This window comes from Panthera onca, chromosome A1 (assembly GCF_046562875.1).
Source record: "Panthera onca isolate mPanOnc1 chromosome A1, mPanOnc1 haplotype 2, whole genome shotgun sequence".
Classification (NCBI taxonomy): Eukaryota; Metazoa; Chordata; class Mammalia; order Carnivora; family Felidae; genus Panthera; species Panthera onca.
The window spans coordinates 206,812,595-206,956,773 of NC_138339.1; the positions used below are offsets into that span (position 1 = coordinate 206,812,595).

At 35.2% G+C, this 144,179-nt stretch overlaps 1 protein-coding gene and 1 long non-coding RNA gene across 6 annotated transcripts; one reads left to right on the forward strand and one right to left on the reverse strand.

The window, feature by feature from the left end:
- Window positions 1-13,241: 13,241 nt before the first annotated feature.
- On the reverse strand, window positions 13,242-113,169 carry PCDH17 (protocadherin 17). 5 transcript variants are annotated; one of them, XR_009611396.3, is made up of 6 exons: window positions 108,017-113,169; window positions 76,221-76,279; window positions 75,915-76,087; window positions 33,686-33,769; window positions 16,945-17,952; window positions 13,242-13,441 (listed from the first exon to the last, which is right to left on the reverse strand). XR_009611396.3 is itself a non-coding variant. In XM_060637039.3 (6 exons), exons 2-6 carry the CDS (start codon window positions 110,615-110,617, stop codon window positions 17,270-17,272), a joined length of 3,600 nt encoding a protein of 1,199 aa, XP_060493022.3. In that variant the 5' UTR covers window positions 110,618-112,475; window positions 112,594-113,169; the 3' UTR covers window positions 13,242-17,269. The 5 variants fall into 5 exon arrangements, 4 of the variants coding, with proteins under 4 accessions (XP_060493022.3, XP_060493023.3, XP_060493021.3 ...); XM_060637039.3 differs by having other exon boundaries at window positions 13,242-17,952; window positions 108,017-112,475; window positions 112,594-113,169; XM_060637040.3 differs by having other exon boundaries at window positions 13,242-17,952; window positions 75,915-76,084.
- Window positions 77,205-85,082, forward strand: LOC132682009 (uncharacterized). The gene is made up of 3 exons (XR_009611397.2): window positions 77,205-77,278; window positions 82,328-82,377; window positions 84,203-85,082. It is a non-coding gene; the product is annotated as an uncharacterized LOC132682009 (long non-coding RNA).
- Window positions 113,170-144,179: the final 31,010 nt, after the last annotated feature.

The window sequence follows — 144,179 nt, forward strand, 5'->3', positions numbered from 1 at the left end:
TAAAATAATGCTGACTTTGCCAGTGGAAATTTAACTTGATCCTATGCCTTTGCTTTATTAGGCATTTATTTTTTTTTTAAATTAACGTTTATTTATTTTTGAGAGAGAGAGACAGAGTGCAAGCTGGGGAGAGGCAGAGAGAGAGGGAGACACAGAATCCGAAGCAGGCTCCCGGCTCTGATCTGTCAGCACAGAGCTCAACGCAGAGCTTGAACCCAGGGACTGCCAGATCACGACACAAGCCCAAGTGGGAGGCTCCACTGGCTGAGCCACCCAGGCGCCCCTTATTAGGCATTTAAAACTCTTTTAATGAGCTTTGAGAGAAGAGGAAGCTAAACACTTGCAATTTGTTTCTTTGAGTTTTCTCTCCCTTAGCATTATTTGTACCTATTTAAAAATTATCGTATTGACCTCTGAGAAAAGTTACGAAGCTCTTTCTTTAGAGTTATTAAAAAAAAACTAAAGAATGATTCCTTTTTCTTCTATTAAATCGCCTCTTCCTTAAGTGTTTTTACCCTCCCCCTTTTCAATTCAAAGCAAGCCTTTTCAAGTTCCTCTCACATTTGCCACCTCATTCAGTTGTGATCCCCTTGGAATTCTCAGGTGCTAGGTTTCATGGGTCGCAGTATGCTAAGCAAAGCTGAAATCCCGTAGAATCAAATGCTTCACATCGTACTTTCACTGGAACACACCCATAAAATGATTTGGGGCATAATCTGAGAAAAGGTCAATTCATTATTTTGAATCAGAAATAGCTGCAGTGGTGATACATATTTTTTTCTGAAATTTCAATCAAATCTTTTCTGCCTGTCGATTTAACAACGACGACGACAACAACCACCACTGCAGAGTTTTTAACAACCATCTGAGTTACATAACAAGCCTCAATCACACCAGGTGGTACTGACTGATGTATTTAATAATGTAATAAAGATGCCAACCATGACAGGATTGGTTAGTTTGATATTAGGGCAAAATGCCATTTCTTCCACAAAGTTGTCTAATAAAAAATATTGCTTACAATGTGATGAGACCTGTCAAGGAAATTTATGGTATGCAAAATTCATAAGCTCTCAAGTATTTCTTTGGAGTTTGGCAGTGCAGGCAGTCTATAGTGTGCTCTCTGTTTGTGTAAGAAACAAACAAATTGAACGCAGGGTGAGCTGGCTAGTAAGCTGTCCACATTACAGTTGATTAATTGGAAATATTTCATGTTCTGTATCCATCTTTTATCTAGAATGTTCTTCGTTGGAGAGTTCTATATTTCACATTCAATTTTTGTGTTCACTTGCAAGTTTCTCCCATCCCACAATTCAAAGAGAGTCTGTTGAAGGGGAAATTAGAGGCTGTGATTCAGAATTCAGTGAGTCTAGTCTCTGCAGAAACTTGGCAGAGGATAGAATCAGTTCTTGGGATGCCAAATTTAGTGGCCCTGGGCCAGGTGCTAATTTTGAATGCATGGCACACATCACTTTGTGTCTCGATTAAGCCATGTCTGTGAATCCCATGCAAGCCCAGCAACAGATTTTACGCAACGCATGTATTAACGTTCAGCACATCTTAGATTTAATTCTGGCTTTAAACATGTGGCAGAAATGACTTCTTTTACATTATAAATTCCACCTCTTTGAAAACAATTAATAAAGAATGTTAATTGACTTTTTTGTCCACGATTATTTTAAATTTAATAATATCAGTTTTGGTCATTTCTTATAAGGGCGTGTTCAGGAAGAAAAAGCGAATCACACATAAATACAAAAATATGGTAGCAATAGCATAGGATTATCTTCTCTCTCCACTTACTTGCTTCTTCAGTATATATTAGATCACGAATTTGGATTTGTTCGTTAAGCTAATTCAGAAGTCTTAGAGAAGACTAATAAAAATTATGGCGCAAAGAAAACTAAATGTCAATGTATAAAACTAGATTCAAAGCTTTTATTTTATTATCAATATTTTACTTTATTTGAATCACACTGCTATTTTATCACCTGGCTACCTGACCAGAATGTTTCCCTTTGTTTTCTATACAGGAAAGCTAAAACTTTCAGGGTAGGTGAACCTGCAGAAACACCATCCTTTGCCTAAAAGTTCGTCTGGTATTGTTCTCCTCTGAAATCATTGTAAGTGTATGTAAATATATATGAATGCTGTCTATATAACATATATACATATGTACATATGAACATATATGTTATATGTACAACATTCATATATGTTTTTAAAATCAAACATTTTCTTTTTTTTAAATTTTTTAATCTTTATTTATTTTAATTTTTTTTTTAACGTTAATTTATTTTTGAGACAGAGAGAGACAGAACATGAACAGGGGAGGGGCAGAGAGAGACAGGGAGACACAGAATCTGAAACAGGCTCCAGGCTCTGAGCAGTCAGCACAGAGCCCGACGCGGGGCTTGAACTCACGGACCGTGAAATCATGACCTGGGCTGAAGTCGGACGCACAACCGACCAAGCCACCCAGGAGCCCCTAATCTTTATTTATTTTAAAGAGACAGGTGGGAAGGGGCTGAGAGAGAGAAGGATAGAGACACTGAAGTGGTCTCCCGTCCACATCCATGCTGTTAGCACAGAGCCTGGTGAGGCTCTGGAACTCACAAACCCGGAGATCATGACCTGAGCCAAGTCAGATGCTTAACCGATTGAGCCACCCAGGCATCCCAAACATTTTTTTTTTTTTACAGTTACTAACGTAGGTGTTTTTTTTCATGGGTGTCGGAGCCACTGAATGATAGAGGATAGATGTGCTGTCTTAATGTGCTGACCTTGAACTGTGCCAACTTGCTCTGTTTTCAGCCCAGATTAAAAAGATCGGGATGAATCAGATACAGCTGGCTCTGTGACGTAGAATAAAACGTAAAGTTCTTGTAAATCTATTGTGTGAGAGATGTACACAAGATGTACACAAGATGTACACATCTATACTAACATATATATATATTTTATGTCACTCAATATATGAAATCCCTACCTTCTGTTCTGGAGTTGGGCGGGGGGGAGGAATCCATTAGTTAAATGACGGATTGTGTTCTTTTTTTTTCTCTACTGCATTTGATTTTGTTTCTGTGCTTCTTTTTAGTGTGTTTTATGCAACTCTGCGTCTTTAGTCACCATTGGATACTTAGAAGAGAAAGGAGAGGAAAAGGCAAGGACTAAATTAGAAACTCCTTTTGAATAGTTGGCTTTTATTCTAGCCATCTTCTTCTGAGTCAGAAAGAATGTTACTTTTTTTTTGGAATTAAGAGGAAAAAAAAAAGATCTCAATGTAAATTATATCGTTATTTTACAACACGTTTGCATTAGCCTAAGGGAAACACAAATTGAAACAGAAGAAACTTTTGAAGCACAGTATGAAAAAAACAAATCTTATTTTCATCCCACACTGGTTTGACTGGGAGTGGATCTGGTCTAAATTGTGGGTACCATGGTCATATATAATGGAGATGCGATTGGGGCGTCCTGACATCTCTTAATTTATTTATTCTACCAGTGTAATGCTAGCCACCTCCTGTTTTTATTATACCAATTTAATGCCAGCCATTTCCTGTTTTCATTAGACCATTGTAATGCTAGCCTCCCACTGTTCTCATTAGTGCAGGACTGTGTAATGGCAGCCACCTCATGTTTTCATTATAAGAGAGCTGTATGGTGCCAGCTGCCACTTGTTTAACTTTACTGAGAAGCATTTGACCATGGACTACATACTTCTGAAAGCTCATAGCAAACAAGGTAAAGGAGTCCAGGGTTCTGGTGGAGTAGTGGTGAGTGGTTAAGTGGCTTGTTTGCTATTCATGTGCGAGAAATATGGTCGCCTGTAATGGCGGGGAAACTACAATAAACAGGAAACCCTCGAACTGCTTTGTTATTGTTGTTGTCGTGTTTTGTTTTAGAATAATTCGTCTGACAAAGACCTTCAGGAAGATTTTCAGACTCTATTGTGGTTATGCGTGGGTGGATTTATAGTACCAGGAAGAGTCCATTGCAACAATGGGCGGCATTCGTTGAGAGTTTACTATGTGTCCAAAGTGCTTCTAAACTTTCTATGTAACATCTCATTTATTTCTTTACAATTGTCTCATTGATTCCCATTTTACCGATGGAGAAACTGAAATATATAGTGGTTACATAATTCAGGCACAAGCAAATACCCTCTGTAAAGGGCCAGAGAGTAAAGATTTTCTGTTTCGTGGGACATACAGTGTATTCCTAACCACACAACTCTGCTGTTGTACTGCAAAACAGCCATAGACGATACGGAAATGAGTTAGTGTGCCTGGCTTCCAATAAATCTTTATTTACAAAACTAAGCTGGAGGGATGGATTTGGCTCAAAGGCTATTGTTTGCCCACTCCTGATATAAGGTCACATAGCTAGAGTGATGGAAGAGAGTTATGGCTCTAATTGAGGCAGTTCACCTGCTCAGCCTTTGCCTTTAACTACCATCCTCTATTCCTTTCTGTACATTTGTAACTGGAAATAGTTCCATTTTCATTCATCTGGGAACCTTTATTATGCAATGATTAAAGTTTTCAAAGAGAAAAACGACTTTGCTTAATTACGTGCTTTAAAATCTTTTTTTTTCTGTTTTATTCTTCATATGTTCATTGTTTTCTCCCTAACGCTTTTATTTATGAAGCACTTAAGGATTCTTCTGAATAATAACATCAATATGAAATTTATTATGGAAAACAAAAGGAGTCTTTTCCTACAGATTAAAAAAATAAGCTATTGAATATATTTTGGCCTACATTTTTCTCTTTATGTAAAAATGTTATGGAATAATTTCTTTTTTAAACCCAGCACTTTGTCACCCTCAGATTGCTGTATTATTAACGTTACCAAATAGGGTAATTGACAGATGTGTATAGTTTGCTGAAATGATTAAAAGCTGTTGAGAATTGTAACCTGTCAGTGTTCCCTGGGAAACAAAGTCCTATCCATCTGTTAGGGGACTCTCTAAATGACTGTAATGAGTCACCTTTAAAATGGCAGCTGTCACCCTAGGATATGAACCTTGAAGCATGAAAAAAAGAATATGTTTATATACATAAAGATGCGTGTGCTTCAATGAGGAAAGGAAAATATATTCCCAAATTTCACGCTCTGGATCACAGAAGGGGGTCAGAAGGCAGTGCTTTGTTATATTAGGCTGTGGTGTAAGTTTGCATCCCCTGTGTGTCTGAGGCCAATATAAGTCAAACAACCAGGAGCATTGTCGAAGTTTGGAAAGACATTCCATGTCTGCATGTAACTCCTCACTTGTCTTTAACATTTCTCAAAATGAATATAGCCTCACAATGAACTCTGTATGGTTCAGTGTCACCTGTGGAAATTACCTTTATTGAACTGCAGCGGCAAAGACACAGAGAGAGAAGATTGAAACAGAAAGCCAGTACACTAGCTGTGAGGTTAGAAAATATCAGGATTTCTCATGTCCTCTTCTGGCTGCTGGGTTCAGTGTTGCCAAGTAAGGATGGATGAGTGAGACGGCTCTTATATTCATTCTCTCCTTTAACTGTTTCTATTTTATCTCTTGGTTTTGGTGTTTTATCTAAAATAGGGCAGGTGGAGTTATAACATTTGCTGTGAAATAAAATGCAAATTCCACTATGCAAATAGACCATTAGGAAGTAAATTAGCTTGAACAGTAGTGGTATTTCAGCAATTATATTGCTTTTTAATATGGAGAGATTCCAGCATAAATAAAACACAGCAAGTTTGTATATGAGCTGAGTCGGTGACTGAGTCTCCACTGGAAGGAAGTCTCCTGGGTGGTGAGGGGCGGGGGTGTGGTTGTGGTTTTCTGTTCTGTCTATCGAGTGGTTTCCAGCACGTTCCTGGTCCGTTGGTAGCGCCAGCATTCACTACAGTGTATAATAACTGTATTTTTTTTATTTTTAATGTTTATTTATTTATATTGAGGGAGAGAGAGAGGGAGAGGCAGAGAGAGAGAGAGAGAGAGAGAGAGAGAATCCTAAGTAGGCTTTGGGCTGTTAGAGCAGACCTGGATGCAGGGCTCGATCTCACAAACCTTGAGATCATGACCTGAGCTGAAATCAAGAGTTGGACGCTTAACCGACTGAGACACCCAGACGCCCCAATAACCTTATTTTTCAACACACGTAAGGCACATCTAGGCAAGTTATACCAAATAATATCTCAAATGTGGATTGGCTATGGTAATTACTATTTACATTAATTGGCCTGTCAATGTGCAGACTTTCAACTTTGCCACTGGAGTTCCTGTCACCCTTTCAACACATTATCATTATTATTTTTAAACCAGAGTCATTTCAAGTTCAAATTCATAAAATGTGCATTGGAACCGCCCACCTTGCATTACAGATGGGTAAAACAGAATGTGTCAAGAGAAATAAAACTTTTAAGGAACCATTTGCTCTAACCTTCCCCTCACCTCATTTAGAAAGTCAGTCTGACATTTTTTGGCATTCCGCATATTACTTTGAAAGAATTAAAATCAGTATTTATGGTAGGAAGATGCCTAAGAGATCAATAGAGACATTCATTCTACAGCATCCAAGCATATTTATGGTCACCCAGCTTCTAGAGCCCTGCCATCCCTTGATCTGTCACCCCCTACCATCATCACCTTTTCTAGTACCAGGCTCCCCCAAACTCCCAGTGCCGTGATAGAAGATTCTACATACACATTAAGGACAGGTGACTTGAGGCTAGAGGATAAGTTGATCATGCCAATGGACCTGTAAGGCAACAGTAGACTAGACCCTCAAGATGGTCCTAGAGGCAGACTCTTTCTCTCCCTTCCCAGCTAGGGGATTTTGTTTTGCCTGTCCTTCTTAGGAAATCAGCTTCAGGCTGCTTCAGGAGGAGTAAAGTAAACAGCTATCCCAAGAAACACCTTGCCTTTCATTCCATGGAAATTCTCCCAATATATGTGTTATTGGTATTGATTAGAATCTGAGATAATTCTTTCATCTACAAAAAGACACCACCACTGCCACCCTCCAGAGGAGACTAGACCCACAAAAAGTTGAACGTAAGTCCTTATGCTAAGTAATTCAGAAGACTTTCCAGGATTTTCCTTAAAACTATGGGAGAAGACTTGTCAATCCATTTAGTTTTCAGCACCCATTATCCAAAGCCTAATGTTGTTCACTCCTCTTTTCTTAACTGCATCCTTTCTCTCTAAGGCAGGAGTTCTCAACCTGGGCATTACTGTCATTTTTTATGGGGTAAATCTTTGTTGTGGAAGTCTGTAATGTGCAAAACAGGATATTGGTGGCTGGTAAGCAACCATAGCAACCCTACTCCCTTACCTCCTGACAACCCAAACCGTATCTAGATATTGCCAAATGTCCATGGGAGACAAAACTGCCCCCAGTTGGGAAGTACTAATCTAAGTCATGATTTCCTATTTCAGTGTCTAAATAATCAATAATTATAAACTCCTCTACTGATATGCATAGAACATTATGGAAGCAATAAGATAGGATACTTAGATCAGCCCTGGGGGTTCCTGGGACAACAGACATAGACAAAAATTCTTAGGAATAGAATTATTCTGCCTCACAGCATTCATACTGCAGGTAACCAGGAGATGCCTGGAGAATTTAGACATGTGAAAAAACCACTTTTCCGGGGGATGATATCACCCATGTTCTTAATCTTCGTCTTTCTCTTCTGACTCTTTTTGCCTCCCAAACCTTCAAACATGATTACAGATTTCAAAGGAAGAATTATTTCTGGGAAGTTGGAAATATACACATAAATACTCTGCTGAGGGCTTGAAGCTGAGAATTGCAAGATTCAGCAAAGTTGGCATTGCCGCTAAATAGTTGGATGTGCCCCAAGAACAAGGTGCTATTAGGCAGCATCTTATAAAGAATGGATCACCAGGCAGCAGCAAGCTGTCCCAGTGTTATTTTCCTAAATTCGCTTTCTACTTGGCAGGCCTTTCACAGAACTCTCCCAGCTGGTGAACCTAATTCAGGTGGCTTCGAGCCTCTTCTTCCTTGGACTAGGCATTCACATGGCATCTCCTAAACTCAGCATTCACTACAATTCTCAGTGCGACCTAACCCACCTTCCCAACACTTCTAACTTTCTAATCAGAAAATCCAGACTTTATTTATGTGTGTTTTTGCACACACTGCAACGAATTGATTTTCCTGTACACCTCCGCTGCCAAAAGCCGTTCCCACCTTAAATGCTCAATTCAGAGTTTGCATTTAAAAAAAATTTTTTTTAATGTTTATTTATTTTTGAGAGAGAGAGAGAGAGACAGAGTGGAACAGCAGAGAGAGACAGAGTTACAGAATCTGAAGCAAGCCCCAGGCTTTGAGCTGTCAGCAGAGAGCCCCTCACGGGGCTTGAATTCACGAGATCATGACCTGAGCTGAAGTCAGATGTGCAACCAACTGAGCCACCCAGGTGCCCCTTAAATGCTCAATTCAAATGCTGTTCTCTCCAAGAAGCTTCTCTGATTCCTTCCCCTGACCTCACTCGTTGACCAACTAAAATCTGTATTTGTGTAAATATCTTCATTTCCTAGTATATCTTAAATTCCATAGAGGCAGAGACTATCCTTTGTTAGTATCTGTATGCTCGATTGTATTCGAAAACACAATACATGCTCCGCAAATCAGTGTTGAATTGAATTGGGATGTCACATTCTAAGGCGGAAAATCACCAGAGAAGCCACATTTGACCAATTCATTTATTTCCTTTCCTCCTCTTGGACATTGAACAGAAAGTAAATTCTAGTACTTATCCAAAATGAAAGAAATGATGAAATATGTATAATAGTTAAATATCAGAGGTAAGTGGGGAATAAATGCAGATTGAGAAATCATAGGCATATAATCTCAGAGGTAACGGTCTTTTCTTATCTTCAGTCAAAGCCAAACATTTCACATGAGATGTTAAAATGAGGATTTCATAACGTATAGGAATTAATAATAATAGCATAAGATTATTCACTTTCTATCTCTTTGTCAACCTTTCAATGAAATAGCTTGGCAGTCTTGCATAAAGATTTTTAAGTAAGATTCTGCATCCTGTTCATACTTCTGTTATATTGTAGTATGCATTTTGCATTTTGTCAATTTTAACACTCCATGTAGGTTGCATCTAAAAAATATTATCAGTTTTCTTATAGGTTAATAAAAGCAGCTTGGACACATTCTACTTGAAGTAGTTATTGGGGGAGACATCACTACCTCCATAATTGGTCCATAGCCATGGAGATGTATATACATACATTTAATGGAAAATAGATGAAAAAGACTAAATAATAGATTGAGAGAAAATTACGAAGTTAGGATGAAAATAAGCGAACGATCACATGTAAGACAGCAGATTAATATTGAATGTTTGATACTACAAATATAGACAAAAATCTAAGTTTAAAAAGGAGAGGATGAAAGCTTAACAATCTTATCTCAAAGCAAATTATTACCTTAAAGATGTAGTCTCTCAACTGCAATGCAAGAAAGAATAGTATGAAAATGTGTTTTAATAACGCTAAAGAGGCAATACCGAGATATTCAGCAGATCAATAAAACCAATGAATATTACATCCCATGTATTTGAATTTAGATTTTCAAAACGTAAAATAGCTGATTAGTGGTAAAGAGATGTTAAAATTTATTTCTCTAGGCATGTGGGTGGCTCAGTCGGTTGAGCATCTGACTTCAGCTCAGGTCATGATCTCATGGCTCCTGAGTTTGAGCCCCACATCGGGCTCTCTGCTCTCAACAGTCTGTTTTGGATCTTCTGTCCCTCTCTTTCTCTGCCCTTCCCCTGCTTTCTCTCTCTCAAATAATAAACATTAAAAAATAAAATAAATAAAATAAAAATTTATTTCTGGGCCTCTTGAGAATAAAGCTGGTTTTCTGTAAATTGTAAAGAGAGATATGAAACATTTTGATAAGATAATCCAGGCAGAATCAGAACAACTTCACTCGATTAACCAGCCTGAAAATGACTCCTTTAGCAATTGCAATCTCACTTTTTCATCTGGTCATCGAAGAAACCAATGATACAATATTCTATTGAATGCGGATGTGGCAAGTCATAAATAAAAAAAAAATATGTGTTCATCGCTTTGCCATACTGTTACCGCTTAAATTCCTTCTCACCTTTGTTTTGTGATACTGGCTTTTTCCATATTCGTGGGTGTTGTATTAAAAATGTCACGTCAAGATTACTAGTTTATGGAATTATTTATAAGAAACCAATAAGTAATCTTATTGGCTTAGCATATACAAAACTTCATGATACAAAGGAATGCAGTAAAGCCTCTATGATTGTTTCTAGGTGAGACTACCAAGTTCGAGAAAAATTAATATTGCATATTTCTCCAGAATATTTTGGAGAACATACCACCAATGTTATGAAACCTTTTTTCAGACAGTAACAAAAACTTGAGAGCAATATTAAGAGAGGCATGATTTTTATGATATCTTTTTGTTTTCTTGGAGACTATAATCCCTACTCCCTACTTTTCAAATTATTTAATACTATTATGAACTATTAACATAGACCCTATCAAAATTATATGACTGCCAATTTAAAGGAGAAGGCATATTGCCGGCATAATTTAATTTTTTCAGACAATAACCTGAAGATACTAAAGAGGAAAGATGTTAGATAGGGCAGGATTGCAGCATGCACAAAATCTGGAACAGCAGAACTGTACTTTTGGTTTCAGTGTGGGTTTAAGCCTCTGAGCGAATTGCCATTGGATAAGTCCTTTTACCATTCTGAGTTACAGAATCCTTAATTCCTTAATGTCCTATAGATTTGTGAAAGTGCTCTGTGAATTGGAAACAGAATTTATCAGTATTAATTCAGGCTTGTGTAATTATTCTTTTATTTGCCTTGCCCGATCCTGTAAACCCTTAGGAAAGCAAGCGTGATTTTCACATAAGTAGTGCTGAATACCAATATTTTAAACAAAACATAATGATAATCTGTATAAGGTAAACAATGAGAGTTCCAAACTTGGTTTTGTTTGTTTTTAGCAATCTTTGAAAATATTATGAAATAATTTGACTGAGTAACATAACTTCAGGAAGTGGATTTTAAAATATAAGTCATAATCACAATGTAGTTGATAAAAATGCTATAGGTAATGTAATATATATAAGAAAAAAAAGGGAGCGAATGTTTGAGGAAGGAAAGTTTGAGGGAAACATTCCTCTCAAAGTGAAATCTTTTACTTGTTAGACAAAAAGGGGAATACATATCTTGACCGAATGAGTGAGAAGTCAACTTCTATGATACAAAATTTGTAAAACATCACTGAAATCTTCCCTTTCTTAATTAGTCCTTGTAAGATACTCATTACCACTTAAAGTAGTTTTAATAAATGATGTTTTTTTTTTCAAATTTTATTTATTTATTTTGAGAGAGAGAGAGAGAGAGCAGAAGGGGCAGAGAGAGAGTGAGAGAGAATCCCAAGCAGCCTCTGCACTCAGCACAGAGCCCAATGTGGGGCTTGAACCCACAAACTGCGAGATCATGACGAGAGCCAAAACCAAGAGTAGGATGCTTAACTGTCTGAGCCACACAGGTGCCCCTAAAGTTACTTTTTGATAACTCTCTGAAGTATTTGATTATTCTCTCTGAAACAGTAGAAGAAGCTGCACCCTCTTTTGAGAATACTGAGAATATAATCCCTAATGTCCAATGGGATATTCAGTACTATTCGTGTCTAAAATTAACAGAAAAGGATTGGTGAACCATGTGCAAGCATCTCCCAAAGCATGTAATAGAGAGTTTGAGGATGGTCCATTAACTCGCTGATCAATTTCTGTGTGCTATATTGATGCTATAGTGACCTTTAAGAATTCATTCTCTTTATATCCTACAAAGCATTGTTCTCAACAATTGTCAAATAATTGTATTTTGTGGGCACATTTATTTTAAAAAGCATAACAGTTTGAGGACTTGATACTTTAGCGGGATGGAAGAAGCCTATAATATGTGCCCCATTCCTGACTCTCTTCTGATTGCAGCATATAGCCAGACAGGATTCTTCATCTGAATGACTCTGGTCCCTCAACCCTGGTTAGATTGGTGAGTCAACTGACAGGTTGCTCTCCGCTCACACTTGAAAGCAATGAACGGCATGGTAGGCGTAGGGATTCTGTTATTTGTTAAAAGAGAAATGATTGTCATTATGAAAAGGTAATGTCAAGGCAACATAAGGTCAATTCCTATGGTAGTCTATGCCACCTAGGCACAAAGTACAAGTACCCTGAAGGCAACATATTGTAATTGGCTTCGTTCTTTGTAACTTAGGGTCCTTGTAGAACACTTCAGTGGTGCTCAATGAAAGAAACAGAGAATTCAACAAATAAATGAGCAAAAGAAAGAATAGGTAAGCCATTCAGTCTATCCCAATAAGCCTAAAACCATAAAGATCTTCTGAGATGTGGACAAGCTGTGCACCCTTCTTGATATGTATTACACTGTCAGAAGAAAATTAAAAGAAAAATCCAATTGGGCAGATTATTGTGTTTTTCTTTTTAATTTAGGAGATGTCATTCACAGAGAATGAGATGGTAGAAATAAGGGATATGTGGAGAAACTAGGGAAAAATGCAAACTACTACATCCAAGTTATAAAGAGCAAGGTGCATTAGAACTTACCCATTTGTTTTAACTCACAAGACTGTGACCCAGGGGCCACTCCTTCGTTTACTGTCTGCTTCTGGGGCATAGTAGCCCAGGGCAGACACACTGTAGGAACTCAGTCGATGTTTGTTGAATGAGTAGAAAGAGAGGCTTCTTATTTTACAATGCCATGGTAAGAATATATTGACTTTAAAATGCTATTTATAAATATGTGTTTTCACCCATCATGTGAGATTATGAGATGGTTTTTAAAAGGGACTTTTTCTGAAATCCTTTCGGTTCTTGCCCCAAATTAATTTCAAACCAACTGTAAAAATTAGAAGCCACAAGCATCTAGGCTATGACTCTGTGGTAACCATCTGACTAGCCAAAGTATCAAAGTTATCTGAAAGACGGTTAACCCATTCCTGTCGAGAACCCAGTGAGATTACTGTCAAAGACATTTTTCAAAAATCTTATTTTACCGGCAAACAAATACCTGGCAAAAACAGTTGTGATACCACAGTTGCTTTCCAAAATAATCACGATCAGTGTCCCTGTGGTACACAGGGTATAACACATCACCTCTGTGTTAATGAATTCAAGGGAAGGCAACACCGCTATTAGTAATAGCTTTTTATTCGGAGTCCTCATTTTCCAGATAGGTCACATTAAACACAGCCATTAAACAATAGCGTTGAGATAAATCCATACAATGTATGCTGCTTTTGTTGTTGTCCTTGTTCACCAATCGCTTGGTGCAGCTAAGAACCTTATGGTGTGATGGGGCTGATGAATGGGAATAGCCAACCTGCAAAACACTGGGGCCAGGAAAGTCAGACTTTAATCAGGTCTCATTCAATTATGTTTCAAATCAACACATCTTGATAGCCAAAACTCTCATTTGAATTAATGCTGTGATAAATGCTGTCTGTTGTCAAAAGAATATAATTAGACAATAATGAGTGGGCATATATTATGCCAGACCTCAGTCTACTTGTTGACCTCAGCAACTTCTACTCCATTAGGCAACAAACAGCTTTTAACCTGGTTCTAATAAAGCATACTGCCCTATTACTACATGACTTTTTTTCTGGTGTCATTTTTTAAATTGAGCACTGCCTAAATCCTTTAAAGGGAAGTCATGTTTTACAAAATCTCAGGAAAATGAAACAGAGTCAATTTCCCAACTAGGAATTCAATTAATTCATGGAGTAGTGAGCCAATCTTTGTATATTGACTGCAATAAGGATAAGTATGTAAGGTTAAGAAGTAATATGAAAGCATTCTTTAAAATTGCATGATATGTCTCTTTAATGTTTACTTTGGTATAGGTATAACTAACACTGATTCTCACTACTTTGAACTTTGATGAAAAGATCTTTTATCATTAACATTTAATGAAAAGGTTGTTTCGTTACTGATTTTTTTTAGTTCATCGGTAAACAATTTTTAGAACTTTTTGACTTTCTTACAAAAACTTCTATAAATTCTTAGTCTGTGCTTCACTTCAGTTATTTAAGGACCTAAAAGACAAAGTATTATCAAATTATTCTTTTTGAATGTGTGGGATTTTTTTGAGGGGTTGGTATTTGGAGGATGTGAATTAAGACAAATTTTCCACATTCTGAATTATGCTGAAACCCCTTGAAACATCACTGTTGGATCATGCATCACCCCTTAAAGCAAGTTGCTCTGTAGCAGGGTGATTTTGGCATCTCATTGACTTCCTCGGAAGCGGAGCACCAGAGGTCTGTGATAAAGGCAGCCGCCGGCCGAATGAATAAAGGTGAGATTCCCTCAACTCAACTATAAGAGCTTAGAGTCCTGACTGCTGAAATTACCACCAACTTGTAAATAAATAATCACTACTAAATACAGATAATGTGTTAAACAGCTAACACTAGTAAATCACTGGTGACAGAGGAGCCTAAAGGTAAACCCCTCACACATTGGCACAACCAGTTCTGAAAATCGTATAGTGTTTTAATGTCTTCAGACATATAGTAAATTGAACAACTGGTTACTCAGCATTAAGAATGCCTTAAAAATAAACCCTACCCTCTTTGTTGATCTCATTTACATACTGCCTCAGATTGAACTACGCGGCTACCTGTCTAGTAAGAGAGAAGCGACACTTGGTAAGACTAAATGGAAATTAGTTTTCCATCAAATTTCAGCTATCAAGCTAAATCAACCTGTAGTCTCCTGGCAAAAAATAACATCATATAACAGAGACAACACATTTCAGATACATAAATTGTCCAAAATATAGAGAGTCGATTAGGTTTCACATGTACAAGATCCCTTCTTTGCTAATTTAAACCTTTATGAATAATAAAAACCAAGAGTAGAGCTTTGGAAAGGCTGTTACTAGGAACCAAATCCAGTTCTCGAGAGAATAAGGCTGATGGGAGTTGTCCGCTCTTCCCTTTCACAGCGGCTTTGCAAACGAGGTACAGTCTAAAATCTTGACGGCATTTGACGGAAATATTTTCAGTTGAATTTTTCGAGGTTTAAAATTACAAAACTTAATTCAGTTCATTGTTTGTTTTTGCTTTTGTTTTTGTTTTTAATATAACGGTTTTATGACATTTATGCTGTTTCTACCCTGGCTTGGTGGCCAGAAAAGAAGGCACAGAATTCTCCACCAGTTTGCAAATAATGCATTTTTCTGCTCCAGTGCACAAACAGCCTTTATTTAACTCAGCACCACATTTTGTAAGGTATGGGCTGGAAACTGTTTGTCATGAAGCTGTAAAATGCCAAAAATTTTCGACGCTGAAGGAAAATGTCAATCAAGGCATTTTCCCATCTGCTGCTACTTCTGCAAGTGCTAATTTCGTGTTTCCCAATTCCTGAAATTTGAGGTTTCCTAGCCTCATATGGAAGTAAGTTTGAAACTTGCTAAATGTCACAAGAAAAGGTGTAACCAAAGGAAGGAATAGAAGGTGTATTGTTCTCGAAGGACGCCAATAAAAGGAGGCAGAAAAGTACGGAGAAAAAGGAAAAAAACAGTTTGCTAAGACCCAGACCTCTTGAAAAACACTACACAATGCAAGTAACCTTTGCTGGTACCACACATGCATTAAAGCATTTTTCATGGTTTTGAAATATAATGGGAACACACATCTTGAACCACGTAAGATACTTTTGAGAACCAATCAACGTTATGATATCTACATAGGCAGAAGCTGTATGTTATTGGAAAAACGTGAACAAGTTTCAGGTATTGGTACACATGTAATTCTTGTGACTTAGCGGGACTTTAATAAAAGCTTCTACAAGGACTTGCACGTAACCATGACTGACGGATGTATTTTTTGACCTTTCAGTTAGCTCCATCAGCTCACTCAAACACATTTTGAACAGATTATGTACTGTAGTACTTGGTAGACTATACATTAAACAAGAGACTTTGCTCTGAGGCACTGCTTCCCACATTCCATGGGGAAAAGGAAGCAGGAAAAAACAAAACTCATAGAGTTCGACAGCTACCGAGGCAACACTTGCCATTTACAATATAAGCCCAAATATTTTTGCAACACAACTATATATTAATTTAATAAAATACACAATATAGCTCTTATACACTCAACAATTTGGCTCATATGCACTGAATCTGCAATAAATCAATAAAAATATGTCATTTGATGTAAACACATTGAATCTTCTTACATTTGCACATTTAAATGGTCATGTGATTTGTGATGTCTAAGACATTTTCACTTTCCTGAGCTATTTTAGTGTCCAGAAACGAATGAAATATATTGATCGTGTTCATTCCCTCCGAATATTATCTTTCAATGGTAACTATTCTTCGGGTCAAATTTAAAACATATCCATCATTATTTATATGTTTGTTGGACACTAAAATGCTGAAGAGGCATTTTAAGCTTTCAAAAAAATTTCTTCTCCTTTAATGACGTGAATTAGTCTATGTGTGTGCAGGACAAAATGGACTATATCTTTTTACATTTAACTTTTATACGACATGAAGTGTCTTACAAATGACCAAGTTTTTTTTTTTTTAATTTTTTTTGACTGATGATATGGAATGTCCTTTGTGTTTATATGTGTGGCAGGTAACTTTGTACAGAAATGTTTACCACAAATATGTGTTAATGTTTGGGGTAGCTTGGACTACTGCAAGGTCTTTTCGGGACTTTAAGTAGAAGCCTGTGATGACGGCTAGAAATCCACCACAGATCACAAATTATGACCCTGCTTTGTATGGGGTTTATAGGTAAACAGTTAAGTCAGCATAAATCACGGAGGACAGTCTCAGAGTGATCAGAAATACTTCAACTCTCACGCTGCATACCTTCCTAACAGATTGTCAAAAGGTAACTCGCCTCCTCATCCTCCTTTGTCTTCTTTCCTTTTTCTTCTCTCATTTTCTTTTCTCTTTCGGCATCATTAATTCTGTCCTAATATAAGTTTGGTCAAAACAAAACCATTGTTATCTCTGAAAAAGAAACAGCAGTGAAAAGAACATACTTGTGGGCACTTCAGATGTTCACTAAAAGCCTTAAAGCAGCATTGGTCTTTCTTCGTCCCTGTGAAATGGGTTGTCACCAGGAGGGATCATTTTTAAATTAACAGAAGACACAAGAAAATGCCAATGCTTTTTTTTTTTTTTTTTTCCCTCACTTTCTCACAGCCACAGGGTCATTTCCCCGGCAGTCCTGCAAAAGCTTATCAATCTCTCTCACGACTTCCTCTGCATCCACCGATTCTCTGCCCAGATCCCTGTTGGGGTGGTCAAGCTGTTCAAGAACAGCACCCATCTCGCTGGAATCCCGGCTGGCTCTAGAATGCACATCTGCAAAGACCCTTGCCATCTGATCGGGAGCCATGAATGGAGGGTCTCTCGGTTGCTTACTGGGTGACAGATACTGACTGTCAGTGGGCAAGTACTGGCTGCTTGCTTCGGCCAGGCCTCCTGGTTTCGCTTCGCAACCATCCAGAGAGCCTTTTGTTGAGGTGCAAGGCTCGATGCATGCCTTCGTTGGGCTGCTTGATGCTGAGGGGACCTCTTGGAGGAGAGGGCTCAGGGCACGTTTGGCTTTTAAATAAGGTTTAACATTGGCAATGAGAATAGTGTGCTCTCGCTTGTCTTTTCCAAATGTACAAAAAGTCTTTTTCCCGGTGGGATTCACAGTTTCGTAAGTCTCAGTCTCAACATTAGCTTCAACTGTGGGTACAAAGAGATTTGTGCGGTAATCTGCATTTTCAGCCTGATTGGCTGCAGGGAACTGTGGCATCCAACACCTGTCAGAATGACCAAGCACTCGGCATTCATCTGTGCAATTAACGCACTCTTCTGGTTCTGCAAAACAAAAGAGAAAACAGCAAATCCAATCATTAGGGTTGCTTTTAAATTTCTACTGAGGCTGCCATCAGCTCTCAGTGGGCTTGTTTGACCTCTGGTCTCTTAATTAAAAAGGAAAAGAAAACAATAATTAAAACATTTCAGGATGGTTGCATAAACCTGCTGGTTGAGACAATGGTTTTATTTAAGTCTATTCTCTAGATATTAATGAATTCCCATAGCCTGGGAAGAAGTAAAAAGTGGCCATTGGAGAATCATTCTCAGTGGAATAGAACATCACTGTAAACTAACCTCCTGGAGATATCAGTTAGTCTTTGTTCTGTATAACCCATCCTGGAAACAGTGAACTTCAAAAAGGATTACCAGGATTAATTTTTCAAATCAAATAATGGGGCAAAAACTAGATCACATACTTCCATAACAAGCCCTAAGCTGCTTTTTTTTTTTCATGTTTTATCCCTATTTTGCTTGTAATTGTTATTTTGGTGATAGTCATGAAATAAAAGGTCTCCTTTAAAAGCCTACCTTTCCTACTGAGAGGAGCAAATGGAATTTTCTATCAGAATATGTTATGAATAAACTTGTCAAAAAGTGCACATTCCTATTTTATTAGATATGGGTATGGATCATGCAATCAGTTTTCTTCACTTCAGCTTTTTTTTTTTTTTTTTTTTTTTTTTTTTTTTTTTGGTGTAAGTAGGTGAAAATGGGTTTAGTCAACAGAGTTCAGATGAATGACAACTCATGATTTCCTGTTTTCCACGATAATGTCTTCCGTGAAAATGTTTGCTTCTCTCTTTTGCCAATAGGCATACAGAGAATCTAAATAAAGCAGTCTTTAATGACCTCTCTTTCAAAGATGCTGAACAGAAAATATGAAAGAAAATTCCTTCATTATGACGATAGCTGCATAATTCCACTGCCCCAATATTTTCAACTATAACTGAACTACCTCTTCCCAGTTGTCACTTTCATCTACAAATGATTGTTTCCCCTTATATTTAATGGTTCTTTTTAAATCAAGGACCTTTTTTTTTTTTTCCAGGAGAGGATATTTACACTTCACCTCTGTGGGATGGGACTAGAATTCCCCACACATTTAGCAACCCTTGGGGCAGCCATTTAATTGATGTGAGAGGATCTCTACAAATTCATAGTGTCCTGTGCAAGGGAAAAAAGGCCACATGGAAGATACTTAAAATAGAAAGCACCATATTTAATAGCCCTGATACATTTATACAGTTACTGTTCAAAGTCATATGTAAAATCTGAGTTCATATTTAAAACATATAAATAATTCCTTATCCAAAAAAGAAAACATAAACTACAACTTGATTTATCTCAAAAGGTTTTAGGATAAGAGAATTTCTTATGAGATTAATTTTTTTCTCGAAAGAAGTTAGAATAGTGTCTTGACAGAATAAAAATATTGTGGTTTTTCATAACACGTGTCATTCATATTGGTAAAATGTTAAAAATGTATTCAGGTAGCTTGCCTGTATTTTAATTTTGTCGTGTTTTCAAAAATATATTTCCATATGAATGAATGAAATATATTAATTGTATTATGTAATGCAGGCAAGAATAGTGAACTCAAGTACTCACACCTATAGACTCAAATACTATCTGTTTCTTGGAAGATTGTTAGACGGACACAAACAGCAGCAGAAAAATCTAGCACTATAAATTTTTTAGGAAGCCTTCCTGTATGGATTTAAAGTCAAACAGAAATTTGAAAACAAATAGATATTAGAAAATTTTCATATCAGGTATCTGTTTTCTCTACCTATTCTGCATGGGAATCATAAAAATCACCTTTACATCTGTGTCTGTTTGTGTTAGAAAGAAAATACGTATGATTTCATTCAACCAATTTTGTCCTCCACAAATATAGTAGAATACTGTCTACTTCATTAGATAATATTTTTGTAGCTTTTAGAGCCATGACTTCTAAAAAATTCATTTACAACCAATGCACTCTCTTCGAAATATGCTAACATAGTTTTATATTCCAATATTGACTGGCCTTCAATTTAAGCAATTTGGATGGCCTAGCACTGAATAAATTCAATATGAATTTAAAAAGGGAGTAAAAGAGATAGAATAATGCAGATGTATGAAAGTATAAATCGACCTTGAATTTGAAACCATCAACATGAAATGATTGTTTGCACTTCACAGCTGAAAAATCTGCAGCTTTTTACTTCACTCCTTCATGTCCCAACCTAAGGAGCAAATTCTAAGTATTGATCATGATACATTATAAGCTGTTCACCTTCTGATTAGACTGTAATTTTGATCACAGCGGTTCCCAGACAGTGAAGAAAATCTAATGGACACTTTTATACAAGCAGCAGAAACCATGAGCAAAAAGTGAACTGTAATTGCCAAGGGTCAAATAAGAAAGAATTTATGAGAAAGCGAAATTATTTCTGAAGGAACATAAATAAAGAGATGAATAGGTAGGTACAAACAAAGAGACATAGGTAGTATATAACGGATGACCACATAGACATAGAAAGTGGACAAAATGAAAAACAAAGAAGAAAAAAGGAGAGAAGAAGGAAAGAAAGCTAAGTGGAGGGAAAGAGATGGGAGGGAAGAGGAGCTGTACGGGAGGATTCCTGTCATGTATACCTTCTCCTATGTATTTTTAAGATCCCCTCGGTACACTAAGTATTTTTATTATAAAATAATAGTGTGGGGCATTTTCTCAAGACGTAGAGCTACAAAGGTAAATAATGAAACTTCTGCCTGTACCGTAGGGAAAATGGAACCCAGAATAGATATGTCAAATTATATACAACAGAACTGAAAAAGAAGCAAATTATATAGACAGCCACTATTTGCATAGATTAGATATTTGTATCAGAAACCAAACTCAGAGACCCTGGGTAGAAGTAAAAGTAATTGATCCTAGTCCAAGATTCACTTTTTTTCTTTTGGACTAATGTGAGATTACAAAGAAATTATTTACCCTCATTTAATGATTTCCTCAATATAACATGATTACCCTTTCACAAATGCACCCTTGGCCAAGAAAGATATCATAATCCAAATGGTGTGCAGATGAGAAACTGACAGATAAGCATGCTTATATTACAAAGAGAAAACTATTCTGAAGTCCAACAGCTGGAACTCTGGGCAATTCTGCCTGCAGGGAAGGTTTACAGTGTCACATTTTTAAAATGTATGATTCCTTGAAGGATCATGTGACAACCTGATAAATTTAAGTACTTGTTTAGTATTAAGAATTATTTTCTATGCTCTTATAGACACATCTGAGTATTACACAAGCTCTCAAAAAGAGGAATCTAAATATAGTCATCTTAATTATTTTAATTTTCCATCTTAATTTATATATTTTTGCAAAAGATATAAAGTCACACAAATGATTATAGTACTTGCAATGCAGCTGCACAACAAACCATACACACACACACACACACACACACACGTAGAGATCTTTATCTGTGTGTGTGTGTGTTAAATTTGACCTTTCTCCAGGATATAGTCCAAACAAAATTTTAAAACTGAAATGTATAGCCAATGTATTCCTGAAAATTTACTAGCAGTTATTGCCAGAAGAGAAATACAGATGAAAAAATGAAATGCACAGAAATGTTCTATATTCATAATTTAGGAGATAACATACATACATATAAAACACACATATATATGTACACATTTTTATATAAAGCATTACATGTATAATGTACATAGGTAGGTATAAATCAATCTCCAATAACATTTTAATCTTTCCCTTTGCCCTACAACTATTGGTGCAAAATCCGTGATTGGATCAACAACTTGACTACCTCTGATTTTAGAACTTTATATAATTCAAATTGATTTAGACATAAAGATGTCTGAAATCTGCATATTCATATTGGCTGACATGTCTGAAAGCTTTCTTTTTAACCTAGACTAAGCAGTTTAATAACTTAATCTTAGCGATAGTAGGCAAGCAACCGTTTGGTGCGAAAATACACCTTCAAAGGAGCTGTCATTGTGGAAGTTACATCCTGCAAGGAAAAAAAAATTATTTAGGTAAAACATCAAACTACCTGCCCTTAAATTATTGGGTTTTAGCCATCTTCCATAAAGCTTTCCATAACTTCATGTTTACAATGTGATTTAAACATTGTGATGTCACTTTATCAATAGGAGTGCAGAGACATCTCAAGGATAGGTAAAAGGTACCAAATATTACTATGTATAAGATTATAATTTGAAGCCAAAGCACTCTTTAAACCAGTAGGAACTAATAAAGATTAAGGGCGCATTCGCTAAACATGATTATTTTGGGAAGAGTCAGGGGAAACAATCCTTGCGTATCATGACTCGGTGGTGTTCATTACTAAGGGAACGTGTCAAGAAGCCGGCCCCCATAAAATTTCCTACTCCGGAGTACATCTACCCCTTTATTCTAGTCTCTTTCACTCTCAGGCCGGAATTTATCACAAACCAGAATCAAGCTTACCTTCCCTGTCTTCAAAGCACTATAGCACACTACCCAAAGAGAGATGCTTGGCAACTGATTTGTAACTACTTAAGGAAATATTAGAAAACATAAAAGGATTTCCTCCCCTCAGTTTCCATGTGACTGCTGCCTCCAGAGCCCAGATACTTGTATGAAAACATGCATATAGTTTCTAGCATAAGAATTTCAGATATGCTTCAGATTTAATTTTTTTTTTAGATTTATTTTTTTATAATGAGGAAATAAAGGTGTCACAGAAATCCAAAAACCAAACTCCACATATCAGGGAGTCAATGAGGAAGTTCTAAAATGCTGTGGCCATGGGGGAAGGGCATGTGAGAGAGAGTTTTCTCTGCTTTTTGACTGTCAATAAAATGGCTTTATTTCTGCTTTGTAAACAGCTTTAAATAGGAATAGCTTTCTTCCCTTAGAGTGGTGGTTTCTAGCAGCATCTTAAAATTAGAGTTGTTTCCAAGTAGACAACTCTATAAATGGAAGTCCATTTTTTATTTGTTCTCGTTTTTCTTTTTTATTTCTAATTTACCTTCTTTCACCAATGTAAGCTTTCATAACACCTAATTAGCTGTCTGGAAAAGCAGAGAGCAGGGACCCATCTCTATTTATGGCTGGCACTGGTGTTTGGGAGATTAACTCTACGGAATCTAAACTAGGAAGCCATCACAGATTATCTACCAGGAAACAATGACAAACCAAGACCTTTGACTGGCAGTTTCTGTGTATCAGTTTCCTACTGAAAGGTTTTGCTGGTATGAGAACAGCTTGTTTTCGCTGTCTTTTTCTGTTCTTCAGCACACACACTCAATTTCGCACATGCACACACACTTCCTTATGAGTGCAACAAATTCCGATTTAATCCAAATATATTCTAACGTATCAGATAAAAAGTATCAATGCTAAAATAGAAACCTCATCAGAATACAGTCCAACAAATCTGTGATTAAATTTTCCTTTCAGTGAGTTGACATAATTCACAAGATCCTGTGAACTGACACTTTGCTAACATAAACAATTCTTTCTTTTTTTGGCGGTTGATGATTATTCACTGACTTTCCTTTACCATCCTATAAACCCCTTACACTTGTTATCATGATGGGGTGAATCATTCTGTATAAATGGCACCTTATCTATATTCATTCAAATTATTTCCATTTATGATTTCTATGTCTCATTTACTAGCCGATTAATTAAAAATAAACCTTCTGATTTCAGTCTATCTGACTACAAGAGGGGTAAAATTTCACTCTCGATATTATTTCTAGAGACAGTGTTGGAAACTTGTCTCAAAACTTTTTTTTCTGTGTCAGATAAGAAAGAAAAAGAATATATTACAATTTTATCACACGCTTTTTTTTTCTGCCAGTGTTCACATGACTGCGAGGCTTAATTTTAGCACAATTTTTTAATAAGGTTGGTACATCCCTTGTGCAGGGAAGACAAGGAAGGAGTTAGGGAAAATGTGGCATCAGAGAACCAACCACTAAGATCACTGAGTGATCTTTCATCTACCACATTGTATGATCCCCGCATTGTGCACGGGGATCTAATGTTTTACTGATCAAGGAACTAACACACAAATACACCTGTGGGATGTGCTGTTGCTTCTTTTGTTTTTTTTTTTGTTTGTTTGTTTTTATTTTTTTAACATCTATGTATTATTTTGAGACAGAGAGAGGCAGCTTCTTTTGTTTTGTTAATGTCAACGGGACCATGAATCGCGTTATGTACGCTGATATGCTCATTTCGTGAGGATGTCTGTTCACACGTTGGCAGTGACACCATGAATAAACTGCAGGTTACAAGTCCAGAGACTTGCATTGTGTCCTAACAACTGGCCATCAGGAAGCAGAATTTGGGCACACAGTTCACGTAATAAAAACACTGAGAGAAAAACGCATATATTTTTAGGTTGATCCACTGCCAATCAGGCTTCCAGGTTTTACTTCAGTTGTGAAATGCCATTCTAGCTGCTTTTGATAGGTGGAAAGCACATTTTGAAGTGGAAGTTATTATAATACTATCAAATAGTCAAACCATGGCAGCTTTGAAGCAGCAGTCCCCCAGCGTGCACCTGCATTGCACAATGCTTCCGAATGTATTGCCACGGTTGCATTCAGACACCAGAAACCACTGGCCTATATCATAGTCAACCGAATCCAATTGCAGCTGGGTATGTGGAGCACTGGGAGCATTTGCACATACTATTCAGTGCACCTGCATGCCTTCAGGGATGGTTTTAAGTGTTTGTGACCCTTTGGACAAAACAACATGTCTACCAGAGTGAATTTTCTGGCATATATATTGACCACATATAGTAATGCTCTAAGATGAAGAAAACTTAAATTAAACGGAAACTTAAAGAATGAGAGCCAAAGGATATAAGGAAATCTGATATAGAAGTAGCAAGAATATCTTATAAGTGAGAATCTAAACCATGCATTGGGAACCTATAGCACAAATATAATTGTGTCCCATAGTGCACTGCCCTGAAATTAACGTTCGTATTTTAGCTGTCCCCCCTTCCCCAATCTGTAGGTGCAGCCATCATCACCTGGGGCAGCAGCAGATGCTTAAAGTGAAGGCACAGATAAATGGGGCCATCTCTTTCTTTCTTTGCTCCTTTTCTTAATGTTTATTTATTTTTGAGAGAGAGAGAGAGAGAGAGAGAGAGCGAGAGCGAGCACAAGTGGGGGAGGGACAGAGAGAGAGGGAGACAGGGGATCCCAAGCAGCCTCTGCACTGACAGCAAAGAGCCCAACGTGGGGCATGAACTCACGAACTGTGAGGTCATGACCTGAGCTGAAGTCCCAAAAGTTTTCCCGCTTAACCCACTGAGCCACTCAGACGCCCCAGGCCATCTCTTTCTTAACTGGTAGGTTGATAAGAACTGGCTCTGAAACTTGATACTATACTAATGAAACAAAGTTTGCATTTTTTTTTTTTTTTTTTTTTTTTTTTTGTGAGTGAGGGACTCTGACAGAGTCAAGAAAAACAATAGAAAAACTCAAAGAAAAACAATACAACTCAAATGCACCACGAGAGTAATAACAGCTCAAATTCAGTGACAGCATTAGATATGTACAGTTCGGTGGTTAGTTTGAAGAAGCTATACTCAAGAATTCACAAGGTAAGAACGAATCAAACACAAACTTTGTGCTTAGGCATTGGAGGTTTTCAAGCAGTCATCTTGAATAGAATGTTGTAGAACAGTAATGTATCAAGTAAAAGTTTGTCATAGACAAACCTATGTGTATCCACTTCTAAAATTCTCCAGTCTGTAAGAATTTATCTCTTCACTAAGGCATTTCTACTCTGACTGGAAACTAGAAACTAGGTTTAAAATCAGCTAGGGCAAATAACTCCTGATCAATTACATTTTGAACTATGTTACATGAGGGTCAAGGAACAGAAATACAGAGAAAAGTGTTGACTACAATATTGTGAAAGGCTTTGTACTAGTCATAGTGCTTGATCTAAAATTCAAAGGACGATGAGTTTCAACAAAAAGAGAGCAGGAAGAGGATGATCCAGGTGAAAGGGTTAGAAAGTGAAACAGTAACCACACAGGACTGTGCATTTCACAAGATAGTAAAAGACCACTTTAGAAGTCAAAGGACATATGTGGCAATACCAAAAAATAAATTATTAATGTACAGAACATTGACTAGGATTTAAAAGAGAATAGAAAGGCTCTGAATAATAATAATAAAAAATAATGAAGCAGACAATGAACCCTCAAATTATAGGTATTTGAATGTCCTATGTCTCAGAAGATTTTTAAAATATGTGCTTGATCAAAAAGGTATTAGACAGCACTTATTAACATACAAAACTGAGATGAGCCACAGGGCAAGCAGCATTCAAATCAGCATTATTTCTGGAAACAGATATATAGAGTTTTGGTCCCCACCAGGATATCTCCAGCAGAGCACAATAGGACATGACATGATTCACTGGCGTAGTCATTCAGACCCCATTGTGACCCCATTCTGCTAACATCTCATCCTACTCCTTATAAACTAGAGAAAAGTCTTAATGCATGTTGACTCAACTGGTATTTTATATTAATAGGATAAATCCTGTATTTTATAATTCTGCATTAGAAAAATATTTCCTCTTCTTACATCTACTTTATATGTCTTCACTCTTTCTCTAATTTGCTATTATTATTACCCAACCATAAGATTGCATATGAGCACATCTGAAAGATTAAAGGATTCTTTGAGAACGCCAGAAGAGGAAAGGTTTGGAAGAAAGAAGATATGTTTGGGGTCTAGGAGAGAGGTAATAAATAATTTTACAAGGTAAGGAGAATGGCCACAAATAAGGTAGATGAGGAATCTCAGAAACTTTTCAAAGTTGGTTCCGGATATGAAGAATAAATTTCTACAGGAAATTCCTGAAAATGTCCAAAATAAGCATTCCTGTTTAGGATGAAGATAATGCCACATTTTTCCACTGAATTATATATACCAGCATTGCTTCGTAACTCATTATTTTTTAATCCATTTGCCTCAGTGAGATCCTTACACACCTTGAGGATCAAGGTACCGATACTGTGTTCCATTCTTTCATTCTTTCATGCTCTATTCCTTGAGTACACAGAACACGTTCAATATCTACACCTGAAAGCTACCATTGATGTAAAAGAAGAGTAAATTAAAAAGGCATCTAATACTATTGGTAATCTACAATAGAAGAGACTATTCCTTATAATTTACTTATTTCAAAATCATTCAAACTAGAATTTAAATAAAAAATTGAAACAAACAAACAAACAAAAAACCTCATTCATTTATGAGGTTGTGAGCTTAGCTTTTAGAATGATCCCAGGACCTAAACAATGTTATGCAAAATGGCTCTCTTTCACTGTGAATTATACAGGATTTAAAGTTCCATGAGATCTGGGGCACCTGGCTGGCTCAGTCAGTGGAGAATGTGACTCTTGATCTCAGGGTCATGACTTCAAGCCTCACTTTGGCCCTAGAGCTTACTTTAAAAAAAAAAAATGAAGTAACATCATATCTGTCTGTTAGATACCATGCTTATATAAAAATCTAAAGTTCTCTATTTATTATTGATAACCTATAGAGTTCCATATTATTTGTTTATTATAATTTAAAATAAGATAAATAAATCTGCCTGGGATATATATGTAAACACAGAGGTCAGAATATTTCCCCTTAGGGTTTTTTTTTAAATCAGTGACACCTTTATTGAAATTAAAGTCTGGATTTAAATAATCACCTCTTTATACTTTTAAATTAAAGAAAACAGCAAGTATCCTGAAAACCCACACCTTAGCATCTATAGGTTTTTTTCCTTCACTCCTGGGTTTCTCCTTTTGTCCTTTTTTGATTCTACTTCATTGTTGTGTCAAACGTGCCAGTTTCTCTGTTTTAGTTTAAGTTAGCTGCGTCTATATCTTGTACTTTATCTGATAGCTATCATCACATGTGAATTCATTAATAAGTCCCTGTAATTTTAGAGTCTTGAAAGGGTTAATGCAACTTCCAAAAAGAACCTGATTTATATACGGCGATAAACCTAGCTCTGGCATGAAATAGTGAAAGACATTTGGTTTACAAGGACAAATTTAAAATTATAACAACTTAAACACTACTCCGAATTTCAGGCCCAAGACTATTTAAATATGCTACTATTCTTCATCTTTAAAGAGGATGTTTTCTTATGCTTTTATTGCCTCTGTTAGCTAACCCCATCTCAGATAATGACACCATTTTTGATGACATGGATGAATACATCCAAAATTCAAGGCATCCTCCCAGCAAAGTGCTAATCCTGTAAGGAAGGTCAATGAAAACATGCCTGTTAAGCTGAGCTCCTTGCAAGAAGCAAGGAAGATAGTCTCATGAGCGTTTTTCTCTCAGGCTTGCCATCTGATTTCTATTGGGATATATATCTGTGTACCAGTTCAAATCCCATTGTTCATCTCATTTCTAGCACTTGTTTTCAATTGCTAGAGACAAGTACACAGAGCTGGGTGTCATTTTTAACATTCTCAGAAAACAGAGTTAATTCAGATGCAACTAATCCTCTCTAGCTTATTATTTAGTGATCAACACCTGCCAACAGGATTTGGGAGTCCCAAAAGATAATTTTTTTAAGAAAGATTTTTGTGTTCTCATATTTTCAATAACATTCTAGTCTCTGAAAGCTTTTCATAAAATTCATAGGGCTCTACTCTAGAGATAGATCCAAAGTTTCGATTCACTTACCTTAAATTAGTTGGACACGGTTCCAAAAGAGCAGATCAGTTCAGGACTTTTTAAAAACATAATGTTTTTAAAGAAAGATGCAATACAAAATGTATTTATGGACATATATGAATGGGAAATATATATGAAACTATACTTCTCTATAAATGATTCCTCCAAATATTGCTTATATTACAACTTAAAAGTGAACCAAAGGTAAGTGTTCTTGATGTGCATGCATACACACACACAAATGATAATAAATATGTATTTTTCACCAAAAATGCCTTCTGTGAAATGAAGTTTGTCTGAAAGTACTATTCAGATTGATAGTAGCCCAAAGGTAACTTTAGATTAATACACCAAGGGGCGCCTGGGTGGCTCAGTTGGATTAGCATCCGACTCTTGGTTTCAGCTCAGGTCATGATCTTGCGGTTAGTGAGCTCAAGTCCCTCGTGCTCCATGCTGACAGTGCAGAGCCTGCTTGGGATTCTCTCTCTCTCTCTCTCTCTCTCTCTCTCTCTCTCACTCTCTCTCTCTGTCTGCCCCACCCCTGCTCATGCTCTTTCTCAAAAATAAATAAAATTAAAAAATTAAAAAAAAAAGAGTAATATACCAATAGTTTGAACCGAAACAATTTGGCCTTGATTTTATTAAAACAACTCCTACTACCAAGCTGCTCATGTTACCACAATTATTGCTACTATATTATAGATAGTTTTAAAATACATAAAGAGTAGGAAAGGAAAGAGAACTAACAATTTAAATAAAGCCTGTTCTTGGAATTACTTCTCTGAAACCATTCTGTTCTTATTACCTTTAGTGTGCTGTTAGTTTATTGGAAGCTGATGTTTTTTATCCTGTATGATTGGGTCATCCCAAGAATGAAAATTTAAGCAAAATCAATACACTCAATACTATGTTCTAGAGTAAATATACAAAAGTGTTTCTTGTAATGGACTTTACTGGCAATGACAAGCCATTTTTCTGTAACAGCTTTAATATTTTGTAATCATTAAAGCACACTGAAGCAATGGAGAAATTGGGAAAAGAGGTCTGGAAATTCATATATTGTAAGATAGGAGATGTGTCCCTCTATATCACCCTGCTATGTAACCAAACCGAGAGTCAACAGCTATTGGAGAAGGCTATCCTTGAATCACAGCAAAGATAAAAATGTATTTTTAAAGGATATGAAGGCTTATCCATCTATAATACAGTATTAACATCAAAAGGTGTCTACAGTGATGTTTTAAATACTTTCTTATCTTGGAGAGTACTTTCTATGATTTAATTGATAATCAGTCATACCTGGAGCAAAGAACAGATGATAAAAGTGAAGTGTAGTCCCCATGAGTAATATTAACGGGGAAATAAATATAAATATATGAAAACTTATTTTATTTTCAGACTTGCAATCTAAATCTAATCTAATTGGAAATTCATATTGATATCACAAGGAGAATTCATTGAATTCATTGAGACAGTCTTTTTTAAATTCAGGCATGTTATATTTGTTCCCCCCCCCCCCCCAAGAATATGTATGCTCAATTTCAGAAGAAGTGACCCTTTGTGTTGCCAAAGCTATTTTTGAGGAGCTGCCTAACAATTTCCATGGTCATTCCTGAAAAAGGTTATACAGTCGTCCTCCCTTTCCCATACAGATACGGTCCGAGACCCCAGTGGATGCCATGAATAGCACCAAGTCCTATATACACTATGTTATTTCCTATACATTCATACCTACAGTAAAGTTTGTTTTTAAAAAGGTTTATTTTATAAATTAGGTACACTAAGAGATTAACAATATCTAATAGTAATATAATGCAATTGTAACAATATACTGTAATAAAAATTGTATTGTATGTACCCTTCTTGCAATAATGTGAAGTGATAGAATACCTATATGATTAGATGAAGTGAGGTGAATGATGTAGGCACTATGACGTGACATAGGCTACTATTGACCATCTGACGAGATGTCAGAGGAGGGTCATCTGTTTCTGGACCATGAGGTTCACTTCAGGTAACTGAAACCATGGAAAATAAAACTGTGGATAAGGGGGACTGCTATAATCTGAACTACTCAGCCTCGTGTTCAAAACCCTCTGTAATCTGCCCCAAATAAATTATTTAGGCAGTTCTGTCATTAAAAAAACAAAAAACAAAAACAACAAACTTAGATTCTAACAAGTAGAATTTGTATACTTTCTGTTCCAGCAAATATTTCTGTAATCTTTAGGAAAATGGTAGCAATCATCTAACTGAACCCTAAAATTCCTTTAGAAGGCTGTAATTATTACCTAGGTCAATTGGAGGATGTGGAACATGCTAGTGGACATATACTTGGGATCACAATGTGTCTGCTCAAAAGAGAGAACAACTTGAATTTGAGAAAGTGTCACTTTAACCTTAAATTTTTAGGTGACTTGATGGTTATGTTCCTTGATCTAAAATTATCTAATATTAAAACCCAAGGTGCAATGCAAAATGGAATGAAATATAACTATTTGATCTGGCAAATTTCTAATAAAATATGTATTTGTGTTTCTTCATTGAATTGATAGAAAACATGCATGATCACAACAGAAAATTACCTAGTTAATTATTATTGTAAATAAGGTCACTGTGGTAAGTATTATTGCAAAATAGAAAATTATTAAGTTAGAAGTACTTGGCAAATGAAACTTCTTATCTATTGGGAATGATGCTTTTACGATTAAAAACATATATATCTGCACATTATTCTGCATAAAATTCAAATATAAATGATTCATTGTAAGATTAACCATTTATTTTAAAAGGTCATAGTCTAACATATATAACTCATTGATCTACTTATTATCCATAAACATAAAGGTTGTATCTATACGAACCATATAGTTGAGAGATAACAGTGATTTCAACAAAAAGCTAAAGTTATTATGATTGTTTTACAACACACACATGCATGAAATTATTATATTACATATAATCATTCTAGTATTTTAAAAATCAAAGAAATATATATGTACAAAAATAGGAAAATATTATATTCAATGAGCTCCAGTAACAGAGTTTTAAATTGAAGACTTTTATTGTAGCATATATGTTGATGGAAAATATTCATAAGCTTCACTATCTTGATATTTTAAGTGAAGGCAATATACGTTTTAAAATGACAGCTTCCAATACATCAGGTAACTATCAACAAAGGAATACAACTAAAAAGGCATGCATTCATTTCCTTATATAAGCACCCTTTGTACACATGATGAAAAAATACATTCCCATACCAAGTGGAAATGAATGGAAGGAGCCTTGCCTAAGGACAAAAATCCTCTGGAACTATTTAATGGAAATAAAATAAAGACCTAACCCGCCTTACAACAGCTTTTGGGTTTCCTGATGCTCAGTGATAACTCCCAAAGGGCCCAGTGTTTCAAGTTAATAGACAGTCATGGTGAAGCACAGGTGTGCACATGCACACACATGTACATTCACCAGAAGCATGCATGTGGACATGAGCAGAGTGTCAGTGTCAGATTAAGAGAGAGATTTTTAGGGACACATAAAATAATGTGCAGACATTTACATTCTAAAAGCCAAAATGCTTTTTTTGCTATAAATTTTACCCTTAAATTTAATTCTTACATTGAAGTTGAAAATAAGAATTGATAAATAAAACTCTTTTTCCCCAATCGATTATAATTTAGTAAGTGTGAAATCACAACTATTTAAGGATGACAAGGATGATTTTATATAGATGTGTCAGTATATGTGTATGTACATGCACTCATGCTGTCAAACTTTCCACCTTACTTCCCCAAATTGGAAATAAGTAAAAATTTCCTCACTGCAACACTGTTTGAGGCCTTTTCTTGTATTTTCTCTCCAATTTCCATTCATTTCCATCTAAAAATAATGCAACCTCTTCTCTTTTCTTAGCTTGAGTAAAGCAACACAAATAAATATAACAGTAATAGATTACTGTAACATACATGTGCATTTTTCAACCACAGCGACAACTTGATATATTAATTTTCTCCATTGGCTTGTTTCCCTCGTGTAGAGATTAAACTACCGAGAAACCAATGAAATCTCTCAAAAGCATTCAAATGACTCAGACTTGGACTATATACAACCCAGAGTTAGAAGAATATCATGAAATGAGCTAAAATTTCACCTGAGATATATACTTCTTTCTGTCATTCACTTAATCCATCCAGTTATTTCAAATTTCAATGTGTTTTCCTAGATTATGTGAGTCACATGTAGAGCATACTTCCAAATTAAAATATATCGACAAAATTTATCGAGTTCAGGGGATTTTAATTTTGAGCTTCACTAGCTGTTGCAATTGACATGAACTTGGTTCCGCCCTGCCTTTAGGAATCTGTATTAGGGTGATGTGTACCGATTTTACAAAGTAATGTGTAAAGAAGCCTTTAATATATTTCCATAAAATAACACATCTAATTTGGAATGTAATTGCCTGTTCAAAGTGAAAGAAGAATTTGTGGACCCAATTTCTCAGGTGAAACAGTTTCTTCTTCAGAATTCAACAGTGATGTACCTTGCTCTATACCAACAACTAACATTCAAGGAAAATAACCAATCCCCTCTCCTATATCAGCCCTCTCTCTATCCCACCAATTTCTTCCTTAGCATTTCCCTAGCACTAACTCTGAAGTGAAATTTGTAAAAGCGGTGATTTTTTACATTAAGCAATTAAGAATTGGACCACTTACACTCATTTAAGAACTATAAATGTGAAAAAAACAAACCCTGATATAAATGAATATGTAGTTTCTCTTTTCAACCCTTAACCTTACACAGCTTTTCCTGAAATATTGAAAGTAGCGATGCAAATAAAATAGAATAAATTACTTATTTACTATTCTATTTTCCTTTAAAGGAATAAAGTCTACACATTCCGAATTTATGTGTGGATAGTCTTATGAGTGTCATCATGTAACAAGTAAAATTCGGATCACAGAGAAGAAAGCCAGCAGATGAAGAAATTGCTCACCTGGAGGAAGTAGGTCAACAGACTGAAGTCTAGTTGTGATGGTGTGTAGGGTGAGGATAGCAAAGGAAAGCAAAGTCGGGAATGCTTGAAAAATAAAATATTTTTAGTTAACAAATAGAAAAACCAAATGGGAAAAAAGGGCCAATTGAATCATGAATCCTTCTCTATTGATTGAAATTTTTATATTAAAATCCTTTAGATTGATCAATCCCTGACAGATACGGTCATTTGTATTTCCCCAGGTGCATAAAACTTAGTGTGACTGGAAGAAAATTACTTTGGGGGCGTATTTCCGTTTAGAGGAGATAGAAACAATGCAAAGTAGCTATAAGAATGCCTAGGTCAATGGGAAAAATACTCCTGCGATGATGGATTCTTTTATCCTAAATAAAATAAAAAACCTTTCTGTAGTAGTGGGTAGAATATGTAAAAAATCAGGCCACCAAAATCAAAGTTGCAGACTGTCTATTCTTTAATATCCCTAGAGAACAAGGCTCTAATAAAAGTTTTCGCTGCTAGTGAAATTTTGATGTGTATCGTCTGGAGCTTGAAACAACAAACTGTTTGAAACTTAGCTGTTTACTCAATCCCCTAGAAACCGTTGATTGTTAAAAGCGTATTGATTTTAGTAATAAGAAATATATATATTTCTGAAACAATTTCAACTCTTTTTTTATCCAACACATGACAATAAATGTTATTGTTATAAAGAAATGCTGCATTTTGTTTTTATTTTTGTTTTGCTTTTTAAGCACCTCTAACTTGGGCATATATGGATGCGTATAATTGATCAGTTTCTTAGACAAAAAAAGAATGCTTTGTTTGCATCTAAATGCATAGTGAATATATGAAATCAATTGCTATCTAAAAGTCATGCCAAAAAAAAAAAAAAAAAAGGCCTGTTGGTGAGTAAAGTAGCTTTATTTTTCAAATAGTCTCATTTTCTTATTTTCAACCTTTATTCAACATCTGTTGTTTGCCCCTCCCCTGGAATGTAATTATGCAGGATTCCAATGTAAAACAGGTTGAGTAGTTAATAACAGGCAGCTCAAACATTTTTCCACACTGTTTCCCTGCAGATGTTTACTCTCATTTTTTTTTTTTCTTTTCTCCCCTGGCTTTGTGTTTAATTTGTGTATGTTTCTCTTCTATTCTTCAAGTATATTCCCACAACAGATGGAAACACCTGAAAATAAGTCTGCCTCATGCACATGTTTAAATGATGTCTATTGTGATATTAGCACAGAAAAGAGAATAGAGAATATTGGTTTACAGAAAAAAATAATCTGTAAGTCACCTTGTTACTATGTTCAATTTAAAATTCTGAAGAGATGATCTAGTTTTTGCCAAAGACATTTGCCAAAGTTTATAGTCTACAACCTTCATTTGTTCTTATTTTGTTACCAAGTTCATTTGTCTTTTTTGCATTTGGCACAATTCTCTTAAATTTTCAGTCCTACCAGAAATTGCACTTTTTTCTATCCACTGACCATTTTACTATGTAAAAGGCACTCTACATTCCCTTGATAATAATTCAAACTCAGCAATCACTATCTAACATAGTTTAGATATATTCAAAGTATATCATATATTTTTAAATAATATTACCAGAGTCATATAAGGTATAGAATTCTTTTGTTCAGAAAAATATATTTAATTGAAATTGGAGGAAAAAAAAAAAAGACAGGTATAGGCTGTGCACTGGGTTGGGTATTGACCCCCATATGTCCACCGGGAACATCAGAATATGACCTTATTTGGAAAGAGGGTCCTTGCAAATCTAATTACTTTAGATGAAGTCATACTGGATTAGAGTGGGCCCTGATCCAATGTATGATGTTCTTGTAAGAAAACTGAGACACAGAGACAGTTGTGTAGAGAAAATGCCATGCGAAGGTGGAAGTAGAGATTGGAGTGTTTTGTCTAGGATTGCTGGCAATGACCAGAAGTAAAGTAGCTAGAGGCAAGGAAAGATCCTCCTGGAGAGCCATTAGAGAGCACATTCCTGCTTATACCTTGATTTTGGACTTCTGGTCTTCAGAACTGGGAGAGAATAAATTCCTGTCATTTTAGGCCACCTAGTATTGCTCGTTATGGCAGCCCTCTGATACTGATTTTGGTATCCAGAAGTGATATGCTGTTGGAACAAATATGTAAATATGTGGAAGTGACTGTGGAACTGGGTAATGGGAATAAGCTGGAAGAGTTTTAATATGCATGGTTTTTAAAAGCCTGGATTGCCTTGAAGAGACTATTGGAAGAAATACAGACATTAAAAAACTGAATTTAATGATTCTCCTCTGAGCTCAGTAAGAAGTAAGGCTAACTATAGAGGAAGTTTCTATCATGTTTGAGGATATACGTGTGGCTTTATCCTCAATAGCAGAATGTAGACAGAAATATGAATGTTAAAAGTGCTTCTCGTAAGGTTTCAGGTGGAAATGTTATTGGACACTGGAAGGCAATGCTTGTTATGAAGTGGCAGGAAACTTGGACAAATTGTTGGGTGAAAAGTAGAACTTGTCCTTGATGAATTTGGATATTTAGCTGAAATGCTTCCCAGCAAAGTGTAGTAGGTGTGAGCTGGTTTCTCCTTTCTGGCTATAGTAAAATGTGAGAGCAAAGAGATCAACTAAGGAATGAACTTTTAAGCAAAAAGAAACCAACAATTGATTTGGAAAATTCACTATCAAATCGCATGTTCTGGAAACAAGGACAAAGGTGTGGCTGGACAGTCTTTGGCTGTAGTGATTAGGGTGTTATCTATGACTCTAATCAACCATCATAAGAGAAGTCAGGAGTAGAGATAAGGTTACTGAGGAAAGATCTGTGGAGAACACTCTTGTCTAATTGTGTGGATCCCCTCAACATCCAGAAGACAAAGTTTTTGAGAATTTTACATCACGCTGCTAATGTGGACTGAAAGAGACAGAGATGAGACAAAATGAAGGAAAAATTACTCTGAAGTACAGCCACAGATACAGGGACCAGGAAGGGTGGGTTACTGCCCCAGAGAGTCAAAAAGCTTAAAGGAGTGAGCACACAATTACTTTCAGGCCTTGAAACCTAATGGAATTTGCCCCTATGCGTTGCCAACTTCCTTGACTACTAACCCCTTTGTTCCTTCCATTTTCACCCTCTAAGAATAAGAATGTCTACCCTGTGCTTGTTCCATCATTGTATTTTGGAAACAGGTAATTTCTTTTCTAGTGTGATAGGTCTGTGAAAGAAGAGGAAGGTTGCCTAGGAGGGACCATACCCAGATTCTCCCCTACACCTGATTTAGCTGCTGAGATGTGAGACTTTCTTAGTTGATATTTAGATTTGATTTGGGACTTAGAGTCCTGCTAGAAAGGTTTGAGATGCGTGGATGATAGCGGGAGGAGGTGGATGGATTTTGTAAATGGGATGCATGTGAATTTGGGGGTCCAAAGGATAGACTGGGTTGAATACTGCTCCTTCACAATTCATGTCCTCATGGAAAATCAGAATGTGACCTTATTTGGAAACAGGGTCTTTGCAGACATACTTACTTAAGATGAAGTCAGGTAAGTTAATATTAGGGTGGGTCTAAATCCCATGACTGCTCTCTTCATAAGAAGAGAAACAAGACACAGCCATGGTCATACAAGGGAGAATACCATATGGCCATGGAAGCAGAAATGGGAGTGACATGTCTAGAACTGCTGGCAACCACCAAAAGCTAGGAACAGGCAAAGAAGAATCCTCACCTAGAGCTATGACAGCATGGCCCGGCTAATACTTTAATTTTGGACTTCTAGCCTCTAGAACTGTGACAGAATAAATTCCTGTGTTTTTTGAAGCCACCCAATTAGTAGTGTTTTGTTACAGCAGACCTAGGAAACAAATACAGATTGTCAAAACAAACAAACAAACAAAACAAAACAAAACAAAACAACAACAAAACCCCCCCAAAACCCAAAAAACTTCAAAATATAAAATACCCAGAAGGCAAAAAATTGCTATGGCGAATGACATGGGGCAAATAAAAAGCAGATTCTAGAAGAGTAAAACAAGATAGATATGAATGAATTAAAATGTTGTCTTCTGTATTATGGTTCATAAATAAACTAAATTTGGGGGGCGCCTGGGTGGCTCAGTCGGTTGAGTGTCCGACTTCGGCTCGGGTCACGATATCGCAGTTCGTGAGTTCGAGCCCCGCATCGGGCTCTGGGCTGATGGCTTGGAGCCTGGAGCCTGCTTCCGATTCTGTGTCTCCCTCTCTCTCTGACCCTCCCCCGTTCATGCTCTGTCTCTCTCTGTCCCAAAAATAAATAAACATTAAAAAAAAATTAAAAAAAAAAAAAAACAAACTAAATTTGGTGTAAGAGATGGGTTCATATGCCAGTAAGATTGAGTATAAGACCTAACTGAAATCATCCAAAAAAAAAATATGTATGTATGCATGTGTGTGTGTAAGATAATTCAATTGTAGCAAGTACTTTGAAATAGAGTATTTTCTTTAAATGCCTGCAAATTAATAGCTCCTTGTGCTTATTTTCTAATTTTCTAAGTTTGCTTAACTACTCTCCTCAGTCTCCATTACTTTGATTTTTATGTCTACTAATCACATCTTCAGTACCATATGTAATGCAAACTTTGCTTAAAATTTCCATCTATACTAGTGAGTTCTTGAACAAAATGTGACTTATAACTTAAACAAAATGCACATATGTACATATACATGCATAAGTGTTGGATTAACAAAAACAAGATAGTCTCTTATAAGGAGAAAACACCTCCATATATATAAATATGGCTTCAAATACATGCATGTTTTCAGTTAGAAACTTACTCAGCATTACCTGAAGGCATGTATTAATAAATGTTTCCATTTTATGGGAAATGAATGCATAAACATTAAAATAGTCAATTTTTATACTTGTTTTATTTTACTTGATTTTTAATTTAAGTGGAAAAAGTATGGCAGAAATATATTTCCCTTAAGAAACATGATACTAAGGGTGCCTGGGTGGCTCAGTCAGGTGAACGTCTGACTCCTAATTTTGGCTCAGGTCATGATCCCAGGGTTGTGGGATCCAGCCCTAAATCGGGTTCTGTGCTGAGTGTAGACATTGCTTAGGATTCTCTCTCTCTCTCTCTCTCTCTCTCTCTCTCTCTCTCTCTCTCCAAACACTAAATCTGCAGGTTGCTGGATTTTGGACTTTTTCTCAGCCTCCAGAACTGTAAAAAATAAATTTCTGTTTATAAACATCCAGTCTATCAAAACTTGTTAAAATAGCCCAAAAGGACTAAGGTAAGTATTTACAGAGAAAAGATCATTTAATATTAATATACTGGGACATAAAGTACAAAAGAAACACAATGTATGTGTGTGTGTGTGTGTGTGTGTGTGTACTAAATTAACTTAAAAAGAAATACTTTTGCTAATGATGCATATAACTATTGTAATATACAGTATATTTTGGTGAAATTTAGTATCACATCATGTTTTTTAATGTTAATTTATTTTTGAGATAGACTGAGAGAGCATGAGCAGGGAGGTGCAGAAAGAGAAGGAGACAGAGAATCCCAAGCAGGTTCTGCACTGTCAGTGCAGAGCCCAATGCCGGATTTGATCCCACAAACTGTGAAATCATGACCTGAGCTGAAACCAACAGTCAAGATGCTTAACTGACTGAGCCAACCAGGCGCCCTCATGAGTCCCATTCTAAAGAGCTCTATCTAGCCTTATGCCCTAGTCTTCTCCCAAAATCATCATACTGAAGAATAGGTTTCAGTCTATGAATTTTGAGAGGAAACAATCATTCAGTCCATAGCAGCACTCCACTGCATGAAGGAAATAAATGCTGTAGGAGGAGAGAAGACTACACGTCAAATAACTCTACGAAAGAAATGCAACCAGATCTCACAACTGGTCTGTTTTGGAAAGACCTAAAAATGAAAAAAAAAAAGTGATATATAGCAGTATATGTTAGTTATTGAGTATTCATGTGCTCTTTGCAAGTGCAAAGCCTAAGAATCGATCCGAGTTACGCATCTCTCGAAGTGATTGCATCTAATGGTGTGTAAAAACTGACATTAGTATCTTACACATAAATGCAAGAAATGTATCTCTTGCTGTTTTGTTATACTGTTCACAGTAGAATATTTCTTCCATGTTATTTCAGTTTCTTTAAATGAAAAATCAATGCATGCTTTATTGCAGCATAGAAAATTGCTCCCTGTCACTCTGTTCCAAATAATGTCTTCTAAGTACCGTGCCTCCCTCTTAAGTTTCAGTGGGTTCTTGGTAGGGATTTGAACCACCGAGCTATGCTTTACAATAGCAAAGAGCTATTAAATTAATTTTTCCTTGCTATTTGGCTCTCAATCATTAATGCTGACCCAGAAAAAGAATGCAAAATTAAATTTTCAAAACTGATTTATATTATCAGAACTGTAATCAAAAGGAAACAATACTTGATATACTTTGGGTTTTCTACAAAAGTTCAGCTATTATTAGGCTGCTTTAGTGAGCAGATTTTATAATCTGTAATGCTTCCCAAAAAGCCACGAAGGCATTATAGGCCATGTAATCATCATTATCTTTGACGATAGCTACAGAGAAGAGGGAAATCATTTAATCCATGTTACTTTGATGTCAAAACAAAATGGCACACTGACAGGTACAGGCCGGGTTATGATTCAATTTCAGAGATTACAAACCTATGTAGCTGAATTCTTATTCATTTTAGTTTTGATATCAGAGGACAGGTATCTAAGAATATTAAAACATCCAACTATGTCAGAAGAAGATCTTATCTGAAAATTTCTCTGTGTATTTCCTTCATTCAACAATAACAATGGCAGTAAAGAAAAAGATAAGTCAACATTCTTATTGCGACAGAAAGCAAACATCACTAGAGGGCTATGCAGGCAAAAATACTGAGCTTACATATATTCCACAAGTACAAATGAGCTATATTCTGAAAGTTTATTCCTTGTTCTTACTTTGGAATTCAACATGTATTTTATTGCATTAAAAGGCCATAGTAAAATAGATTCTTAGTTTAGTTTACAAAAACCTGCTTAACTCGTAGGGTGGCCAACTATAGTACTAAGAATACTAATTCTGGCTTTATTTTGAAGTCCTAGCAACAAGGAACAATAAAACATAAGAGGAAGTGGAGGAGGAAGGAGCTGGTTCCCTTCAGCCCAGACACCGGAGGGAGTCCATGAGGATATATGAGTAAGAGTTTGTTTTCTTCCAATCTCCTTTGTTCTCGCTTCTGTGTCTTTCCTCCATTTAACACTCTTTCTTCCACCCTTCAATTTATTAGACGTCCCTTCTTTTCCCAACTGAGAAATATTACATTGTCTGACTGACTCCCTCAATAAGTTTGCTATGCTCCCAAATTACCTAAAGGCTTTTCTTCCCTCAAGAAAACGCTCTTTCACGCCAAGCAGTTCATATCTGGTGTACGTTGCGCATACAAACATGAAAGCAAGCTGATTAAGTTTATCCAAATTCATGGGACTGAATAAACCCTTAATTCTCTCAAAATTTAGGGGAAAACACTGCACGTCTTTTGAGCTTTTTAATGGATTTCTTGGCCAAAGAGTCCATGTCCTTGCAAAACTGGTAACATTTACAAAACTAGGTAACGGTCTCATCTGTGAAAACTGATCAAAGTCAACCGGTGACATATAAACACAATTGGGGCAGCACACACAAATGCGCACGGGCACCTGCGTACACACAGATGCACGCACGCTCGTGCAGAGAGACAGAAAGGCCAGTGTCACATGGAACCTGCCAGCATCCCTAGCCGGCCCTGCTTCTAATAGCTATTTCCTTTTCCCGCTTTCTGAAGGCACAGCCAGCAGCAGGGGTTCAGAATGTGGCAAAGACAATGAGGAAGGGAGAGTGTTCTGCTGTGTATGTGGGTCATTTATAAATCAGACACCGCTCGTCTTGCGACACGCAGCTGCATATCACACTGCAGAGTTCTTTCAGTACTCCAAGGGCGCGGTGCAGGCAATGAGAGGGCAGCCGTGTCCTAGAGCCTTTGACTCTAGCTGTCCGCTCTGGGTGGGCAGTTGAAAATTTCAGTCCTTAAAACTGTACTCTTACAAATGTAAATAGTATTTGGCTTACAAATAATAACAATGAAGAAGGCCAGAGATGGAATCTGGCAAACCCCATAGCTGGGTCTGACGTCTCACGCTGTCTGTTCTGGGTCAAACCGCTGAACTTCTGCGTTCTGTCACTTCCTCATCTGCAAAATGGGGCTATCCTCATGGGGCTGTTGTGAAGGTTAAATGAGCACATGCATGCAAAGCACTTAGAACAGTTCACAGAAGCCACTCAGGGAATGCTGCCATTAAGTTGCAATGCCAGGGCAGTGCCGGCAAGTCCAAGAAAGTACAATACAACTTGTTCACAGACTGAGTGTGAATGTGGAGCCTGTTGGAAGAGAAAGCCACTCATCTTGGGACTCAGTGGTTTAGCATTCCCCAACAAAACATGCCATTATTGCTGTTGCTTTTATTTTCAATATGCTCAGTAGAATACTTCTCACCCCAAATTCAAGCATAAAATGAGTAACATACGTATCTTTTAGGGGCGGTATAAATAACACACAGTTGCAGTGAAAAAGTCATAAATATATGTTTCTTTTCCTCCAGGGCATTTTTGGAATGAATGAAATCAGAACTCCAGAAACACTGAGGTTCTATCTCTATGCTTGGGTATTTAAGATTCACAAAAATAGACGAGGGACATTTTCCTGAAGGATAAAATGACTAGATGCAAAACAATTTAAATCATTACTTCCGTGTTAAAACAAATATTATAAAACAGAAAGCAAAATTATGGGTATTTTACAATTAGAACATGAGAATCCAATAACTCTAGCAGTTGTGAGAAGACTCCTATGTATGTATTTACTGTCTTCTGCCTTTAGGGATACTTTGGTGGAAAAATCTAGAAATGCCAGAAAGGTAAAGGATTTGACTTGGGCCGCACACAAACTAGAAGCAGATTGAAGGTTAGAACTCATGTCCCACATCTACCATACAGGTCTTTTTCCACACTCTACTTCTAGAATTTCTTCAAAAAAATCAGGGAGTCAAAAGAGATAAATACAGTGACAGGTAATTTGGTAAACTGGGAAAAGTGTTGTGCTTTTGTTTTCCTTTGATTTTTTAAATTAAAAATTATTTTTCCCACCATATCTTAATGGTGGGAGAAAATAATGAGGAAGATTTATTTTTTATTCTTTTTTTTAATATTTTATTTTTAAGTGTTCTCTACATCCATCATGAGGCTTGAACTCACAACCCCAAGATCATGAGTCACATGCTCTAATGCTCTACCAGCTGAGCCAGCCAGGCACACCATTTGGCCTTCTATTCGTTATTTACATGTGGTTTACTAACATTCAAAGACATGATGACTCAAAAAAATACATCTTCTTTTATTCTTAATTAAACATTGTGGAAAGAACCTCATTTTCAGAATTACTTGGTCTGAACTTTTCTAAGTCAATTTCAGGTTTCCATGTATATGACTATCTGCTCACATATAGAATAATAGCTACATTGATACAGTTATTTTATATTTTTTCCAAAGGTAGTTAGAAAATATCAACATAACTGGAAACAAAAGAAAGCAGTATTTACTCCCACAGTCCCACAATCAGGCCATCTCTTAAATCAAGCATACACTCCAAACTTCTTTCCTTGTAACTATTGCTTATATGCGTACACAGTCTTTGTGTAGTTTAAATCTCAAAGGAAATGTAATTATGTGTGGTAATTTAAGTTTTAGGGATGAGAGGTTTAGAGATCATGCAATAAAATGTCTTTATTTTCCAGGTAAGAAAACTGAAGTTCAGAAGAGCTAGTAGCAAATAAATAAATAAATAAATAAATAAATAAATAAATAACTCTACTGATCCTGAGTACAGTTCTTTTCCCACATTCTATGTATCTATATATTTTTCTTTTTATGTTGCTTTTCTGTAGTAGTCACCCATAAATAAAAGGTGACCACATAACATATTGCCCAAGCAAGGGTATTTTTGAAAGTGATAGGGACCACTATTAATGATTATGTCTGGACAACAGGTGTAGACAGAGATTTTTCCTGAGGAAACCATGACAAATGATAGTCTACCCAGAAAGGTCAAGGTTAGCATCCTAGGATTTGTTTCTAAAAAGGTCATTTAAGAAATAAAAGACATACAGATTTTATTTAAGATCAACAATCTTAACATTATTTTTCTAGAAACTAATATGAATTTTAATCCTTTAAAACTGGAAAACAATGATATATTTATTGACTGGATTAAAAGATGTTTCGTCTATATACGTAGAAGAATGCAGTAGGAAATCTTTACTGCTTTTGTGACAAAAATCGGCACCACCACAAACAAAACTAAGGGAATGTTAGGGAAATCCATACAGAATATTAAGCTAATCAAAAACCTTTAAACCAAATTAAGAGCTATAAAAAGTAGTAATAAAAATATGCTTTGTAAAAAAAGCCTAATAAATATAGCAGCTAGTAAAAAAGCAACATACAAAAATAAAAGAAGAATAAAAAGGCATTAGATCCTTTTTATATAATTGCATTCTACAAGTATATACATTGTCTTGTATATACTTTCATTCTACCCAGCATGAAAATGCAAGTATGTCAAGAGACTGTATGAATTAATCATACAAAACAGAAGGGAGAAATATAATGTGCAAATTTGATGAAGCAAGTCTGGTGGTGCTCACTTGAGTAATCAAAGAATGACAGATCAATAATTAAAATTAGAAAGATAACTGAAAGAATAGTTTCTTTAAAATTCAGGAAATGGATAGAAAGGACACTTGACCTCTTTTTTTAATTTGGGGAAGAAATAAATCAGAGATATGAATTATTTCACACACACACAGACATACACACACAAACTTTAAAAACACAAATCAATGTAACATAACTAAATATAGACTCTCTAATATCTCTTTTGACACAACATCAATGCCTACAAGGGAATGCACACGTTCCAATAATACACGCCGAAACCATTCAGATGTACCATGGCTAGTAATTATCTAGGACACTAAAAGATCCTGGCAAAAGTTAATCTAATAAATCTGTCATTATCTTTAATACTTCAAATCTGTGCCTTGAGCTAAACAGTTGTCAAAACGGAGCTCTGTTTACATAGAACTGAATCCGAGTGGGGAAATAAAGATGTCAAGGATTTTCTATTTTTTTTCCTTTCAGTTGTTGACATGAAATGATTAGCTGGTACATTTTATTCTGACTTTCCTCGAGGTGTCAAAGGTCAGTTTTCCCCCTTATAAATATATGCTACATAACGTGAAGGTGACTGCTCATTTGAGTCCTTCACCTCAGAAAACTGGCTTTGGCAGTGTTTAAGTGTTTAAGGCCATTCCACAAGGCAACATTTCTGATTATTATATCTCTGTGACCTGAATGAATCAGCTTCAGAGTGAGAGACAATGTGTTGGAATATTTTTCTAAAGGGTCACACTATTTAATGATATCTATAAAACAGGTGAATTCATTTCACCACGTAGTACTCAAAATTAGGAATTGCAGTAAATTGTTCAAAACACAACATGGTGCTCTTTGGTGTTTTCAGCTTGCTGTTTCTCTGGAAGATTAAGAGAAAGCAGTATGATATTTATAAAACACCAAACATCAATGTTAGGACTCCGATTTTCCTTCAAAACTGTGACTGTGCATGTAAATGTTCTGTAACGTCAATTTATCTATCAGGTCACTAAGAAAAGTTTGTCCCTAAGAGCATCTCCCAGTAATGGTAATTAAAATAAGCACATGAATGATCATTTGCTATTTAAAAAATAAGCACAACAAACAAATAACTCCAAAACCCCTCTTCTCCTTCTATATGTATCCTTTTATATATTCTTTCCATATATATATATATATATATATATATATATATATACACACATATATATACATATATATATATGTGTATATATATATACACACACACATATATACATACATATATATAAACACACACACACAAAAGTGCAATATATATAGTATATATATATATATATATATACTATATATATATACACACACACACGCACAAGTGCAATCAATTCAGAACATTTTATAGGTCAATGATGTCACAAAATACATCAGATCAAGATAAAAATCCACCTGCTGAAATCTCTGTGTACACTGTTAACATCAAAATATACATTTTACTGGGGTTCCTGAGAGGCTCAGTCAGTTAAGTGACTGACTCCTGACTTTGGCTCAGGTCATGATCTAGCAGTTGGTGAGTTCAAGTCCCACGTCAGGCTCTGTGCTGACAGTGTGGTGCCTGCTTGGGATTCTCTCTCCTCCCTCTGTCTCTACCTCCCTCCCTGCCCTTCCTCAGTGCCCTCTCTCTCTCTCTCTTTCAAAAACAAAAATAAGCTTTAAATATATATCTATATATACATTTTACTGCTTTATCAAGATTATGGATATTCACTGTCCTAGAATTTAGATGCTCCACTGTTATGACTTGATTATCCATGGAAGAAACTGAAGCATATCTGAAATGCTAATGTGTTTTAATATATTTGAAAGATTGATGGTGAGGTAAGTAGAATTATGATTTATTTGTTTTCATGTAACAAAGATAAATTCATTTAATGTGCAATATGCCAGACTTATAGTCTTGGTTCCATTTTGTTTCCAACTTTCTTGGTAGACTTAAAAAAGCCACTTTTGTTTTGAGCTGTAGGATAAGGATGCTAAACACATAGACTGTGTTTTACTTCATTATTAGTATTCTATGATCTTAAAAAACATTCTAGAATATTCTAGATAGAATATAGAGAATATATAAAGCAGTCGTTTTTATTCAAGAGGTGTGATTTGGTAACAAGTGCTTCACAGTTCACTTTTGGTAGAAATGTGTTTATAATAAACTTAAATAGCAGATAATATGGTAACAGAGCTATTCATGTTAGATATAGGAGACACTTGGCTTCTTAACAACATTTTCCACATTTCGCTTTTTTTGGCAAAATCTTTGCATTTTTTTCTATATGAGTTGTATATAGTATATGTTATATTAACATAAATCAGATGATAGCTTACAAAACTAATTATCTCATCAGGAATAAAGAAAGTCATCTTAGATTTCTAGCATGAAATACTCATGCAAAAATTTGCTAAATTGCTTTTCTCCAACATGGTTACTCTGCATAAAAAGAATTGTATTTTATGAATAAATAGGAAATACTCTGCATAGCCATGAAAGTCTACAAAGAGTGGGAAAACAACCTGAATTCACAGGTTTTCAGCTTAATGAAAACAAGCTCAATGGAGAGAGGGGTATTTGAAAATATGAGCAGGTGCCTAAATGAACAGAAGATTGCCTTCATAAAAAATGGATCTTCCACTGTAAAAAAAAAAAACAAAAAAAAGCAGATGATTGCTCTAAAAAAGTAAAGTTTTAATAATGAATAAATAAATAAAGGATAAAAGACCAAAAAAAAAAAAATCACACAAATGATTCCACTTGATGTAAGTATTTCCTAACGATTTAAGTCTACTTTAAAAAAAAATGAGAATTATTTAAAACAAATCAAGTGGGCAATTATCAGTTTGTTGAGAGTATGTCAATCAATTATGGACGTGGGAGGAATTTAAGCAGATGAGAGCACTGCCACCCTTCATATTTGACTCCTTTCTTCTACTAACACACATAAAAACTTCAGCAGTTTCACTGCCATTTAGAAGGAAAATGGTTTTTTCCTCGTTGTGAATTTCAATTTATAATTCTTTTCTAATCTCTATTGTTAATGCTTAAAATGTGTAAAATCTTATACCTTGCTTAAAAAAAGAGAACCACTAACTTCTTTTACCCAATGGAAATGATAAAAATAAATTTAAATCTCACTATTAATGCTTTGAAAAATGTAATATATTTTACTGGATACAGTTTAAGACAGTGCAAAGAACTGATTCTAAGACATTTAAAACAGTCCAATTATTTTCCTTATTTTCTTGTTTGCAAAAAATTATTTCTTTTGTTAAAATAATCTATTTGAAGCAACATTGACATTTTCTAATGATATTCTATTTTAACATGTTCTTCTATTCATATAATATGATATTCTTTCTTAAAGTGTCAGGGCTAAATAAATTAGTTTACGTGAAATTTTAAATCCACTCATAAAAATTAACAAAATAAGAAGGATTTAGCTGTCTAAAACTGAGGATTTAAATAATGTTCAGCTGCAGTTTCCTTTTTGTATTCTAGAATGAAATAATATTTTCATAAAATGTTGTCTGTTGAAAGTTAAAAATACCGGTTTAGAAAACCCAGGTAATAGTTACAAATAAATATAATTTTATCAACCATCTCTTCTTATTGCTAATAGAACTGTTATAATATCATATATGTATAGAGTTTACAAACTCTATTCACATATAGCAATACATTTGAATTTCATCTCTAAAGAAGATAGGTCATTGTTATTTTTTCAAAAGGGTCCCGAATTTCACAATTAAAAGAACAAGTGGCAAAACTAAATCAGAATCTAGGTTTTCTTCCCTCTTATTTACTGCTACATGAAACAACATATCCTGAGGAGACTTAAAGTATAAGAATAATTGCACAGCTATAATCTCTTTTTTAGTAATGTGGAAATAACATCTAAATTACAGAATTACAGGTTGTTGGTTTTTTTTTTAAATTTTTTTAATGTTTATTTATTTTTGAGACAGAGAGAGACAGAGCACGAACGGGGGAGGGTGAGAGAGAGGGAGACACGGAATCTGAAACAGGCTCCAGGCTCTGAGCTGTCAGCACAGAGCCCGAGGCGGGGCTCGAACTCACGGACCGCGAGATCATGACCTGAGCGGAAGTCGGACGTTCAACCAACTGGGCCACCCAGGCGCCCCTGTTTGTTTGCTTTTATCTGTGAGGACATCGATGATATATGTAAAGAGTTCAATACAGAGCAGAGATGTGATAACTGGCAAAGAGGTATTCTACTGTATCGGTCCATAATTCTTAAATTTTGCCCAATTTTCCTATCCAAAATTAACTTTACTTCAGAAAAGCATAGTTTGAGGGAAATGAATGATAATCAGCAGGCCATAACTTAAAAATGGGTTGTTTTTTAGTACAATGTTTGGAGTAAATACAACTCCCCCTTAAAGACATAATTTATCTTTAGAAACCAGTCATTTCCCTTCCTTCTTGCTCTCCCTCTTTCCTCCCTCCTTCCTTCCTTCCCTTTTCCTTCCTTCCTTGCTTTCTTCCTTCCTTCCTCTTCACCCTTTCTTTCCTTTCCCTTCCTCCTCTTTCTTTTTCTTTCTTTCTTTCTTTCTTTCTTTCTTTCTTTCTTTCTTTCTTCTTTCTCATTTGTAATCTTACCTTTATCTTGTATGTTCATTATATGACAAACTTGTTTCTAGCATCATCCCCAAAACAAGGTGTTAAGCTAGCACTGATAGTAAGATGCAAAAACTTACAAACTAAACATGATCATGCCCCTTCTTTTTGAGAATTACTTAATTTTTTAAGATGAAATTATCAACGTACTTGGAGCCATCGTTTTATACCAGATACCCCACAACACAGAAAAAGCAACTCAACGTTCTCTTTTCCATACATGCAATTTTAACTTATTTAGAACAGAAAAACATAGTTAATTTCATTTCTTGTAGGCATTAAGAGACTGCATTAAAAATTATATTCAGTTGGATAATTGAGGCTTTCACTTCCTGGAACAAAAGTGTGTCCTACTTAGCAGGTATGCTGAGCAGCAATCAACTGGTTAATAACATACAAAACGCTAAAGTCTATATAGCACAAAGGCCAATATCTTTCTACTCCTCATCAGGGAATTATGGAAACATCCTGACCCAGCTCTCTGGACACACAGGAGTTGCCATCCTGATTCGGATCCTTGATTAATATACTATAGAATGATACATCTGGCAATGGCCTACATAGGATCTCTCTGAGGACTAGGGAAAAAATAGACTCTATTAAAATGGAACAATTATACTACCCTATACTGTGACGGTGTTTCAGTTCACAGCAAAACAAAATGAAAACAAAAAGGTTAAAAATTTTTAAATAATCAAATGATGATCTCAGGAGACTTTAGGATAACATAAAAAGAAGATAAAATTTACCTACGTATGGTTTATTTTAGAGACTAAAACTACTGCTTAGTGTGTTTATTCAACAATAAATAAATTCACACAGACTTCATTATGAAGGTTAAAAATTTGCTTCTAACTTCTGAATTAGCTAATGCTTCATGACACTTTTCTTAATACAGCATATTCAGTTCCACAGGACGTACCTGCATGTAAGATGAAGACTGACACCAGGATAGTCCTTCATTCTCCTAGAAACCTTGTCATATTCATCACTTTTTGGACTCTAACAATTGCTTTCTATGATGGTAAGTATGTAAGGCTTGCTGACATAATTTTACAGATAAAAAAATAGTACCTATTATACTGTAGGAGTTACATTGTGCTCCACAAATATTGTGGAGAGAACCCTTCTCCAACAGGCATTTTTCTTTTTTATTTTTTTAATTTTTTTTAACGGTTATTTTTGAGAGACAGAGACAGAGTGTGAGTGGGGGAGGGGAAGAGAGATAGGGAGACACAGAATCCAAAGCAGGCTCCAGGCTCTGAGCTGTCAGCACAGAGCCTGACACGGGGCTCAAACCCACAAACCAGGAGATCATGACCTGAGCTTAAATCGGACTCTTAACCGACTGACCACCCAGGAGCCCCTCCAGCATGCATTGTTAACAATGAACACCTCTGGCTGAGAAAATATAACATAAAGAGTCATACACTTTGACTGGTTTACCTAATTCTAGCTTTTACAAAGTTAACAACTGAGTCAAGATTCAACTTTTGAAACATCAAGGCAGGATTGATTTCATTTTCACCTAACTTGACCCAGAAAATAAATACGTAAAACTTGACAATGAAATATCCAAGATGTGTTGTTATCAATTATCTGGACCTGATATGCCATTCTTTATGTAGATCGACTAAAAAATATACTTCACTTTATGAAGCTACAGTTTATAAATTGGAAGATTCTTACAAACTACTTTGACTTTAATTGGTCTCTGAAGACAGAGCTTAAATTGATATAAAAGAATATAGAATATGAAACTGTAAAAACAATCTTAATAGGTTTTTAGAATTCCTTCTTAAATCAGGGATTTATAAAACCATGTTCTTCTTTATTTTGCAATATGTATACCATCCAGAGACAATAGAAGATCATAAAATGTGAGAAAAGTAGCATAAAAAGCCTTATAAAATTAAGAAAACAATTATTTGACATATGTGAAGTGCTGTGTAATAATTTAATCCTTCTTATAAAAGATATTTCTGAGTAGTTCAAAATTAAAAATTAAACAATAATCAATGTTAAATTACTTTATCACCACCATACTATTTGAAATAATAAGATCCAAATGATTTTGCACAATTTAATTCACCACTGCCAAATAAAATATATAGGGTCCACCTCTCCTCTGATCAAACCACAATTCCTCTAATAAGGTCAAACTTAAAATACGAAAGAACAATGCACATTTTTTAGTAGGCCTGAATTTGAAACTTAGAGTATTATTTGAGAAAATATATTCTGTGTCCTAAATGCTTGATAGGCTTAATAAAAGTGAACATATCAGGTTCCTGAAAAAAATTTTTTTTTCCTTAAGTGCTATTTTAATTCACAATGCGTTTATCACATTGAAGCAGAAAAAAGTGTCGATCTGTGTTCGAGTGTTCACTTGCTCCTTACTTAACAGCGGGAGCTTCCCTGGAATTTGAAAATTGTGGAAATACCTTAAAGAGGAAGTACGGACAACAGTCACATCCCTTGAAATGAAGAGTTAGGAGCGATGACCTCCAATCCAAGCTATGTCATGCGTTTCTTTTTGGCTACGGGAAAGCTGAGAAATTCCATTGCCTCTATTTCTTTAACTGGAAAAATCTTTAAACCTCTTAAGAGTTTATTTATTAGAGAAATGGACATGGAATGCTTTGATTATAAAACAAGTTCAAGTAAATATAAAATCAGATATTGTATCATATAAATCATCTTACTGCTGAGTATGAACATTCTTACATACATGTTTGTTTTTCTTAATTGGAATGGTAATTTGGAAAATGAGATTTACTTTTATAAAATGAGCTGGAAAAATTAAACAAGCACTTTTTTCCTCTCCTTTGAAAGGGGCAGCATGAACAGGAGATAAAGAGAAACAAAGAAACGAGAAAAGTACTAATCTAGAATAAGTGAATGTGAAAATACAAATTAACTTGTGTTCTTCCCTTCTGCTCCAGATTATATTAGTTCGTCCAGCATTGCCACTTTTAGAGCTGCATTCCTATAAGTGGATATGAAATGCATACAGCATTTTAGAATTCCCAGATGTAACTCTTTTATATTAAATAAAATATTTAAATTCCTATAGAAGAAACCAGCTGAACTAGTTTATAGCACATCTTAACTCATTTTAATAAAAGGCTTTCAAAGTTTTATTTCATTGTAAATAAGATTGCCAAATATCAGCCAGGTTAACTTCAAAACATATTAACAATATTACAAAAGTAAAAGTAAACTAATCCAGATAAAATTAAAATTGATAAATGAAGAAAGTAGCTAGTTAAAGTAACAGTCAATCCTTGTATAGAAATGAAAGCTGGCAGTATGCTTCCTGGGCATGGCTGAGAAATGGAGAATTTCTCATTTATTTATCCATAAAATTGCAGACAATTTAATAATAAGCATAGAACTGTTATTCAAAGCATGAAAATGCTAAATATCAATGTCTGGTTACCAGAAAATAGAGGATGAAAAGAAGTAGTAACAGAAATTTTTATCAGTCTGCACCATGAAATATTATCAAGTTGAAATTATCTTCCCGAATTTTATAGGCCTTTTAACTTCCTGTTCTCACTGGCATTTATTAAACCATAAGTCACCTTAAATTGGTTTACTTGTATTAAAATTTAATAAGCTCCAGTATACATTCAAAATAGAAAGTCATAGTCTGATATGCCTTTAATTTCAAAATAAATACCTTTGTTGGTTGGCATAATATTAAAATGTTCATTGATTTAGGGGAAGGTAAAATATGTAAGGACAATACACTTTCCCTTTGGTAGCAACTACAATTATTCTAGATAAGCTGTTTTACCTATGAATTAAATTTTAAATGATTTTCTTTCTCATGGATTCTCTTTCAAACTAAACATTTCCAGTTGTAAATACATAAGGGAGATGAGTAAAGTGATTTGTAAAGTTATTAAACTTTTAATTGATATGTGTACACACTACATCTATGAGAAACAAAAATAGCTTGCATTCTTTTTAAAAATTAAAATGCAAATGTTAAAACCTTTAACATTAAAAAATAATCACACAGGAGCCAAGTAGACCAATATTAATTTTTATGTTTCACTTTTGAATCTCTCCATTGTTCTTATATTTCAGTTTTCCTGCACAATCACAGTTTATCTTATTATATTAAAAACTTCTATATAGTAAGAGAACCACAGGCTGATTTGCCTCAAAGAAAATATTAAAAGTGTCCCTTTCACTCTAAAATATGACCCATTTTGGATAATAAATCATATGGTCATCCTACTAAATTCTGTAAGTGGTGTTAAGGTGGTTATGAGTCAATGAGTGAATGAAGTTAAAATAAGCGAAATGCTTGTTTCGGTTCTCTATTTTTTTATTTAATAGAATTTTGGCTAACATAATTAAATGTTTATCTATAATTTCTTCATAATCAATTTTGGGAAACACTTTTGACTAATGAATTGGTAAACAGTTACCAAAGAATTAGTAACTTATTATTGAACAAGTGCAATTATTATTTGAACAAGTGCAAATAAAAAAAAAAAAACTATATTGCAGACATTTTTCAGAAGATATAATTTTTAACTCAAATGCATGTAACTTGAAAGGCTGCAAAGTGATTCTGCCAAAATGTTGATGCTGCATTTAAAAATCACAAGGGATACCATTTTCAAAGGTTATATAGTTATACTGTCAAATGAAGGGCATACAATATAGCTAGTTAGAGTAATGCAATTAGTGAACATGCTGTGGTTAGATTATTTTGAAAATTGTACCTGGCACAAAGTAAAGACTACACAATTTACACATCACACATCATCAAACATAAATGATACTATAAAGGATTTGTAATATGGCTCATGCATTGAATTGTTTCTTTTTTACCCATGAGAATTTTCAGTTTTATTCAGAAGTCATATTCTCTTATCCTAGCTACATACAAAATATATTATTTCACCTACTAAAAATTCATGATTTTGCTCATTTCTGTCTTTTCCATTCAGTTTATGTTGCATAATTTGATAAAACAAGGTATATTTCTGAGTGAGTTATTATAGTAATAATTTTAGGTTTTCTAAACCACTGTATCTAAAACCTGAACTCTCTTACTTTGTTACATGATATCTTTACATTCTAATTGAATAAAAAATCTTTGAGCACAATCTTGTAAAGTCTTTATTGCATTAAACCGATATTATAGTATTTCTTAAAACTATTTGTGAAACATTTTTGCACAAATAATGTCAATAATATAATAAAAACCAAGAATGAATATGGTTAGGGTGCTGGTCTGAAGATTAGAATTATTTTTCATATATGATTTCTGAAACCTAATTAAGTATGAAACATGCAAAACGAATTATATTTCCTTTTTAAGAATATTCCCTTTATGGATAGTTTATGGCTAGTTTTTTATGTGAAAAATTTAAGGAATATATAGCCTGTCAATTTTTTAAAATTCCTATGGTATCTGTATGTCTTCTTTGAAAAAAAATGTCTATTTGCAACAACATGGATGCAGCTAGAGAGTATTATGCTAAGCGAAGTAAGTCAGAGAAAGACAAATACCATATGATTTCACTCATATGTGGAATTTAGAAAATAAAACAAATGAGCAAATTGAAAAAAAGAGAGAAACCAAGAAATAGACTCTTTTTAAGTAAGCTCTACACCCAGTGTGGGGCTTGAACTCATGACCCTGAGATCAAGAGTCGCAAGTTCTACCAACTGAGCTAACAAGGCACCCCCCCGAGAAACAGACTCCTAACCACAGAGAACAAACTGATGGTTACCAGAGGGGAGGAGGGTATGGGGATGGGCTAAATAGGTGATGGGGATTAAGGAGTGCACTTGTGACGAACACCGGGTATTGTATGAAGAGTTGAATCACTATATTGTACACCTGAAACTAACATTACACTGTATGTTAACTAACTGGAATTTAAATAAAAGCTTCAAAAAATAAAATTCTTATGGAAGTTTAGTTTTTATGAGGAACTTTAAAAAAATCCGTGCTCTTTGAAACATTAGTAATTCTGCTTCTAGGATAAATTCTTAGAGAAATAATAAGATATATTATTGTAAATTTAAAAGTACATTATTTGTAAGAGGAATTAAAATAGACCATTATTTAGAAAAGTAATTTTGAAGTGTATGTATATGTGTATTATAATTAATTTTCCCCGAATAGAGGCGTGCTTCAATAAAGAATCGCTCAACCACAGTTTTGAATACTGAGTTGAATGCAACTAATGGTTTTGAAGATTTAGGGATCAGGGATTTGCTCAAGATATAATGCTAAGTGTCAAGGGAAATGCACAAATTATATATTTGGGACGAATCCAATTGAGATACATATGTGTGTATACACACATGTAGGTACACACACACATACACACACAATACATTCAAAGACACTAAAGAAACACAAATATGTTTACAAAGGTTGTCTTCAGGGAAGTTTGATTATAATTTAGAATTCCCACAAAGTTGTATATTTTAATGTAAGAGATCCCAATTTAAATGATTCTTTGAATAAACAGACCATAAGCATCATCAGTAAGATAATTAACTAGAAATTGTGTCCTTTCCATTTTCTATGACTGTATGGTGCTATTCTATTTATCTACCCCTTCTCTCTTCCTTAATGCCTCCTTCTACCTCAAACTCACTTCCAATCTTGACTTTGTGCTTTTTATTCAATATGCCAGATAAGCAGGGACTGTACTGGTGGTTCACTGCTTACAACTCTCTTCCCCATAGAGCAATCAGTCTGTACTTCCTCACTACCTTCATGGCTCTCCTCCCTCATGACTTTTATATGTTGACTAGAATGTGTGTTCTTGATGAATGCTCCTGTCTTCCCTTTCTACAATATATCTGGCTTAGTGTACATATTTCGTGAAAAATTATTCAGTGAATGAACGTTACTGCCCAGAAATATTATTAATTATTAATAGATCATCATCATCATCCTTATTATTAGCCACAACAGGACTGCTGATAATTTGGGACTTCACAAATGAATTCTCTTTCAATGAAATCTTAGTTATTGATATTACATATATAGAATGAATCATATTTCTATACTGAGAAAATAATTGATGGAATTTGAATAGAGGCTACAAAATCAATCTTACAATGTCGAAACTTTTCAGTCTATCTATCTATCTATCTATCTATCTATCTATCATCTATATATCTTATCTCTACAGCATTATAAAGTGCTAAGGCATGCTAGAGATAATCTAGTTTGGTCCTTTCATATACAGGTAAGGTATTAAAAACACCCACCAAGTTAAAGTCATAGTAAAAGACAAAGTATGCAACTAGTATTATTACTGAGCCAATACCACAAATGAATGTACTAATTCCAGATCTAACATTCATTACAATGATATAAAAAATTTCAAGTCTTCTGTGTATTTGATGCTACATTAAAGCAACTGTATATAATATATAGCATTTCTACAAATATTCATGCAACCATGGCTGAAACTTAAATGTCAGTAGGCGTTTGTGAAAAATCAAAAACAAAAACAAATCTTGTATTAAAGGGAGAGATCAGCTTCAGATATATTAATCACTAACCTTGCTTTTTTCTGACCAAAAAATAAAACACAATAAAAACTGTATTAGTATGTGCTGATTAGTATAAAATAGAAATTGTGTTATACTTGCTATACAGAAGCCCAATTTTTCATAAAGAATGTTTAAATGCAGTATCTAACGATCCAAAGAGAAAAGCCTATGACCTCTAAAGACTTCAGAGAAAATGGATTGGAGATACAGGGATTATTGTATTCAGCTTTTTTCAGCAGAGAAAAAATTTCCAAAGATGTTTGTACCTCATTGCAGTAAGGGTAATCTCAATGAACGGTCACCCTCTCCACGCCTTATCCTGACCAAAATACTCTCACAGGATTCCAACCATGCTGAAAATATTGTACCTCCTGGGAAAAAATAAATCTATCATGTTCCAGGACTTCACTCCCCTAAGGAAGCTTCCTCCTCCTGTCAGCCTTAGACAACAATGACAGTAGAATATGAGAGAACAGTTCATCACAGGAGAGTTTGTGGTATCTGTCCTGGAGTCTGACAAAAATTCCAATATCATTTTCTGGTATCCATGGTCAACTTGGTGGTCAAATACATATACATCTTTATTTTAATCACAAAAATATAGACCACACTTTACTGAATCCAATGAAAGCACTGTACGGATCAACAATAAACATGAGTTCCCTCTCCCTGACCCAGAGAACTATTTCAAACTATTCTTTTGATGATGCAATGTTAGATTTTTTTTTTAATGAAAAAATGGTTTCTTTAATAAGAGTGACCCTAAAGAGCCGGTCACAAGTATAAAATGAAAATTTGAGTCCAATTGAGATTGTGTTTAATCTAATAGTTATTTCTAATTTGAACACTTCAAATTGCCTATAAAAAACATTCTTAGGAACCTCCATTGACTTCCAGGGTAACTGTTCCACACAATGGGAACACATTCAGTTCTCTTTCTCTCATTACTAGTGTTTTGTGGGTCACTTTCAAATTTGATAATTTCAACCATTTACCCTTCTTTAAAAGTTTCAGAAGTAATTTATTTTGCACTTGTGAGATATGGAACATAAAATTACTTTAATAATCAAGAGTAGAAATGTAAATGAGAATAAAATAAAAGTTAACTACCTAAAATTTCATTTTATCAAGTGAATTTGGAATTGTAGCCATGTGCCATTTTTAGACTTCTATTAAAACCATTAATTAATATTCTGAATACATATTAGAGATTACTGATTAAGTGATAGCCTGGCAGCTAGAAATTTTCCCATTTTACTCCTGATTCTTAGTTTGTGCATTGAGAGTATGACTCACTGGGCACTTAATTTCCAATAAGAATACAATCATCATAACAAAAATTGTGAAACAGACCACAGAGACATTCTAGGCTCAAAAATTCCAAACATTCCTTGTTCACTATTCAAAGAGGATTCAAATTATTTAAACACAGGACATTCCTGGAAGAAATGATTAAACTTTCATTAAGCTTTCAAACTCAAATGTATCTTCTTTTACCCTGCCTAATACCATCAGCAACCAGTTTCTAAGTCTAAAATTATGTTACTTTCCTATCCTATATCCAGTTTATTATGCTATAAATCTCTTTTCTGAATCACCCACATTGCATTTCTCTGATAGACTTCATATCTAATAAATTGCCAAATACTGTTACTTTATTTGTACTGTGTCAAACCTGTGTGTTTCCATTCACACCGACCACCATCATTTCTGGTCTTTACCACTTTGTATGAAAGTTAGTGAACCAGATTGGTCTCCTTGAAGCCACCTTTCCCTCTCTACAATCTGTGCTGTCACACAGAAAGTTTCCCTAAGTAGGTGTATTACTTTGGTTATGCTCCTACCCACACATTTTTAACGGTTTGTACTGATCGTTAAAAATGCCCAATTTTTATGTTAACATCAAATGTTCTGCACAATTTTGTCTCATTTTTTTCTACCACATTTAATAATGTTTTAGATAAACTTTTAAATTTTAGAATAATTTTGTTTTTTTAATGTTTATTTATTTAGAGAGAGCATGCACGGTATGCATGTGCAAGTGGGGGAGGGGTGGAGACAGAGAGAGAGAGAGAGACAGACAGACAGACAGACAGAATCCCAAGCAGGTTCCGTGCTCTCAGAGTAGAGCCCGAGGCAGAGCTTGAACTCACGAACCATGAGTTCATGACCTGAGCTAAAAAATCGAGAGTTGGACACTTAACTATCTGAGCCATTCAGGTGCCTGAGAATAATTTTAAATTTACAGAAAAATTGATACTACAGAGAGCTCCATGAATCTCACACCCAACTGGCCCTATCGTTAACATCTAATATTCATATAGTACATTTGTCACAATTAATGAACCATTACTTATACATTATTGTTAACTAAAGTTCATGCTATATTCAAACCTCCTGAGTTTTCACTGTATGTCCTTATTCTGTTCAAGAATTCCATGCAGGATATAGTTCGTCAATAATTTTATCTATAGGAGAGGGATGAAAATTCCATCCTACAACTTTCACAGCTGCAGATAAGATAAATTTTACTCTACCCAATTTTTAAAGTCAACTCTCATGTATATGCTGATTTCACATGGTAGATCTAAGGTGTGTTTTTCAGACTGATATGCTTCAATAACAAAAAATCAAAATGGATGTTGTTCCAAGAGGTTTGAATGATACAAATACTTACTGGGGTAAACTACTAGAGATCAGGACTTACATTTATTTTGTGCATAATTTTACTCCTTAGTGCCTTATACAGTGTCTGGCACAAGTAAATGCTGAGTCATCTATTGCAACTATATTTGAGAAGATAAAAGAGAATGTGTGTCACTGCGAAACATCAGTAATACTTTATACATCAGTATAATTATTACTAAGCAGATTTTTTACCTTTTGCAATATTTTTAACAAATATTGCACATTAAAAGCACAAACATAATTATAAGGGGATACTTATAGTATCAAGGGAACAAACTACTTTTAGTCTCCCTCAAATAAATTAGAAGCAAATTATAGATAACATACTAATTTCTATCTATCATATCTATTCATCATTGAAGGTTTCAATAAGGATTTTTATGGCGATATACTATTGGCTCAATTTGAATTTTAGTTGTCTTTGAATCAAACGAAAATAGAAATCTGACTTCTTTTTAAAGTAATTTATGATGCAGATAGGTTCCCCCAGAGAGAATTAATGACTATGTTGTATTATTAAAGTGAATTTGAGCAGTTTAACATCATTGAACTGATATCAGAGAAAGACTATTTACATCCGAAGAAAATGATAGAATATCACTCAAACATTGATGGTGTTAATAAATGTATCAGAGTGTTTAAATGAGCTGATGGCATGTAAGTAATACATATACTGAAATGAATGTACATATTTATATTTATAACACCATGGTTCCAAAAGACAGGTTAGACAAAATGTGTAACCTCTACTGATAAAACATTATTACTTATAACCTAAAACAACTAATTTTCCTCATAGCTTTTACAAAGCTGTTTCTTTCACTTCTGAACAACTGTTCAACTGTTTCGTTTTCAACATTCAAAAAATTTAAAAAAAGTTTTTTTAATGTTTTATTTATTTTTGAGAGAGAGACAGAACATGAGCAGGGGAGGGGCAGAAAGAGAGGGAGACACAGAATCTGAAGCAGGCTCCAGGCTCTGAGCTGTCAGCACAGAGCCCGACGCGGGGCTCGAACTCACAAACCGTTAGATCATGACCTGAGCCGAAGTCAGATGCCTAACCAACGGAGCCACCCAGGAGCCCCAACATTCAAAAAAATTTTAAATGACGTTTAATAAAATACTGTCATGTGAACATGGAAATAATTAAACTGTTAATGGGTATTGAATACTCTTGTGCTAATAAATCTGTGTGAAAATGCATTATTATGTATTATTTAAACATTTTGTAATTTCAAGGACAAGTGTCTAGTAACCTGGTAGAATTTCCAGGCAACGTTACAATACACGTCAGAAGTTAGTGATATTCTGATGGATGTACTCTAAGTGTAATTAAATACATATTTTAATGCTTTTGCCATTCAAATTTTGGAGATAAATGTATGTATATATGTAAACTCATATATGTTTTCATACATATATGTATGGGCATAAAACAGAAAATAAGTTTAGTAATCACATAGAAAGTCAAAGTTGGGGTACCTTGGTGGCTCAGTTGGTTGAGCAACCAACTCTTGATTTTGGCTCAGGTCATGATCCCAGGTTTGTGGGATCAAGCCCCACATCAGCCTCTGTGCTGAGCATGGAACCTGCTTAAGATTCTCTGTCTCTGTCTCTGTCTCTCTCTCTCCCTCTGCCCATCCCCCACGCATGCATGTGCACTCACACGTGCACCCCCTCTCTTTCTCTCAAATAAAACAATTTTTTAAAGAAAATCAAAATTAAATTTAATTAAAACAAATCTAGAGGGAAATGTATTTTATAAATTCTGGAGTTTGGTGTAGCCTAGGCTTTTAACATTTTCAGTGTTTTATAGAAGAAAAGAAGGAGTAGAAACAGTATTGGTATCCTCAGTAAAATGCAAGGAAGAAATCTGGAAAACCCTGGCCTCTAGAGGGTTGTTTCTCTAATTTTTAATATTTGAAATATATATTCTTTTTAAAGTATAAACTCAAGAGGATTTCACATCATGCTCTGAAGAGGTACACTTACCCTTCTCTTTCAAAACTCTTCTATATTTGAGTACCTTACTACTCTTCTTTTTCCTAGTGTTGTCTGTTATTCCTTCTGACAAATCTTTCATTTTCACCACTCTGCTTTCACTCTAAATAGACTTATCTAATTATTGATGGCTTTTTAAATCAGTTACATGGATATGGCCAACTTTATCAGTATTTCATACAAAGAAATGAACACCACTTTTCTGTGTATTCAAATATAATGATTTCATTGCAAATATAGCTTCTCAGCCTAGTAGTAAGAAGGATCACTTCTGAGCTTTGTGGAATCTTTACCTGCCTCATCTAAGGTTCAAGATAAGCTTTCATTTTCCTAAGTTGTCTCCTGTGTTTCATAGTGGCAATTTGCTTTACTTTTTTCCTGAATATGTCGGTTTATCCACTCACTCAAATTTTTATATATACTTTATAGTCCAATATTAATAATGGACACTCAAAAGATAATCCAAATGTATCCATCTTTCCCTCAATATTATAGAATGATCTGAAAATCTGCAGTCAGATATTTCAAGTAGAATATCATATATTTCAAATAAATTGTACTTACTTTTTGCATTATCCTGTGTTTCTTTTACTCATTCCTATTGCACCGTTTGCTTCCTCTGCACATCGTTTTAGCCAGCCAATACTATTCAATAACCCAACAATATTGTTACAACCTGATGGAAGTTTCTAATTTTGAAAACTTGATGGCCCTTTCTTACTCTCTACCAAGATATTAAGGCTTTTAGTCTCCAAATATTGGCACCCCCAAGACTCGCTCTTATTTTCAATATCACCTAGACTAGTGAGAACTTCATTACTTCTCACATGGGCAATTGCCACCGTGAGATGATGAACAGACCCATGATAACCAAAATTTTGGTTCAGCCATATGAAAGCTTGAGGACCTTAGGTTGGTTATCTCCTCTATTCAAAATGGAAATGACAATTATATCTTATTAAATTATCTTATAACTACCTTATAAAATTATTCAAAATTGTGTATGGTAGATGAGATAATTTAAGTAAATGTACATAATTCTGTTCTTTGAAGTCATTAAATGTTTGTTTGATCTGTTTCTAACTGTAACAAAACTGGCTCTTTTAAAGATTAATTCAATATCATATCATTTACCAGATCAAGATCTTTTAATATTTATCCTGTGACTTCAAGTTCTTTAAGATCTTCTTCGTGATCTGTATTTTTAATCTTTGATAACTTTGTGTTTTCTTTTTCTTTTTTCTTTCTTTCCTTTTCTTTCTTTTCTTTCTTTCTTTCTTTCTTTCTTTCTTTCTTTCTTTCTTTTTTTTTTCTTGGTAAATAAATACTGGGAATATATTGAGAATACAGGGAGTGTAAGAGAAGTATCTCCTTCACAACATGTCACTTGCAGACTACTGGGGGAGACAAATTAGTGCAAAAAAGTTCTATTCACCAGGAGCCTTTTTCCTGAAATAGGGAAGAAGACACTGAAAGAATACCTCCCTGGCTGGGGTACAGTAAACTTGCAGGAGACTGGCACAAGGGCAAGGCTTATAGACCAAGGTTAAAAGTGCAGATCACCCACCTCCCCCCAGAACTCTGTGAAAATCACTGAATGTTTACACTTGGAGGAGTGAAATGATCAAATTTATCTCTCAAGGGGATCACTGTTCTGCTAATGGATGGTAGTTAACTAACAGGGCATTGAGGGAAGCAGGTGGGCACCTGCCTAGGAGGTGTTCTGAGAAAGGGAGGCAGCCTGGACAGGGGAAATAAACTGGAACTAAGTGAACTGAAGACATTTCAAGATGAATTGGGTCATGTAACAACAGGACTTAATAACACATACTGTGATGCTGAAGAGATAGAAAAGGAGTTCCTTTGCTGGTTTCTGATTAGAGTGACTAGGTAGGTAGATGGTGATGCCACTTACTGGGATGAGAATACAGCTGGCTGGGAAGAGCTTGTGAAAGTAGAGAGAAAATATTGGCAGGGTTGAGATGGAGGGGGAACCGAGGTAAATGAAATTTTCAAGCTTTTTTGCTGTGTTTTAATTGTGCAAAACCTTTGATCAAATACCTAGAGAACTGTGAAATGTCTTAAGAATACATATGGACTACAATGTCTTACAAATTGTAGATCATCAGTAAAGTGGGATTAAATTTGTTTATATCACTTCAATATCTCTGAGCAGTCTATCATAGTTCTAAAAGTGACACTGATACTATTGCTTAATTCATACAACATCACTGGATTGGGATTTATTCTTTGCACATGATTATTGAAGACTGTAAATAAGCAGAAGGGACAAGAGTGCAAAGAGCACAGACATGACATCAGACAGCCAACTGCTACACAGTTAAGGGTCTCATCTGTGGGCAAGATCCTTCAGTTTTCTGATGCACGGGGTTTTCATTTATTACAGGAGATAACAGTATCTCACTGGCTTGCCATTAGGACAAATTTATTTAAAAGTGCTTGGTGCAGGGTCCCCTGGGTGGCTCAGTTTGTTAAGCTTGGTTTCATCTCAGGTCATAATCTCACAGATCATGAGTTCAAGCCCCGCATCAGGCTCTGTGCTGAAGGTGCAGAGCCTGCTTGGGATTCTCTCTCTTTTCCTCTCTTTCAAAATAAATACATAAATTAAAAACACAAAAGTGTTTGGGGCAGTGCTTGTCACGTAATAGATGTTCAGTAAATGTGTGTTTTTTTTAAATTCCTTATTACTAGTAGCTGATCTTTTGTTATCTGAATAAATTCACACAGTTTGTCAAGTATCTATGATCTTTTAATGGCTTCACTATGATTTATATTTAAGATAGGGTTGCTAGCTCCGCTGTAAAATAAAAGGGAAAGGAAAAAAATCAACTTTGCTTATTAACAAATATAAATAGTAGTACTTTGAATTGAGTAATGTGTCTTTTGAATTAATTGTATTTAATGCTCAGAATGATTTCAATAAAATTTCTTGGGTATATGCAATTAAAGTGCATGACATGTTATATAAAAATGAAAGAAATATTAAACATACTTCTCCCTTTTTGAATTTTGGTGATGGATTGGTTTGGCCATTGTTTTTTTTTTTTCATGCCCAACTCTCCCCTGGTCTATTATTAATTGATCACTCTAAAAGAAAAATGTGACCAGGTAACGCCACTCAAAAGAGTTTTCAATTGCCTGTAGAATATGGTTCAAAGTCGTTAGTATGGAATTCGAGGTTTTTCATAATCTGACTCTAACCCATTCATCTGGTTCAATTTGTCTCCATTATAATTCTATATCCCATATTCAAATACAAATATTTCTACTTTTTTTTGTCATTCTTGTATTATACTGTTCGGTTGCCACATCTCTAAATCTTTGATCATGTATTATCCCAGTTTCAAATACTTAATTCACCCTGTATCTTACAGTCTTAGTCCACTTTCAAGTCCAACATTTAAATGCTCCAAGATTACTCTTTAGCTTCCTAAAGTAAATATTTATCACATTAAAACTATTACAGGGATGATAGACTATTTTTTTTCTACATTTGAAGCAAGACCCCAACTACATATGTCTATAATGATTTAATAGAAGACAGGATTTCTTATGGTGGTACATAACAATTTTTTCATTATGTTACCACTTGAATCATCATCAGTATAACTGGTTGTCAAGAATTTAAGGAAGCAAAGCCCCGACATGCAAATTAAGTACAAGTCTATATAATTCCTTGCCCATAATTTTGAAACCCAAAAATATTTCAGATCTGGAAATTATTTTATTACTCATCTAGTGGTAAAAAATGACTTGAACTAACATAAGCTATTTATAGTATTCATTTAGTCCATTTACTGCAAATATTCAGGTTTTTTTCTACAAAATTTAATGTGTTTGATTGTGTGTATTGCCAGATTCCAGTGAGGATTTTATATAATATATGATATACATATTATATCACCTTTGTAAAATCTGAAAAATCCTTAATTCTGGAAAACATCTTGTTCCAAGAATTATAAGCATACATATCAAAACATCAACTTTCAAAAATTTATTCAAGCTATGAAATTGGAAAGTACCAGGGGAGCAAATTTGAATGTTAATATATTTGGTTAAATATATATATATATATATATATATATATATATATATATATATATATTTAGTTTGCTATATAACTTGTTCCTATTTCTTTTTTTTAACAAATATAAATATAAAATAACAGCCATCCATATTTGTTTTTGACAGATGTGCACTTTGGAGTAGAATATTTTGGTGATTTCATGATGTCCCTGGTTTTTCACAAATCTGAGGTCATTTATATACTCTAAAGGCTTATGTGAAATAATGAGATTGATGTCTTTTGCCTTGCACTTTATAGAGAAGATTGGACCCACCTATAATGAACTCCCTATAAGTATTTTCTTTTCACCTTTACATTGATCTTTTTAATTTATTTCTCCTTTCTTTCCTTTACAGAAAATGAGTTGATCTTTACTTTAAGGCTAGCATCTCCATTACACTCCCATGCATATCCTCTATCCAGTCCTGTCCTTCAATATTTCCTTCTAATTGGATCCTCTGCCTCAGTATATTAATAATTAGTTATCTTAAATGATTAAAGCATTTTCCATTCATAATACCATCTTCCTTAGTTACTATTTTCCCTGTCTTTCCCTTATTCCATTATTCGCCAGTCTTGAAATAAGAGAAATTGCTACCTCCAATTCCTGACCTTACTTCATAGTCTATCTTTCTGAAATCCCTTTTCTTTTTTCATTACTCCATTATAACTCCTCTCATGAAAATCAAGAGTGGTCTGTCAGTTATCAGATTGTATAGCTGTTCCTTGAGCCTCATTTTCTTGGATTTCTCTAAAGAATCAAAATGTTTGTTCTTATCCATCTGTGGCTACCGTGACTCTATGGCTTTCCTACTTCCTCCCTTCCTTACTGATCACCTTTTTTCTGTTTTCTTCAGCATTTTTTCCTTCTGTCCCTTCTCTGGACACATTGAACTATTCATTATCCCCCAAATATTAAATCCACTTTCCATATCCCATGATTGTATTTATGTATTTGTTGTGCTTCTTCTATCTCTCAAAGTAAAAACCTTGTTCATCCCTTAAGTCTTAGCTAAAATTTCATCTCTAGTATGAAGTCTTCATTGAATAATTATCAATATTCTATCTTCTTTTTGAAACTCTCAGACCCTTTCATTTACACCTAATAAATAGCACATTATTTTCTACATTTTATTATATTTAGTACATGTTTCACTTCCTTTACTAGACTACCAGTTCTGTGAAAATGGATTTTGTGAGTCTTGGGAGAGTTCACTTGACTATTTCATCATCATTTGAATGTAAGCTCAGTGTGAATGAATGTTTGTTTTGCTTACTATTCAATCCTCAACACCTGGGGGAGCGCTTGGCACATACCAGAAACCCAAGGAATATTTGTTGAGTAAATATACAACATAGCAATTAAGATAGTGCCATATATACAATGATACTATAGAAAGTGTTACTGAATTACATTAAAAATTCAGAATGTTTGATTCCAAGTGAATGTTCCTTCTTTCAAAGCAAGTGAGCTCCAGAAGTTATACATTTATCCCAGTAGTGCCAGGTCACCTGTTTGGGATTTTACTCTGAGCTTGTTCACTCATAAAACAACTTTCTCAGTATCATCCTGTTTTTAACAGAAACAGTATTATCTAACTTTACTTAATGTATTGATTTAATTTGGCTCTCAATGATATTTGGTTGGAAATGAAGTCTAAAAACTCTAGGTTTTAGTCGTAAAACTCATCCATGACGTCTCCAGATTTTGGATTGTCACAAACATACTGAACATGTTTCTTGGCAGGTGGAACCATTATTGAACTTTCTCCATTCCCAACTTCTAAATGCTGCAGGATTCTGTCCTGGATCCTTTTTTCCCAATAATCCTGGATTCTAGTCTCCTGGATTCTTTTCTCCCAATGACGTATTTCATCAATGTACATACTTCACGCATGATCCTATGTCCATAGGATTGTCCAAGTTTATACCTCCAAACTTCTATTCTGATTGCGAAATTATATTTTCCAGTTGCCTGTTCTGATATTCACCTTAAACTCTTTTTTACTTCCCAAATATTTTCCCCGTGGTGACCTCACCCTGTCTTTTCCACTTTAGTAAACTGAACTTAGTCACCCAAGTCATGATTCTCAGACTCATTATGATATCACGTTCTACACTGCCTCTCTATTTTCTAAAAATTATCTGGTTATCTGAAGTTTTTTTTGTTTCATTTCTGTTTAGTCCTAGCATCTTTTTTTTTTTCTATCATCTTTAAATGGTGAAGTTTTTTTAGTAAGTTGATTTCAGCATACAAATCAGTATTGTTAATTTAGAGAAAATGCTGAAACTTTCAAATATTTGTGTGTTATTTAATATATATGGTATAAATTACACAAAAAGAGACTTAAATAATTCAAGGTATAGTCCATTTATTTGGGTATTAAATGATTTTTTTTCCTTTAGGAACCATTATCTCAAAATCAATTTCAAGTGAATAATAAGCAATTTTTTTATAATCATAAAAGTACTGTCATATTCTAAAAAGTTTTTAATCTTTCACTTAATTCCATTCCTGCTACCTCTTTACTACTCTGGGTCTCATTTTCCTTGTCTTACATTACTTCCTCAGCTTCCTAAGTGTATCCCTGTCTCCCCAGGCATTGACAGAAAATAATGTCTCTAAAATGAGACTTTGGGAGGGCTTGGGTGGCTCAGTCGGTTGGGCCTCTGACTTTTGATTTTGGCTCAGGTCATAACCTCAGGGTCGTGGATTGAGCCCCACGTCCAGCTCTGTGCAGAGCATGGAGCCTGCTTCTTTCTCTCTCTTCCTCTGCCCCTGTTTCCTGCTCGTGCTCTCTCTATTTCTAAAGAAATAAAAAAATAATATAAAAATAAAATGAGACTTTGCACTGTTGCCACCTGAACCCCCAATGGCTCCCTGTCAGTTGTCCCATCACTGGGGTTCTCACAACCTCTCGGTCTCATTTGCCCCATTTTTCATCTCACACCTCCCTACTCACATGCATCCAACAGCAACTTGCCATACATTACTCCATCTGTGTTTCTTAGAGTGCCCTCTTATCCTCCCTCCCCAAACAGGTAAACATTTTCTGAATGAACCAGTCAACTCAAATGTCTCCTTCCCCAGGAGTTTTCTTTGATCCCCTTAAATCTCAGCTGGGTTTTCTTTCTCATGACTCCATGCATACTCAGGGCATGGCTTACTACACCAACCCCAGAGCTTATACGTCCAATTCTCTCACTAGAGTGTGAGCTCCTACAGAACCCAGCCTGTGCATTAGTTCGTCTTTGCATCCCTGGCACAGTTGTTCATTAAAAGAAAAAAAAAATAAGTGATTAAATAAATCTCTCCTTGGAACCATCATCCCTCGGTGCACTGAGACAATATCAGGGACTCACAATTACAAGTGTAGATATTGTGCCTAGATGAGAAATATATACGTCCTTATGCTTGGTGACAAATAACACAATAGTGTCACTGTCTACATCTGGTATGATACATCTTTTTGACTTTTTGGAGCTTCTATTCAATACATTTATTCAATGTATATATAATATATATTTATATACTTATATGTTAAATATTTACTCAATATACATGAAAGAATCGAGAATTAAGCTCTCAGGCATAACTGCTTACATCTTCAGATTTATAAAAAAATGAAGTGTTTTGACAAACCTGAAGTACCTGCTTGGAGACGCTGAAGTCTCTCTATCATGAATTACAGGAATGGCATGAAGGATACAAAGAACTCAAGACCAGCAAACGATAAACCTAGAACTAGCACTATCTCTGCCTCTAACTTTAAGACTCATTGAATCTGTTTTCTTACTTATAAAACAGGGGAATTATGCTTCAAGGATTCAAGGAATCTTCCTACCCTAACGTTTCCTCATATGGTTTTCAAAAGAACGGAGAACCTGCAATACTAGAACATGGGTTTAAAGTGAAATAATGGAAAATTTCTTGAAGAAGCTTAAGACCCATCAACATTAGTTTGTCACAATTCTTAATTAACAGATGAACTAATAACCATGCTTGATTGTCATAGTTTATCGTTTATGTCATACTCTTATTTTCATAGAAATGTACATAATATTAATATAGAATTTTATTTGTAAAAATGAAAAAAAAGTCCTTATTAAAAACCACACAAAAACCAAAATCCTCTAGTTGTATCCCAGTGTTTGAAAGAAACAATAATTCTAAGGCTGGGAAGGGTTCCCCTGCCCCAAGGCAAAATGAGATTCTAAAAGTTTGGGAACTACTGTCCCAACATTCCCCATTTGGAGTGTTTTAGCAAAAGTCATTACTAAAAGCAAGATAACCTAAAAATCACATTGAATCTATAGTAAATCATGCAACACTTGTTAGGGAGGCTTTATGATGAGAACAAATGTGAGGGTGATAAAATCTCTCTATTTTCATGATACCAGCTGCTGGATTCTAGAAACAGATGTTTGCACACGAGAAAGAGATGTCATTGAAACTTTTAAAGTTAGGTGAACTATGGGACATTTGCAAAGTTTGGTAATCAAAAATGAACTTAAGCTGCTCATAGTTTGGGGAATATTTTATCCAGTAAAATCTAAAGCCAGATGAATTCTGAAAGTCCTAAGACAGCACAAGAGGGGGAAAAAGTTGACATTAAGGTGCTCTTAAATGCAGCCGAATACAAACTTAGATGGCTTGATATAATAAGAATTCTTGGCAAATAATACAATTTCTTAAATGCCACACATTTGAATCATAAAAGCAGCAGTGCCTTTAAAAATTCGTAAGTGATTTCTTCCTGGTATTAAATAGTCAACTGTTCCTTTTGCTTTCCCCACTCCCCATCCCTCTATATGGCAGTGATTTTCCATTTCCTTCATAAGACAAATTGATATTAATAAGTTTACAGCGGCATTTCTTTTTAAAAGTATTTTCAGAGATTGTGAGGATGGACGTCGTCATCACCTCTGTGTCCTTACTTGTGTAGAAGCAATTTGCTGATGCGTGTTATGGGAAGGTCTGGGAAGAGACATCGACTGATTGGAAGGGTCACAGCTGCAGTAACCATAGGTGCAGAATAGAAAGCAGAACGGAAGCTTGAGAATATAAAAGTACTATCCAAGTACGGTCCTATTGCTGGTCAGTTCTAGGGGCAATTGCAAAGTAGGTCAAGTTTGCGTTCAGTGTCCTAATCCTTTCTCAATAACTCCCTTCCAAACCCTGTATGTATGGCTCCACCCCTACTCTGGTGGACAAGAGCTTCACCTTGTGTTCTCCCATTTCCCTATTATTTCTTCCTTAAGTTGTTCCTCCATGGTAAAGTATAGGTTGTAGAAACCTTAAACTGTTTCCTTTCCAAACATAATTAGAAATATGGTGAAATTGCAGTCATTATGCAGTAAATTAGGGAGGGCGATGTTGAAAGAGTAGGGTTCAGAGCCTCGCCAAACTCTGAAATCACATAAAAAATACTGCAGTCTTTAAACTAGCTTAATCCTGGTTTAAATATGGGGCCCACAAGCAAAATTCAAACAGTGACTTGAAAAAAACAAAACAAACAAACAAAAAAATCCATTAGCTTTAGTTTTTGTAGTTTTCCAGAATGTCCTCTGGGAAGAGGGAAGGCAACCCTTAAGAATGTAATTTAGTTTTAAAACTGAATTCACTGGAGCAAACCTAGCTTATTTTGTATTTCTATTATTCTCAACTTTCTATTGATTTTATTTTTATTAGATTTTAATCAGGGATTCTATTCTGAAATGTTTTGAAACCAGAATGTAATTTAAGAAGTCAGATTTTCTAGCAGAAGAGAGAGGACAGAGGAGGCACAGAATTGAATAGGAAAAAAAAAAAAGAAAGAAAGAAATTATAAGGCAATTAAATAAAAGGAGAAATGAGAAAGAACTTGAATGAAGCAACTTCTAAGGATCAGAAAAGTCCTGGAATCCAGTTACAGAGGAAGGGATGGACAGTTGGCCACCTAACAGGGCATTAGCTTCCCTCACAGTGATGCTTCTACTGCTGTCCCTAGCAAAGGTTGTCAACACAGGGTGCAATGCTATTCCACTAGTTTCTGGCTTAAATTCACGAACTTGGTTTCAGACAACTATAAAGATAGCAGAAGACTGATTACCCTTGAAAACTTGAGAACAGTCACTGAGTTATCAATAAAGAGCTCAAAGAAATCACCAGACAGCATTTATGAAAACTGCACATTTATTATTTGGGAATCAAGAGAGACTACTGAATGTTAGGGAAAGTTTACTAAATGTTGTTAAAGAAGAAAGAGTTATTGCTCACAATCAAAATACTTTACCAGACTGCTGTAATGGACAGAAACTCCAAAGTACAGATGTTTTCTGAAAGAAGTCAAAGTGGATTGCTTTATCTACCTACCTATCTACCTAGGTAGATACCTACCTACCTACCTACCTATAATATTGGACAAAGGGAGTATGGAGAAAATCTAAGTGACAAATAGACTGGCAGGGCACAAAGATGCAATCAAATAGAAAGAAACTAAGTACATTCTTTGAGAATTTGTTTTAGTCCCACTGAGAGAAACTAAAACCACCTCTTTCTATTAGAGGATTTAACATAAAATCCTTAAGGCTATTCCCCAGCTGTCGTGCTATCCAGCACGACTTCAATTAACTACTGAACTCTTTCAAATATTTTTGCTAAAATAATGAGCAACACATACTACTGGCGTGTATTTGGGACGACTAAACCGATGGTAGCAATAAACATAATTATCAGGAATAGAACAAATGGAAAAAGTCTGCACAAAAGAGAAGAAAAAGTAATATTTGAACTAATAATAGAAGATCTCAAAGGCCTAAATCATTTGCAAAGGAAAACCATTATTAGTAGAAAGTTCCATTGAAAATGTGAAGATTATTTTTGGAATTAATTCTAATTTCTAAGCTAAAGAAATATTTTGAGTTAGAAATAGAACATCATTTTTCTTACTAGAGAAAATTTAAACAAGGAAAGAAATCAAATAAGCTAATACAAAAACTATAAAATATGTTATTGATTATTTTAACTGAAATGTGTTAAGGCACTACTACAAATTTTTAGAAAGAAAAAAAGACTCATAAATGGATTTCTTTCTGTTTAGTGTTTGGTTTCTTTCTCCTAAGAGAAAATTTACTTTTGATTCTTAGGAGATTTCTGAAGGTATTAAAGATTAGGGTTTAATATTTGAAATCTGACATGAGATAATTGCTTAAATACGGCTGTCATCATCTTTCATCTGTAAAGAAAATTATTCTTTATGGGTGTGCATTGAATTAATTTGGCTTTGCTTCTCTTGACGCTTTTCAAATAAATTAACAGAGTACATTGACCAAGACAATGGCTGATGGCTTCTTCAAACATTTTAAAATTATTTCTGAGTAAACTGTTCATTATGTGAATAGTATAAAGCATTGGGTAAGAGGGCGGGCTCTGAAGGCATGTCATTTTATTTCTAATGTTGACTTCACTGCAGAACACTGACAACATTTCTTAATATCTGTTAAATGTGAGAGTAGCAGTACTTCCTTATCTATAAATGCAATGAAAACTAAATAGGATAATAAGTTTTAAGTACTGCATAATTCATTCAATGCATATGAGCTATTCTTATATTCTCCCATAAGGTTTGCATACATGAACTCAGGTTTTAACTTATTCTTCAATGTTTATTTGATATCTAGTCATAGCAGTGAATCAGAATGTCTGAGCAAATTCTCCCATTTGGAGACAAAGTTGTGTAGAAAAGACACAAGTTTTAGCTATATCTAGATGTAGCATAAAATTCCAACCTGCTGAGCAGATTAATATATTTTCTATACGTTCAGTTTTCTTGTAAGTGAGACAAAAATGATTAAGCATTTTAGAGTTTTCAGGTTAAATAAGATAACAATGAAATGGAGCTAACACAGTTTATAGTAAATGGTAAGAACTCAGTAAATGCTAGTCTCCTTCTCTGAATCTATACAGGTAGATAGATAAGTATAAACATGGATAGATGGAAGAAAGAAAGAAAGAAAGAAAGAAAGAAAGAAAGAAAGAAGAAAAAGAATGGAAGGAAGGAAAGAAGAAAGGAAGGAAGGAAGGAAAGAATGAAAGGAGGGAGGAAGGGAGGAAGGAAGGAGGGAGGAAGGAAGGCAAAAAGGAAGGAAAGAAGAAAACAAAAAAGATGATATAGATGATGGAAAGAAATCGGGAGACTGAAGGTGAAAAATGGAAACAGATGAGAGAGACAGAGAGGGAGAGCTTCCCCATCTCTACTAGTTACATACAGTTTCTTGAAGGCAAGCTCTAAGTCAAATTTATTTTTGGTGTTCCTGAAGAAACTAACTTTCCTCAAGTATTGAAAGGATTTAATAGATATTTATTAAATACATGAACTAATACATTAATCAGTCAATCAGTCACTGAAATACTATTTTATCTAATCCTCCAAAATCATGTTTTAAAGTAGAGGTCCGTATTTCTTCTATAATTCATAGATTCATAATAACTTTCCCATATTTATTAAGAAAGATGTGTGGAAACTACTTGTTTTCCAGGACACATTTGTATTAGCATTCTCACTCTTAACACTAGCAATTATTTTATGTAGAATGTTATTTACAATATATACCAAATATATGCTCTTCTAAGAATGGCCTACTTTTTTAAGGTATTATCTTCTAATATCAAAATTGAAAAAACAGATTTTCAGTATAAAATACATCTTTAGGCATAAATAAAACCACTTCCATTTTCTATAGGGGCCTTTGCTCTTTCCCATCAAATATATTGCTCAGTTGGATAAAAATAATTTAAAGAGTTAATGTGAACAGCATATAAACTTTTCTTTGATTAACAAAGTTTCTCATGAAATATGATAATAAATGCAAACTCTTTACTTACTCTATGCAGCTTTGCAAAAAGTAGCCAATGTATTATCCATCAATCACTTTATTACACACAAAGATGAGTCTATGTTAGGTTCTGTATTCACATATCAAGATGCAACAACCCACTATTTAAAATTTGTCTAAAAAATTCACATATTATAATATGACATAGTTAAAACCCATCAAGTTCATTTAAGTCACTTTAAGTAAACATCCAAATTTGTAGGAACTATGAATATTCTATAAATATTCAATTCAATATTCAATTGTAATTAAATTGAATTACAATTCAATTACTATAAAACACAGTATTGCATTGTTGGACAAAAAGTTGCTATGGTGTATAAGGCAGTTATGACTTATTAAAAAAAGGCTTTTTTGGAGGCCAATCTTAAAATAAATTCAGCATGTTGTATTCAGTGCAGAAATATAAATTATATTTTATTGTACATATGTATTTATTTCTGTATCACATATATATTATTATGAACCTATGTATTTATTTCTGTATTGAATTCACATATGTGTGAATGTGTTTGTATTAAAATGAATTTTAATTTTAGATTAGAGAAATTAATAATATCTATTGACACATATGTAATATGTCAGGCTTCACTACAGGCAAAAGGTTACTTTCTATGAATTGACAATCAATAAGTGAATTAGAAGAATAAATGACTATGTTCACAAAGTTTAAATGTAGTTTCTCCCTAAAAAACTGAAATAATAAATATTAGATATATTTAAATACTATTATACTTTGAAAACTAGTATTAACTAACATAATACGTATTTGCAATTCTGAAACCCGAATTATACAACAGTTTTCTTCATTTTTTATAATTAGACATAAAAACCTATTCACATTGCCTAAGTCTTATATGTCAGAGTAGCTTAATTCTCTGGGTGAATCATTAGCAAATATTTCATTGTGCTTGAAACAATAAAAGCATCAAAACTAATAAAAAGGCATATCAAATGGATAAATTGAAGATAGGCTTTTAGAAAACATTTGTATTATTAGGAAGTATTTCTTTTTTATCTCTATCAGGGTAAACAAGTACATATTTATTTGACACCCATGCACATTTAGATGTAAATCAAAAAAAGGAGCCAAAATTCTGGCTTGCTGTCATTTAACTCTTGAAAAACTACTTTGAGGCTAAAATGCACGTTAAAAATAAACAAACTCTGCTAAGAGCTATACAATTCCAACCAGGTTTTCATTTTACCTAAACGTGGTGAATTTACTAAATTTGATCTTGTAAGTTAGTATATTAGAATGTGCATATCTAGCCAACATATGCCCTGCTTTCCTTGCTAATGAAACACAAAATGGGAAAGGTTGGGGAATGTCTGTAAAGCTAAGAACAATCTGGTGACTTTGGTCAAGTTTGTCATTTTAAGATGGATACAGACTAATATCCATGGCCTTCCTTTTTCTGTTGTTCCTGAGGTGTTGAATAGTTGCTTTCTGTCTGGGACAAGCTCGGGATCTGCTGTTTCTTTGATATATTATCAATGGTCCGTTCCACCGTGATAAACTGCGACTCTAGTACTAATAGGTTTATAATGATTGCTTAAGCTTTACACGTCGTAAGCATTGGAAGGCTTCACTCACCTTGTTCAAGTGGTTGGCTTTTAGTTGAAGTAGTTTTCATCTTGAGTGCCTCCCTAACAGACATGTCACAGCAGGAGCCTTTGTTAGTGTCTTGGTCACTGTCAGCCTGATCACTGTCCCCGTGCCCACTGTCTCTCAGGCTGGCTCTTTCTGGGTCCTTAAACGTGGAGCTACTGAAATACATATAAAGAAAAAGAAGAGAAAGTGTTGTCTCTACAAGTTTGAATCTGAAGTGTAGTCTCTTGCAAAGCAATTTTGACACGAATGCAAATGGGGAAGCCGAGAAAGTTATTTAATAGGCCTTACCTTTGAACAAACTGCTGCCTGCTGCCCATGTAATTGGGCTCTGCGGGAAAATTGTCTGTCTGCGAAAGAGAAGGAAAAAAATACGTATAGTTGTACACTGGACAAATCTCCTGCAGAGCAACAAGATTTCCTAGTGGAAAAATGATTAATAATTCAAAAATTCCCTTAATCTTCAGATTTGTAAATTTTAATTAAATTGGAAATTGCTGACATGTAATTATGTACTCAGAACAATTAAATGATTCCGGTCCACAAATTACCTGTTAAAGTAAACAATGAGCCTGTCATAACTGGCATTCTCTGTTCCTACCAGGATGGATAACACTGTCTGCGTTGTTTCATTACCTAGATATTAAGATTGAACACTTGTGGGAGGAGTGAAAAAATGACCTAATTTCTCCATATTAAAAGTGTGAATTATTTAATAATACTCATTTTTAAACATAATTGCATCATCTGCTGGGATTCTACGCCCTCCATGTAGCATCACTTAAAGTCATCCACTCCTCAATTAAGAGATGCAGGGCCTTTCCTTCAAATTTTGCCAATAACAATTACAAGCATGGAACATATGGTTGAACTCCTCTCTATAATTCATTCTCATCTACATTCCTATCATGGCATTGAACTCAAACTATACAGTGGAAAGGGGTATTACCGCTGGTTATCGAAAACAAAGTGAAATAAAAATAAGAAATAAAATGTCACTTAAAATATTGAGAGTAAAGACGTTGAGAAACCAGGCTTGTTTTTGTGGTTGTTTTTACTGCTTCCAAACTGATGTGGAGGTCTGCCAAAAAGAACTGAATTCTCCTTGTATCATGGAACAGAGTCTTTTGGGAGAAAGAGACTAGATCTTTCATAGATCTCCCTATACTGTACATTCATACACATCACTTCTTCTTGCAGCTGACTCGGTGACAAAGGTTCTCCTGTTTTCAGCATCACTTCATATCACACCATTGTGCCCTGAAGCAGCTATGGATTCATACAAGATCATCCAGCATGTAAGTATCAGTGACACAGGAGCATGCGATTCATGAAGAAGAGGGCTCAAGGTAAGGCTGAACGTAGTGCAATATGTGTTTCCGTATAAATAAAGCTAAATTAAACTAACAGTACTCTTTTTTCTTCCCATGAAATAATTTTAATTATGTGGCTTTTGGGAACTATTTATTATTGGGGGGAAAGGACATGTTAAGAGTAATAGCTTAAAATACTAAGTTTCACTGTCTGTTAAAAGCTTGGGGACAGGAAATAGCCTCATAAATTTCTGAATCTATAATCTTTTGTCGGTGCTCAAATGACCTTTATCAAAATGCAAAGATGAAGGTAAACAAGGTCAATGCATTTCTCACTTCTAATCTGCTTTAACTAGCATTTAGTAGCAGACATTTTTCATTAACATGTTTTATTAGTGTTTACGTTCTGTGAAGCACCTTAATTTTTGTTTCCATAATGGCAAACTATCAGTTTTTAAGGGTGACAATCTTCTAGTAAAAATAATAGCGGAAAACAACACTGGGGCAAAAATGTTTGCAACAGAATTTTGCTAATTTTTAAAACTATAGTTATTTAGAAACTCCACATTTTAGCTTAATAAAATCAAGTTCCTCTTTTGAATTGGTCAAAAACATGTATGCAATCTATTATTGTTGTCGGTTACAGACTAGGCCATGAGTATCTTAGAACACTTCGGAAAAACAGAATCCTGAGTATTACGGAGAGAGTAAAATATAAAATCAAAGTAGAAACTCTAGTTAGAAAACATAAGTGCTATTGTAAGTAACTTTGTGATTGTAATGGCTTTAGTTAGGTGGAGCATCACAGGATAGGATCCCTATTCAGTTAAACACAGGGAAACAGACAAGGAAACTTTCCTTCCATTGTTCTACTAGGGAGAGTATCTAAAAGTGTTTGCCTATTGTTAAAGTTCTAAACAGCTCTGATAAAATAAAAGACTTGAACTAAGAAATAGAATACGTTTTCCCACCGAATGAAGAGCTATTTTTAAATTATGTGTGTGTGCACGTGCACATGTGCATATGTATGTTTGTACGATGTCTGTTTGCATGGATGCATCAGAGTGTTTGATGACCACTGAGCGATGGTGTTGCTACCAAATGTTATTTTGATGAAAATCGAAAAACGAGAGGAAGTCATAAGAGAAGGGATTTTAGAAGGGGAAGAAAGAGGAGAAAAATATAATTACAGAGAAAGGCAAGAGAAAAGTAGAGAGGAGAAAGAGAGAAACAAAAAGATACATATACGCAGGAGGAGGAATGACATGGAGAGAGGTAAAAAGGAATGTAAAAAAGAAAGAAAGAAAGAAAGAAAGAAAGAAAGAAAGAAAGAAAGAAAGAAAGATTGGTTTATCGTTATAGAATTTCACAAAATACAATTGTTAAAAATCTGCAGCTTAATCAGTAGCAGAGTATCAGAAGTTTACTAATAAGTGCCTGCATTTATCCATTAAATACGTAGAAGCCTGAAAGATTGTGCGTGTGTTTATGATTACCATAATGAAATAGCCATTTGGCCTTTAACAAACATATAACTAACTCACTATAAAAACCACACTGGTTTTAATATAGAAAATAACATTTTCATTATCCAGGCTCCAAGGGTGTCAGAAAACTCATTTAAAATAATCTGAATATAAAATAGCTGTATTTGCATAGGAAAATGAAAATAGACCCAAAACAAAAGCCATATGTACCACAGCATCATTTAATTTAGAAATGGAAGGGTTTTAAGATATTTCCCGATAACGTACTCTAAAAAATTCGTTCTACCTTGCATATCTATAAATCTTAACTTTCAAGTCTAAGAAGAACGTAAAACTTGAGGTCAGACACTTGTAGTTTTTTAGGACTCATCAGAGTTATTAAACATGAATATTTATATCTTTGAAAATTGTATCCTCTTCCATACAAACTAATCATAAACACTAATGTTTTCCCTTCAAATTCAACTGGAACGCAGTGACTTTTAACTATTACTTTTAAACATATAATTCGTTTATTATTTTGTAAAAGTACTCGGAATTGGTGGGTAGTTACAGAAACTTCCAAGATAGACACTTTAAAAACTTTAGAATGTGATCATCTTTTTAATCTAGTTCAGTCTGGAATACAAAGACAGAAGTTTGGCCATTTTTTACTGATTATTTGCTCATAAGAAAACAGATCTGAACTATCTTATAAAACTGAGTCCATTCTCCTAGTTTCATTTTTTTGTTCATTTCTTGTTTTTTTGTTTGATGAAAACTTAGTATTCATTACTTTCCTTTGTACTGAAAACACAAATAAGCAAGTAATCAATTAAACTAACATACAAAGTGGATAAGTCTGCATGATATGAAGGGTTTCTTTGATTACTTGCCTTTATGCATTTCTCCAGGAGTACTCAGCAAATTGTAGTCAATTTATAAATGACATTCAAAGTCAGAATTTTTATCAGGAGTACTCAATAATAAGCTATTTCTCAGGTATATCTGAAGATATATTTACATACTCTACAATTTGCTTCTTCTGTTATAACTCTAGAAAACAAATCATGATTTAAAAAAGCATCTATGAGAAAGACCAAAAGAAGGCACCTACTGAAACTAAACCACGTTGGCTCAAATTGGGTAACTTCTTTATTTGTTGAAGTAGATTAATTTGATATGACCACTTACATATGCCTAAAGAAGTTGATTGAAAGTGGATAGTAAAAGGAGTCAAATAGATTATTTTTTACTAGTAAATAGTAAAAATAGCAATTCTTAAAATGTATCAAGCATTTGACATAAGTCAACATCTATGAATGATAAAAATTCTCAGCAAAGGCAGAAAGAGAGGGAAACTTCTTCAACTGTATAAAGAGCATCTACCAAAAAACAAACAAACAAACAAACAAAAAACATGTATAACTAATATTATATTTTGAAAGTTTTCACTCTTGCTTTCACCACTTTTATTCACCATTGCGCTAAAAGACCCATTAAGTTCAACAAGGCAAGAAAAATAAATAAAAGATAAATTAAAAAGGAAGGGGAAATTTCTCAGTTACTATACTCGCAGATAATATTACTGTTTAGGCAGGAAATAAAAAGGAATTAAAAAAAAACAAATTGGAAACAAAACTTCTTAGAACCAATAAATAAGGTTGCCGTATTCAAGGTCATCACACAAAAATCAATTATATTTCAATATTCTAGCAATGAACTATTGAAAACCGAACTTTCAAAAGCAATCCATTTATCATAGTTCCCTACGAATCAAATGCTTAGAAAAAAATATTTTCAATAACAAGTACAGAATCTGTGCCCTGAAAATTACAAAAATTGATGAAATAAATCAAAGAAGATCTAAATAAATGAAGAAATATATTGCATTTATGGAGTGGAAGACTCAGCAAGGTAAAGCTGTCAATGTTCCTCAAATAATCTATACATGTAATATAACAACATTCAGATTTACAGCATGATTCCCTGTAAATACAGACAAGGATTCTAAAATTCATAATGGAAAGCAAAGTGACTATAATAGCCAAAAAAAATTTTGAAAAAGAAGAATAAAGTTGAGGGAATCACACTATCTATTTTAAGAGTTATTATGAAGCTGCACTAATCAAGACAGTGTAGTACTGTAGACAGAAAAGACACATAGATCAATAGAACAGAGAAGACTGTCCATAAGTAGCCCACAGAAATACGGCCAATTGATTTTTGACACAGTTTCAAAAGGCAATTCGATAGATAATTCAATAGAAATGAACCTTAAACTACACCTCTCTCCCTCTCTTTCTGTGTGTGTGTGTGTGTGTGTGTGTGTGTGTTATACATATGTATGGATGTATACATATATATAATGTATGTATGTATCAAATGTATGTATCAAAATGGACCACACCTCTAAATATAAATGTAAACCTGTACATTTAAGAAAACCTAGCAGAAAACCTTTGTGACTTGGCAATATGCAGAGTTCTTAGACATGATACCAAAAGCATAATCCATAGCCAAAAAAAAAAAAAAAAAAAAAAAAAAATCCAGACTGATGCAGCCATTTGGGATTTACTTTAAAGCAATGTAAACTATGTTCACACAAAGATTTGAAAGATTTGTACATAAGTATTTACAGGAGCCCTCTTTGTCAAAACTGGAATCAGCCCATATATCTTTCAATAGGTGAATAGATAAACAGACTGTGGTACATGCATACATTGGACAACTATTTAGCAATAAAAAAAAAACAAAAAAAAAAAACTAGTGACGCAACAACTTAGATGCACCTCGAAAGCATTTTGGTGATTGAAGGAAGCCACTCATAGAAAATTTCACCCTGTATAATTTCATTTATAAAACTTTTCAAAAAACCAAAAACTATGATGACATAGAACAGATCAGTGAATGGCAAGTTTTAAAACTGCCTAGGGAGATACAGCATGAAGATTTTCAACTCCTGAACTGTTTACTAGCCTGATTGTGGTGGTGGTTTCATGAAGCTTTTATATGTACATGATTAAAAATACATGGAACTCTACATTCAAAAAAAGTTCATTACTATATGCTCAAAAAGGTAATTCAAAAATTAAATCTAAGGTGATATCTGCCTGTCATATATGCTGAAGATCCTTCTGCCTCACAGAGAATTATAAAACTATAAGCTCTTTTACTAAGTTTCTTCAATAAGGAGTGTTTCTGAACTTTTAAAAAATTATACAAAGCCAACTTATAAAACCTATGTAGAAATTCCGTATTCATTTGGACAGACTACGAATGGATTCAGGATATAAAGATCTATTCAGCCACACTAGCAAACACAAGCAACAGCTCTGTAAGACAGTCACCTTAATATGAATTATTTAGCTAAATTTTCATTTCTTTCAAAGATGTTTTCCTTGTGTGCAGTTCCTGTTTACCCAACCATAACATAAATACTTCAAACGAAGTTTGCAGACACAATTTATTGCAAAGGGATGGCTTTTCTTTCTGTAAAAATAGGTCCCACACCCAACCTGGAGCTTGAACTCATGACCTTGAGGTCAAGAGTTGCATGCTTTACCGAATAAGCCAGCTAGACTCCCCAACAAAGGAATGGCTTTTTATTTCAATGCAGGAAACAAACAAGGCTATATTGCGAAGAACAGGGATCCATCCTCAGAAACGGTGAGTTGTTTTTGTTTTTGTTTTTAAGAAAATACCTTGTGTATTGATTCTACATTTGGGAGTGAACAGAATATATTTGTAAAGAGTGTAAACACATTGAATATGAAATGATTAGCATCTAAGATATACCAAAGTGTATTAAAATACCTTCAAAATAGTTTTACAACTTTGGTGGTAAAATTAGGATATACTATTTAAAAGATGTTGTTTTATACTTTATATAAGATAATATATGAAAATTTCTTAGTTATCTAATACAATTCCATTATAACTTTTACATTTTTTTAAGTCCTGCATGCAGCACTGTAATACTCATGAAATAATGATAACTGGAGGAAAGTCTGAGCAATTTTAAAACAATATTTGGATTTCTAGGAAATGAGACAACTATGGATAAGAAAATTAAAGACATCATCATTTTGAATCTCATTTCTAATTAATTTCTAAGAAAGAAAACATCAGAAAACTATTTTCAAAGGTATCCCTGCAAAAGGAAGAGAAAAAAAAATAATTCAATCATTAAGAAAGTGGATTGTATGGTTTAGTCTTTCTCATCACAGATGCTATTTCAGTAAATTCTGGAATTCAATCTGTGATTAATCCAATCACTATGTGATAAATATGTCCACAATACCTTGGTGCTAATTTGCCAGTGTTCTCTTATATTTCCCATTACAGACTCATGGGGCAGTCAGGAAATTTCCTATGGAGAGAACAATTTTTGACAAAACAAACAGCTCTCGCATTTCCAGAATCATTGGTGTGGAAATGTAGGAGGCAGTGCTTTATAAACTGCTGGCATCCTTGCTATTCTTTTACCTTTCTATGTCTGTTTCTTTACCAGAAAGGAGACCTTTGAGACAGAGGCTCAGTGGGTAAATTCATTCCACAAACATACGTTTAGCTCAGACCTGAGGCAATATAAAAATTCCAGCAGTCAACAATATAAAATTCACAATTGCTGAGACCCAATCAAGAATTATAAGGTCTGCAACAAGTTAAGAAAATATAACCCACGGCTGGGAGAAAAATCAATCGATGAAAACAGATCCTGGCATGAAAGAGATGATGGAATTAACCAACAAGAATCTTAAATATTAGAATATTAAAAATATGGTCAAGAACGTAAAAGCCTGGCTTTGAGAGCAAGTGCCTTCTTAAAATTTGAGCCCTAAGTACCTCCCTTGTATCATTTTCATCTTGGGCACGAAGGAGAGAAGTAGATGATATAGAAAAGACCCAAATGGAACTTCTAAAAATGAAAACTACAACATTTGAAATTAAAAATACACTGAATAGGACCCACAGCAGATTAGACACTGAGAAGGAAAAGACGCAGCATTTTGTACCAGGTTCTAAAAGCGTATTTGCCTCAGTGTCTTGATAAATTTGTAATATATTTATGTCGAATACAAGAAGACTCTCCCAAAGGTTGCGATACAAATATGAAGAAAGGTTTCATTCTAGAGGTATTGACTTAGCATAGGAATTATTAAAGAGAAATGAAAGTATGTCTTTGACATACTTCGATTCTTTAAAGTCATTATTTTGAGAAAACTGGCTTCTCACACACGAATTTGGGGTTGGATGTGTAGTTATGGTGTTAAATCATATCATTACAGCTTCAGCTATACTAAGATGATCAGTGTTTTCCTCATCCAGGGGCACAGGGGAGTGGAATTTTGAAAATTCTTTTGAATTACGGACATAAGGTTGACTGCACATATTGATGCCATTGGGGTGAAAACAAAGCCAAACAAGTTGAACTTTTCCCTTAATTCAAAGGCACTGCTTTTCACATTGATAGTAAGCATTCTCTTTGCAGCAGACTGAACACAAGGGAGTGTTAAGAGGTGAATAATTCACTTTAAGCCTTTTCATACCGACATCGCTTCTGATAGCTTTGCCTTCAACAGAATATATGGTGTGGTTCTTTCTACATTGCTGAAGTAGGCAACAGCACTTTAAGCCACCACTTATAAAGTTATCTGACAGCACCTATGGCTTTGGAATTTTCAAAGTGCATGAGGTATGGCAATAACTGTATTTATCAATGATTTTCAAAATAATACATTTTATACAAGTATAGTGTGGTCGACATTTGTGTTTTGCTACTAAAGGCATAATAAAAACATGAGAAATTCTTACCACATTTAGCAAAAGCTAGCATTACTTTAAATTAGAAATGAGAGAGCAAGAACAGCCACATCCTGTAAGCAAGCATTTTAAGTCTACAGCTCAATTAGGATGACTTAGATGATTTTGTTCTGAAAGTAATGAGTCTGTATATTAAACCCTTTTGCAAATGTTAACTCTTTCATAAACAACACTGATAATTTTAATAATAACTTGTATGCTGGAGTTTAGTCATTTAATTTATGAATTTTAAAGAAAATCAGCTTTGAGAAGAAAGAAGAATGTTGAAATAATCAAAAGGTAAGAGGAGTGCTGTTTGTTATCTAGAAAAGCACACAAAGTAGAGAATGCTGTGCATTCTCTTTTTTATTTTTGCTGAAGTTTGGAGTCCATAGGCCACCAAGGTGCCCCTGAATGCTAGATGTGCTTTCTCTCTGGCAATGGCATAGAGTTATGCCATAAGTTGATGTCTTAGGGAAAAAAATTCAAACTTTGAGTGGCTGACTTTAATACCTGCAATTAGTCCATTCTCTTTAGTAAGGTCAGTCTCTATCTCAACCCTAGCTTATACCCAGTCTTTTTGTTTTCTTCCAGTGGTGGTAGTGGTGGGGAGAGTTGGGAGTTCTATTCTTTTCTGTTTGGTTGTTTGTTTGTTTGGTTGGTTGGTTGGTTGGTCGGTTGGTTGGTTTTGGCTATCTCTCAGCCAGATATATTGTCTTAGAAGATTCTTCTCTGCTTTCCTCCTATGGTACTCTTTTTCTCTATCAAGAATATGGAAGATTTATCCCACCAGAGGGAATACCTACAACTGGATTCTCTGCCATCAGGCCTCCAAACTAAGAACCCAAAGGTAAATGTAGCCAGTGAAAATTCATTAGAAGTCTGAACTTCTAGAACTCCAACATATGAAGAGAAAGAAAAGGGAGGGAGACAAATTGGTGACTCACCATTTTATTTATGTCACTGTGAATGCAAGATACATTTCTTAAACTCTTATTTCATTAATGTTAAAAACTTGCTAATAAGTGAAAGAAAAATTTGATAAATTAATTTATTTAGATTCAAGCCAGTTTTCAGTCTAATTTATTTAGCTAATATGGACATGTTTTGAAACTATACTGCACTGAATCTAAATTTATGGAAACGGTCATTGTGTACCTTCTATGTTAGGAGGCTTGGAGTATGCTGTTCCATTTTAGTATCCACACAACAGTATTATTGATATTTATTATTCATTCTCCTTAATTGCCCTAGGACACATACTAATGTTACTGTCTACATTTTTTTAACAGAGAAATGACATTTAAGAGAAATGACAGCTAACTAACTTTCATAAAGTTACCCTTCATATACCCAATTCACTGCAGAACAACGTACTTGCCGGGAACCACCAGGACCAGTCAGTATCTGTGCTACCTCTCTGGCAAATAGAGAAAAATCAGGATCCATCCCAACATTTTCAGAACTAAGTTAATGAGAAATGAATGTAACTTGACTTGAAATGCTTTTAAAAATTACGTTACACACCAAGCAAAAATAGTACTACCATCCCCCGTACTAATAAGACAACTCACTGAAAGAGTATGCACGTTTACCTTTCCATACTTGCACATTAAATTATTTGAATATGCTGAGCATTGCATATAACTCCAATAACTAGATTTTCTTCCTTTGGCCAGTAACATAAAAAGGTAATAATGGCCGTGTATTATCAAACAGTCTAATGCAAGCAGTAGGCTTAACTGTATGATTACTTACCATCATGACAGTCATATAAATTGTCAAAATAGGCACTTCTGAACACTTACCTTTTAAAGTGCAAAAGAAATTCAAAGTATTACATGTAGCCAATCATTAAAGAAAATTCCCCAAAAATAACTAATTTAAAAGATATAAATAACTAATTTAAGTAACTAATTTAAAAACCAAACTGTCTGTCACATATCATCAGTTTGTTTTTTTTTTTCCAAAATACACTAAAGTTTAAAACATTACAGATACAATGATTTTGGTACACACAGTTCACCAGTCTTCCTCCTCCAAATAACATTGTTGATCAGAAGATAAAGTCTATTATTATTCAAATAATCAGTTAAATTTTGCAAATGAAAGAAAAAAAAATATCAGCAAGATCAGGTTCCTGTCTGATTTTGCATCTGCCTTTCAACTCATCACCTGTATAGGTGCATTCCAGTTCCTAATAGTAAAAAAAAAAAAAAAAAAAAAAAAATAGAAGGAATTCAAGGTGAAATTGAAGGATTAAATACCTTTCTTACTTTTTCCTTCCTCTAAAATTTAAATTTTTTTTAATGTTTATTTTTGAGAGAGACAGAGACAGGATGCGAGTGGGTTAGGGGCAGAGAGAGAGAGAGGGAGACACAGAATCCGAAGCAGGCTCCAGGCTCTGTGCTGTCAGCACAGAGCCCAACGTGGGGCTCAAACTCATGAACTGTGAGATCATGCCCTGAGCCGAAGTCGGACGCTCGACTGACTGAGCCACCCAGGTGCCCCTCCTCTAGCACATTAATAAAGAATTTTTAACTCTTTATAAAAGGAAGTTTTTTTTTTTTCAAATTTATTTACTTTTGAGAGAGAGAGAGTGCGCACAAGCAGTGGAGGGGCAAAAAGAGAGGCAGAACACAAGCAAGGGAGGGGCAGAGAGAGAGAGGGAGACACAGAATCCAAAATAGGCTCCAGGCCCTGAACTGTCAGCACAGAGCCCAACGCAGGCCTCTAATTCACAAACTGTGAGATCATGACCTGAGCCAAAGTCTGATGTAATCAACTGAGCCACCCAGGTACCCTGAGAATTTTTAACTTTATGAGCAACAATTCATGCAAACAGCCAACCAATCAATTTATTTTATAATAATTAGTAAATAATTATTTATTTTAAATAATTACTTTGGGGGAATTTTGTGGTCCTGGTCTTTTGCATGGGTTTCAAAGATAAGTTACTAACCCCTTCCAAAACAACAAAAAATATATACAAATTTAAATTTTCAGGGGCACCTGGGTGTCTCAGTTAAGTGTCTGACTCTTGATTTCGACTCAGGTCATGATCTCATGATTTGGGAGACTGAGACCTGTGTCAACAGGAGCCTGCTTGGGATTCTCTCAGTCTCTCTCTCTCTCTCCTTCTCTCTCTCAAAATAAATAAATAAACTTTAAATTTTCCAGAAAAAAATATCCATTGTAATGAAAAACAAAATGAGTAATGTAAGAGTACAATTACAAAAACTTAGGAGATAATATACAGGGAATTTGGAAGATCTGCCCTGAGATATGACTTTAACAAAGTAAAGGCATTCCTAAGTTTGAAGAAGAAATTAATTATTAATCAAATTTATGAGTATTAGATTACTAGAATATTTATCATTTTTCCCTCTGAAATACAGGAATAAGTATCGCATTCAAAATGTATGATTCAATGGAAAGAGTCTATTTTAGGTTGGTATTCATACCTGAAATTAAAATAAAGCTAAGTGTCTTTACTAATGCTAACAGATTTTTAATTAAACATTAGCACAAAATGAAATGAAATATCTCTAGTCTTTATCAGACTGACACTTAATACCTAATTCAAGTATCCCCAGCTTTCTTTGCTTGGACACTTCAGTGCTAAGAATTTTTCTCCTCTGGAAAAAGCAGCGGGCTTACCCAGACAATCATTTCATGAGATAATAGGCCTGCATTCTTCCATATCTAGTTTGAAACAACAGACAAATATCTTGATCTTGTTAGAGGTTATTTGTAATTTACATGGTACAGGTTTTTCGGTTTTTTTTTTTTTTTATAAATACACAAACGGAAAGAAATTAAGAAATGTTAACAGTTAATCATACCTTACAAAAATGGTGTAAGGCCCACTATCTGTTTTTGAAAATCAAGTTTTATTGGAACTCAGCCATGCCCTTTCATTTACATGTTGTCGATGGCTGTTTTCATGCTTCAATGGCAGAGATGAATAGTTTTGATGGAAACTATATGGCCCACAAACCCTAAATATTTACTATCTGATCCTTAATAGGAAAAGTTGCAGGCTCTTGGCTTAGAAAAACTAAGTCTCACCTCTTAATGTTATAATTAAAATTTTTAGTCTACTCACTCCTGTAGATAAAATACTAATGAGGCATTTTCACATATACACTATGTTTAATTAGGTCATAGTTTAAAAAAACAAGAAAACACACAAGTTATTTTCATCTTCTGTGGGACACAGACTTCTCTCCCAGAGTATCCATTTGGAAATTGCCTGATTGAAAAATTGTTCATATTTTTTAAGTGGATTTCAGTGTTAGGTGATTTGCAGCATGTTTATATTCAATTCCAAACTACTTAAAACTGTGCAAACAGTACCATCATGGGAACACCTGAAAACAAAATGTACTTAGGCACATTAAGTTTCCTGAAGTGTATTACAAGTTCCTCTAGAGTGTACTTAGAATAAGAGTAAGTAACCTGTTCTTTCCCAGAGAAAAGAACTCTTCCGTTCTTGGTCCTTTGTCTCCTGTGCTTCCTTACATATTTTACAGGGTGATTTTGTCAGTGTTTCTCAACCTCTCCAAATCTAAACTTCCTTTCAACTTCACCAAGTGGAACCATTATAATTATTTCTATTTTATGGGTGGAAAAACTGAGGCCTATGGAATTCATGAAAGGCTAGTTGGAGGTCCCTTTATGAGTAAGTAATAGGAATAAGTTTCTTTTGACTCAAAATCTCACACTCTTTCAAATAAAATCCTGCAAGTCCTGTATGACCCATCTCCCTTTTGTGAGTATTGTGCTTTGCTTTCTAGACTATTTATCACTGTCTGATGTATTTTACAGATTTATTACTTTCATTCTAATAATGCTTGTTAATCAATGCTCCCTACAGAGTTCTGATACCAGGTCACACCCCCCCGCCTTCCCGAATGGCTTTGTTCCTGCAATTGTTCAGCTCTGAATCATAATAAACACTGAGGAAAGCAATGAGGTCTACTGGACAGCTTTGGTTCAAATACAAGAATCAAAGCCAGTTCTATGATCAAATCTGAGAATCTGAGAATCTGCTTCTGGAGTCTCCAAAATCTGGAAATATTTTCACTCTATAAGACCAACTTACAGAACCTCTTGAAACTACTTGCTGGCTATCAATTGGAAAGATCTTGTGGCAATGTGTCGTACGTACATAGGTCCCAGCAGAGATGTGAGGCTTAATATATGAAGGCCTTAAAGAATTCTTTTCCAAATTGACCTGCCTTCTAGGAACTAAGTTTCACTACTCAAAGTAGCAATTATTCATGCTGTAGGATGTTTTCATACTCCATCAATACCTCCATAGGAATGCAGGCCAAACATGATATCCCAACTGGTATAGAAACAAAAACCCTAAACTCTGAGTCACATGACATTAATTTTCTATTTCTTGCTAGCTGTATATATGTGAGTAATATTTCTGTGCTTCAATTTTCTCACATGAAAAGAAGTGTAAATGAAATCAGATGTTATCATATGTCTCTAACTCTCTCGTATTCATTGCTCTACAACAGTTCTTTTGTGAAAACTTCTCTTCAGTTTCTACCTGGGGTGAGCTTTACTTACCACAAGTTCTTTCTGCATGAAAAGCACTGTTCTGAAAGAAGACTTAACATCTTTCCACTTCAGAGTTCACTTTGGTGGTTTAAGAAGTTTAAAATATCTGCAAATTATTTTTTTTGCAAGACAGTCTATCAAAAATTGATCACTTTTTAAAATGTCTATTTAGCATTTAAAACAAGGGTGCCTCGGTGGCTCAGTCAGTTAGGTGTCTGACTCTTGATTTCAGCTCAGATCATGATCTCACAGTTCGTGAGTTCAAGCCCCAAATCAGACTCCATGCTGTTAGTGTGGAGCCTGGTTGGGATTCGCTCTCTCTCCCTCTCTTTCTGCCTCTCCCCTGCTCTCTTTCTGTCTCGAAATAAATAAATAACCTTTAAGAAAAAAAGCATTTAGAACAAAGTAACCAATCCTGGTTTAAAGAGGTATAAACTGAAATTTGGAATAAAATAAATTAGCATTCAGGGCGCCTGGGTGGCTCAGTCTGTTAAGAGTCCGACTTCGGCTCAGGTCATGTTCTCACGGTCCGTGAATTTGAGCCCCACGTGAGGCTCTGTGCTGACCTTTGGGAGCCTGAAGCCTGCTTCGGATTCTGTGTCTGACCCTCCCCCGTTCATGCTCTGTCTCTCTCTGTCTCAAAATAAATAAAAAACGTTAAAAAATAAAAATAAATATTAAGTATTAAATATTAAATATTTAATATTAAATATTAAAAAAATAAAAATAAATAAATTAGCATTCTAATAAAATTACTTTTTTATAATCGTAAGTATTCTGGTTTAAAATTGTACTCTTGCATAATTGCTAACATGAAATATTATTTTTATGGAGAATATGTCTGCATATCAGTTACCTGCTTCCATGTGTTACATCATTTGCTGTTAACAATAATAATTGTATGTGTTAATATTCATTCAAAATTTAGTATTGATCATATCCTTTATATGCATAATCATATTTCATCTTTAATTCTTATGACAATTTTATGAGGAACAAATATTATTACACCTAATAAGAAACCAGAAAAAAAAAAAATAAAGGTTAAGCATCTTACTCTGGACAGAAAAGCTAATTTTTTTTTTTTTTTTTTTTAGACCAAGAACCTTGGGAATTGAATCTCAGTGTAAAGACTCAAACCATCAATCAGGGAGGAACTGACTAAATGAATTATCCATTAATTGGCCCAGAATTCCATTATTGTTCAGATAATATGAAACCACATTGTTGACATGGAATAGTGTCTATGGATGAGACATTTATATTTTTAGGCAAAATCTAGTCGTGTGTCCTGCATGTGTTTGCACATTACAGCATGGGAAGATAGACAGGTTTATAATCCCTTATTCAAAATCCTTGCACTCAGACATGTTTTGTAATCCTTAAGTCTTCCATATCTCAGAATGACATTTTGTTCTACATGTCATGTATGGCCCATCCCAGCAGAGACTGATACAATACCTCAAATTTAAACATATTAGTATTTCTTCAGTTAAAAAAAAAAAATTGTTGATATTAACACTAAGTGGGACAAGTAAAGATTAAAAATAATCTTAAATCAGTTCAGATCTAAGTTCTTTGGATTTTTATTTAGAGAAGGGATTGTGGGTCTGAACAACAAAAGATTAGCAATAACTACCTCTGAGTACTAAATTATAAGCAATTATAACTTTTTAAATGCAACTTTCTCTATTTTCAGTCCACAAACATGTAATGAGTTCTTACTATACACCAGGTGCTGTTTTAGGTATGGTTTTTTAGTGGAAGTTTTGCAGTAAAAATTCCTCTTAAAATTAGGAAAAAAATATAGTCATTTAAGTTTGGGAAAAACCAGAAAGAGAGAAACTCAAAGACACACATACTGGACCGAAAACCTGAAGTTATTTTAAATGCAGAAACATGGATCTTCTTGCATAGAAGAGTTTTGGAATAGTTGCAGTTATTCCTGAGAGTAAAATCTCTTCTAGGGAAACTATTGACTTGGTAAAAATCAAATAGGAAAGGAGTAAGTGGCCCTGCAGTCAAATGTAGCCAATTCATCCCTGGAGGCTGACTACAAACTCCCAGTTCAATGTTAGAGTAGTTGAAATCCAAAAGGCAATACACTAGCGGTGCCTGGCTCTCAACTACACAGGTCCAGAGGCACAGTCTCAATGGAGTAGCTTCATCTTTAGGATATCTGTCACGGAGCCAAAAATTCAAGGGCCCCCAAATCTCATATATTTACATTTCAATTGTCCTTGAAAAACTATTCTTTAAGGGTCACTTAATCCTAGGTTTAAAGAAATATTATGTCTTCTTTTACGTGCACTAGACACATTACGTACAAATATGAAACACAAAGTAGATAATTTGTCCCCCAAAGAAGTGAAAAAGTGGAAGAATTCTTCTCTTTGCTGAGGGCCTGCGTTCTCCTTCCTTCTTCTGAAAATGGAATCAGGCTGTCATACATAGTTTGAAAAATAGGTTTTTCCTGTCTCTGAAGGAGCATGAGTTTATTCAAGCAGAGTGAGGTAGTTTATAAAAGCTATACACTTAATATAAAAAAGACAAAGTATAAAACTCTTCCTGTAGTCTAATTTAAGGCTCCTGATACCTCTTTTCTTGAGAGGACAGAACATAACAATATGAAATGGTGCACCTACTAGCACTGTGCATAAATAGCTCAAGCTGAATGTGTAACAATAAGGTCTCCGTCTATTATTGCAGAACCAATAAATAAGCATAATGAAAATCATGACATACTATTACATTACTCTGTGTTGCCTCTATTCATTAAAAAAAAGATGAGTGCATTTAAAATAATTTCACACGTCAAATGACAGTAAGCCTTCCAATCGAGATGATGTCGAAGGGAATATTTGTAAAGGGCAGATGCACAGTCTTATGTGGCTTATATCAACATTACAATAGAAGCATGAAGAATCTGATAAATAACTACTTCATCCCAAATGATAGTAGCATAGTAGCCCAGTTACATCATTCGCCTGCGCTACGTGTGTTCTGTTATTATGAAGTCAATAAAAAACACATTAAAAAGCTTTAGAACAGACTTCCTTGTCAATTAGCCCTTGGATGGATTCTACTTTTTCTGTTTCTCTGTTGATTTAATATACTAGATCATATTAGCAGCATTGGCTTGTAAACAAGGAAGATCTGAATCCTATTAATGGAGATAACGCTGCCAGAATAATCAGCTTCATACTTAACAAGTTTCCAAGTATTTGGAAAAGCTGTGAAATGGGATTATAAGGTTAATCTGTGTACATCTGGCTCGCCACCATATAAATATTTCAGAAACTTGATCTCATAGGCTGAAGAAACACCTGTCTAATCATGACTCTTTTCCAAGTTACATGAACTTCAGCGAGCAGAGCAGTACACAAATGCTGACAAGAAATGATGGTCAATTTACATAATGTATCTCTCGTGTTATGCATATAATTTTATCATGTAACTCTTCTGAATGAGGACGTAGGCAATATTCGGGGAAGATTCTGTGCTGTCATACTTATGTTGCCAAGAGGGAGTGAGGGGGAGGAAAAATTTTTTAAATTCAGGATAACCACCTGAAATACTATATATTGCTTTTGTTTTTTTAATACCATGGTATGTAATTTTAGCATAATTGGATGTTGTAAGTATAAATGTAGTATAATATGGACCCAGAGAATAATTAATGAGAAGCAGGAGTTCATGCATAAAATAACAGTAAAAAGTTCAGCGGTCCCTCTAGTTAATTGAAACCTTAATGAATTTGAACATCAGTTATTTTAACTAGATCCAGGATTAAATAACTATGCTGACTCTTTGTCATATATACACCAGCACATTAAGCCTGATTTTATTTTTTCTAAATATTGTTCAAAAACATAATTGGGTTAAAAATGTACCGAATATGGCTCTTATCAAATTAACTTCAAATGTCCAACTTGAAAACATAGATTTTGAAACTGTGGTCCAAAATGGCAGCTAAAGGTCAATGAATCGAATTTCCAATTATATTTCCTGGGAGCAGATGGGTGCAATGAAACCTAATGATTGAATTTTAAATGCTTTCTTGCACCTTTTATCTGTTTCCCAACATGTTGATTCTACCTTAATGCTCTAACAAGATAATAGGTTTATTACAATTAACCAACTGAAATGATATCTCCATTTTCCAATTATTCATATCATATTACCTGGGGATATTGAATCAGAGCTCCTTTCCTCTCCCACCCCTAGTGCCCTTCCATCACAATCCTACACTTACACCAAACAAAATCCAAACTCTAATATCATTAAATAACAGATGTGTCCTGGAGATTTGATTTCTCCAGTTAAATGATAAGTACTTAAAATGAAGCCCAAGTCCACTGAGGCTCAATGGGAAATTTGTAATGAAAATAATTATAAGGTATTTGTTGGATAAGATTAACTATAAATTTATTTTCCTTATGCTATAAACAGATACATTAGTCTATTTCTCTGACCTGCATAAGCATAAATAAATATAGAGGAAGGTTTTATCAAGAGGACAAAAAATGAAATGGTCTAAGGGTACCTGCCTGGCTCGGTCGGTAAAGCATTCAACTCTTGATATTGGGGTCATGAGTTCAAGTCCTAAGTCAGGCAGAGAGTTTACTTAAAAAAAAAAAAAATGAAATGTTCTGTTTTCAGGAATTGTAGATGGAGGATTTTATCTCTACTATATCTCAATAGAGCACATTTTTGCATGAAGAACAAAAAGAAGGAATTATGGAAAGGTTTATTTAATTACTTTTATAAAAAAGAAAACCAATATTTCAATTTTTTAAAATATTTTTTCATGTTTATTTATTTATTTTGTGTGTGTGAGAGAGAGATCGAGAGTGAACGGGGAGGAGAGAGAGAAAGGGAGAGAAAGAATTCCAAGCAGGCTCCGTGCTTCCAGCAAAGACCAACATGGGGCTCGAATCCACAAACCATGAGATCACGACCTGAGCTGAAATCAAGAGTCCAGTGCTCCACCCACTGAGCCACCCAGGTGCCCCCAATTTTTATGTTTTTAAATCTAGAACTAAGGAGGGGGGCCTGGGTGTCTCAGTCGGTTGGGCGTCCGACTTCGGCCCAGGTCACAATCTCGCAGTTCACAATTTCAAGCCCAGCATTGGGCTCTGTGCTGACCACTCAGATCCTAGAGCCTGCTTCAGATTCTGTGTCTCCCTCTCTCTCTGTGCCTCCCCAACTCATGCTCTATCTCTCAAAAATAAATAAAAACATTTATAAAAAAGAAATCTAGAAGAAAGGGAATCCAAGAAGCTTTTTATTTTAACTAACCAACAAAAATTTCTCATTTATTAAATGCACTTTAATAATGTTAAACATAATATTGTTGAATCCAACCCATTTTAATCCAACCCATTCTTATATTGCTCCACTATAGGAATCAACTCTAGGCACCTCAGGTCTGAATATATATATCTGAGTTCTTTAAAAATATTTACATTCGATGTAAATATACAAGGTTCCTAAGGTATCCCTGTAAAAATATATTTTCGGAATGGATATCACAGAAAAGAGACCAGATGGCAAGAATAAGAAGAAAAGAATCAGAACAAGTCATGTGAGTAAGGCATATGTAACAATTCCTTTTCTTTTGTTTCAAATTATATGTTTTGATGATACTTTCCAAATATTCAAACAACTTTTTGGAATTTTTAAACAAATGATATATGTTTTCAGATCATATGGTTTCATGTGAAGACTAACATAAATGCATGAAACCTGGTAAACCTGTAGGACATTCCCATTTTACCAGTATTGTTTAGAAGTCACATTTCTAGTAGATTTCTAAACTGTATTCCTTAAAAGAAAGCATGTGTGATAGTTCAAGAAAAAATACAAAGAAATGAGTAAAATTCAGAGAGATTATGGAACATTACAGGCCCAGTTTCCCATTTACTGATCTGCTCCTGGTTCTCAGACTTCTCTTAGTAACAGGACAGCAAGACCCAGACTGGCATCCGGTCAGGAGAAAGCAGCACCCACTGTCGCTACGCCTTCTTTCCCCAACATGCCAAATATTCCAGAGTAAATTTACAGATGGGCTCAAACTATAATGTTTGGGTAATTGTAGATATAAATGTCCCCTTTGAAAACTTATTATTCGTTGGTGTATCTTATATGGTATTTAACACTATAATCTCTCAGAAAGTTTTCTCCTCTTTTCGAATGGTAATTGACAATGAATCCTAAACTTTTTAAATGTCATTTCTCTGCTCCTTCCTATTATTTTTTTCTTTAATTTTGTATCCCAACTATCTGGCTAGTGGAGATAATTAAATTTTTAATATGGTTTGAAAGCTCATTCTGCTTGAAGGCTTTATTCTATCAAACCTTCTTATTGTTTGATAAAGATTTTGCAGTTAAAGTTTAAAATTCAGATAAAATAGTAAATAAGTCCTAAAACAGCTTAAAAGTAGTAAATTATTTTAATTAAGAGCTTTTTAATTATTTTTTAATTGAATTGATGATTATGTATTGAACAGCTCTGCAGGTTACATATTTTAAATAACAATAATGAAATGGGTAGCATACTGTTTACATGAATGCTTAGCTTATGCTTCCTCAATATATGCATAAAAATTTCATACCACCTACATGAAATAGATTCTGAGATTTTGAGAAAAGTTTTGTAGTTGGGTTATTATTATTATTATACACATTGATAATTGCCCATGGTGATTTTCTTTTTGCAATATCAGATGGCAACCGGTTGGTACCAAAGTGATTAAATCATAAAATTATATATTAACAAATACAAATAAATGTAATCCCCACATTACTATTTATGGCTTATAATCTCATTTCATTAAAAATGTCATATAGAAAAAAGGATCACATTAGTTACTTAATAATTTGCTAGAGCTGTGTGATTCTTAAAGCCTTAACAAAGAGACATAATATTTGAATTGTGTGGTTTTAATACTGTATAAAGCACTTCAAGGAATAGGACAAAAGATAAAAGATATGCTCTTACCAACAGCATTTGTTCTTGATATACAGTATACATCTATATACTATATATCTATATACTGTATATCCATATACTGTATATATGTATATTTATATACTGTAAATATCTATATACTGTATATCATATACTGTATATCAAGAACAAATATATTAATGCACTTATATATACACATATATATGTGTGTGTTATATATATATTTCTAGAGAGAGAGAGAGAGATACAAACAAATTCAGAACTTATGTCACTATCAATAGAATTGTATAGGAATTTTCATTGTAGTTATTACAAAGGTAAAAATTATACATAAAATTATCAAAACGTGCCACCTTCAAATAAATTGTTTACCAGCATGTTTATATGAATAATATCTTCAACTTTGGCCTCCCTCATTTCTAGGTTTGAATCTAAACTCCAGCTCATGACTGATTAATGATTATAGGATTACCAAGAATCCGTATTTTTTAAGTGCTTTCTATGTATTACAAACCATCTTAGGTTCTCCCGACTACAGAAACAAGCAAACGTATATGGTCTCTGTCTTCCAATATTCTGCTATTTAAGTTGCTTTGTGATAAATTAGCTTTGCTAAGAGAGACTTATAACGCTGAACCAGAGTTTTAAAACTGTTTACACTTACTAATATTCATCATTTTGTGTGTAGATCAATTAGATCTTTATAGAAACAAAGTTTACATAGCACAACCAAAGAAGGAATGAATGAAAATAGGTAGGGTGTTAAATCTGTTAGTCTTCCAGTTTCTCTTATGCATTAAGTAGCTTTAGGATCAAGCATAGAAGAAAAATATTTTCGTTGACTTCTGCTGATTACATAGTATTTTATAGTTCAAAGAAGGTGCTTTTCTTTTTACCTCCCGACCTGTCCTGCTTTCTCCGACACTGCCAAATGGTCTTACTACCATTTACTTCAAACTTAACCAGCCAACAGAGGAGTGTGATGGGAAATATTTTCTACCCCTTCGCTAAAACGTTACATGTCAACTTTTCACCTAAGGCAAAATTTAATGGCTGACTTGTGGATCTTTATTTCTAGAGATTTACTATGGAAACACTGACATAACCCTTAACCAGAGCAAACAGAGCCGCTCTAATAAGCAGGTAACACCAAACCTAAAAATGCAGGAGGAACAGAAAGATCCTGGCAGGAATTAATCTGCCATTTTCACACATCTGCCCGAGGGAGGTATTGTAATTGCAAAAATTTACTCTAAGACTGCTGAGACTCATAGTAATTATGTTTCTTTCTTTTTTTTAATAGAAATAGCCACAGGTGGTAACAAATTGGGTTTTGAGATGGGGAACTAGGCATGCATTCTAACCCAAATTACTATGTAATTGTCTTGATTATAAAAAAAAAAATCGTAAAAAGTCTATTGCTCAAAATCAGAAAAAAAAAAAATTCTTAAATGCATTCACTGTCTTTTAGTTCTTTTAGTTTCTCTCCACTTAGGCATATAGCCTCATTTGTTGTTACTGGCACATCTGATCAGGGCCACACTGTAGAATAGGCTTTTGCCAATAACCCTTATAAATTCCTCCGACTGGGATTTAATAGGATAGTTCACTTATTTCCTGTCTTATTATCATCTAGAGATAAATACTAGCTTTCCTAGAAGGTCAGGATCTGGAAACGTAGCTAATAATTACAATTATCAATGCATCTGCCAATACTAAAAGTGCAAAGTTATAGACTTTTTATTTCAATCTATGTGTTGTATTAAAATGCTATTTTTCATACACACAGGCACACACGCACACACACACACACACACACACACACACACACTCGATAATCTTCTTACTCTACAACAATTCATGCATTAGTACCAACATATTATCATTGTTTTTTTTTTTAAATTGCAAACCAGGCATACCGTGCCAAGTAAGAGTCAATTGTCAAGTGTATCGCCAAACTTTCTTAATCAGAAAATTCTTATTAAATCAACTAAGATTAAAATAAGAGATTAGGCACTGGCTTAAAACAAAACACAAGTTCATTAATGTGACAGCAGATCACACAAAGCTTAAAATAATAATAAAAAAAAGCAATCAACTATCTTGCCTTGAAATTATATAAATTATAGATTTTATAGAAATTATATAAATTCTATGTAACCTTTAATTCTATTTTAATGATAATGATAATAAAGATAAATGATTGATTTCTTGTTTATTTTTCATGACTTATAGATCCTCTTATTCACCTTCTTAATGCAATAAGTTGATTTGGGATAAACTACTTTAAAATAGATGCAAAACTGCAAAAGTGAAATAGAAAGCAAGACTTTGTGCCCCAAGAAGACACCACATTAGAATTCACCAATATTTAGACAATATCCTGGATTTTGCTGAGGAACCATGGAAATCAAATTATTTTTAAGGTTGTTTGGAAAGTTTCTATGACAAATATTTCTATAAAGATATATCATTAAGTAATAATCAGGCTTGAGCTGGAAAATATCCCCTTTTGGAGCTAACTCCCTTTTTCCTCCAAACACTAAAAGAAAAAATGTTTTTTTCTTAGTAAATTTTGCTGAGATTTTAAGTATGTTATGTCTCAAACATTCTATTTCCTTATCGTGATCTCATCTACTGAAATGGAGATATTGGCAAAAAGCACATGCTGGCCACTTTACACTCTGGTAACATAATGCTTCGCATGGTAATCATAGGTGAATTTCTTGTATAAGTATCAGTTTTGCATATGGAATTGCTCTGGTGAAATAGCAAAAAAATCTTTTGAATGTTCAATCACAAAACAATCTCAGTATACTCTGATAAAATATGCTGTGTGAAAAATAAAATAAACAGCTTTAAGCAAGGCATTTATACTGGGGTCGGTGAATTGAAAAGTAACATATCTTGAGGGCAAAAACTATCATTTCAAAACTGATGCAAGTGTTCATACTGCAAATAAATATTTAAGAATTTATCTAAGACATTGATAGTGTAAAATTGGGCTATAGAAATAAGAAAGACATTTAAACCACTGTGACCATTTCTGCCTACAATAAAATACCTGTTGCATTTCTGCTTTATAAAAGTAAGCCACTGGAATTTAGGAAATATGTGTACATTTCAACTTGGGTTTTATTGAATGTGAGGGCATGGAAAGTCTAGGTATAACTGTAATCTAATCATTGCTCAGCAATATTAAAGATTCAGGAAGAAATACTGGAAAGAGGTATACCAATTGATGACTTATGTGTAAATCACATTTTTTAAAAGTCATCGCCAAGAAGAAAGAATATATCTTTCTGAAGAAAATATATCTAAAGAACCATACTTGTTAGAAAGAACTTATTTAAGGATACTAGGGTGGCTCAGTTGGTTAAGCATCTGACTCTTGACTTTGGCTCAGGTCATGATCTTATGGTTGGGTTCATGATACTGAACCCTGCATTGGGCTCCATGCTGACAGCACAGGGCCTGCTTGAGATTCTCTCTCTCTCCCTCTCTTTCTACCCCTCCCCCACTCGTTCTCTCTCTCTCTCTCTCTCTCTCAAAATAAATAAATAAAAACTTTTTAAAAAGTCACATTGTAAGTTTAATCTGTTATTTAATATATATATATATATATATGAACTTTTCTGACTATAAACTCATTATCTACAGTATGTATTAATATAATTTACAAACATGTAACCGATGTCTCTTAAAAACAGTATATATTTACAAAACACAAAGGCATAGCTTTGAAAACTTTAAATAGAGTTTTAATGCTCTCACTATCAAATTCTACAAAGGCTGCTTTTAGCTGATAAAGAGAGTAAATAAGAAATTGTCCTTTATATAGTCCCTTTAATGTGTTCCACTAATTAAAAATCAATCAGAAACATTACTTGTTTAAAAAATATTAAACATTGTTCATACAGGCTTACATGATTACTTTTATCTGCATCTTGCTCATTTTGCATCTAACATAACTATGGTTCTTGACTATATTATTGAACAGAAATATAAAGAAAAGAATACAAGTGTTTAAATATTTCAAAATGGCTTAAAAATGCATTTTAATACCATTAAATTATTTTAATATATTCTATTCCTCTAATCAAACCAAAGTCTATTTATGTAGATTAGCTACATCTAAAGTCTCATTTATCCAACCTGTATTTATCCTTTGATCACAAAGCTTGTTAACTTAAATGGTCTTTTATTGTTATGATTCATTTTCCCATAATTATGCTGTTTAACTGCCTTATTTTTTGAATAAATATATGCAAACGCGCCAATCATATTCAGCACAGTTATGCTAGATGTTCAATGAACTGTAAGAGCCATTTCACTACAATAAAACTGCCTGGAATAGATCCAGGGGAAGGCCGACAAATACTAGTAATCAGAATGTCAGTAGGACCAGAACAGATAGAAGTGTGTCACATGTATATCAATAGATTCTCTCAAACACTATCTGAAACCAATTTTACAGTCTATCGCTGGAAGAACTTTGTGCATACAAGTGAAAGAGGCCACCCACACAGTCACAGTTTTGCATCTGTATTTTTGTCCTTTTTTTCCCTTTACCTTAAAAATACTGAACTTGTACTTCTGCAGTAGCAAGGAAGCACAAGCAAACTTCTGCTTAGTCACAGCAGGGAAAGTTGATGTCATTAAGGACTTCTTTATTATAGATAATTTATTTCAGGAGACCAAAGGATAGCAATATATCACTGTCAAAGCTAGTGGTGAAAGCTATGACTAACTGTAAAATACCGTGTGCCACTGAAGGAAATTCTTGTCAACGTCTCCTTTACTAAAATAGGTTGACAATAGATTAGTGTAGGTCTGATGAACTTTGAAAGTGTTTTGTAGGTGGGTGGCAGAAGTCAGTGTCTTCAAATTGATGGGTAAAATGAACTTCACGCCATTCTCTAACAAGTATGCAGTCATTGGTTAAAGGAATTCGGTACAAAAAAATAAATAACTAAAACCTTCCCTAATGACTTTGCTAAAATATGACTTTAAGATAATTCCCTGTGGGATTTATTAAACAGAAGTATCACTGAGGGGAATACATTCTGGAGCAATGACTAATATCATAATTAGCAGGTGCATTTGTAAGAATTTACCCATTATTGAGTGTATTGCAAGACACCTCAGCATAAGGGGGTTAAGTTTTACTTCCTAACTGGCATGAACCCATTTAAGTGGCTTCATCTTCCTCCTGTGGTTGTTTCATTATCAGAGCTCAAGGTGTATATTCTCACAATGCCTCCAGCCATCCCACTATCGTCCTGGAAGACTCAGAACCTAGATGAATTTTTTTTCTCTTAATCTACATAAACTCCAACCTATTGTCCATGGAAGACCAGTAGTTCCTCAACTTCTCCTCTGTTCTAGAATGCCTGGCTCTAATGAACTTCAAAATGTTTGAAGTTTGAAAACGGTACAATCAAGTTTACATATATTTCCAAAGAAAAAATAAAGGTTGGTGCTCATCCTTAAAAAGAGGAGAGCTGCCTTTGAATTAAAAAATATATATAAAATGGGCTAATATTTGTGCTTGAGTATTTATATATATTATTTGGGAAATATAAAGACATATATACATGGATACACATAAATTTTGCCAAGAAGTTTTATTGTTCACATTTTCATAAATATAGCCAGAGCCAACCTTCACTGTAATAAGTACATGTAAACCTTTATTACTCTTAACATAAAATAGTTTCTTAATTTATACCTTTTATTTTTATAGATATATTTCTATTGCATTGTATTACATAAGCAGCACTAACTAAGTGCTGCTTAATAAGTAAAAAAACTTGAAACCTGACAGTGGTAGTGAAACATAAGAAAATATAAATATTATATTTGTAAATAGTATTAAATAATTATCTGGAGATTTTCAAAGTTTTTTTTATTTTAAAATATGTATATTTCTTAAGTCCCTTAGGAGAGATATTTGAGATTATTTAAAGGGTAACCAATTTATTTTAACCACATATATACATCTATATGCACTGTAAAATGCGAATAATGTATAACTTCAACTTTATTAAGAAAAGTTTCTAGAAATTACCTTCGTATTTATTTATTTTAATTTTTTTATGCGGCTTGAACAGTGTAGTCATAGGTGACAATGTTTTAAAAACTGGAAATTTTTTTGTGTGTGACTAAAAAATATGATCAAGCAATTGAGATTGGAATTTTAGGACATACTCTTTTATGTTCTGATAACTTTCATGATCACACACAGCCTTAAATAATATTAAGATGCCAAGAATAAAATTCAAAAATCTTCCATGTAGGCTTGAATATGATAATATTTATTGAAATTATAAAACTCACTCACAGAACTTAAGTAAAATTATAAACTCACTCATACACTCAATTACCTTACTCCTACATTTTAAAAAGACTGATGAATAATCATCTCAGTGTAAAAATGATGAAGTATTTTACCTGGCTGGAATTTTGGAAATTTTATTGAAAACTAAAAACTAATGGATGAAGAAGTTATTACCCATGAGTAGTTATATCAACCAATAGTAAAACTAAGATTATCAGGTTCCTAGCTCATATAGTTAAAAAACTTTTGTGTTTTCATTTATTATAAAATAAAGAAATGTACTCAAATTTACCATGGAGCTGAGATTTTCATGGGTGCACACAAAACTTACATGAAAACTAACAATATATTAAAAATGATAAAAATAATTTGAATTTTAAACTCTTCTGCAAAGAAACTCAAATCGCCTTGATGGCTGATTTTTTTAATCAAGTATTTTTGTACTTTATACTATTTCAATATATGGTAGCATAGAAAAAATGTTTTATGATTGTGTACTCATGTTAATTTAAAGTAGAAATTTAAAGCTATCATCTATAAATTACAAAAAGAAAGACAAGTGGACAAGATACTCTTGGAGACATGCAGTAGGACAGAGACATCCCCTTCCTATCCAGCCCACCATTACCCTTATAAATAGAGATGTATATAATGTTTATGGAAATGAATGCATGTAACTAATCAAACTGTGTCCTCTTAGAACAACACTGTGGACGAATATCCTCAGAATTTTAAATGAAGAAAGAAATTGCTCACACTTTTCATGTTTGTTATTGAAATCACTGACATACTAGAATATGAAATTTTAGGATCATGGTCTTGGGAGCTCATTGGAGTTCCTATAGTCAAGAATCTCTTGCATTAGAGAAGTGGGACTAAAGGCAGACAACGGATAATGTTGCTAGTAAAGATATACTTTTTCTTTCACCTTTTCATTCTAAAATACTGAGTTTATTGTCTATGCTTTGCTACTTTAGTCCTGGATGCTGCAATCTCATTTTTATATATTTGGATTGACTATATTCGCCATGTGTTTAATTCCTTTTTATTGAAAAGGCCATGCATATATATCAAAAGGATTTTCTCTTTCTAGCACAAAGAGCCTAAGGTCAATCCTAATGTGAATCTTTTGAAATTGAACTGTAAAACACCACGTGAGAATGTAGAATGTATTATTTTTTAAAATGTATTTTAGCAGATCTTATTCTGCTGGCTCAATATATTTTCTTTGAGATCATATTGAAATGCTTTCAGTAGTGCCATAGAAAAATCTGAAAACACAGATGTTCAAACAAAACTGGAAATTCTCCCAATAGTGAAGAAATCCCCACTCTCTTCTCAGCCAGGCCTTCTTTGAAAACACCTGTTGAGAAGTTACCCTGAGACTGAACAAATAATTCTTGATAAGCCTCGATATGTAGTTAATCGTGACAATTAGCAATGATCTCTACTTGATTTTAGATTCTCATATTAACATATGAAATAATTCACATGGAAATTACTCCTATGAAAAGCACATTTATAAATTTGTATAACAATCTATTTGCCTTACCTCCCACCAAATCTGTGCTATTTTTCGAAATCTGTGTTATAGCTTTAAAATGAGTAAAATATTTCATTACAAGAATGTTGTATTATGATTCACATTATTGAGGCTATTTTAATCTCTAGTCTGTTATTTAAAACTTCATAGACTGACTTTACTTCACCTGAAAAACTTGGAGAAAACCTGAAATAAAACCCCTTTTCACAAACCACTGTTTCTACATATGGTTACATGTGTAACCAGCTTACCGGATTGTTTTGCATTCATTTTTAATAAAAATACTCTCATGCTCAAGAACCTACAGATCTCATCCTTAAAATTTTAGACCCTGAGACTCACAATATCATTCGATACTTAAATGAATCTTAATTTAAGCTGTAATATGAGTCTTTTACATCTTGAAATATTTAAATTTTGTAACGCCCATCTTTACCAGTGTATTGCAAAACAATTACAAAATACTGTCATTCCATCAATGAAAATACCCGGCGTGCCTTCTAAACAGCACGAAATTGCTGGGAAGTAAAGGTAAACGAGACCTAGCAGCTGTTTGTCCCAGTACACTCTGTGGATTAAAATACTACCTTCAGAAATACGTGTGAGATTAGCAGTGTGCTTCCTTAGCAGGCTGTGTTAAATGCACACACTAATAAATACACTCTGAAACAAGATTATGGATACCTGAACACTTCAATTTAAGCATGTCACTTCAGCACAAAGTGTTTGCAGTGCACTAGTTTAAAAAGAAAGAAAAAAAGGAGGGTCACTATAGTTAATTTACTCTGTTCTCTATAATAGGCATTGAGGAAAGCCTGATATATTTAGGAGGAAGTTAACATATTAGGAACTTACAAAGCGTTCTTTATAAGACTGTAAAAACTCAGCAGAAAAAAAGAGAAAGAGAGACTGCCTGTTTTAACAGTTTACAGCAAGGATATTTCTAGGGCGGAAACAATATGGGAAATCGAGTCACCTTGGAAAAAAATGTCAAGAACTTAAAACTGAAACTTTTTCTGGGTTTTCATGGCATGGACTAAAATTCTAGAAAAAGGGAATGGCAAGAAGTGTGCCCTTTGTTTTACTTTTAAATTATCTGTCTCTTTCCCTGCATGTACGAGATTTTCTTTGGCTTAAGTTTTACTGCTAGTAGGAATCATCACCATCATCCATTCCTCAAGCAATGAACATCTTAAAGAACAGCATGGTGTAAATACAGTATAGGCACCCCTGTTCTTCAAAACCTTCTGGATACTCCCATCCAAATTCGTTTCTCACTAATCTGACCAAGGAATCAGGCTTGCTGATAATTCTACTGTACCAACTTCATTGTTACTGGAACCTAAATAAGAATTCAACTACCAGCACTTGGAATGGAAGATTAAGCATTAACCCTCTGTGATAACTTTACAGTTGTCAATGACATGAATATAAGGTATATAACGTGTGTATACATAAAATGATTGCAGAGGATGTATGACTATATATTTTAACATACCTCCCTAAGGAGATTATCATAAATAAGTTTTACACAGTCACGGGAGACTTTCATAGAAACCACAATATTTTCCAAGGGAGATATTTTTCGTTCAGTCTTATATAGACATCAAAAAATCATAATAAATGGTATATAGTAGACACTGTAAAAAGTGGGATTTAATACTACAATCAATACTTTAGTATTCAGTAGCATCGATTACAAGAGTCTGCTTTACAAGGACATTAACTATCATAAGAAAATATGTTTTGCCAACTTTTAGCATTTGTCACACTTATCATGTTAGAAAAGATAAGGTTGTGATATTTTACTATTCATTTTAGTAATAAAAACATTTACTGAGTCAAGTGTCATTAAAGGGTATTTGCTTTTCAAAGCATAAAATTATGAACAAATTAACTTCATTTGCCCCAAACTAATCTTCCTCCCAAAGTGTCACTTTTAGTTAAACTCAATTTTGAATTTCAAGTAGTGCCCATCCAGAGTAATTTGTGGCAACATGCGTTTATAATAAGCAAGCATTAAGTTTTTCCTGTGACACAACTTAATAGTTGATAAAAGAAGTTAGGCAAAGTATAGTTACCTGCTACTGTTAGAATCTATGATGGGTCCTTCATTTAGGGTTTTGAAAAAATACATCAGTAACTTTGGATTATACAATCTAAAATATATTAAAGACCACTTAAAAATACTGAAAGTACACAGTATGCAGACTACATGCATTTTTGGTGCATCAAGTGCCTTTAATGCCAACTTTGCCTCCTGTTTTCAACCGTGTGTAAAATGAGTCTGTGACTCTTGGGTATACTCTGTTGCTTTCTCAATGAAATAGATCGGGAAAACTCCAGGACAAAATAATTATAAACTTTTCATCGACAGTTACTGGTCATGATCCAGAGCCTACCTCAACTCGAATTTTTGAAAGAGCTTCAGAGCAAAATTGGCATATTAAAAGTTTAAAGCACACTAAGGCGTTATGCTGCAGTTTCCGCTGAAGAAAAAAGTATGACTCATGTTCCTTAAAACACTTTTTAATATGTAAAACTGACTTTTGGGGGGGGGGGGGAGGAGTGAAAACTTAGCTCAGATTCAGGCTCTGGAATTCTGAGCGGTTGCTATTTTGTACTTGAAGAAGTTAACTTCTGAATATTGGAGCGTACATTTCTCTCATTGTTGGTCCGATTTTTAAATAGAATTCAAAAGCAAATTTCACTAAAACATGTTTTTTTTTTTTTACTCTAGGAATCCTTTGTTACTGAGAGAAATGTAGAGCAGCGAATAAAAAATAAACTCTAAATCCTGAACACTGCTAACATTTTTAAACCTATAAAAATAATCTTTAAAATACAACCGAAGTAAGACATTCACATCTTTGAGATTTTAAACTATGAACATGGGAGGGGCTATGTATAGGGGATGTCGTGCACGGAGTGGCAAAAGCGGGAAGCATCTTCATTTAAAAATTTCCCCCTCACTGCTGCTGGCAGTGCGGCTTGTCCTGTTCCAAAGGTTTCAGGACAGCTCCAAAATCAGCAATAAAGTCAAGTCCGAGTTATGCTAACAGCCTCTTACCTGAATTATGGACATCCGAGTGGCAGGGGTCTCGCTTGCATTAGTTCCTTGTCCCGTGAAGCTGGTGTGGCAGCCCGCGTGCCCCTGAGGAACAGTCAGGTTGTTGGAGGCCGGTTTGAGATACATCACCTCCGACCGGGGCGAGCTGAGGGGCAGGCGGGTCTGGTAGTCGAAGTACATAGGGGAGGTGGCCAGGGAGGGGCTGCTCACCACGTTCATGACGTTCATGGCGTTCCTCTCTTCCACCTCGCTCTGCACCAGCATGATATCATTTTTGTTGATCTTTTTCTTCTTGCCCTTGCCCCCGCCCAGCTGCGGGTGGCTGTACTCGGCGATACGGCAGTTGTAAGTGCGAATCTCCTTGTTCTCGCGCTTGCACTTGACGGCAATGGTGATCATGGCCGCTAGGAGAATGATGGAGATAGTGCTTAGAGTCACGATGAGCGGCAGCGACATGTCCCAGTGGTGCTGCTCGCCGTTGACCCGAGGAACACCTTCGGGCAAGGAGCCGCTCACCGAGCGGATGATAAGCTTGGCCACCGCGGACAGGGTGGGCTTCCCGTGGTCCGTCACCTTCACTACCAGCTCCACCACTGGCGTCACGTCCTCCCAGAAGGGGTGCAGCGTGCGGATCTCGCCGCTGGAGGGATCGATTTCAAACAGGTGGTCGTCGTTACCATCTACGATCTCGTAGGTGAGGCGCCCACTCTCGCCGAAGTCGCTGTCAAGGGCGCGCACGGTGCTCACCAGGTAGCCCAGGCCGGCGTTGCGCGGCACCTGCAGCTCAGCGGTGTCGTTCTGCAGCGTGGGCAGCACGATCACCGGCGCGTTGTCGTTCACGTCTAGCACGGTCACCCTCACCGTTGCGTTGCTCTCCAAGTGCGCGGGCGCCCCCGAGTCCTTCGCGAGCACCTTGAACTCAAAAGCCTTGGTCTGCTCGTAGTTAAAAGAGCGCAGGGCGTAGATGGCCCCGTTGGTGGGGTTCACAGACACATAGGTGTAGATGGACACGTCGCCGATGTGCGAGGGCAGGATGGAGTAGGACACTGTGCCGTTTTGGCCCAGGTCGGGGTCCTGCGCGAGCACTGAGCCCAGGTACTCTCCTGGGATGTTGTTTTCGTGCACCTGCAGCACATACAGTCCCTTGGTGAAACGAGGAGGGTTGTCGTTCTCGTCCAGAATCTTGACAGCAAACGACTTGGTGGAGTTGAGTGGAGGCGAGCCCCCGTCCCGCGCCACGATTGTCACGTTGTACTCGTCCTGTGTCTCGCGGTCCAGCGGGCGGTCGGTCACCACCGTGTAGAAGTTGTCGTAGTTCTCCTCAAGCTTGAAGGGCACCGAACCTCCGGGCCCTCCCAGGCCGCCGCCGCCGCCCGTCCCGCCTCCGCCCAGTACCCTGCACTGCAGCTGCCCGTTCTTGCCCGAGTCCCGGTCAGTGACCCGCACTAGGGCGATGACGGTGCCGGGCGGGGCGGCCTCGCTCAGCGCCCCCTGGCGCACGGAGACGAAACCGATGGACGGCGCGTTGTCATTGCGGTCGATGAGCTTGACAGTGACCTTGCAGTGGGCTGGGATGGGGTTGGGCCCCAAGTCTCGGGCCTGCACGTCGATCTCCAGCATCCCATTCTCCTCATAGTCCAGGTTGCCCTTGACACGGATCAGGCCGGTCTTAGGATCGATGGAGAAAAGCTCTCTCACGCGGTCAGGCACATAGCTGCTGAAGGAGTAGAGCACTTCGCCATTGGGACCCTCGTCGGCGTCGGTGGCGTTCAGATCAATGACCACGGTGCCCAGCGGGGCATTCTCTGGCAGCTCCACCAGGTAGGAAGGCGCCTCGAAGACCGGGCTGTTGTCGTTAGAGTCGATCACCTTCACGTTGATTTGCACGGTGGCGGATCTCGGCGGCTCGCCGCCGTCCAGGGCGGTCAGCACAAGCGTGTGGTGGTTCTGCTGCTCGCGGTCCAGCGCCTTCTGGATAACCAGCTCAGGGAACTTGGTACCGTCGCCGCGGGACTTGACGTCCAGCGCGAAGAGCCCGTGGTCGTCGCGCGTGAGCAGATAGGTGCGGAGCCCGTTCTCGCCGGCGTCGGGGTCATGTGCACTGGTGAGAGGGAAGCGGGTGCCGGGGGCAGCGTTCTCCGAGATGTCCATCTCGATCTGGTCCGAGGGGAAGGAGGGGGCATTGTCGTTGATGTCCTGGATCTCCACCTTGATCATGCAGATCTCCTTGTCGTTGGCGAACACCTCGAGGGACAGCTGGCACTTGGCATTGTGGCGGCACAGGGACTCACGGTCGATGCGCTGCTTGGTGTAGAGGAGCCCGCTGTCAGCGTCCACGTCCAGCAGGTGCGGCGCTGAGTTCTCCAGCACCCGGTAGCTACCCGACTTGCTTCGCCCGCCGCCGCCAACGCCGCCGCCGCCGCCGCCGCCGCCGCCGCCGCCGCGCTCTGCGGGCGGAAGCCCTGGCTGCAGTCGAGCATCCTTGCCGATGTTGCCGATCACCGTGCCGGCCCCTTGCTCCTCCGGCACCGAGTAGTTGAGGTTTTTGAGCGTCAGGGCAGGGGCCCACAGGAGGAAACAGCAACAGATGGAAAGGTACATCCCAGACCGGTGGGGTGGGGGCAGGAGCAGCCGAACTGGAGGGGCGAGCGAGTGGGTGCGCGCCAGCCTGGGGCTCCGGCGCGGCGTGCGCGCGCGACACGAGCCACAAGTCTGTGGGTCCTTCCTTCCCTCTGCTCCGGGGCTGCGGCACCGGGCGGTCTCCTTATTCCGTTCAAGTTCCCCGAACCTGTTGATCTACAGCATCCGCACCGGGCGAGAAGCGGCGGCGCAGCCAAGCTGCAGGGGCGCGGAGCAAGGCGGCGGCTCCCTGCGGCTGGGGGGCGAGCCCGGGGCTTTGTCTGTTCCGCCGGGACTTGGGGCCACTCGAAGTTGAGCGATGAGGCCGGCGATAAGACGGAAATCGCGTTTAGAAGGGGTGGTCGAGAATCCTTAGCTTTTGCTGGCTCCCGCCAGGGCGCTGCAAATCTACTCCCGCGGCAGCCGCCGGAATACTCTTCACCTCGGGTGGGGGAGGCAGCGGGGAGGTGTGTCTTCAGGCAGATGGGAAAGTGAAATCCTTACTTGTTTCTCGTCTCCTGTGATGAAACTGGTGGGGACGCGGAGCCGCGGAGACAGAGTCAGATAGATTTTGAAGCTTCGCCGGAGCCCTGGGAAATGTCTGCTGGCTTCGCGGGCTGTTGGGTTTTCAGGCAGTGTTTTGCTGCATTTAGAGATCTAATCTTGCATTGCTGGCGGAGGCAGAGGCGGCGGCGGACTGCATCTCCCAGCCAAGCGTATTTTCTCTCCCTCTCTCTCTCTCTCTCTCTCTGTCTCCTTTCCGAGCAGCCGAAGGGAGGGGAGGAAATGCAGCGCAAAGAACTAGTGTCCCGATTTGTAGTTTCCTCCCTCCACCACGCTCCTCCCTCTCTTCCTCGGAAAAGGCTCTCCCCGGAAAGCCACAGCCTGATCGGCGTTTGCGGTGTGAGTCCGTTGGGAGGGGGGTGGGGGGCGGATATATAGCTCTATCTCCGCCTCTGTTCGTGGAACACACACTCTGTGGTTTCTCTACGCCGAGCCAGGAGCCGCCGCTACCATCCCATTCTCTCCCCGAGAGCGAGGACTTGTCTCGACGCAGTTTAATTCCAGTTTGCTTTTCTTCCCAGGCGAGAGGAAATCAACAGGCAACTCATGGTTGGATGTGCCGATCTGGAGGGGGAGGGGGAGGCGGAATAAAAAGGAAGGGGGAGCCACCCTCCCAGGGCTCGCACACACACTCTCCCTGTCTCTCTCGCTAGAAGGGAAACAGTCTCTGCATTCACAGGGCTGGGCTGTCAAGTGCCTCTCTTTTCTTTCTATTCAGCATCTCCTTCCAATGGCCCTGCCTCCCAGTCCTCTTCATCTAGAAAGGAAAACCTTGGCGAGGAATAAAAGTGGTGGATATTCGAAGCGAATAAAGTGCGGGTTTTGTTTTTTTTTTTTTTTTTTCCTTCCCGTCAATTTTTTTTTTTTTTTTTTTTTTTTTTTTTTTTTTAATAGTAGGAGTGGGCTGGATGAAAGAGCCACATCAAGGTTTGGCGTGATGCGTTCTGCAGTCTCTCTCTCACAGTCTCTCTGGGCGGCTCGAGGAGGGCAGGGAGGGGGCGAGGCGCTGCGGCCGCGGCGGTCCAGCCAGGGGCGCCCACCGCCTCCCCCGAGAGCTCCCTCTCTGCGAGGGGATGTTAGGCACGGGTCTGTCTACACATCATCTCGGGTTCTCGAGGCGCCTCGACGCACGGGAATGACACATCCAGAAATGCAGGTGTTGCGATCTGCCCGATGAGTCACAAGCAGTGGAACGAATCGTATTCACTCTCGCCTCATGGTCCTCCCTTCACAGACATTAGTTGCGGCTTCTTCCTCCCGCTTTCTCTGACTCACTCTATGGAAAGAAAAGCCAGATCCACGTTTTGGAGGAAAAGAAAAAAAAAAAAAGCGAGAGAGAAGGGAGGGAGGGAAGGAGGAAGGTGTAGCTGAATCCAGCAGCACTTTTACTCTACCTCTTTCTGCCGGGGTCCGAGGCTCTGGAAAACAAGACGTCTGTTTTGCTAGGTGTATTTACTTATTTATTTAAAAAAAAAAACAAAGAAACAAAAAACCTTTCCTTTTGGTTAGGCGTGAGGAACCCCCAAATCTTTCAGAGTCTTAGGGGGAAAAAAAAAAGAAAAAAAAATCAGGATTCCAGGGACCGTTCACAGCTTAGCCCCGCATCATAGTTCACGGTTTTCCTCTCAATGTTCTCTATTCACAAAGTCCAGCACCGGTGTGCATAGTTAATTGTGCAGTCCGTTGTGGAGGGCTTTTTTTTTTTTTTTTTTTTTTCCTCCTTTTCTGTCACGGGTGGTCTCGTTTAATCTGGTGCCTGTCAGGATCAGCTCATAGCCTGCGAAAGACGTGCGGGTTTCAAAGCAAATAAATCCATTTCCGCAAGCAAGGCATCGGAGGAAATGAAAGGTGAAAATTCAACAGTTGGAGTAGCGTCTCCCCAGCCGCCCTCCGCCGCTGCCGCATCCGCCGGGCTCGCAGTCCCAGCTCTCTCCCCAGCGCCTCTTGCTGACTGACTCTATTCACCTCACGCCGCCGCTTAAACATTGATACTGATTCCCTGCCAGCCAATCAGCGTGAGGAACAAGGCCCTGCCTCCTCGGCCCACGCCCAATAGAAGGCGGAGAAGAGACAGGCGGGGGCGGAGCCAGGAGCCCCAGCTCTTCAGAGTCATTGATTAGATCAGTTAGATGGGAGACCAGCTGGGCTACCCGAGCCCAGCGCTCCGTCTCGGCAGCGGCGTCCAGGGCCTCGCCGCCGGGTCTCCCGAGCCCTTAACTACTGGGAGAAGCTCTTCCACCGTCTTCCTTTAGGAGAAGGCGAATTAAAAGAAAAAAAGTTTGACAGCGATTTATTTATTTATTTATTTATTTATTTATTTTTTGTTTGTTTTTTGTTCCATGTACACAGGAACCGGAATCGCAGCGTGCTTGCAGAATAAGGTAGCTGCGGTCTTCCTGATGGGTTTCTGTACACACACTCTCACACACACACACACACACACACACACCTCGGTACCAAACACACACCTATGCCAAGAGGTGCAGATCTGACTGCGTGTGGATCCTTCTGATTGCAAGTGCAGAGGGGTGTGTGTGTGTGTGTGTGTGTGTGTGTGTGTGTGCGTGTTTCTGGGGTGTGTGACGTGTACTTAAGCGAGTGTGTGTGAATGCGAGGGCGCTCGCGCTCCCGCTTCTGCAGGAGCTGGTGCAAACACACGGGGAGCAACAGCAATCAATATGTAACTTTCTTTATCCTCAGAGAAAAATCAGCTGTCCCCAGGCACCCATGCAAGGAAAGTCACTTGATTATGAAAGTGTTTCAGAAGAAAAGCAAAAGCCCAGTGAAAGAGAGGCCGTGTCTCCCCAGAGGAAAAAACTCCTCTCCTCTCCTTTAAGGAGAAAGGCTCACTGTCAATTCAAGCTTTGTAGTTTGTTAAAGCTTAAGTCTGACTAAATAATACTTAGGACTCTACCTTTTTCTGTCTCCTGCAGCTCAGTCCAGATTTAAAGTAAAGGGGACATTTCCCTCCCCCCCCCCCCACAATACTTTCCCTGTTTTGTTACTCCATCTTGTTATTGAAGTTCTATATGGCAATCTGAATTTCATCTCAATACAAAATAAATGTTGATAACCACATTTGCTAAAGCTCCAATGCATGAAAGCTGAACCATAAGACAGATCAGTGGGAGATCCGTTAAGATTCATGTTTAGTAAGTAACACTACCACCACCACTATCACCATCGCGCGCGCGCGCACACACACACACACACACACACACACACACCCATACACAGAGGCTCCTGATTCATTTACTTCATCAACTTCAGTTTCCAATCTCAGAGGTTCTTTCTTCCCAAACTATTAGCATAAATATCCACAAGTGAAGACTGGTTTGCTGGCGATCCTGTGGTTCTGGGAAAGAGTTAAGAAGGAAAAAGAAAATTGAAGTATTGAAATAGAAAAGGTGAGTGTTTTGATTGCTAGAGTATTGATCGCAATTCATAAATACTAAAGTTAAGTTGCCATTTATAAATTGTGAATGACTAACGTACAAGTCTGTTACATGAATCATTCAGGATTCAAAGAAAATCAAATCCAGACAATTACAGAAAGTTCTGGTGATTGTTGTTGGGATAATTGCTTCAAGATTCAAGTAAAGGAGCTATTTATTTCCTGGAGGATTCAATGAAATAACCTATAGTCTGAGTTTATAATCTAATCTGAATCCAAAATTCATCACTCCCTTAAAGAGATGATCTTTAACAATTTAATAGTTTGAAGAGGAGCTACTTACAGCCAGACCTTCAAATCCTAAAGTGTCTTTGTATTTTCTAAATAGGTAGCTTGTGCATGTGCTTTTGCTAGGGAAACTAAAGCTTTGTAGAAATCTGGGTTGTTTTGCTGAGTGGGTATCTAACCATGGTGCTTTGTGGAACTTCACCTTTACATCTCTTTGGGCTTTGTACCTCTGTCCCAAAACATGTATCTTGGCAGCTAAGGCTTTGATGCTTTAAAAGCAGCAGTTAACTTAAATAAAGAGTAGTAATTACACACTCACTTATTAATCATTACTTTTTTTTTAATATGACAAATCTATGGCTATTTTGCATCATATACTAATTCAAGAAAATTCATAAAATATCTTTACTTGAGGTTCACTATAAGGCAAAAACAAGAGAATGAAAACATTTCACGGAAAGAGTAATATGGCTTATTGATTAGCCTTAATTGATTAGAAATGCTGTTACACAAATGAGGGAAGAAAACACAGTGTCTAAGGAGAAACCAGTGATAGGAAATACATCCCCACAGACAGTTTGCCTACCACCCTCCCAGAGTAACTATGTCACACTTCCCCCTAGTGTATAGAAAGAGAACTACCATGCCACAGGGCATCTGTGAAAGGGAGTAAAATGAAACTTTATCAGATATCTTACTTATATTTTATTTAAGTTGTAGTATTGAGTTCAGTTATTAAATACTGACATGTACCCAAACTAATTAATGTTTATCCTTATGTCTCATCCCTACTTTATTTTTAAAGGAAATTGAATCAACTGATATTTTCAATTCTTTTGCTTCCTCTTAACCAGACACAATTTTTAAAACTATAATCACTACTATTTGCTTTTGCCATCTCATAAGTTTTATTTTTAATCCCCAATATTTTTGCTTGGTATACAGTTATTAAGTATTTACTTTTAACTATGCTTATATTAATCTCATTTTAAAAATCAATATACATATGATTAAATAGTTCAAAGATTCTGTTGGATTTTATACCATAGTAGGCTATGAACATATGTACTAGGGTTGAAGAATCTAGAAGAATGTAGTATTATGCATAACGAACAGTACCTACAATCTCAGATTTATCAAGAAGAGATTGGTTGATAATCATAATTTATAATTACAGATGGTAGTCTCAACCTTAAACCAAAACTGTATTATTCTTTCTTTACCAAACATATATTGAATATCCAAAGATTTCATTGATTTAATCAACATATGATGTGTATGCACACTTATTGAGAAAAAGTACTTGGAAAAAGACTTACACTATAAATATAAAATCTTTTAGTTAACAAGATATGCTAGTCTTAGTGAGTTTTAAAATAAATGGATTGTTATGTTAGAATAGCTTCGAACAGAGGCATTATGGTCTATTTTATAGATGAATAAAGGCTGATTAATGCTTCTATATTAAATCAATAATTTAATATTATTAATAAATAATCTTAAGGATACTTTTTAAGTAAATCTCATGTTATTTAAGTTATTTAAATTTGTCTCTGACTCTTTGTATTTCATTACTTACTAGTTGTAGCTATAGTTCTGAGAATTTATGCAGGCAGCCATAAAGGCAGCACTTAACATTTTCAAAAACTTGTCCTGTTTGCTGTATTCTTGAGTTCAAGAAAATACAGTTCTGAAAAGAAATTTTAAGGCTGATGTTTTCAACACAACCACTGTTTATATGAATGAAAAATATCCTGTCTACTATTTCCTTCTCCATCACTTTTATCATTATCTCATTTTTATTTGTTTATAGAAAATCTTCAAAAATAATTTTAATGATTAAACTGTTGTACATATAATAAGTTTCAAAAGTTTCAATATCACATTTAAACCCTAAAATGAATAACAGTATTTCATTAACAGCTACTTCTCCTAATTCCCATTGCCTTTTAGAGATGTTTGTGGCTTCCCTCTAACACACAGCAATTGGCCAATTGCTGACTTTTAACCAAAGCTTTCTCTTTTAAGGAATGACACATTGATGCCACTAATCGGATAATCACTAAAACATTATCTTTCTCTGTTATGATAAATATGAATAATAATGAAAATGCAAATTAACTATAATTGTTAAGCTTCAGGGGAAATGTTTTATAATTTAAAACGTTTATGAGACCTCAACCTCTCCCACACAACAAAATAAGAAAAAATATAAAATATCTTCATAAAGAAACAGTATTTTAAATTGAATGCTATTTTTTGAATTTTTATTCAAATTATGAAATCTTGCTATTAGAAAAATATTTGTTAAGAAATAATATATTTTACTCTTATTCTCTATTATATGTTATGTTATGATATAATAATATATACGTATACATGTGCCCTCCCTCCACACATACGAAGTGTGTTCCTATTATTGAACATCAAAAATAAAGTTACTAACCCTACAAAAACATAAAAGATTTATTAATTTGAAATTCACACAAGAAATGAACTCAATTTCCAACTGGTGTTCATGTATTTTACATACATTTTTAAGTATGTTAGTCCGAAGGATATATTCATAAATTAGTCATCAATGATCAATTTTGAACCATGATACAGATTTCAGGATGTTGCTTTTTAAGTACTAAGACAAATTTAAAAGTTAATTTAACAATTCTGCGTTTAAATTTGACAGTTTAAGGTTATTTGGTATGGTGTAAACAAATTGTGTGTGTACTTGTGTGTAGAGTACTTGAAAGAGACCACACAGAAACAAAATTGTCACGTGAAAAAATATGTTACATCTAACGTATTAAGTAACATATAATTAAGAGAGGGAAGTTGGATTGCATTGTGCAAAATGAGATTCCGAGAAAGCTTATCTTCAGCTTCATAAATTCCAAATGTCATATTTATGTCCTCTCACGACTTAACCAGAAATACAATGAATGGTTCAATTAATTGTGAAACCTCAACTCTCCTGCCCCATGAGACGTTACATGCTAGCTCCCCCTTGTGGTCACTTCGACAATAAAGGCATTCAGGCATTTGTTTTCAAAATTTCCTTCGTAGGAGAGTTAGGCTTATTCAATCTTTGTATACAACTTTTTAAAACAAATGAAAAGTTTATGAATGAAATAGTTAATTTATATATGTGAATGCTGGATGGTTAAAATAAAGTGGCTAAGGTGAGAAACAAAGATAGTAAGTATTTCATGCATGGTGCAGCCATCCCATTGTTTCTTACAGTTAAGCAAGTCAGGACAATTCTAAAGCTGCAAGGCCAGCCCTTGGTGGGAACCTGGGCAGTTTGATTCAGTAGGTGGCACTCTTTCCTCAGAGTCAGTTCTGCTATGATGACCTGAAATGTTTGAAAAAGCTTTGTCACTGGAGGTCTTGCCTTTCAGGTAAGGCAAAACCCAAAAGCTTATAATCACTTATTGTTATAACAGGTCACACCTTTCTGTCTATTATTCTGAGATGTTTAAATGTCCTGTTATATAGCTATCACATAGAGAACTATGAGAAGAATATATGGGAAGTACACTGAGCTCTTCAGAAAGCAAATAAGTGCTCTACAAATCCTGTGCATTTTAATTATCATCATAATCATTAACCCTCCCAAGTCTCAGCGACAAGGTCTTCCTTGGATAATTATGTGCTACTTATGTAAATTCCTCTTTTCAGTGAGCTAAGCATATTATTTCCTCTTATCTTTTACAAATTTGGAGCAGTTCAATTGAAAACCAAGCGCTATTAAACAGCTATCGCCCATGTCCCGAGAAGTAGCACAGTTTTGTTTTAGGTAAAGCACCTTTGTTTAGTCTCCCCTACCCCAAAACATACATAAACAGGTGCATAACATACTCACTAAAATTATTTCTGTTGTTAGTCAAGAAATGGTTTTAAAGTCATGTTAAATGTTAAATAAAAGGAATCACTGGATTGAATTATCCTTAAAATTACCATGGCCCAATTGATTTACGTAGCTACCTATGAAACCTCATTTCTAACCTCAGATTCTTAGAGACTCCACAGGTTTCTGAGTCAGTGTCACCTGTTTCCAGAAAAGAGGAGAACAAAATATACAGAAAAAAAGGACATGGTCATTTACACGTTGCCAATACTAAAAGACATATAATGATTTATAATATTTTAAGTTGAAACATTGAAGAACGTAAGTCCAACTTTGGTAGTGAGTGAGATATCTTTATCAACAAAACTAGTTATTGTAGTATGAAAGCAAAAAGAATTTAGATATTTACATGCTTATTTTAATGTTGGCCAGCTCATCTTAGAAAACCACAAATAAATCTGAAATATATTGGCTATAATAATTAGATGAGTCGGGATGATTTATTTTCTCCTTCTAAATGATTTGATTGGGGCACAAGAATCAGAGAAGAGCCTCAGAAAGAAAGCGTTTAAAGTTTATTGTACTGCTCAGCCATTTATATAAATATAAATTAACACTATTTTGAAGGTATATCAATAATAAACAGTGGTAATTAAAATCTTTTGTGGCAGGATCCTTTCAAGAATCTGCTGAATGCTACAGAACTTTACAGAAATGCTACAGCCTTTCCAATAAATTTGATGGTGACCTATAAATTCAGTTTGTATAAATATGTTCATGAACACTTGCAGGAATTGTATATACTTGATTTTGTACTCATGTACAAACACTGAAGTAACTCTGTTTTGGAAAATTATCAAAAAGTAGTTTTGCTCTGCTGATAATAATTTTTTTTTCATGTTTTATTTTTTGGGAGACAGAACGAATGAGACAGAGCACGAGCAGGGGAGGGGCAGAGAGTGAGGGAGGCACAGAATGCAAAGCAGGCTCCAGGCTCTGAGCTGTCAGCACAGAGCCTGATATGGTCTTGAACCTGGGAACACGAGACCAAAATTAGGCCAAAATTGGACGCTCAACTGACTGAGCTATCCAGGCACCCCGATACTAAATTTTTAAGAGAGGTGAGATGAGTTTGTGTGATGCACTACACTGTATGAGATATATTTTAATAATTAAAAAATTCATTTTTTTAAAAGAAAAAGCTTCCTGTACACTAATCAGAAGCTTCATTTGCAGTGGAAGCTTAATTGATTATAACTATTGTGATACAAGTAAATCTCATGACCATTAGGAAAGGAAAAGATTGCTCAGGGGGCAGTCCTTTCATTTTACTTTTTGGGGTTAGTAGCAACAGGTTTATTGAGATTAGAGAACTTTTTTCACTCTGACGGTGAACAATGGACATATGATTCCACCCAATTAGAGGTAAAGGGCCCTGCTGATATGAGCAGGCAAGAGCAATCAGAGAGAGACATAAAAATGGTGAGGATTTAAAAAAAAATTTTTATGCCTTATCCATTTCAACAAGTATAAATTAACAATATTCTAAAAGTGGTAGCTAGGCTCTTAAGCCATAGATCTTTCCAAGAATCTGCTGAATGCTTTGGAACTTATTTCTAATATATTCACATATAAAAACATAGATTGAAAACATTACATAGTTTTTAAGGGAATATTTGTGAAGAAGCAACCCATAGAATTCCTTGTGCTCTGTGGACTCCTGATTAGAGAAATCTCAAGAACTGTGGGTAGCTTAGGGTATCTCTCCAAGTAGTTTATGTTAAGAATAAAACCATTTAAGGAAAGAAAATCAAAATATTTGGTTTTAAATATGTACATACATTAAAGGAAAGCAATATTGATAATTAATCATAGTCTAAAATCTCATCCTAGCTTCAAAGTGAATTGGTGATATGTAGATGTCACTAATTTCTCTCTTGCCTCAAACCTTGCTAAACTGCCACTGAAAACGTCATGGAGGGGCACCTGGGTGGCTCAGTGAGTTAGGCATCAATTCTTGGTTTCAGCTCAAGTCATGATCTCACCGTTTGTGGGGTCAGTGGGTTCGATAACCCGCGTCTGGCTCCATGCTGACTGTGCAGAGCCTGCTTGGGATTCTCTCTCTCTCTCTCTCTCTCTCTCTTTCTCTCTCTCTCTCTGCCATTCTTCCACTTGCGCACAAGGGCTCTCTCTCTCTTTCTCTCAAAATGAATGAGTAAAGTTAAAAGAAAAGAAAAGAAAATATCATTAGAAAAGTAAAGGAAAATATAGAAATTCCTGCATCATTTTGGAAAGGGCAATAATGACATTTGAATAATTATTCGAATAATTTTTATTTTATAAATGTTTTATAATGTAAACATTTGTATAATGTAAAATATAAATAATAAATGTTTATAAATGTGTTTTATAAATGCAGTTGAGATTGGACTAGATTGAAGGAAACTTCTCGATTGTCAACTTCCTAGAGCCACTTTTCTAGGAAAAAGAGGAAACTTGGAAAAACGTAAATATCATGTATCCTAGGGAGAAGAAAAGTGTCAGCTGTGGAAAATTACATGAAAAAATTTAGCTATTTCCTATAACTCAGAGGCAGGGGCCAATGAGGGGAGAAATAAAATCAGAGAAAAATAAACACAATGACAGGTGCAGGGCATCCATTAACAGAACACAATAATAAATAACAGAAAGTATAAAACGGAATGGAGGAAATGAGGAAAATCTATTACCATGAAAATATGAGAGCAAGGTGCCCCGGGGTTAAAAAAAAAAAAGGCCAAGACTTGTGAATTTAAAAAGGTCATTGACTACCAGACAAAATGTAAAAAAAACAAAAACAAAAACAAACAAACAAAAACCACATAAATTGTCCCTTGATTTTTGAACTTCAAGGATAATGAAATATATATATATATATTTATATTTATATATAATATATATATTATATATATATATTAATATATATATATATATTAATTATTAACTCCAAGTTATCCTCTCCAAGGCTGCTTCATCTGGGCTCTGCCCTGTGGGCAGAGAGAGCAGGATGGACAGAAGCAGCCTGCTGCATTTCCTCATGCCCCAAACACACAGGACAACGCAGTGTAGGGCTCCTACCATCTCCAGGACAAGTGACATTTTCAGGGAGCAAGCTGATGAGAAGATAAACAACACAGCTTGCCTCGCAGGCAAACCATTGTAGCTAAACTGTGAAAGAAACCACAGGGCTACCATACCCCTGAAGCTCTTTAGCACTGGGGCTCGATATAAGATTTCTATAAATAATATACATTTCTCCCCTCGTGACTTCATTCTATGCTCCTTCCTGGAACCGGGAATGCTGGTGTATATAAGCAATTTCCACAGTTCTGCATGTTTCTTCTCCTTATTTTGTTTCTCTGTCCATAGGATAACTGAACAATATAGAATTTTCTTGATTTTATTGAATTATTTTTATTTTTAGTAACTTATTTTGGTGCATTTCTTTCCTCCTATAAAATAGATTCCTCTTCCAACTTTCTCATCCTAACAATACTACAAATTTAATACAGAGCTTCTAGCTCCTACAAATCAAGAAAAATGGAATCATCTCTCAGGAGACCAAATCAAGCTAAACTTACAACACTAAAGCGATAGTAACAATCTACAAAAGCAGAAATACAGTTCACTCATTCTTTTTGTTTTAACGTTTGTTTATTTATTTATTTTGAGAGAGAAAGAGAGGGAGAGCGTGCACAGGGGAGGGGCAGGGGAGAGAGGAGGGAGAGAATCCCAAACAGGCTCTTCACTGTCAGCGCAGAGCCAGATGCAGGGCTTGAACTCACGAGCCTCGAGATCATGACCTGAGCCAAAATCAAGAGTTGGACACTGAATCGATTGAGCCACCCAGGTGCCCCAATTCATTCATTCTTGATTTGGCAAAGGAGAGATACATTGTAGATTCTGGAATTATAATGAACAAGGAAGACAAGGAAAGCTCTTTGTCCATGGTCCAGGATTGTTGGTCAAATTCGGTTGTGTGTAACTGTAGGAATGAGGTCCTCATTTCCTCGCTGGTTGTCAGTCAGGAGATTTTCTCAGCTCCACAAGGCTGTCTGCATGCCTTGTCATTTGCCCTCTCCATCTTCAAACTAGAAAAGCCAGATGCTTTTCCAACTTCGAATCTCTTTGACTTCCCCTTCTGCTGCATCTATTTTGACTCCAACTGGAGAAAATTTCCTGGCTTTAAAAGCTCATGTTATTAGATTGGGTCCATTCGGATAACTCAGATGATCTCTCTAAATAACAGTCTGCAACCTTATTTACATCTGTGAAGTCCATTTTTCCATGTACTATACCGTATTTGCAGATTTTCGGGGATTAGGATGTGGATATCTTTGGAGGGAGCATTTTTGCTACCACAGAAGGAGTGGATAAATACATTATACAACAGCTATCTGTTAGCATTCTATTCAAATGTTAATAGAAGAAACATTAATAAAATGGAACAACATTAAAAATTTTAAATTAAACAGCATTTAATAAAAGCAGTGTATACACTATTAGAATTTTCTTACAACCTATGTATACACATTTGTACGTTAAAAATAAGTGGGGATATAAGCACCAAGCATTTATAAGGCTATGTCCTTTGCGTTTAATTCTAGGTGGTAGGGTGATGGGTGACTTCTTACCTTCAATTTTATAAATTTTCTATTATGAATACATAATAATTTATGTTAAAAATACATAAATAAACTAACGGTACCATTTGCCCTCACTAACACATTAATTTCAATCACTTCACTACCTCTCATATAAGCAATATTAATTTCCGTGTTGGCTTTTGTTCTTCTCCCCACCAGGCAAGTCCTTTTTTTCACAGAGATCACTCAGTTTTCTAAAATGCCAAAGTTCCACAAGAAACAACTGATTGCTTAGAACCACTTTCTCTTGTTTTTCATTGTTACATTCATCATAAATAATTTATTCCCCAAGTAGAATAACAGCATCCTTGGTGTGTGTCCATGATTAACAATCTTTTTTATTTTAGTGCATTGCTGGGAAACCAAACAATGCTAAAGAGGGGAATTAATTTATAGGTAAATGAAATAAGAACCCATTTGACTTGGTACACCTTAACATAACATTTCAAAAGGAAAAGATTTATTAGTACTTCCCACTTTTATTTATGTGACTTAACTCTTTAGATAAGGCATACTAAATCGCTATGTTTCAGTGTTGTTGTATATGTGAGGTCTGATAGGTTTCTTTAGTGATTCAATGAGATTAATGCCATTTTAGTAAAGTGCTATTTTTCTTATAAAAGTGTGGATTAGTTTATTGAAACTTACATTTGCCTTCATTTCTGCCTAGTTGAATACATTTATCATTCATCCTGATGAGTTTAAGATACTTATGACACAATGGGGAGTCTGGCTGGCTCAGTCAGTTAAGCGCCCGACTTCGGCATAGGTCATGATCTCACGGTTTGTGAGTTCGAGCCCCGCGTGGGGCTCTGTGCTGACAGCTGGGAGCCTGGAACCTGCTTTGGATTCTGTGTCTCCCTCTCTCTCTCTGCCCCTCCCCTGTTCATGCTCTGTCTCTCTGTGTCTCTCAAAAATAAATAAATGTTAAAAAAAATACGTATGACAGAAGAACAAAGCTAATTGGTTTATGTGGACTTAATATTTTCAACAAAAGTATTAATAAATAAATTTAGTCAACGAAGCATTTATAAAATATTACAAAATACAGAGCATAGGATCATTGGCAGTCTTAATTACACCTAAAATTTTCTGACAGCGTTGGTATGGGGCATGGGTGGTTTGTTCAGGGTAACATATGTCATTCATGATGCTGAAAATGTTATCGGAAGATTTGGTTTCATCTCATCCAGTAGACAAGTTGGTCAACCTCCCAGAGACTACATTTTATCATCTCAAAAATACTAATAAAATATTTGATGTTCCTCTCTCCCAAATTTATAGGGACCAGAGGACATTTGGAAAAGATTTTGCTAACTCTAAAAACCAGTTCACTGTTATTATGGCACTAGTCCATTTTGCAGTTAAAATATGACAAAAATGGGTAAAATGAAAATTTTATGAATTGTGAGTTTTGTATTTATAATTACTCATCACCTGACCATCATATATGTCATTTGTTCTCAAATGTTCCAAAAAGGTTGATATCTTATTTGATTACTCTACTAAATATTTTACATATTTGAAATGAACTTGCTTTTGATTTATATGTTTATCTGTAAATAGCTAACTAGGTCATATTTTCACTTTTGTTTACTATTTCTTTTGTTTGCTTCTGAATGTGTGGCAGTATAAACATAACTGTAAAGAGCACAGATAAGCTCTCAAAATGTTACATGGCATTTTACCCAAATATCTGTCAAGTAAAAGGTTAGAATTTTCACGTCCAGAAGAAAAACATATACCAATTAGCAGCAATATTCTGCTGCCTATTGCATGATCTGGGAAGGGGGGAAATTGACATGCTTGTTGATTTTATGGAAGGCATTTCTACATGGGGCTTATTCTGTTAAATGTCTTTAAGTTTATTCAATAGATAACTTATACACTTTATTTAGATAGATTATTTGATGCATATACATTTAGCTTCAATGTGTAATTTGACTTTATACTAGGTATATTATAAAATATTATCCGCTAAGTTAATTAATAATACTTTTACATATTCCAAAACACTATTGGATATTGTTTTTCTGAATATATAAAGAGAATTTGCTATTGGAAGTCCTATCCTGAATAAAATACTAGAAATTGTAATAATAGTTTTAGATGTTACTGAAATTCTAATAGATATCTAACGTCAGAAATCTGATATTCAACAAAGCATTTATAAAATATTATAAAATACTAAAATATTCGAACAGGAGAGGGTTTAATTATTTAGATTCATATTGAAATATAATTTGGATATTATTCTAAATTTGTGTTTTATATGAAATAGTATTTAGTACAAAGTAATATTAATATAATGTTTTCAAATGTGGATCAGTTATAGTATTTATAAAAGTAACAATACACTCCATGCCACTTAAATAGAGTATGTATGTGATAAAAGTACTAATCACACCTTTATATAATTTATTTTTTTCTCAGTAAGGATAAATCAAGCACATCTTTCTACACCAGAACATTATGCTTTTGAATAAATATGTAGAATTTTATTGTGTAGACACATAATCATGTAGGTAACTAATTTCCTCTCAATAGGTATATAGATTACTTCTGATGTTTTTACAAAATACTGAAATTGACACAATTATTAGCATATTTTTATATATGTGTGGAAACCTCTTTCACATGAAATTAACTTACGAGAAAGTAATTAGCTATGTCAAAAGAAATATATATTTTAATAACAAATTGATGTATTCTACTAAAATGTTAAAGGAACTGTATTCTTTATAAATGTCAATGTCACAAAGGAAGGCTTTGGAAATAAAATATTTCAGATTAAAGGAGACTGACGAGGCATGACAATTTATTGTAATACCTGATCCTGGACAGAATTCTGTACCTAATTTTTAAAATGCTATAAAGGAGATTATTGGATAAAATGACTAAATTGAAATACATACAGGTGATTAGACAAAAAAAAGTATCAATGTTACTTTTTAATGCCAGTAACTGTACTGGGGTTATTCAAGACAATACTCTTATCTTAAGGAAATATACACAACACTATTTAGTAGTAAATGACCATGGCATAAGAAACTTACTTTCAAATGATTCTGGAAAAAAGCGTGTGTATACACAGATCCGTATGTGTATGCATATGTGCTTACATAGATGCATATTTATACAGATTCATGCCATATAGAGAACAGAGAAAAGATGAGAGAAAGAGAAAGCAAAGTGGTAAAGTGTTTATAAAAGGTAAGCCTAGTAAAGGATTTATAGGTGTTCTTTGCACTACTGTTATAGTTGCAACTTTTTGGCAAGTCTGAAATTATTTCCAGGTAAAAACTTGCAAAAATCAATAGATATTCACAAATTGCTCTCACAAAAACAGACCTAGCTATTCTTGTTCCCCTTTCTTTTACCCTTCCCTTTTAACAGCGCTTACAGCTTTTCTCCATCTATGTTCTGCTCTCCTTTTTCTCCTTCCTTCTACTGGCAAAAGTCCATCTGGCAAACTCAAATGAGAGAAGCAGCCCCCAGGGTAGGGGAGGTGTAAGTCAGTGTAGGGGGCCCCTGCGTGGGGGTGCCACAGCCTGGCAGCGATGGGAAATTGGCTACAATCAAGAGGGTGGAGGTGATGAGAGCAGTATTTTTCACTCCACCAAGGGAGGCACAAACTTGGAAGTTGGTAGAGGCAGTGTGAAGTCTGTAGTTTAGCAGTGGAATTGGAAGTACTGGTATATATACTTGGTTATCAACATACATGCATAGATAAAGAAATACATGGGAATGTGTGGGTATACATGCACATACATGTATTTTCTGGCTGTTTCCACTGAAAGAGCCCAGGACACGTGACAAACCAGTAGCAATGAGCTCATCTCGTGCCCACTTGCTTTTCATATATCACTCTCCAATTAAGGAAGCAGGTATCCTTGAAGAAATCGTTGGGTCTAGGGCTAAGGTAGAGAAATGAGTAAAATGAGCCTGAAAAATCTTGTTTTGTAAAAAAGTTAAAAGATGTTCAAGAAATAATAGGGATAGTATAAAAAAAAAAAAAAAAGACAACCTAAAAAAGGTTTCCACTGGCCAAATTGACACATTAGAGTATCAAAATGACACTGGTAGGTTATAACCAATCGGATGATATAGGAAACTACAAGTGCTCACTGATACAAATATATAAACAAGGAGGAGCAAAAGTGCTACTTAGAAAACCAAATAATAAGTGTGGAGGAAGTGATGGTGTTGAAGATCATCATTTGGCAATTGTCTGAATGATCATTCATTCAAGACCCAGAAATGGATCCTAAAAGGAGTGAATGAAAGTGAAAAGGATGGAATATTTACATAATTTCAAGAATCTCACCACAAAAATAAGTATTAAATGCAAAATGGGAAGAAGTTACACTACAGTGAAAAAACCTGGCTGATTTATAATCATCAAATGTTAAAATTGCCACCATAAAGGGACAAATAGACATTGGGTGCTACTCATTGGTATGCAATAAAAAGAAACAGTGTCAGAGTATTCCTGTTGAAAGTAATTAAAGAAACATCAGGGAAACCCCAAATGAGAGGCTGTAGTCATCAGAATAATGGCCTCCCCAAAGATGACCACATCCTAATCCCAGAATCTGTTGATAGGCATGGTTACATGGCAAAGGAAAATTAAATTAACAAATGGAATTAAGCCTGTTAATCAACTCACATGGAGAGATGACCCCGGATTATTTCAGTGGTACCAATATAATCATGTGTCCTTTGTAAGTGAAAGAAAGGAGTCAGAAGAGAGAGTACCAGAAAGGTGGCAGTATGAGAAGGCTTAGTGCAAGGTTGCTGATTTCAAAGATGGAGGAATGGAACACAAGCCAAAGAATGAGAGTAGCTTCTAGCTCAAAAAAGAAAGGAAACAGACTCTCTCCTTGGGACTCTAGGAAGCCACAGTCAGGTTGGCACTTTGGTTTTACCTAGTGAGACTCATTTGTTCTGACCTCCAGAACTGTAAAATTTATATTGCTTTAAGCCACTAAGCCTGTGGTAATTTGCAACAGCAGCAAGAAACTTACATAAGGGCATTCTAAAAAATGACTGACATATAATACACAAACATGCTGAATTTGGAAAAATCAAAGAAACTGACAGACTGTTCCCAGTTGAATGACAGCAACACATGGGGTGCATTGGTAATTCTGGATTGGATCTTTGACTACAGAGAACTTTACCAAGAAACCTGGACTTACTGGGTAAAAGTACATGGTGGTTCTTTGTGCTATTCTTGCAATGACTCTTTACCTTTGACTGTCAAAATAAAAATTAAGAGAAATAAAGCAGGGCCAAATTATAACCTCACTGGGTATTGACTGTCTATTTCTGCATATTTTCCCATTGGTAGATATTACAAAATATTTTTCTTCTTTGCCAAACCGACAAATGAAAAATTATAATTTGATTATTAGCAAATTATATTTTTACATATAAATGGCATGCATTTCTAAAAATCAAGCATACACTTCATTTTTAGGAATCTTGTTTTTGTTTAGTCAAATGTTTGTCTATGTAAGACACAATACCTTGATAAAGCAGAAAAACATAGCCTAAATCAAGTGCTTTGCTTATACACCAATACATTTATTGAACTAAATACATATATGTATTGAGTTTAAAGACATGAAATAGGAAAACGTTAAAAGCATTCAAAAATAGTTTGTTAAATTTGACCTAAATATATGTTTAAATACAATTACTTACTTCTTAAAGCCAAAATGAACTATTTTTCCCCAATAGAAATTTGGGGTTGGGGCACCTGGCTGGCTCAGTAGGAAGAGTATGCAACTCTTGATCTTGGGGTGGTGAGTTCGAGCCCCACGTCGAGTGTAGAGATTACTAAAAAATAAACTTCTTTAAAAAAGAAAGAAATTGGGGTTAAGTTGCAATTGTCTGGGTCTAGTGGCCTAGTTTTTATTTTTATTTTATTTATATTTAGAGGCCAAGAAAATGACAAAAGCAATGCTAACTAAAACTTCTATTCTACCTGGAAGTTTATAAAACACTTTTATAGTTCTTTTATTCTAATTATGCAATACCCTTCTGAAATAGATATGCCAGAAGTCATCTTTCTCATTTCTTAAAGAGGAACCTGAGGATCAGAGAGATCAAATGACTTTCTCAGGGTTACAGGGCTATTAAATGCAGAGTTAAAACCCTATTCAGTAAGTACGACTAAGTTCATATCACCAAAGGATCCATGGTCTTTTGAATCTATTTTATCTTACTCTGCATTAATAATGTAAAACCAGGACTATCTGGCAAGACAGCTGAGCTTTGCATTTCAGAGTGAAGGTTATAAAGTCAGATTTCCTCAGTTCAAATCCTGGTTCCAGCATCGACTTGCTGTGTTACTCTATACCAGTTAAAAAATTCTGTCTGTGCCTGTGTGTTATTTATGCAGTTAATGAGCTAATAGATGTAAAAGGCTTGATCCAAGTCTTGAGAAGTAATAAGTACCAAATAAATGTTTTTTATTATTACTATTGCTATGATTTAGAATAAATGACATTGATCTAATGAAATAAATCAAATCAACACCATTGGGAAGAAAAAGTAGCTCATGATATTCCAATGTTACATCAGCTATTGAATGTAAATCTCCTAGCTCAGAACCCATAATAAGTTCAGTTTTTGTCATCATCATCATCATCATCATCATCATCATCTTTATCATGATCTATTATAATCTTTTAAGGAAAAGGTATATGATATGCCCAGTCAATACAAAGGAAAAATGTATACATGCAGAGTGCTATTTAGATCTTTTTTCTGCTTTCTGTTTTCCAAGACAAAAACAAAAACAAAACCCCAATTCCTTTCATAGTTGATGTTAATTTTGTCATTGGAATGATGCTTTTACTATTAAGCCGAGAAATGTGTTTGTTTTTTGTGCACTACCCTGGTTTGTACATAGGCTCAGGCAAATGCTAGATGTGTGTCTTTGGGCAAGTTACTTAAACGTTTCTATGCTCCCATTTCCTCAACTGTTAATTGCAGACAACAGAAATATCTACTTCAAGGTGGTGTTATAAAGATTCAGTGAGTTTGTATCAAGTGATTATAACACATGGTCTAGTTCAGTTCTGGTGTCCTAAGAATCACAACTGGAAGAAGCCTAATATTTTTTTTAAATTCTGGTATTCAAGATGGCTTGATAATTGAGACAGACTCATTGGAATTTGAAGTGAACAGTAGAAAAAATGACAAACTATTATTAGTGTCATTCCCCACCTCTTCACAGAAAGTTCATTTTAAGTAAAGGTGAAACAGATCATCTGACCAAGATGGCCTTACATTCCCCTCAGCTTTACTAGACTTCAACAGGCTTCTTACTGACTCCAGGCCTCTGACCTCTTTTTTCTTAGAGCTTTTTAAAACTTTAGAAAACTTGAAGTTATAATTTTTTTTATCTGCTCCTATGAGATGTTTATTTTCTATGACCAAAGAATATCTTTCTCAAAATTTTGAGAGTCATCTCTTTGAAATGAAACCATCTAGAAGGATAAGGACCCCCATCTCCCAATTTCTGTGCTAGTGTAGAGCCTAACTTCCATAAGTGACAATTAACAAATACAGATAAATCACATTGACCAAACTACCCCATGAATGTCCTCTAGTAATTTTGCACTAAATCACATTGGCATTTACAAACTCTCCTGTCTTTTGTTTCAGTGAGGTTGAGTTCAATGTTTCTCCCCTATTGTAATAATCTTTATGAAGTTTTCATTTCCTATTTAACTAGTGTGGTAGAATTTTTCTTTTATACATCTGATCACAGAAATTGTCTCCAGAATTAGAGAATTTATTACCATTTTGTGTGTAAAAAAAATTATAGCAGTCTGTTAAATTTTCAAAGAAGAGACTCATCAAAATTCAGTAAAAATTTTTATTTATATTTTCATTTTAGGTAGATAGTTATCAATTTTGACATCTTATGTTAAGTACATGACAGGATTAATTTTGGAATCACTTTACAATATGTCTTTTAACTTGCTTTATTGTTTCAATTATCTTTATGAGATTAATTTCATTCTTTACTGAAGTGTCAGATCCACAAATTTTAGCAAACTACTTTACTCATATAAGTCATACATATAAATGATTTGATGTTATAGTATAAGATGTGTTATGATAATTAATCAAGGACTTAATTCTACCTTAAGATAAAGACTCAAGAAAGCATTTCTATTTCTTTAGTTATTAGCTTGATCTTAGAGCCGAAAAAAAAAAATTATGAGACACGAATTGTCATAAACACAACAGCTTGCTGTTAAAGTTTGTTACATTTCTATGGTTTTAATTTATATAATGAAAAAAATATGCACATATTCTACTTTTATATATATTCCATGTGATAAATATATAAAATGAGTTTTTTCATTTACAGTATGGTGAATGATTTGATAGGTAGGTTAAATGAAGTGATATACATTAAATGCCACACATAAGGCATTTAGTAGACACACTAATACTGTCTACTAAACAGTAGACACAGAAGAAATGACTTTGATCTCAGCTTTTCTTAAATCTTTCCCTTTCAAGCATTGAGAAGAATAGAAATGATTGGAATGACACAGGTTAGGTTGGAGTGGTACATTAAATTAGCATAAAGTTGGTTGGATATGGATAAAAACAATGACAATATGGGTTGAACTATAATAATAAAACACTGTATTGAAGATTAGTTTGTCAATCAGTGATATCAAATCTTGAATGAGCATTGTGTTATTGGATTGCATGTGGTTTAGATACTAATGATTACAATGGAGGAAAAACATGGCAATAAGAACTTCCCCGAATAAGCCAACAAGTCTTTGTCTTTGTGTCCAGTTAGGATTATACCTATTTTTTAATGACCCAGTTAGAATAACCATTATCTGTATCCAAATTTAGGAGAACTATAACTAAGTCTAACACTATGATCACAAAATAAAATAAGTGCAATGGAAAGCAATATATAAAAGAAAACTGAATTTATAATCAGTGATTTCAATGTACAATAAAAGATAATATGCCTTCAAACCTAAGAAGTATAAGAAATAATGTGGGAATTTTAAAAAATATTATATTTTGAAATATTTCTGAATATAAGCACATGATATGTCATAATGATTTGACCCAAACTGGCATTTTTCTCAGAGCTTGATTTTATAAAAATGAGCCTACTCTCTTTTATTTCAACTTCAGAATATACAGTTCGTCCAAAATATCCTTATTAGCAGAAAGAGAAAAACAATATAAAAATATAACTTACAAGTGATTTTCAACTTTTAAGCAAACCATAGTGATTTGATATAATTTGCAGGTGTCATTTTAGATAGACAATATACTATGTACCCAATTACATCCCTTTTTGAGACAACAGTTTGCAATCAGGAGAATGTGTGATGAGGTTTAATCAAAGATTAGAACTTTTTAATTAAATAGGGCCTTTTGTGACTAGTCATTTGACATTAATTACTGTTTTAGTTGGATTCCTTTTGATTTGTAAAGGGCCCTGAGCACTGCAAAAATTATATCGCATCACAGAAATTGTTGATAATTAAAACAAAAGCTTGTCTTCATCAGCCCATCACATACCTTAAAAAGAAACATCATTTTAAATGTTAAATGGCTGCCTTAGATAAACAGACTAGAAGGTTTTAAAGGAAAAATAACAGATGGCACGTCAAGCCAGTTGCTTTGGATGGGCAGTTTAAAAGTTGTTAATTGTAATGATTTATAAAGTGTTTTGAAATGTTCAGCCACACTTTTAGGACTTACTAATGGTAAGAAGTATATGCGTAGTTCTAAAAGCCAACACCTCCATAGGAATCATAAGCCTAACTCGCACCACTACTATGAAGAGAAGTCATCATTCCGACTTAATGCTAAAACAGAAACTGGCCTAACATTTAAAATAAAATTTTTATTTGTGGACTCATGAAGAAAGAAATGAAAGTTGAAACTATTTTTGTAAGATGATGACTCTAAATCCAGATAGAATACCCATAGTAAGAATTGCCATTTACTTGTTTGTGATTTGGAGTTTATGTGCAAAGGTTAATCAAAATAAAATGTTTTGAAAATCAATGAATTTGTTTCAAAAGAATCTGAGAAAAAAAAAGTAAAAACTTGTGCATGAAAAGGTAATTTAAAAAAAATAATAATGTGCTGTGTTTATGTAAGACTACAGTGATTTGACTTGTACAGACATAGATGCTAAATTGTTTTTCCAGATGGAACAAAGGAATCACACATTTCCCTGTGCTGGCTGCTTTATAATAGAGGGCGTTCAATTTTTGTACAATTTGCCTTAGGTTAGGGTTACAGTCTGTGGACAGAGTAAAACTAATTGGCCTGAAAACGGATATCACCCAGGCCCTTGGCTTCATTAGCAGCATGAGCTAACCAACGGAGTTAAATAGACATGGTAGTAATAAAACAGAACTTTAAAAATACACGGTTGTATGAACAAAGGAGATACAGAACTGAGAAGGGAACATGTTATGATTAATTTTGCCTTTATTAGACCATGTGTAAAATCTAGTCAGCTAAATTGTGGTTGAAATAATTGTACTTAAGAATCTTAAAGATAATAATCTCTCACAACAGTAAAAACTACTTAAATAATATCAATAATTGAGACTACTTCAATCTCTATTAAAATAAACATTATAAATACAGATTTATAAGAGAAGATAATCTATTTTGTCTGTAGATGTATATTTATTTAGACTTTTTATTAGCTAACATTTCAAATTTATAGTTTATGCTCTTTTTATGTCCAGTGGAGACTTATTATGAAAACATCAAGAGTGAAAATTAATTGCTCATTATGGTGAATTGCTTCAGGGTGCTAAGGAGACTTTATTGACCTCACCCTTCTCTTCTCCAGCACTGGGATAAAACAAACTGGCCCCACAGTAGAGGATAGCTACAATGCCAAATTTCCCAAGACAACTAGGAAAATGGGCTGTGTCATTATGAAATGCCCAAAATATCACTAAAACCAATCTTCACTTTGGGTTTTCCTAGCAAGTTGAAGAGTTAAAGAAGTATAAAATTAAGAAACTAGACAGAACTGTACATTTAATGGTAATAAATATGTATTATTGCTGACTACCAGAAAATCACATGTCTCATGCTATTTAATCCTCCCAAAACATGTTGTTGCATAATTATCTTCATTTTACAATTGAGACATTCAGAGAGGTTAGAAAACTTTTCAAGATGACAGAGCTGGTAATGACCTGGTTAATAATATTTAAATCATGGTCATATTTGGAAAACAAATCTAAGGTTAAAAAGTAAGATTACAAAAAGATTAACCTTAAATGCTCCATTTGCCATTTTAATAGGCAAACTCCATTTCTCTTAAAAGCTGAGGTATCACAGAAACTATGGAAAACTAGATGTTGGGCAATAAGAAAAATCATATGAGTGAAAATGGACATTGGGAATGTGTTTTTACATTGAAGTTCCACAAACACTGACCAAGAATACCTCTCCTCAGTATCTTTCTCTGTATTTAATCACAGTCGGTCCACTCTAACCTGTGCCTCAGTACTTCCTGGCCAACCTTAGCCCTTGGACTCCATTTTAGTTTTTGGTCTGGTAACAGAATCAAGGATATACTCTTTCAAATCTTTCTTTCTCTCTCTCTTTCACAGAAACAAAAATGCTTCTGGAAAAATCACTCTGCCAATTCTTTTTTAATCCTTAACAAAAGAACCCCACAACTTAATTTAGTTCAATATAGACCCTGATATGAAAGGAATTCTGTGTCCTTGGGGATTCATTTCTATCCTGTTCCTAGACTCTTCCAGGTCTCACAAGCTCCCTTTGCAATTATTTGCACAAGTTCCTCTTTCCTTAAACAAAACCAAAGCTGTTGTATTAATAACATTTAAGGTCACATGCCGCTCAATAACTATTTTCAGGAAATTTGTGTTTTTGTTTTGTGCGAGAAACACAGTTTGTGGGCCTCCCCACAGGCTCTTTGGCCCTAGATGAAGAAAGTAGGAGACAATGGGGCACCTGGATGACTCAGTCTGTTGAGCGTTGGATTTCAGACCTCAGCTCAGGTCGTGATCTCAGGGGTCTTGAGTTTGAGCCCTGCTGTCAGCACAGAGCCCACTTCAGATCCTCTCTGCCTCTTCCCCACTTATGCTCTCTTTCTCTCAAAAATAAATAAACAAAAAAAAAGAAAGAAAAGAAAGAAAGAAAGAAAGAAAGAAAGAAAGAAAGAAAGAAAAAGAAACTGGGAGATAAGAGGAGTAATCTCAACAAAAATGCCTATGCAATATGCCAGTTCTCTAACTCCTGTTGTCTATAGCTAATCTATAATTTGTTATTTACTCTTGGGGTTGAGGACCTTTCTCATTTCTGTTCTAAGTAAAGGGAATGAATGATACCAGAACCTCTCTATGGCAGGAACAATCTTTGGCCTAGCATGAATCAGACCAAGGTTGGAACTTAAGAAAAATTCTTTATCTTGGTCTCCATAGTTTACACCACTAATTGCCTTTTATTCTGATGAAATCAGGAGAATGTTAATGATCTTAAACTTTTTCTTACTTTAGTCCCCAACAAATTTACTAAAGCTAAAAATTATGTAAGAATTATGGAAGTTTTTAAAGAATCTGATTCATATTCCTAAGAAGATATTGATGTTATAAATTTATAGCTGAAGTTAATTCTATTCCTTGTACTCATGAAAGACAGGCTCAAACTTAAACAATGAGACTTAGCACATCAAACATGAAGGAGTTAAAATTACCATTCATGGTTGCACTGAATTTAGAAGAAGAAAGGTGCTATTTTTTTCATTCAATGTTTTTTAAACTCAAAAATATATCTAATTAGAACGAAATATAGAATCAATAATTATCATAAGAAGCTTATTTACAATTGAAATAATAAAATTATTTTTCCCCTAGAAAATGTTTTTGGGAAGACTGTAAAATTAAAACTATATTTGGTATTCTTTGCATTGCTTATTTTCCCATAGAAAGCCTATCAGTTAAAATGATGAATTTTAACCTTTTCCATTTCTCCCAGAGAACATTTAATTCATATTCTTCAGGCTTTTGAAACTGGTTCCCCATACTGATGAAGAAGTTATTGTTTTTATAATATTTACTAAGGCCCAGTTATTGAACCTTCGTCAAGGACATTTCATTTGCTTTTAATGTGTAAATTTCTGAGAATCATTTTGGGAAAAAAGGCAGGCAAAAAATATTAATATATGCAGCTAATTGTATAGTTTAATGAATTCAAATTAAGTCATAATATATTATATTAAATACAATGCATGTGGTGAATAGGAAATAAAAAGGTCATGACATCTAAGAATAGTAGGAAAAAGAGCTAGAATACTAATGGATCAAAAATGTCCTGTATAAAATATTCTTTTACTCTGAGGCCTTTTTTTTTTTCTTTTCAAACTAACTGTTCTCAAAACTACTCAAAAAAGTCAGAAATATGATTTTTCTGTGTTCTGTGACTTCAAGTAAGTGCAGGATTGTGCTATACATCAAAATGTGCTATTTTCAGAAATAATTAGTTAAATCACAATGTTCTGAATGTTAATTATCTGAAAATGTGCACAATAAGCTATAATTTAAGAACAACACCTTGACTCTCTTTGCAATGACAGATGCTGAAACATGTTGCTTAGAAGATGTTGACTCATCTAATAGAAAGAACCACTACTCAAATGGTTGCCTCAGAATAGTTACCTCATGTATGCAGACATGGAACATGGTACATGATATACATAGAAACATGACTTTTTCTAGTTCCTTCCGATCTAAGGAGGTTGTCATTGAGGAATAAGGGGAAAACATCTTCAGCCTCTTCGCGTCATGATCCCTCAGTTGTACGATTTGATAGTTTCTATTGTGTAGTTTAGTGATACAGAATTATGCTAAATATATTAATCTCTTCTTCAAAATCACTTCCATAACCTTACTATAGTAATAACAGACTAACTCATGCTATTGTTCTATTAACAGTTTGATGATGTAAATTTTAGGCTATGAAAGTGAGTTAGAAATTTTCAATATTCCAACTTACAGTCTGCGGTGACAATGCTGCTTCCCAGTTTCCTTTGCTGATTTATCTTGGCATAGAGATAGGAACATGGACTCCGGGGGAATACTACCTGGGTCAAAACCTGGTTCTACCCACTTGTTAGCTATGTGATCTTGGAGAAGTTACTTAATCTCTCCGTGGCTTGAATCCTCATCTGTAAAATGTGGATATTAAAAATATGTAAATAGCAATTTTTGTTACCCAGTTTGTAAGGTAGGAAGCCAAATCTCACACAGTTGATAGCAAATTCACAGATTAGCTAAAATCAAATAACTGGTACAAAATTGTAAATTTCTGGTTAGTAATCAGTAAGTAGCAAAACCAGGATTTGAAAACAGAATGATTTTTTCCTCTTTGTTATTGCTGAATTGTGTTTATTCATTTTACAAGTGAGTATAAATTCTTCAGTGGATCTCTTCCTCCATGTATATAAACGTTAGCTTAGCAAGGGATTATATTCTTATTCGAGTAACATTTTGATTCAAACATATTTCTCTCAGATCTTTCAGAGTAAATCACTGAAAGTAAGACCACTTTGAAAATTCAGTGGTCTTCAGTAATTGAGTAGTGGACAAATGAAATGGTTAGTAAGTAAGAGCAGACAAAGCTTTCTCCCTTCACTCACCATGCTTTGCCATTGTCCTTCCTGGATATGACTGCATAGAAAAAGCAAGTACAGGGGCGCCTGGGTGGCTCAGTCGGTTGGGAGTCCGACTTCAGCTCAGGTCACGATCTCGCGGTCCATGAGTTCCAGCCCCGGTCGGGCTCTGGGCTGATGGCTCGGAGCCTGGAGTCTGCTTCCGATTCTGTGTCTCACTCTCTCCCTGCCCCTCCCCCGTTCATGCTCTGTCTCTCTCTGTCTCAAAAATAAATAAACGTTAAAAAAAAATTAAAAAAAAAAAAAGGCAAGTACAGGGGCCACTTAAAACCTCTTTGATGTGACCAAATTTTTGGAACCTGCAGAAGTAGCAGAGCCTCAGAATTTGAACACCTTAATGATGTCTGAATAACTCTGCATTTAACACTGCCATTACCTTATCAGGACTAGGAATAATAGTAGCGTTCTAAGTATCTTCCCTTAATTATCAGCCAAGTTTCTCTCTCAAGCAGGGTGATAGAGTGGCAAGGACTGCTCCCCTCATTCACTGTATCCAGTAGGCACTCATGGAAGTTTCTAGAAAGTACAGTTGACCCTTGAATGACAAGGGGGTTATGGGTGTCTACTCCCCACATGGTGGTAAAAAAATATATAACTTTTGACTCCCCCCAAACCTGACTACTAAAAGCCTACTGTTGACTGGAAGCCTTACTGAAAACATAAACACATATTTTACATATGGAAGTATACGTATATATACATGTACATATATATGTATATATATATGTATATTATATAAAAAAATTTTAATGTTTATTTTTTTAAAGAGAGACAAAGACAGCACAAGTGGGGAAGGGCAGAGAGAGAGTGAGAGAGAGAAGGAGACACAGAACCCAAAGCAAGATCCAAGCTCCAAGCTGTCAGCACAGAGCCCGAGGCAGGGCTCAAACTGATGAGCCATGAGATCATGATCTGAGCCGAAGTTGGACACTCAACCAACTGAGCTATCCAGGTGCCCCAATATATATATGTATATCATATAAAATATATTGTATTCTTACAATAGAGCTGGGGGGGAAGGTATTAAGAAAATCATTAAGGAAATGAAAATACATTTACAGTATTCACTATAATGTGTATATACATATACTATATTTATATATTAAAAAATCTGCATATAAGTGGACCCATGCAGTCCAACCCATGTTGTTCTAGGGTAACAGTCATGGGCAAGTAATTGTTACTCCTCCATTTATATATTTTATTGTTTATTTTTTGGAGCATTTGTGAGAAGTGTAGACAAATAGCTGTATCACATTACTATTGAGCATGAAAACCTTACCAGAATACTGAGTATATATTTATATACCTCAGAGATGAGGATCTCGCAGTTAGGGTTGACAACATAAGGGAAGTTTTTCCTTACACACACGCGCACACACACACACACACACACACACACACACACACAAACCCTGGAGGACTGTAGTCATAGAATTGAGAAAAGATTATATATGTGGCCCATCTTCAGCAGGTTTTGCTTCTCAGATGCAATTTTGCTTCTTTTAAAGTAATAGTGATAAATAATCAAATGGTGAAATAAGGCAGTGATTGGATAATACATATTGTGCTTACATGCATTTCTGACTCTGAACTATTTGTCATTCCTTAAACATGCCTTATGTTTTCCTAAATATTTTCATCTTAATTAGGTCTTTAGCACCTCATCTCTACCTGTTGAAATCATATCAGTTCTTTATATTCACATCCCATAAAGTCATCCATTAATATCGTTTAAGACCCACTTAAAAAGCCCACATCTATGTAAATCCTCTTTTGAGTCCTTGCAATTGGATGTGATTTCTCTTTTTTTAGACCATTATAACTATTTATAATTTTTATGACCTACACTGTGTCCTATATTGTCTTGTATTGTCATTTCTGTTAAACTGTTGTATTGTTCTTCTCCATCTGAAAATTGTAAAGACCTAGAGGCGAAAAATGGTTTATCCATCTCTGTGTACCACACAGTGTCTAATACGTTTTGCAGATAGCATCCCCTCAATAAAAATTGAAATAAGTTTTATCCTCGTATCCTTTATCAAGTTATCCTTTCCTGGTAGTACCTATATCTGTGTTTTGCTACTTCTAATAGAATACTTTGTTGAATATCTGAAATTTCAGGAATATGGCACTTCACTTATCTTAGGACACAATACATACAAGAGAAGAGTATGCAATTACTGCTCTCAATTGGCTTCAGCTTGTCTGATACCAAGTCTGAACATCACTTAATACAGCTGAGTTAACAACAGAGGAAATGCTTAATAACTGTTGTGTGTAAAATCTGAGCCTATGAATTAAGAAAGAAAAAGTGTATGCAAAACTTATCACTTATAAATCATCATAAACAAATGGCATGAAATAAATATAAATACATCCAGGATACATAAGTAAATTTATTTAATTATATAAATATTTTATTTATTTATATATTTATATCTATATAATCTCCAGGGTACATAAACAAATAAGATATACAGTGACCATTAAAATCCATTTTCTAAAGTCATAGCTCACATAACCCCTATTTTGCAAGTGGAATGTCCTAGTGTATTACTTTATTGTCCTAAAATTATTGCTTAATTTTAAGGGACTTCATTTAAGCTTCTTAAAATATGACATGGTAATCATTAGCATAATTTGTATGAATAACAAATAACAATGATGATACCGCAGTTCTTTTAATGAAATAATTCGTTATTTAAGCCGTCTAAGCATTATGCATGACAGCTACCCTATCAACAGAGGAGTTAATTCAATGCACATGGAAGAATAGTTTAAATATTAAGCAATCAATCAATCATGCTCTCATCCTAGTTAATGAATAAGACTATTACTTCAGTTGTTTCTTTTCTGCTGAAAGGATGAACATAATCAAATTGGAATTTTGTAGAAAATGAGGTGAATTAACATTTATACTCCATATTTACATATGCATATGATAGGTTGGACTTACTTGGAAATAATATTAAATAGATTAATGAAGATCAAGCTTATAAAAATTATTTTAGCTTTAGTCAGTCTTTGGTAATAAGGATTGAAACTGTTAATGTATTTTATGAACATGGCAGGTTCCATTGGTGACTAACAAGTAACTTACTGATTTTTACAAACATTGTAAGTAGCAGAGAAATTTTACTGTGTTTCACACCATGAAAGAATAATCTTTGTTACCACTTGATTATGGGTTTATACTAAGGAGAAAGAATAGTCTTTGTTACCACTCGATTATGGTCTTATACTAAGGAAAGACCCTAGATAAAATATAGAACAAATTCATCTGTGTCAGAGTAGGTTATGAAAACAGGGAAGGTACACCAAGATTTTTACTTCACTCTTGCAAATATGTAAGCAGAGAATACTTGTTGATAGCGACAAGATGTACTTTAATCAAGTAAGAACTAAGAAGATTTTGACAGAAAGAGATGGTATGCTGTTACCTCTCAGGCCTCCAAAAGTGTCCAAGCAATTAACATATATAAAGTATCAGACTAACAAAGTATGGGACCTTTTGTGAATTGTAGGTAGGCGAGAATTAGAAAGTCTTATGGATAAGAGACTTCTACAAAGAAAGCAACAATCATTTGGTCTTATCAAAAAGAATTTATGATGAGTAAATGTTTGGGAAATCTTTTTAATAAAACAACATTTTGGCGTGTATCTTCCTAAAAGTGAGGGTGCTTTAAATTAAGTGCTATTAAAGAATATGTGCATTTATAAGAAATGATGGTGAATATTGATGATTAATTAACACATTAAAATTAGGAACAACTGTTAAGAGTTTATTTCTGAATTTTTATATTGAAAACTTATCATTTGTGTAACTTGAAATAGCATTATAAAAAGGACTGTACGAAAAAATATTCAACAAGATTTAAATAACTACTTAATTAGCAACTATTTGAGATCACTGATTTTTATGGAACACAGAAAACGGTTTGTAAGAAAGAGGAAAATATCCCAAATTTCGAAACTAAAAATAAAGGGAACAAAAGAATTTTTAAAAGCTCTTTCATTCTATTGAATTGATGAAATATACACACAGGTGCTCTTCTAGAGTCTTCGTTGGCGGAGCCCCGGGGAGGCTGCGTATGGAAGCAAAGTTGTCATAACCAAAAAACTGCTCATAATATGATGCCAAACATTTTGTCCCATTTAATGGCAACTGTTCTTTGTCTTCCTGCATCAAAATTTTGTTAGCTATTTTCTCCTTCACAGTCCTACATTTCAAATATCCCATAACATAATGTAAACTGATATGTATATTTTTAATAATAACAATTGAAATGCCAAAGAAAGATGCAGGGTTTCCTGGAAAGCAATGGAAGACAGTGAATTGCAGTGGCTGGAATCCAGCACAAAGTCACACAAAACATGTCAATGTGAAGACAATTAACCCCTGGGGTGCTTGGGTGGCTCAGTCCATTAAGCATCTGCCTCTTGATCTTAGCTCACGGCTTGGTCTCAGGGTCACAAGTTCAAGCCCCGCATTGAGCTCCATGATGGGCTTGGAGCCTACTTAAAAAATAAATGAATAATTAAACACTGATAAAGAAAATTTGACAAAGAACCTTGACAAGTTTTATTTATTTATTTTTTTTACTTTTAACGTTAATCTCCCAAACCTTATTTTGTCCTTTCTTCAAATAAAATTTTGGTCTTTGCTTTAAAGGGATTTACTTGGAGTGACTTTTTTTTCCTGGAACTGATTAACCTTAGATAATGAAGCTTGTTTTTGTTGTTGTTGTTGTTGTTTTAATGTTTATTCATTTTGAGAGATAGAGAGAGAGATTTACAGCACAAGCAGGGGAGGGGCAGAGAGAGCAAATCCTAAGCAGGCTCCACGCTGTCAGCACAGAGCCCGATGCAGGGCTCAAACTCACCAACCATGAGATCATGTCATGACCCAAGCCAAAATCAAGAGTTGGACGCTGAACCGACTGAGCCACCCAGGCACCCTGATAATGAGTTCTTATATTAAAACAAAATACAGTGCAACCATAAGTTGGTCAAAAAAAAAAAAAAATACAGCAGTTGATTGGATAGTTCCTTGAATAAAAAAAAAAAATTGGATTTGGACTTAGAAAAATGAAACAGGGAAGCAAATAGCACCTGCAAATAACCAGAGATAAAGTTTCCTTCCCAAGCAACCTCAGATGAGTTCTAAGTTCGGGGTCAATAAATCCAAAAAGCAGGAGATGAGAAGAAGAAATGGTCTAGGTAATTTATTACAGAACTTTAATTAAAACATCTGAGCCAGCCTAAGCTTCCCTCCTCCCATCCCCTTGTCCTACATAGAAAGTACGGGCGGCAACTGTTGTGGCCTGATTTACAACTGAGATCCACTCTTTAAATTAAATGACAGTTATGCCACAGGAAGTTCCAAACGTTAGTGTCAGGGCCTGAGGAAAAGAAATAACTTCTGAGGGGAGAAATTTAAAAACATGCAAGACCCTTTTTGCCTAGTTTTATTAAATTTACTGAAGTATTTCAGTCAAAGAGTAAAGTCTTCCTTACTTTGTGAATGGCGCTATGGTCAGGCATTTTGCAGGCCAGCATCCTACCTACAGGCATCCTCTTGTGTGGAGCTGCTCATCACCCTTCCTTACAAAGGAAGTCATCTCCTGTGGAAAGAGACCCATAGAACTAAGAAAGAAACCTGTATCAGCTCCATATATTAAACAACATGGTTATTTTCATTAAAATGAAACCAAAAAACCCCCAAAGATTACCAGACATATATAGAATGACAAAGACATGAAAAGACCACATTGTTACCACATTACTCAGGAAGAAAGCTTGGAAACAATAATCATAACACTATTTGCTAATAAATTTCTATGGAGAGATTGTGTAGGCTAAATCATACATTGAAAAATAGACCCAGCTGTAACAAAGCCAAGAACAAAGAGAGCAAGTAAAATTTACTTGGCTTTTGAAATAAGAAAAAAATTAATGAATAAACTGAATAATATATTACCAAGGCTAAAAACCAAATCCTTGATCAAATAAACAGATAATGT

Excerpts from the sequence above, each read along its gene's own strand:
- PCDH17 (XM_060637039.3), bottom strand. The coding sequence starts at position 110,617 with ATGTACCTTTCCATCTGTTGCTGTTTCCTCCTGTGGGCCCCTGCCCTG. Across the intron at positions 76,280-108,016 it reads CTCGGATGTCCATAATTCAG|ACAGACAATTTTCCCGCAGA; the intron begins GTAAGAGGCTGT and ends TCTCTTTCGCAG. Across the intron at positions 33,770-75,914 it reads AAGCCAACCACTTGAACAAG|CATTCCCGACTTTGCTTTCC; the intron begins GTGAGTGAAGCC and ends TTATTTTTCAAG.